General features: G+C 42.7%; 2 protein-coding genes and 1 pseudogene across 9 annotated transcripts; 2 read left to right on the plus strand and 1 right to left on the minus strand.

Annotated features, from left to right (window-relative positions):
* Positions 1 to 21,159: 21,159 nt before the first annotated feature.
* LOC117078243 (protein FAM156A/FAM156B) lies at positions 21,160 to 30,052 on the minus strand. 7 transcript variants are annotated; one of them, XM_033201741.1, is made up of 3 exons: positions 29,929 to 30,052; positions 27,807 to 27,880; positions 21,160 to 22,599 (listed from the first exon to the last, which is right to left on the minus strand). In XM_033201741.1, exon 3 carries the CDS (start codon positions 22,480 to 22,482, stop codon positions 21,841 to 21,843), a length of 642 nt encoding a protein of 213 aa, XP_033057632.1. In that variant the 5' UTR covers positions 22,483 to 22,599; positions 27,807 to 27,880; positions 29,929 to 30,052; the 3' UTR covers positions 21,160 to 21,840. The 7 variants fall into 7 exon arrangements, with proteins under 7 accessions (XP_033057632.1, XP_033057629.1, XP_033057630.1 ...); XM_033201738.1 differs by having other exon boundaries at positions 27,797 to 27,880; XM_033201739.1 differs by lacking the exon at positions 29,929 to 30,052 and adding an exon at positions 29,104 to 29,434.
* Positions 30,053 to 30,459: 407 nt separating this feature from the next.
* On the plus strand, positions 30,460 to 70,147 carry LOC117078246 (X antigen family member 3). Of its 2 annotated transcripts, none has more exons than XM_033201743.1 (5): positions 30,460 to 30,650; positions 63,826 to 63,914; positions 64,433 to 64,538; positions 67,755 to 67,880; positions 70,036 to 70,147. In XM_033201743.1, the coding sequence occupies exons 2-5, from the start codon at positions 63,834 to 63,836 to the stop codon at positions 70,056 to 70,058; spliced, it is 336 nt and encodes a 111-aa protein (XP_033057634.1). In that variant the 5' UTR covers positions 30,460 to 30,650; positions 63,826 to 63,833; the 3' UTR covers positions 70,059 to 70,147. The 2 variants fall into 2 exon arrangements, with proteins under 2 accessions (XP_033057634.1, XP_033057635.1); XM_033201744.1 differs by lacking the exon at positions 30,460 to 30,650 and adding an exon at positions 62,874 to 62,959.
* A 35,538-nt stretch (positions 70,148 to 105,685) lies between these two features.
* Positions 105,686 to 109,042, plus strand: LOC117077788 (annotated as a pseudogene).
* Positions 109,043 to 144,179: the final 35,137 nt, after the last annotated feature.

The following is a 144,179-nucleotide window of genomic DNA, read 5'->3' on the forward strand; positions in this document are numbered from 1 at the left end:
ATTTAAGTTCTGGGTTACATGTGCAGAACGTGCAGTTTTATTACATAGGTATACACGTGCCATGGTGGTTTGCTGCACCCACCAACCCATCACCTACATTAGGTATTTCTCCTAATGCTCTCCCTCCGCCAGCCCCCCACCCCCCGACAGGCCCTGGTGCGTGATGTTCCCCACCCTGTGTCCATGTGTTCTCATTGTTCAATTCCACTTATGAGTGAGAACATGCGGTGTTTGGTTTTCTGATCTTGTGATAGTTTGCTGAGAATGATGGTTTTCAGCTTCATCCATGTCCCTGCAAAGGACAGGAACTCATCCTTTTTATGGCTGCATAGTATTCCATGGTGTATATGTACCACATTTTCTTAATCCAGTCTATCATTGATGGGCATTTGGGTAGGTTCCAAGTCTTTGCTATTGTGAATAGTGCCGCAATAAACATATGTGTGCATGTGTCTTTATCATAGAATGATTTATAATCCTTTGGGTACATGCCCAGTAATGGGATGACTGGGTCATACGGTATTTCTAGTTCTAGATCCTTGAGGAATCGCCACACTGTCTTCCACAATGGTTGAACTAATTTACGGTCCCACCAACAATGTAAGAGCATTCCTATTTCTCCACATCCTCTCCAGCATCTGTTTCCTGACTTTTTAATGATTGCCATTCTAAATGGTGTGAAATGGTATCTCATTGTGGTTTTGATTTGCATTTCTCTAATGACCAGTGATGATGAGCATTTTTTCATATGTCTGTTGGCTGCATAAATGTCTTCTTTGAGAAGTGTCTGTTCATATCCTTTGCCCATTTTTTTATGGGGTTGTTTTTTTCTTGTAAATTTAAGTTCTTTGTAGATCTGGATATTAGCCCTTTGTCAGATGAGTAGATTGCAAAAATTTCTCCCATTCTGTAGGGTGCCTGTTCACTCTGATGATAGTTTCTTTTGCTGTGCAGAAACTCTTTAGTTTAATTAGATCCCATTTGTCAATTTTGGCTTTTGTTGCCATTGCTTTTGATGTTTTAGACATGAAACATCATGCCTTTGCCCATGCCTATGTCCTGAATGGTATTGCCTAGGTTTTCTTCTAGGATTTTTATGATACTAGGTCTTACATTTAAGTCTTTGATCCATCTTGAGTTAATTTTTGTATAAGGTGTAAAGAAGAGATCCACTTTCAGTTTTCTGCATATGGCTAGCCAGTTTTCCCAACATCATTTATTAAACAGGGAATGTTTTCCCCATTGCTTGTGTGTGTCAGGTTTGTCAAAGATCAAATGGTAGTAGATGTGTGGTGTTATTTCTGAGGGAGGCCTCCATTCTGTTCCATTGCTCTATATATCTGTTCTGGTACCAGTATCATGCTGTTTTGGTTATTGTGGCCTTGTAGTAAAATTTGAAGTCAGGTAGCGTGATGCCTCCAGCTTTGTTCTTCTTGCCCAGGATTGTCTTGGCTATGTGGGCTCTGTTTTGATTCCATATGAAGTTGAAAGTAGATTTTTTCCAATTCTGTGAAGAAAGTCAGTGGTAGCTTGATGAGGATAGCATTGAATATAAATTACTTTGGGCAGTATGGCCATTTTCACGGTATTGATTCTTCCTATCCATGAGCATGGGATGTTTTTCCATTTGTTTGTGTCCTCTCTTATTTCCTTCAGCAGTGGTTCGTAGTTCTCCTTGAAGAGCCTCCAGACCACTTCTATGAAATCTTGGGAAAACTGCAGTCACAAGCATTTGATTCTATAAAAGAGATAAGGGAGAATGGCAGTTCCTCAAAAAATTAAACATAGAATTACCATATAATCCAGCAATCCCACTTCTTGGTATATACCCAAAAGAACTGCATTCAGGGACACGACCAGATATTTGTACACCCATTTTCATAGCAGCATTATTCTCAATAGCCAAAATGTGGAAGCAACCCAAGTGTCCATTGACAGATGAATAGATACATAAAATGTAGTACATAAATACAATGGAGTATTATTCAGCCTTAAAAAGGAATGGCATTCTGACACATGCTACAACATTAAAAAACCTTGAAGTCATACTAAGTGAAATAAGACAGTCACAAAGACAAACATTATATAATTTCACTTATATGAGGTATTTAGAGTAGTCACATTCATACAGACAGGGAGTAGAACGGTGGTTGCCAGGGGCTGGAAGGAGGGGGGAATATGGAGCTATGGTACAGTGGGGACAGAGTTTCAGTTTTGCAAGATGAAAAAAGTTCTGGATGGTGGTGGTGCCTGCAGAACAGTGTTAATGTACTCAATGGAACTGAACTGTATACTTAAAAATGGTTAAAATAGTAAATTTTATGTTATGTATATTTTACCACAGTAAAATAAGATATTGGAAGAAACTCAATGTTCCCTCCTATCAGATGGGCAATGGAGATACCAAGACTGCTGTTTGGCCTCTCCAGTCTGAATTGGAGCTTGATGAAAAATGTGTAGGCTATGATCCATTACAGTAAACAAAGTTGAAAACTCCTCTGGGCCAACACTGGTGGGGAATTTTATTTGAGTAGCAGATGATGTCCCCAGGGTATGTTCCACCTGCAACACTTTATAATCCTGGACAAACTGTAAATGTGGGACATGGACAGGAATCACAGCTCCAGGGACCTTTTGAAGATTTACAGATGGACTTCATACAACTCCCTGCATCACAACACATTTAATCTCCTTAATTCCCTTGCTCTAAGGCAACAGCTCTTGCTATGACTTTTAAGAAAATTAGAATTTATACTTCCTATCTGGAGAATCTCTACTTACTCATTTTACTGAAATTATAATTAAGAAACCTTGTAAGGTGTTTCCTGTTAGCCAAAAATTATACTATCACTACCAACTTGTATCCTCACTCTGCTATTTCTGTTTTCTCTCCTTGTTCTCCCCATTTCCTGTTCCCTTTCTCCTGTGCCCTTACTCAATACCCCAAATCTTTCTCATTTTCTTGCTCAGGCTTGTGAAGCTAATGTCACCTATTGGTTCTGCTCACCTTTTCCTGACAATTGTATTTTACAACTCCTCCATTTCCTACCCTGGAAGAAATCTCTCCACCAGTACTGCTGCCATTTGAGGCACATTCCCATACAAACTGGACCTCTGACAACTCTCCAAAATGAACACACCCTACCCAGGATACGCACCAAAGGAGATGAACTTGTTTTTATCCAAAGGAAGTATTTGTTTATAATCATAAATTTGTGGGCCTAAGCTACTGCAAAGGAAACTGGCCAGGTTATTAGCCCAAATGAAGGCGGTGGGTATCTTGGGTTTAGCCCCAACACCAGCTGCACCCAGGAAAGCTACATGATAAATTGTGACAATTGTTTTTTTCCCCCCGCTCTGGAGAATATCCAAGCGATTCATACTTTGTTGTGGGTTCACTGGCTTTTTAACTTTTTTTTTATTTTTTAACCAGCCAATTGAATAGTCATGTTATCTTACCCATCTCTTTCTCCCTTTCTGATTATACATTTGGATAGAGTTTTGACAACTTCTCACCGTTTTAGAAGTAGAGTAAAACTCTCACTCCTGGACAGAACAATCCATTGTCAGGAGTGAGAACATCCCTCTGTAAAACAGCCATTCTGTCCAGGAGATGAACAGGAACTGTCTGAAGAAGCTAAAAGACTTGGAATGGTTTTGGATGTGTTCGCCCCCAACAGGGACGGGTCTCAGTTTGCAGGCTTTTCTGGCCAAGCAGCTCTGTGGGTTACTGAAAAAGCTCAACCCAATGCCTGAGTTTTCCATGCTCTCATTCATGAAGCCAACCAAGTCACCAGTGATGTCACGAAAAATATTAACACAATCACTCAAGAAATACCAGAATTCCCGAGGCTGTTTTCCATCATCAGCTGGCATTAGCTATCATCCCGGCAGATCTAGGAGATGGATGTACTTGTGCAGTTGTCAATGACGACTGCTGTACATATATCCCCCAACAGCTTTCTGATGTCTTTTTGATGAATTGCCACCTAGTCCTGATCTCTGGGACCTCTGGGTTATCATTGAGTGGCTGAGAATATGACTTTTTCCCTTGAATTCCCAACAGGGATACAGTCCTGGGGATGCACTGCTTTTCCAAGAAATAGTGATAATTTTTTTTTTTTTATTCTCATAGGAATACTCCTCATGAAGTCTATCCAATCACATCTAGTTAAGACCAGCAGCATTCTCCTGTCCAAATGGATGATCCATGCTACGACTAAGAAACAGAAGACCAAATAACAAACTGCTCCTCAGATCCACTATGGAGGCCTTCTTGGCTGAATTCCTGAATATGATATATCTTTATAATTTTGTTTTCTCTCCAAAAAGAATATGCTGGCAATGAAAGGAGTTCATCTTGTCTAAGAGGAGAGACTGGAAAACTAATTTATTTTGAGACAGGGTCTCACTCTGTCGCCCAGGCTGGAGTGCAGTGGTGCAATCTCGGCTCACTGCAACCTCTGCCTCCTGGGTTCAAGCGATTCTCGTGCCTCAGCCTCCCAAGTAGCTGGGACTACAGTCACGTGCCACCACACCTGTCCAATTTTTGTATTTGTAGTAGATATGGGGTTTCACCATGTTGGCCCAGCTGGTCTCAAACTCTTGACCTCAAGTGATTCTCCCACCTTGGCCTCCCAAAGTGCTGGGATTTGTTTTTAATTTTTAAAAATTAACCAGGCATGGCTGGGCGTGGTGGCTCTCGCCTGTAATCCCAGCACTCTGGGAGGCTGAGGCAGGCAGATTATGAGGTTAGGAGATGGAGACTATCCTGGCCAATATGGTGAAAACCCGTCTCTACTAAAAAGACAAAAAAATGAACCGGATGTGGTGGCATGCACCTGTAATCCCAGCTACTCGGGAGGCTGATGGAGTAGAATTGCTTGAACCTGGGAGGCAGAGGTTGCAGTGAGCCGAGATCTGGTCACTGCACTGCAGCCTGGTGACAGAGCAAGACTCTGTCTCAAAAAAAAAAAAAAAAAAAAAAAAAAGCCAGGTATGATTCCAGCTACTTGGGAGGCTGAGGTGGGAGGATCTCTTGAGCCCAGGAGATCAAGGCTGCAGTGAGCCATGATTGCACCACTGCACTCCAGCCTGGGTGATAGAGACCCTGTCTCAAAAACAAAACAAAACAAAACAAAAGGCCAGATACCGTGGCTCATGCCTGTAATCCTAGCACTTTGGGAGGCCGAGGTGGGTGGACTGCCCGAGGTCAGGCATTCGAGACCAGCCTGGGCCACACGGTGAAACCCCGTCTCTACTAAAATACAAAAGATTAGCTGGGCGTGGTAGCGTGTGCCTGTAGTCCCAGCTACTCGAGAGGTTGAGGCAGGAGAAATTCTTGAACCCAGGAGGCGGAGGTTGCAGTGAGCTGAGATTGCGCCACTGCACTCCAGCCTGGGCAACAGAGTGAGACTCCGTCTCAAAAAAAAAAAAAAAAAGAGAAATCTGTCCCTTAAGTCATCATAGGGTTCACATTATACACATATCTTTAGCATCACACACCTGAGCACTGATGTCTCTTTAAGTAGTAGTTTTCTCATCTGTTAGACAGGAATAATTATAGTAACCAGTAACCAACTCTAGAGGTTTCTATGATCAGTGAGACTAATAGTACACGTAAAGGACTCAGCATAGTATCCAACGCATAGTATATGCTCAATAAATCTTACCCACACGATTTAAAATAGATAAGAATACAGTCTCTGGAATCATAATTTTAGGGAGAATAAAGACTTTCTTTACATCTTTTTTCTTTTTTTTTCGAGATAAGGTTTCACTCTGTTGCCCAAGCTGGCGTGCCATGGCATGATCACAGCTCACTGTAGCCTCAAACTACTGGGCTCAAGCAATCCTCCCACTTCAGCCTCTTGAGTAGCTGGAACCACACCTGGCTAATTAAAATTTTTTTTGTAGAGACGGGGTCCCTACATCTTTAAAATACAAACAAAGGGTATCTGTGCCAAAATAATACAACCTAAGATGCCACTGGGAAACAAATATAGGAAAAACTGTGTTTTGCTATTTGGAAAAGATATTGAAAAACTCACTAAATTGAAAAAAAGGACTCAAATTTCTATCGAGTTTGGTTTTCAGTGATGCCGCAGTCTATGCACTTATATACCTATTATTATTATTATTATTTTTTGAGACAGAGTCTCTGTTGCCCAGGCTGGAGTGCAGTGGTGCGATCTCAGCTCACTGCAACCTCTGCCACCCAAGTTCAAGCGATTCTCCTGCCTCAGCCTCCTAAGTAGCTGGGATTACAGGTGCCTGCCACAGCGCCCAGCTAATTATTTGTAGTTTTAGTTGAGATGGGGTTTCACCATCTTGGCCAGGCTGGTCTTGAACTCCTGACCATGTGGTCCACCTGCCTCGGCCTCCCAAAGTGCTAGGATTACAGGCGTGAGCCACCGTGCTCGGCCCTTATATAACTATTTAGTTAAGACACAGGCTAATCTATTTAATGAGGCAGCAAAAATATACTAGCTTTAACAAAAGATAGAAGTTTATCTTCAAAGAGTCTTTTGATTAAGCCAAGGGCCAGTACAGTAACTTGACAGTGCTGGAGACCTAAACAGAGTGCTTACTTGGTAGTGGCTGCTACTCCTAAGGATGGCTGTACTTACTCATTTTCATAACTTCATTTCTCTCCAATCTTCCTTCCTTTCATGTGTGGGTGACTGAGCAGAGAGGAAATCCTAGAAATCACGTAGACCAGTGGATTTCAAAGTTTTTGTTAAAGTAAAAGCATGTTTCTTGAAAAAAAAAACCCAATACATAAAAGAAAAAAGAGGAGCTGTTACGCTGGGAACAGGGGCACTCTCACTACACCCCTCCCTGAATGCTGCTGCAGGCCCAGAGAAGCAAAGTGACTCAAATAGGTAAGGCTGGCAGGGCAGGAACTATTAATAGAAAGGAAGTTCTCTTGAGGCCTGGCCCAAGGCCCTGCATGAGGCCCTGTGAGAGGAAGTTAATATTAGTTAAGAACTGCTTGTCCAAATCAAATCGCAGCTTTATGGTAAAGAAGCTGTCTGCATAAATTAACTCCGATTATTTGTGTACAGTAGTGTTTACAGTGAGCCCCCTCCTCCTTTTTGGAAAGAAGTATGTGATTTTTTTCAGTTATGTGAGGCATGCCTAAAGTAGCTTCAGAAGTATTAGCTAGACACGGAGAAAGACCACTGCAGTCAGATGAGCCTTGGCTCGCATATGGTGCTTCCAGTCAAGTGATGGTGTCCCTGACTCCAATGACACGTTGGGAATTAGGCCCCTAAGTTCATATTTAGTGTATTTTTCTTTATGCCCCCAGTATGTCATTACATGACTATATCAATGCAGCAAGCTAGGCTGACTGTAGCTTCTTACCACTTGGCCAGATAACCTTAGCATGCCATCCAGAATTCTATGAATTGACTTGATCTAGGGCAGTGTCCTGTGGAAGACAGCCAACATATTGAAAGCTAATTAAAACAATAAAAGATGCCTCGCGGGAGACAGGCCGATTTGAAAAGCAAAAGGGCTTTGTCCACAAGCTCTGAGTTTTAGCGAGGGGGCCCCCGAGAAGGCGGCATCTCAGCCTCCGGGATCTACAGGCGTAAACCCCAGGGAAGGTGTGGGGGGCGGGGAAAAAGCCTCTTCTCTCGAAAAAGGTTCGGCGGCGTTTTTTTGCTCACGAAGGGCGGGGCGGGAGGCGAGCAGGTTTCCTCCATGGCGCACCATTGCCACCTGCCGGCCGCAGAAACCGACCACCACCAACTGCAGAGGAAATTCCATCTTTTCCTCTGCTTTTCGGCCTCGAGCCTGGCTGGCGCAGGCAAGCGGGCGGAGAACGACGACCCAAGAAGGGTCGCAATTGTTCCGGCGAATAGGGAAGAGGGACCCACCCCTGCACAAAAGCCTCCCCTAATCCTGCCCTCGCAATCACAGCAACCGCGCAGGAAGTTCCTGCGGTGCCGGAACCCACCCCCCAATCAAGCCCTCGCAACCATAGCAACCGCGCTGGCAGTTCCTGCTGCGCCGAACAAGGCCCACTAGTCCCGCCCCCGCAACCATAGCAGCCGAACAGGAAGTCCTCGCGGCCTCGGTAACCCCCACTTGTCACGCCCTCGCAACCACAGCAACCGCGCAGAAAATTCCTGTAGCGCCCGAAAACGCAACCCATGGGACGTTGCTGACGTAGGATTGATGGGCTCTGGGCCTGCACATCGGAGCCCGGGGAGGTCGGCTCCAGTCTCCTTCACGGGGTTCGCCTCAGGCTGCCTTCCCTGCTGTTGGGAGATGACGGTTGATGGACGTGACTGCCCCAGTAGCGCCACATTCCGGATCTGTGTCAATACCCGGGCCATTCTCCTCCAACCAAGCAAGGTTTTTTTTTTTTTTTTTTTTTTTTGAGAGGGAGTCGGGAGTCTCACTCTGTCGCCCAGGCTGGTGTGCAGTGGCGCGATCTCGGCTCACTGCAACCTCCGCCTCCCGGGTTCAAGGAATTCTCTTGCCTCAGTCTAATGCCTAGCTGGGACTACCGGCGCCCGCCACCACGCCCGACTAATTTTTGTTTTTAGTAGAGGCGGGGTTTCACCATATTGGCCAGGCTGGTCTGGAACTCCTGACCTTGTGATCCTCCCGCCTCGGCCTCCCAAAGTGCCCAAGCCAGCCTTTGCACACGCTTCCCACGTGACACACCCCCTGTACCGCCGCAGCCCTTACTCCGCCGATCCTCCCTAGCGATCTCAGCGACCCCAGGGGCTGACCAGGCCACTGCCAGAACCTATCCGTCCTCGGGGTCTCCTCCTGCCCACCTTCATGCCCTTGTCCTCAGGAGAGACTGCGCCCCTCCATGATGTGCAGTAAAGGATGGGCGCCCTGCCTCACAGGAGCTGAGCACTGATGAGAAAAACCTTAAGGCCTTAGGAATTACTGTACCTTTCTCCATGACCGAGAGAGATTGCTTCTCACTTTCACTGTCATCCTCCCTCTAGTGCTAACATACTCCCCAAGTATGCTAGGAACCGTCTTCCATTTCAGTGGCCTATCCTAAGGATTCACTGAGAAGGCAGAAGGAATCCACTGGCAACTCTTAGAGCTTCCCAAGCCCGGTCTACCCATGCCTGCCCTGGCATTCTCTGCCGCCCTTGTGTGTACAGTGCTCCTAACAAGCCAGCCCTCCCCTCAGCTCAGGATCCCATACCTCCCACCTTCTCAGGGGCTTTGCTCCTGCAGTGATCCCTCCTCTCTTCGAAGTCATCAACTGCCCCTCTACGTTGGAGCCCTCTACAAGCAGAGGAGGAAAAACCCACCCTCTCCCGACGTCCTTCAGCAGCTGCTGGCACAGCACGTGCTGCCCTTCAACAAAAACTGCCTGGAGTTCTGAGGCCACGGCCTCCTCAACTCCCATCAATAGGGCCTTTGTCCCTAATCTGTATTTTGGGGTGGCTGAGGTGGACGGATCTCTTGAAACCAGGATTTTGAGGCTGCAGTGAGCTATGATCGTGCCACTATAGTCCAGCCTTGGTGACAGAACGAGATGGTGTCTCGAAAAAAAAAAAAAGAAAAGAGAGAAACGAGGGAAAAAATCTCCCCTTCTTCTTATAAGTAAGAAGCAGTACACCTTTGGCTTACAGCTTTTTCCCTAGGTGTCCTTTCCTGGCTCTGGACACATTTTTTGAATCCAAGCTCCATGGCTCAGGCCCTTGGAAACACATTCTGCTGTTGTTCTGAAAAAGGACAAATTCCCAACTGTGTGACCTTCTTGACCTGGATATAATAGGGCAAGCCTGAGGTGAACATGAAAGACAGGCCAAAGAAAGTGTCCTGTTCTGGTCACAGGGGCGGTAGGAGGTCCTCAGAGGCAGTGACAGAGTCAGACGTCTCAGAGGAGGAAGGTGTGACAAGGGAGTGGAGTGAAGCTTCCAGTAAAAGAGGGTTTCACCTCATGCAAATTGGGGCTCATTTTGCAGAATGGTCCAGTAGCCTCTTTGGGCAGAGGGATGTCTGGAGTTGAGGAATTTCACTTTGTAGAGCTGATCTGGGTTGCTGCTGTTTTGGGAGACCTCAGCGCTCGACATTCTCTGACAGGGGAATGTGGAACTGGCTGATCCAAAACCCAGCGGTGCTACCATGAAGCAAGCATAAGCCAGATAGGAGCTAGGAGACCCTGCAGCTGAGGCTGTGGAGTGGACAGCACTGGCCAGGGGTCAGGGAGAGGATGAGGCCCAGACCCAGAAGGGTCTGCAGATGCCAGCACAGGTGGGCTGAGGTCAAGTCAGCCAAGGAGCACAAGGTCCTGATCAAGATGAGAGAGACAAAAATGCAAGCTACGCCAGCCTCACACATGGATGAGCAGGGCAGCATTGCCAGCAGGACTTGGGGACAAGAGTGAGCCTTCCCTCAAAAACCACCGAGGACACTGCAGTCAACATCCAGTGTCAAAGGCCCCTTCCCACATCACCATGGAGACTCAAAAGCCATATATGCCCCTTCCCCATCTTGGACAGGAGTAGGGAGGTGGGGTGGCAATCCAAGAGACTGATCATGTTCACCAAAACAGATTGAGCATTTATACAAACGGACCGGTGACATGACAGCATCAGATGACAGCAGATTAGATGAAAATCCAGTGAGTGTGTTCCCCCTTACTATCCAGTCCAGAGGGTGGACAAGCAAGATAAACGTCACGTCAGTCAGAGAGAATAAGCCAATGTGCTCGTGGGGTGTGAGGGGCTTGAGTGAGTTTGTGCTCTCTGCATACCATTCCCTCCGACTCCTCCTCTGCACACCGTCTTATCAGTCCACAGTAGCAAGGGAATGGGACGTACTTGTCTTCCGTACTGTAACCCAGGACAATTTTAACCCCTCATAAGCAGACTCCCTAAACAGGACACAGAAAGAGCAGAGAATCTGACAGACACACAGAATAGAGAAGCTGTCGTTTCCCTCCCCATGCAAGGCCAGGCTCTACTGTCCTTTATTAGGACAGACCCCATTTCCCAGGGCCTGGGCCATGGAGCTTGGAGTCAAAAACTGTCCAGAGCCAGGAAAGGACGCCTAGAGGAAAAGCAGGAAGCCAAAGATTCTTATAAAAAGAAGGGGTTTTTTCCCCTTCTTTTCTTTTTCTTTTTTTTCTGTCACCTAGGATGGAGTATAGTAGCACGACAGTAGCTCACTGAAGCTTCAAACTCCTGGGCTCAAGAGACCCTCCCACCTCAACCACCCCAGTAGCTGCGAGGACAATCTTGCACGACCACAGCCGGCTAATGTGTTTATTCTTTGTAGAGATGAGGTCTCATTATGTTGCCCAGGCTGGTCTCAAACTGCTGGGCTCAAGCATCCTCCAGCCTCAGCCTCCCAAATGATTGGGATTACAGGTGTGCACCAGTGTGCATGGCTGCCACCTCTTCTTTAATCATCTGGGATGATATTAACTCCCCATAATAGACCCTTCCCAAACAGAGCACAGAAAGAGGAGAAAACCAGACAGACACATACAGTGGAAGAGCCAATGAGAGTGTCACCGAGGTGAGCAGGACCTCCTTGGGGGCCATCATTGACATGCCCAGCCATGCCGGGCTCCAGTGTTCTTTATTAAGATAGACCCCACTTCCCAGGGCCTGAGCCCTGGACGGTGGAGTGAAAAAATGTCTCTACAGCCAGAGAATGACATCTGGAGGAAATGTAGCAAGACAAAATTTCTTATTAAAAGAAGGAGGGCTTTTTTCCTTCTTATTTCTTTCAAATGTACATAATGCCAGTTTCCTCCCAAGAGTTGACAGGTACAGGGGAGAATTTCAGTGGCTCCTGACAGACCAAGAATTGTCTCCTATCGTTGTATCCTGGCAGAAACTCATTCTCCAAGGCGGAACCTCCTGATTTTTCACAGACGCCACACACCCTCGTGCACTGGCACGGCCCTTTGGGCAGGTCTCGCTTCTCCACCCCGGGGCGAGTCAGCTGTCTTGGGCCCCTTTGAGTGTTTCCATTTAATAACAGAACTCGGTTACTAATAAAGCAGCCACCACAGTTAGGCAGCAAAAACAAAATCAGTAATAGCACTCTTACTTCACATGGAGCTGTAATATTTAGAAAACATTTATATACGCATCGCCTGATTAGGTTTTGTTTTTTTGAGATAAGGTCTTGCTCTGTCACCAGGCTGGAGTGCAGTGGTGCAAACATAGATCACTACAGCCTTGAACTCCTCGGCTCAAGCCATCCTCCCACCTCAACCTCTCAAGTACCTGGAACTCCGAGGCCACGCCACCACTTCCAGATCCTGATTGGGCTCTTGACGCTAAGAAAATCATGACTTCTACAGCACTTCTTCTTCACGCCCCAGCAGCGCTCTGAGGCCGAAGAGTCTGGCAAATGCACACCAGGAACCAGGCCCAGAGAGGCTCCCAGGGCCCTTGTGTCTCATCCTGGGATCTCTAAAGGGGTCAATTTGGAGGAAGGGCTTGCTCCTCCTCTTGTCACATTCATGCCCCATGTGGTCCCCTTTTCTTATAGGGGATACACCCAGGTAGACACCCGGAGACCCCCCGACCGCCCAAAGAGAGTTTAGGGAGCAATGACGGGTGTCCTTGACAAAGATCTTCAGTTCTCGATGGCACCTAGGCTGTGGCCAGGTAGTGATGGCTGGAATCTTTCTTGGATTGCACACTGCTCCTTCACTGGGGAACATACCCCACCATTATTTATGGCGGCCTGGTACAGGTAGCTCGCTGCGAGATACCTAAACCTCCAGATTGCATTTGCAAAAAATCCCGGAACACGGGGCCCCTCGCAGCCCATGGAGAACTCCCAGGGGAGTTCTGTTGTGTCACCCTGTGGCTAAGTCTCTCTGATCCTCCCTGGAAGGGCCCAAAAGCACAGCCTCCTCAGCACGAGGCATAACACTTTGAAGCCACTCTCACGATAGGGCTTAGGTTTACAGAGGCTGGAAATCCATCCTGGCCAGGGCCACAGACACAAACAACCTCTTCTGGCTTCCGATGGCTCCTCATGCTTCTGTGGTCCCAAGCAAAGAAACCGCCTCACACCAGGCATTGGTGTGAATCTCCAGACCAAGTGCCCCCATGTACCCAGCCCCTTCCATCACCCCAACTCCAAGCCCCATAGGTCCACCACTCTCACCGCAAGACTGCTCTGTGTTCCCCCAGCGGGACTCCTCCTCCTCTGATGCCACCTTTCACATATTCCCAACACCTGCCCGCCCGATTGCACACTCTACCGACTTAAGTACTCTTACAATCTCTGTGGACACCATCCATTTAGGCCGTTTTCATGGAAGATGAGGTATCTCACGGGCCACACCACCATGGGTCACGGCGATAAGAAAGAGGAAGGAGAGTGGTGGTGGAAGCCTTCCTGCAACCCCACCGCTGCTTTGAAACCGCTGCTCCTCTATCCTCAACTTCAGAGAAACACCACGAGCTCATATACCTCTGTCTGCCTGGGCCATCTACTACCGGGCCTCGAGATTGTCACGGATTTCTGGCACCTGCACCTCACGATTTTCCTCTCACCTGTTTGGGAAGGAGAAGATAACACACCCTGGCAAGTCCTCAGCCCTCTGCTTCTCCTAGCCCGGGTCACTGAATCTTTTCAAGCCAAGCTTCTTGAACCCGTAGACCACAGCAGCAGAGTTACTGGTTACCTCTTCCTGCTTCCTCCTCAGTGAGCCCCACAGCCACGCAACGTTCCCCAGCTGAAATCTCCAACTAGTTCTGCAATGCTAAATCAAAGCACCCAGTGCTGTCCTGGCCACAGTTCACGTTCCTTTTTCCAATACACTCTGCTTCTCAGATTCTGTGAAGCCGCCCCTGGCTTTCCTCCTACCCCGAGGCCTTTACTTCTGAGTCTCCTCGTTGGTCCTTTTACTTCGAGCATCCCAAAAATGTTATTTCCTGGCTTGCGACCTTTGCCCTGGACACTCCTCATTCTGTAGGTGACCCTGGGTGCCCACGTGGCCACCCAGACTTGGTTCCGTCCTTCTCCGCTTGTGTGCTGATGGATTCCTGCATCACGAACTCCACCAGAAAAACCCCAGCTGAGCCCCAGAGCCCCCACAGGGCATGGTTTAAGGAGCATGTCCACTCAGATATCCCACAAGCCCAACAAATCAGCAGGTGAACCCCCAACTGTGTCCCGTGTCTCACGGGTTGGCACCACCATCCACTCAGTTCCTGAACCCCAGAACCTAGGAATAATGCCAGGTTGGCTGAGGATCACCCTGTGACTCTGCTGCAAGGCTCTGGAAAAAGCCAACCATGACCTCCACATTGCCACAGATGAGCAAAGAGTCTCCCATGAAGGCTTCTTATTGGCAGAGACTCTCTACAGGCATCCGAGTGGAGGCCCAGGCCCGGGCTTGGGTGGCCCCCACAGGGAAGGCCAAAGAGCAGACCCGGGCCCTGTAAGGTATCTCAGAGACCGAAATGCTCATTTCCTCTGAGAACTCAACAGATTAACCTCCAAATCCCTAAATCGAGACATAGCAGTAGGAGCCCATCATTTAGAGACACAGAGGTTAATATTCAGAAGAAATAGCTGAAGAAAAAAAAACAGAAGTTTGCGGAGGTGGGTCTCCACGGGTGCACATGAAACAAAGGACTGCTAAATTGTATTTTTCATCGTACATTTCCTAGTCCTATATGGCCCTTTAAGCAGAAGGATTCATCTGATATCACTAATTATAATAAAATGTGAAAAATGCATCTCAACACACTTAATAAGTAAGCCTGGGAGCTGATTCATTCACATCAGCTAATACAAATCTGAGCCATCTCTAGATTCAAGGAATGATTGTGCAATGTCTCGTGAACGTATCTATGCAGTGTTTTACTCACCTTGAAAGTAACTACCATATGATCTAGCAATCTCACTCTGGGTATTTATAGTCCAGATACTCCCCCATGTTCTTTGCAGCACTATTCATAATAACCAGGACATAAAAACAACCTAAGTGTTCATTGATGGATGAATAAAGAAAATGTGGTATATACATACAATGGAGTATTATTCAGCCTTAAAAAGAAGGAAATTCTGACATTTGTGACAACATGGATGGACCTTGAGAACACTATGCTAAGTGAATATGCCAGACACATACTGTGCGACCTCACTTATATGTGGAATCTAAAATAATTAAACTTACACAAACAGAGAGTAGAATGGTGGTTGCCAGGGGCTGGCTGGCGCAGGGAGTGGAGGGTTGATGGTCAAAGTTGCAAAGTTTCAGTTACGCAAGATAAAGAAGTTTTAGAGATCTACTATATAGCATAATGCCTATAGCTAAAAACACTATAGTATACTTCAAATTTACTAAAAGAGTAGATCTTTGGCTAAGTGTTCTTATCACGCAGACACACATAATAATAACAATAATAATAATAAAGAGGATGTGTGGAAAGTTAAAAAAAATAACTCGAACATAGGAGACCCTCACCAGAAACAACAATATATTTCATTGGCAAATGCAGCATGTTAACATGAAAATTTTGATTTCAGGACTATAGAGGAAAGCGAGCACAGTGTCAGCTGTAAAACAAGCACTCATGCTACTTTGAATGTTTTTGACCTTTCCTTAGCCCGGGAAATCTATTAGCCCTAGAAACTGCCAGCACAGCAGGGAACAAAGACGTCCTGCTTTCCCTTTGACGAGGGACCTTGTGTTTCAGACATGCTTTACTTCCTATGAGGATGGTTCCGTTTCTGCAGCTGCCACCTCGGCTTTCATAAGAGGAGTTACAAAATGATACTCACGCTGGGGCCACATTCCACACCTGCTAAGTCAGACTCTCTGGGGATTGGGTCCGGCATCCGCTCTTCGACAAATGCTCCACGAGAGACCTAATGCACAGCTGACGTTGAGAGACATAAGCTCACCTGCCCTTCACCTGCCCTGTTTTTTAAAATATAACCTTGGACTCCATAGCCTTGTTTGTAGTTAATGAATTGGAAAAAAATGTAGGGGTTGCCTCTCTTTCAAGAGCATCTTTTGACATATTTATTCTACAGCCACGTCTAGAGCAATTTCAAGGACTTAGGAGGGTGGTTATGCCACAGCTTTCCCTTTCTGACCTGATACTCGGCAGGCCCAGGAGAGGGAGAAAGAAGAGCCTTGCAGGTGGAAAGGGGTCGAGAGTTCTGTTGTCTTGGTAACCGTGCTGCCACTCATCCCATTGGGGTGCTCAGCTCCGGCAGGGGCCCTGGGGGTGAGACACCACCCCTCCCCACTCTGGCTGTCTTCCTGTGCTCAGAAGTTGAAGCTAAGGGCTGAGGTTGGTTACCAGGGAAACTGAAGCAGGTCCTTGAGATTGGTGAACAGAAAAACCGGCAGTGGAATTCAGGATGTAGCATGGATTATGGGAGCCTGCCCACAGACAGAGGATTGACAGTCACTAGTGCATGCACCCACAGGCTGCCTGCGCAGGAACCAGGAACGTGCGCACACCGTACACAGACACACACGTAGACATGTGCACTCACCAGCACTCCCCCTGCCCAGGTGTGCACAGTCTATCTGGCTGGAGCATGATGCTGCACGTGGAGGAGCCAGGCAACCAGGCAGGACATGTAGGCAGGACGCGGAATAGGAAAAGAAAGGGGATATTGCTTACTGTTGTAGAAAAAATGACTGCACACCCTTTCCTCCACGACTTACGGTCACATTTGCACTACATGTTTTAAATGGTTTTACTAAGGTTTATTTGCTTGCCACAAACTTGCTTGCCACAAACTTTCACGTACCTAAAGGGAATAATACGGAGAGATTAAGTAAATGTACACAGTTCTGCAGCCCTCACCACCATCCAGTTTCAGAATACTTCCATCATCCCAGAAAGATCCCTGGTACCCACTAGCAGCAGTCAATCCCCATCACTTTACCTCCAGGCCCGCCCAGGCAACCAGTAAGCTCCCTTCTCTCTCTGTGGAGCTGCCTCTCTGGGCATTTCCTATAAACTGACTTGTGCAGTAAGTGGTCTTCTGTGTCTGACATTTGTCAGTTAGCATAATGTCTTGGAGGCGCAAACATGCTGTAGCGTGCATCAGTAGCGTGTTCCTTGTCATGGCTCAGTAACATTCGGCTGTATGGATATACCACTTCTTTATCCCTTTACTGATTGGTAGACATTTGGCTTGTTTCCACTCTGGGGCCTTCCTGCAAAATGCTGCAGTGAACATCTGAGCACGTATCTTTGTGCAGACATGGTTTTATCACTAATGGGTATCAGATACTGTCAAATATTTTTCTCTGTCTATGAAGATGATGATATAGTTCCTGTCCTCTATTATATTAACAGGGTGGATTACCTTAACTGAAATTTGAATGTTAAGTCAAACTTGCATTCCTAGAATAAATGTCACTTGGTCATGTTGCGTAACCCACTGTATGTGTCGCTGGATTGGGGTTTGCTAATATTTTCTTGGGGATTTTCGCATGCATATTCATGATGGATATGGTTTATGGTATTCTTCTGCTGTCTCTGTCTGGCGTTGCTATTATTATTATTATTGTTTTTGAGAGAAATCTCGCCTGTTGCCCAGGCTGGAGTGCAGTGGTGCGATCTGGGCTCACTGCAACCTGTGCCTCCCAGGTTCAAGCAATTCTACTGCCTCTGCCTCCCGAGTAGCTGGGAATACAGGTGCCCACCACTATACTCGGCTAATTTCTGTATTTTTAGTAGAGTGGGGGTTTCACCATGTTGGCCAGGCTGGTCACAAACTCCTGACCTCAGGTGGTCCGCCCGCCTCGGATTCCCAACATGTTGGGGTTACATGCGTGAGCCACCACGCCCAGCCTCTGTCTGCCTTTAGTTGCAGGATAATACAATTTTCAGAGGATGAGTTGGGAAATGTTCCCTCCTCCTCTACATTCTGAAAGAATCTGCGAAGGGCTGGTATTATGTGTTTTGTAAATATTGGATAGACTTCACCAACGAGGCACCAGCGCCTAGACTCTCCCTAGTGGGAAGATTTTTAATGCAGTCTTTCTATTTCCTTACATTCTCCGGGTCTACTCCGATGTCCCACGTGATCACTGCATTTGCACCTTTCCCTGTCCCAATCCTTTCTCGCCTGCTGGTGCCTTTGGTTGGTCTCTACTCTAAAATGTCGCATGCTGGACACCTGTGGACATCACAGGACTGCAGATCCTAGTCTGTAACTTGGGAAAGTATGGTGTCTCAGACATGACCCCCAAGTCCCATCCACCCCCAACACGCAGGTACAGGGACAAAGACCAGGAAGTGAGGACGTGGAGGGTGTGCCCAGTGCCTCAGTTACCGCCACCCACCCGTTTTCCATGCCTGTTCCTGGAGACCCTGTGGCACTGTGCATCTGTGACCTCCCTGAGCAAGCCCCTGATGTCTGCTTTTTCCAACTCAGATCCTTCTCACTCCTTTCATCTCTGGGACTGGGACCGCACAGGATCAAACACCCGTTCTCTGACACAACAATGCGTGCCTGCTAGCGTTTCAATATTTGTGTTCCCTCCAAAACTCACAGTGAAATTAATCCCCACTGCAACAGTGTTGGGAGGTGTGGAATAACAGCAGGTGTTTAGGCCATCACGGCAGAGCCCTCGTGAGTGAATGAATGCTGCTATGAAAAGAGCTTGCGGAAGTCGGTTTGCTCTCTCTTTTCCTCGTCTGCTATGTGAGGACATACATAACATTCTTCCCGGCTTGTCCTTCCACCTTTTGCCACGTGAGGAAATACCAAGAAGACTCTCACCAGATACCAGATACCGGTATCTTCGTTTTGGACTTCCCAGCATCCAGGGTCATGAGAAATAAATGTGTTTCCATTACAAATTGCCAGCTGTCTTGGTTCATTTTGCTTTGCTATAACAGAATACCTGAGACTGGCTAATTTCTAAAGAAAACTGGAAGCCAGGCACAGTGGCTCGTGCCTGTTAATCCCAGGACTCTGAGAGGCCAAGGTGGGAGGATCACTTCAGGCCTGAAGTTCGAGATCTGCCTGGGCAACACGGCCAGACACCATCTCCACAGAACATTTAAAGATTAGCCTGGCATAGCAGTACATCCTTGAGCTACTTGGGAGGCTCAGGTGGGAGCATCCCACCTGAGTTCAAGGCTGTAGTGAGCCATGATCGTGCCACTCCACCCTCGTCGGCAACAGAGCATCACCCTGTCTCTAAAAACAATTCATATAAATAAACCTTTTAAATTAAAAGAAACAATTGGTTTATCTGGCTCACAATTCTGGTGGCTGAAACATTCATTTTTGGGCAACTGCATCTGGTGAGGGCCTCGGGCTGCTTCAACTCATGGTGGAAAGTGGAAGAGGAGCTGGCGTGTGCAACGAGATCACTTGGAAAGAAGGAAGGGAGAGAGAATCCAGGGAGGCCAGAATCTTGTGAACAATCCACTCTCCTGCGAACTAATTCATACCTGTGAGAGTAAGAACTCAGCCCAGCAGGATGGCATCACAGGACACTGAATCATTCATGAGGGATCCCTGCCATGACCCAAACACCTCCCACTAGGACCCACCTCCCAACACTGCAGCACTGGGGATTCAACTTCAACCTGACTCTTGGTGGGGATAAACACACCATATCCAATCCAGAGCACCCAGCCGTTGTATTTCATGATATAGCGGAAGGACACAGACTAAGATGGGGTCAGCTCTCTCTCCCTGATGAATCGCTCAATCCCCCGAAGCAGGGCTACCCCTGCAACTCCTCCTCACCTCCCCACCACGACAGTCGACGTAGCCCAGAAGGGAGAGAGGCAAGGTGAGAAAATGGAAACCCTGATGATTGCTGAAATGATGACTGTCACTGGCAGCACGGACCTGGTGTGCTTAATGGGCTGACTGAGAAGGTCCGCAGAGAGCATTTGAGTGGCTGGGGAGTCAGACAAATGCATGCATCTCTGGCCACCACCTTAGGACCTGCACAAACTCTCCGCAAGGTGGGGATGATTGTACCTGGCCCACGGCACTGTGTGGAGGGTTCAGCAATGGATCTCACCAAGACCTGGTGCTACCAGCTATGAAATGAGCACCAAAGCCCGGCTCTAGGCACTTCACCCACAGCCTTCACAGAGGTGAACTGCTGAAGGGGGCCAGCTCCGATCCCAGCCTGCCTAGGTTCGGGTGCTGGTTCGGATGCTTGTTCTACCTCTTACTGCCTGTGCCACCGTGGGCTAGTTCCCTAACTTCTCTGGTGTTCTGCTTTCCAAATTCATAAAGCGGAACTGAAAATGTTGCTAGAGGATGGGTGTGTGGGAGTGGAGGAAGGCAGCTGACATACAGAAATGGGGAAAATACCGTCAGAACCCTAGGAAACATCAGCCAAAGGGCAACGCCTCGAACCCCTTTGAAACCCGAACCCCTTTGAAGCCCTCCGAGATTCACCTTTGTGTTTCAAGAAGAAAAGCCCTGCTGTTTTTTTTTTCCCTTCTCCCCTGGAGCTAGGTCAGTTCAACTGTCACCTCTCTCATGAGATCTCAGCATCAGAACCTAAGACACTTACCTGTTTTCAAGCCACTTCTGTCGGCAGGAGACGCATAGACTTTTGCAGCAAGACAGCTCTGGGGACTACCTAAAACAGACTGACACAAAGCAGAATTTGTTTTCAGTTCAGAGGAGTCACACGGGTACTGGTTGGGTTCACATCTCAGGATTCTGCAGAGGTTAAAAAAAAAGAGATTTAATCATTTGTGCCTCCTGAAATTAAAAGACACACATGTCTAAATCCCAAGAAGATGTTGGAAGAACCCAAGGATGCTCTGGTTCTGACAAAGCAGGTGCAAACCGTTGCTCAGGTTCAGCCACCTGGGCCCACCACACAACAAGCAATGGCGCCGCAGCCCCTAAGCCAGGGCACCAGCACCAACACGCAGGGCTCTCACCGTGGGTGGTGGACTCTGCTTCCACGTCTCCTGGGCACAGGAAGCCTCTCTTCGAAGTCATGGCCCTGCCTCGCTGGTCTGGATGCTGGTCCCGCTGCAGGGCTCAAACAGTGACTGGGCTGTGTTCTCTGGTGCCCTCCCTCCCCCGTTCCCAGTCTCCACAGCGTAGAGCTTCCCTCAATAAACCCGGATCCCCTGCTGGGGGAGATTTCAAGGTAGTCAGCTCAGATCTAATGAGAAACAAACCAATACTGAGGAACAAACCTGAATTCTACACCCATTTTCCATTCCTACATATATTTATTTGGTACTGATGATGAGGAACCCCGTCAGAAATTCCTGCAAGGGAGAATACTACTCGGCTGTTAGGGGTATTGCAATATTTACATACATGTAGCTTACCACATACATAAATGATTACACAAACAGTACAGCGGTGAACCACCAAGTTCTCATTCCACATCCCTTTCCCACACTGCGTTTAGCTGCCCGTTCTTGAAACTGGATCTCAGGGCAGCACACTGCATTTCAACAGGCCTAGTGCTGCTTCTCAGAGGCAGTCAACTCAATGGTGCAAAAGCACAGGACAGCGACAAGGCATTCACACTACACAGACATGTGATCTCTTACTGACAGCAGGAAGGGAAGAGAGATGGAGATCCCGGGTGGGAAAGCAACAACATGCATCACGGGAGCCACGTGAGATGCGGCGAGGACCGCTGGTATGCAGCGTCCTTGCCAAGGAATGCCTCACAGCCATCCAAGAATGACAGGCACAAAAGATGAGGACCTTCCTGGGGTCGGTCAAGCATCATGCTGGGAGGATTCCCACGTGTCCTGGCACACAGGTCCTGGCACTCATCCGACCACAGCTTGGTGTTTGGTCCCCAAAATGGGCCCACACCCAGGCGCTGCCAACACGGCAGTCCCTTTGGGTCTCCATCCCATGTGGGTGCACGTCTCAGTTTTCCTCTAACCACTGCTTCAGCAGCCTCTGAAACATTATTTTGCTCTCCTGCTGCCTCTCTCGCTGGCGCTTCTCCTCTGTCTCCTGTGGTTGGAGTGCTGCTTCGGGCAGAGGCCCGGGCTGGTTGGTGCCTAGGCTGAGGGTCAAGCCACTGAGGCCCTGCACCAGCGTCTCCCAGGAGGAGGGTTGTGGGGCCCTGTTACTCTCCCCAGGGATCCCAGAAAGATTCGGCCTGTGGCTCTGGCAGTATCGACATTCACATCGGAATCGATTCTGACCTCGGTCACCTAACGGGGAGACTCTGGCTTCCCTCCCAACAGCATAGGGGGCCATGTGATCGCGGTGTCTCCTCCTCACGTGCCGCAGGAACGCTTTCTTCCTCTGAAGGAACTCCAGCCTCTCCCACTGCCGCTCTTCCAGCGTCTTCTCCTCTCTGTACCGCTGGTGGAGCAGCCCCTCTGGGAGAGGCACGGCCTGGCTGGGGCCAGGACCGGGGCTCAGGTTACTGAGGCCCATCATCGGCTGTTCTGAGTAAGAAGGCTGAGAGGACGCTGGATCTTCCTCAGAAGTCTCTGCAGCTGTCATCAGGGAAGATTTGGAAGGTGATGCTGGATTCCGTTTCTGGAGTGGATCCATGGAGGTCTGGTCCCAGCTGGAAGCCCCGCCAGGCCCTTGGGTCCAGAAAAGGAGGTGAAGCTGGAGGTTCTCAGACACGAAGAAGGTAGCGAGGAATGCGTGCGGGCAGAACCCAGACTGCAACACAAGGTGATAAGACCAGAAGAAAACACATGATTATTCATCTTACTCAACCTCTCTGTCCCTCCACTTCCTGTGTGTAGAATGGAGATTATACAGAGACCCTGTCCTAGGCTTCTTCTGAGGATGACGTGAGATCATACATGTCCACCAGCTTAGAATATTAATGCCACCTAATAAAGGATTTAGAAATGATACCAACTAATGCACCCACATGACACGGAGTGCAAAAGGCTGCGATGCAGTTCGACGATGTCAATTCCCTGCTGACATTTTCCAACCCCTTCCCAAGCATCATTTGTAGAATAATCAAGGCGTGACTCACAGATGCTCTGCCCATGAGCGTTCACTTTTCATCCATTCACAAGGGAGACTTTTACTCAACTGTAAGCGTTTGCACCATGGGGAAACACCCTTTTGTATGTTCACCTTCCCGACCACTGGGTTTGCATCTAGTCAAAAGGGCTGCTCACGCCTATGGAAATCGTTTCCAAATTCCGAGTGTGGATAAGAATTTATTTTACTAAATAACAGAAGCAAAAACCCCCAGGAGACTTCAAAGAGAAAAACACATAGATGAATTCAATTAATCCAAAAGCTGGTTCTTTGAAGTGATCAATGAAATTGATACACCCGTGGCAGGACTGGCTGGGAAAAAAGAGGGCAAAGAAACAAGTTACCAATTATCAGGAATGCAAGAAGAGATTGCACTCCAGACCCAGAAAACATAAAAGGGTCATATGGTAAGCACACACACGACTCTACAGATTCATATTCCACAGGTCAGAGGAAATGTAGCACATACTTGAAAACCACAAGCTATGGAAACTCACCCAGGATGGATTTCAAACACTGAACTGTGTGCACAGTCCTGTATGTTTTAAAGAAGTCGAATTCACAGGCAAACACATTTGCAAAAAGATCTCTGGGCCGCAACAGTTTCACTGGCCAATTCTACCAAACGTTTAATGAACAAATATCACCAACTTACACAACTTCTTCTAGGAAACAAAGCAGAGGCAATGTGCCCCACTGATTTTATGAGGCCAGCACCACAGGGATACCAAGAAAAGGACAGACCAGTATTCTTTCCTAATACAGGCACCAAAGTATTCAACAAAACTTAGTAATTGGAATTCAGCAGTATGTGAGAAGAATAATAAGCCACCATCAAGTGGGTTTTATCGCAGGAATGCAAGGGTTGTTCTTCCCACACCTGAAAATCAATCAATGTAATCCACAGATTGAGAGATCAGATGAAGAACAAAAATGACAGGATCACATCAAGCTATGCAGAAAAACATTCAATAAGATTCCAAGTCCACTGGTGATATAAAAGCTGTAGCACACCAGGAACACAAGACAACTTCTTCAACCTGAAAAAGGGTGTGTACAGTCAAACCTACAACTAACAAGCCATTTAATGGTCAACGACTGGATGCTTTCTGCCTAAGGATACGAACCAGGCAAGGACGTCCACTCTCACCACAGCTATTCAATGTCACGCTGGAGGCCTAGTCAGTGCTATAATGCCAGAAGAGTCATGGCACACATCGGAGAAAGCAAGAAACCAAAGTACTCCTTTTCATATATCCTGTGATCGTCTACATGAAACAACCAATGAATCTCCTCCAGACTCTCAGAGCTAATAAGAGCTTAGTGCTCATTAATGAGAGCTTAGCAGCGATACAGGAGGGAAACTCAACACACAGAAAACAATCCTATGAGTAATTGGAAACCCAAATTTAAGAAATAATACTGTTTTACAAAAGCTACAAACACAGTGAAATGGTTATGTATAGAGCGAAATACATGGAAGAGGTCTGCATGCCCAAAACTATTATACGGTAATGAAGAAATCAAAAAAGATTTAGTTAAATGGAGAGAAACAATGTGTTCCCATATTTAAAGACCCCAAAAGGTTAAAGTCCATTGTCCCCAATTTGATCTGTAGAATGAATGCAGTCCCTGCCTATCAGAATCCTTGAGGGACATCTGCATGTATAAACAAGCAGATTCTACAATTCACGTAGAATATTTGATGTTTCAAAAAGCAGAAGGGATTTAGAGAGATCATATTATCAGATTTTCAGATTTGCTCTAAAGCTGTAATAATCGAGATTGCTGGCTTACAGGGGTAGACGAGTCGATCCATGGAATAAAACAGAGTCCATGAATCAATCCATCCATAGAAATGTGTCCAATAAGTTTTGACATGGGTGTGAGAGGGAATCCAATGGAGAAGGGATAAGCTTTTCAATGCATGAGGTGGCCTATCCTTATGCAAAAAGCTGCACCTCAACCTCAACCTTTACATGCAATTAAGGAAAAAGGGTTCAGAGACCTACAAACCGAAGTTCAATACTAAGACTTTTGGGAGAAACCGCAGGAAGACATCTTTGTGAGGGGAGGCTAGGACATGACCTCAGACACATGATCTATGGAAAGGAAAGATGGATGAATAGGAGTTTGGCAAAATTTAAAACTCTGGCTCTGGCCGGGCGTGGTGGCTCCTGCCTGTAATCCCAACACTTCGGGAGGCCAAGGTGGGCAGGTCACTTGAGTTCAGTTGTTCGAGACCAGCCTGGCCAACATGGTGAAACCCCGTCTCTACCAAAAAATACAAAAATTAGCTGGCGTGGTGGCACATGCCTGTAGTCCCCAGCTACTGGGGAGGCTGAGGCAGGAGAATTGCTCGACCCAGGAGGCAGAGGTTGCAGTGAGCCGAGATCGAGCCACTGCCCTCCAGTCTGGGCGACACAGTGAGCCCCTGTCTCTAGATAAATAGAATAGAATAGAATACAACACAACACAACACAACACAACTTTGGCTGTGTAAGAGCCAGTGTGTTCAGAGAATGAAAATCGAAGTTGCACCACTAGGAGGAAATGTTTGAGAATCACCAACCTGACAGATCTTATATCCAAAATACATGGCGCATTTTCAAAACTCCACAATAAGAAAATCAACACCCCACTAGAAAATAGGGGAAAAACTTGAACGGGAGCACAAGAAACTATATTTAACATCACTCAGCATTAGGGGAATGCAAATCAACACCGTGAAGACTGGCAAGGCCAAGCAAGGAGAACATGTCGGGCGACTGCAACTCTCACACTTTGCAACTGGGAGGGCGAAATGGCACAGCAACTTTGAGAAGGAGTTTGGCAGTTTCTTGTAAGTCAAACAGATGTTTACCATAGGACCCAGCCATCCCACTCCTTGGTATCTACCCTAGAGAAATGAAAACTTAGGTTCACAGAAAAGCCTGCACTGAATTGAAAAAGCAGCTCGATGCAAAACTGCCCCACACTGGAGTGAGGAAAATGTCATTCAGTAGAAGGATGGCTGAACACCTGTGGTCTTCCACACAGCGAAACTGCTTTCGTGAAAAAGGAACAGCCTGTGACAGAGGCATCTGACACTCATCCAAGATGTTCGTCGGGCCAAAAGAAGGAAGCCCGCCTCACAAGGCCACAAACTGTTTGGTGTCACTGACATAACACTCTCCCCAAGACAAACCTAGAGGGAAGGAAATAGATCACTTTTACACCAGGGATGATGGATGAAGAAGGGGTAACCGCAGTGGGGCAGCTCCCGGGAGCGTCCTGGGGTGATGGGGCTGCTCTGGATCCTGACTGTGGTGGTGGTGGCGACAAGAATGTATGCCTGTGTCAAAGCTCACAGAACTGTACTCCTGAGGGAAAAAAGTCAGTCTTGCTGCAGGTTAAGTGAAAAAACCCAATGGCATATTTTGCAATAAGGGTATCTCTCTGTATTGTTTTGATAAATACATCTTGGATGAATGCAACCAAAAATTGACATTAAATGCTAAATGGAAACTTTAGATCAGCCTTCCAGGCTCTATTCTTTTGACAAATGTGGAAACCAAGAATTCACCAGTTTTCTTCAGAGGATACTGGTCCTCTGAATGTTTACTCACCAAATCGTGGCTATCAGCACACACTGGGGTAAGACAGACAGAACCATATCAGAAACAGTTCGAATATGCACTGAACACACACACACATACTCACAAACACACCCCTCTCAGTTTGGTATTGTTAGTATGAAAAACAAAAACCCACTTCACAGGTGAGGATGACAATTTTCTCAAGGTTATATGATTGCCATGGAGAGAACTGGGTTGGAAGCCTGTCTAGAATCAGAGCTAGTGTCCCTAACCACTACACTCTATTGGGCCCTCAAAAAACATTCCCACAATGTCACCAGATCAAGAAGTCTCTTTCAGCTGTGAGTAAAGAAAAATCCCTCATCAGTCAGGCCTGATCAGAAAGGCAACTCACCACCTCAGCAGGTAGAACGGGATGACGATGGACAGTTGGGGACTGCAATGGCTCCTGGCAAGACTTTTACCTCTAATTCACCCTGCAGGACTCAGCTGAGATAGCATTTCCCCCAGGAGGCCTTCTTCAAGCTCCTAAAATGCCCTGTATTTCCCCTGTCCCAGCCCCAATCCCACTCAGCTGTCAACAGATGGTTATTTCTCTGTCAACCCACTAGCCCAGGGGCTGAGAGAGGCCGGGGACTTTGTCTTGTTCACCCATCATAGAGCCTTGAGCCCAGTGGACATTTACAAATATCTATCAAATGCAACAAGGAGGATGTGGGGCATTTATTTCAGTTTAAAGACACAGATTTCATTTAATAATCCCAATTAAACATGGAATTTTTTCTAGAAATGGCAAAATCCTACCGCAAAATTACTAAGATCTGTGCAAGGTCGCTGGGTGCTGAAAACTATGCTCCTAGTCTCATGCCATGTCACGGCAAAGGAATCTAACTCCTAGCCATGCAATGCCACACAGATTGAGGAAAGAGTCCGTCCTACACATGGCTTGCAGACATTCTATATTTTTCATGTCTACACAGATTATCTCTATCCTACTTGGCCTGGAGTGGAGGAGATACAATTTTTAGCAGCTTTGTAACAAAAGAAGAGGTAGTCAGTAAAGCCAGCAATGCCCACTTTTAAGAAAGAAAGAAGAAACTGAAGACAGCACTGAAGCGTGGTGCTGGTATTAGGGGTCTCCCAGCAGCTGAGTATATAGAGAAGCAGCGGGAGTACAACCAGGAGTCGAGAGAGGAGTACAGGGGTGGGACCAAGAGGAGTGGCCAGAGCAGCAAGGGGAAGACAAGGAGCAAGATGGCTCTGGCGAGAATGGAGCTTACCTAGACTCACCCAAGGCAGTCAGGTCGCTGGGTTCACAAGGTCGATACTGTGGGTGTAGGCCGAGTGACTGTTACACCTTTCACCTATAAAGAAAATAACCTCACTGGCCAGGTCACATTCCTCCAGGTATTTACTGAGGGTCCACTCCATTCAGCAGTGCCTTCAGTGAATTATCAAATGCAGCCCCATCCCAAGGACACATCTCAGTCTGAGGAATAAAATACTGTCCAAGGAGCCAGGAATGGTGGCTCACGCCTCTAATCCAAGCACTTTTGGAGGCTGAGGCGGGAGGATTGTTTGAGCCCAGGAGTTTGAGACCAGCCTGAACAACAGGGCAAGATCACCGTCTCCACAAAAGTTTAAAAAAATTTAGCCAGGCATGATGCTGCACACCTGGGGTACCAGCTACTGGGGAGGCTGAGGTGGGACGATCACTCGAACTCAGGAGGTTGAGGCCAGTACAATCCAGCCTGGGTGACAGGTGAGACCATCCACCAAAACAAAATAAAAGGACAACTATGGCAGGCATGAGACGGGGGTACTTCTGACACCATAGCCCAGGTGGTCAGGAACAGCTTCTCCCAGGGCATGCTATGATATACAGTATTATCCCCAGTTGCAGATGAGGTAACAGGATCAGAGAGGTTAAGCAACTCACTCAAGGTCACACACCTAGGGAGTGGCAGTGACCATTTCTCAGTGAGGTCTGCTGAAATAGAAGTCACTTCACTGTTTGTGACACCAATCTCTCTTTATATTTTCACCCATTTTAATTTGCATTAACTGACATATACTTACCTGCGGCTCTCCTTAGTTTCATATTCTCATAAGCGGCTAAACACGGTATAGATTTCATTTTAGCACATCAGGCCCTTCCCTTAAAGAACCTAAGTTTCCCCTGCCAGGCACGATTGCCCAGCCCAGAACTGAACACTTATCTCAAATTAACCTTCCAACCACACACTAAGGAAAGGAAATGGATTACTGCCATGTAGAGATTTAATTTGGGTATTTCACAAATTCTGAACTACGATTTGAAATGTAACCACTGTTCAAGCAGAAACAGTAAAAACAGTGCTTCCCTATGAAAAGTATTCACGGGAAATTTTATTAAATGCCAAAGCATTCCAGGTTAAGACACACTGCCCGTTTTACAGGGAGTTGTTGAGATTCTGCTCCTAAGAATACAGTAGTCCTTTCTCCACTGCTAGTGCCCTGATAAGCTCAGCCAGCAAGGCCATTCACTTTTCCTTTTGCGAGCAAACACACCAAATTACCCTCACACCCACGCACAAATCCAACGCACCCAACAGGGATATGTCAGTAGAGGGAAATGGTATTGGAGATGCAGATGGAAATCTGTGGCTACTCAGAGCACCACATTTCTGATGGCGCAGAGGGTTACCGCCCAGGGTCGCCTGTACTCCAGCAAGGTGGACGGCGGAGAGGCCCTCCTTCTCCAAACATGAGACCCTGCAGCTTGTGCGGCTACTGGACACAAATGGCCTGGACCATTCATTGCGCACGAATGCAGCAATCATAGCGCCCATTAAACGCACGTCTACTCATATGTCACATCATGACCATCTCTCTGTCACACGTCGGAGAAAGGGTTTGTTAGACGGTTTGTTTCAATAGGGACAATGCAGTCCTCCTTGAAAACCCTCCAGTCACTGTGTCTCCTGCTGTGTGGTGCGAGAGGAGGTGGGGAGGAGGTGATGCCAAGGACACGGTGATTTCTGAACCCGTTGAACACTGATCCTAGCCCAAGTGTAGCCCGGCCGGCTACGAATGCCCGGGGCGTCTCGGGATCCTCTTTCTCCGCTGAAAAAAGCCACCCCCAAGCAGGGAAAGAGAACGACGCCACCCCCAGAGTGCGCGACCGCCATTCCCATACTGGGGAGATATGATGGACGACGAGGAAAACCACCCGCTTCCTCCGATAGCCCCGCTGTCGGACGGCCCAACCCAGGGATTCGAGTCCCAAGACACCCCAGCCTGTGCTAGGGACAGCCTCGGTCTCGGCCTCTCGCTCTGTCTCTCTGAAAGTCTCTCTCCCACCCCCGACCCCGCTCTCAGTCTTTCCCGCGCGCGCGCTCGCTCGCTCTGCGTCTTTCTCGGGCTCTCTCACGCGCGTTCTCGCTCCGGGGCTGGTTCCCGCCGTCCAGGCGCCAGCGCGGCGCCTCGTTTCCTCTGCCCTGGAAACGCAGCGCGGCCGGCTCGGAATCGAAGGGTTAAGACAACCGGGAGGAGCCGCCCACCGGCAGGCTAGACTGGCCACAGCGCGGAAGCTGGCCTCGGTGGGGTTGAGCTGGCGTCACAGGGATGCGACGGTGGCCAGAAACTGGACCTTAGATTGGCTGCCGCGAGCCGCCCGGGAGCTGGGAGAAGGAGCGAATGGGTATCTATGTGAGAGCGGCTGGGTGTTTTGTCGCGAATCACTCCGCCCAGCTCGGCTGCGACAGGAGAAGGCGTGCAGGCCGCCCTTTCCGGAGGTGTGCGGCGGCGTTCCTGCAGCGACCCTCTCGGGAGCGTGTCTCGTGAACTGGACTAATGCTTCCGGAGGCTATGGGAGAGACTCCAGGAAGCGGACGTGACTTCATGGGCAGGCGACGAGGGAACTGGGCTGGAGGCATGGGAGGAGGCCGATTTCTCCTATGATTGGCTGGGAGGTTTGCGCTAGGGTGCGCCTCTGAGAACAGACACGTGCCGTTTCATTTTCATTATTTACTGTTTTTGCATGAGCGGTACATGCATCCTTTAAAGACAAAAACCAAACAATTCAAGACATTGAAATCATTCCGGCTACCGCCGTAGGGAGAGCGCCCCAGAAGTGGAAACTACACTGTCGCAGTAAGCGTGGAGCGAGGTTGGGGGGGAGGTGTGTGTCTTTTACTTTCATAGGAAGGAGTAGACCGGTTTTAGTGGGGAGATTTATGGGGCAGAGGTTGTTTTTGTAATCAGCGGAAGTCTCATCCAGCTGAACAGGGAATGTTTCTCTCTGTGCCTAGCTACTTTCAGGAGAACAGACCTCCCGTCTAAGTGAATCATTCCTGAGAAAAAAGAACAAGGAGTGGTTGGGTCAGCGATCTGGAAGTCATGGCACAGAGTGGACAGACGGCATCCCTTACATAAGTCCCATGGATAATACTGGTCCTTTGTGGTCAGCGATTTCCCAGAACACGAAAGTGTGCAGATATTTCTTTACCGTGGCATTTGTCAGGAGTCAAGCGACATGCAGCAATGTTTGTCCTAGCAGATACATGGATAGTAGATTGCTTTTTAACCCTGGAAGAAGACGCCCTGTGAACAGTTTATAGTTTTCAAAAAGTAATGTTTTTGTGGTTTAAGTGAAGGAAGGAAGCATGAACCATTATCCCAGAATATTATAATCATTTCATTTTACAAATTAAGTAACTGGCCTCAGAGAGGTTAAGTAACTTTCCCAAAGTCACAGAAGATGTTTAAAAAATGGTAGAGTCTCGATTTAAATCCAGGTGTCTGTGACTTCATCCCCTTCGTGCTGTGCAGCCATACACTGTCATTTCCAAATCCACACGTGTGGCTCGATTCTCTCCCTGAATCTATAGATTTCCTGTGCCAACTGACAACCCCACAGGCCCGTTGCACTCACCTCTTCCCATCCAGCATCCTAGGCAGTTGGAGACGACTTCCCAGAGAAGAGTGTGTTAGAGAACCTGGGTCCCAAAGGCCCTACCCCAGCCCCTGGAAGGAGAGGTGGGCTTCAAGAGGAAGATTAGAGGATTTGAAGGGAGAAGTATGTTTGTCTGAGGGACAGGCTGATAGGCCAATGTGGCACATACGTGATAATAAACACCAGTTACTTTGAATTTATGTATTTTTTTTTTTTTTTTAAGTATTGGCAATACATGCTGAATGCTGGTGATACCCAAAGCAGATAAATAAAAATCAAGCCACTGTATGGGCAAGTTGAGACATTCCCATTTTACCTGGGAGGACCTGACAAGAAAATACCACTCTGCGGTATAAAAGAACTGTCTCCTAGACTCAACAAATGAAACAAATTAGTCATTTTTTCTAATTATTCTTATTCTATTACAGATGAGGCACGGTAGGCACAAAGAGATTAGATCATCTCCTATTACAGATGAGGCACGGTAGGCACAAAGTCATTCAAGTTATAAGTTGCTGAGTCCCATAGCAAGTACTACTCAGCATGTCCCAAAGTGAACCCACCCATCCCCACTCTCCTGTGCTGCCGGACTCAGTGACAGGCACCATGTTCCACCCAGCAGCTTGGGCCAAAGATCTTGAAAGCCATCGTTGATTGCTGCCTGTCTCGCACCACCCCCACAGTGACTAAGCCTGGCCAGTTCGACCTCCTGGGTTTTTCTAAGTGAGATCTTTTTTTTTTCACGCCATTCTCCTGCCTCAGCCGCCCAAGTAGCTGGGACTACAGGCGCCCGCCACCTCGCCCGGCTAGCTTTTTGTATTTTTTAGTAGAAATGGGGTTTCACCGTGTTAGCCAGGATGGTCTCGATCTCCTGACCTGGTGATCCGCCCGTCTCGGCCTCCAAAGTGCTGGGATTACAGGCTTGAGCCACCGCGCCCGGCCCTTTTTTTTTTTTTTTAAACTTAAAAAAAAAATTATTTATGTACTTAAAGTTCTGGGATACACTTGCAGAACGTGCAGGTTTGTTACATAGGTATACTTGTGCCATGGTATTTTGCTGCACCCATCAACCCATCATGTAGGTTTTAAGCCCCACATGCATTAGGTATTTGTCATAATGCTCTCCCTCCTCTTGCCCCCCCACCCCCGATAGGCCCTGCTGTGTGATGTTCCCCTCCCTGTGTCCATGTGTTCTCATTGTTCACCTCCCACTTATGAGTGAGAACATGTGGTGTTTGATTTTCTGTTCCTGTGTTAGTTTGCTGAGAATGAACATGAACTCATTTTTTTTATGGCTGCATAGTATTCCATGGTGTATATGTGCCACATTTTCTTTATCCAGTCTATCATTGATGGACATTTGGGTTGGTTCCCAGTCTTTGCTATTATAAATAGTGCTGCAGTAAACATACGTGTGCATGTGTCATTATAGGAATGATTTATAATCCTTTGGGTATATACCACCAACAAGTCATAGCTCATCCTCTTGCCACCAGTCTTGACCCCTTCCCACGCATTCTCAGTGCCAGTGTGTGAGGCAACTTTCTTAACTCCTTATCTGGTCATATCAAACCTTTTCAAACTCTACCAGGGCTGCCTACTGCCCTTAGGATAAAGTCCAGCCTCCTGGACTAGGAACATCAGGCCCCAGCTACCCGCAAATGCATCCTCTGTAGCAGACCCCTCCTGCTGCACCCACCCTCAGTATTCCACATTCTAGACCTCTTTCTGTTCATCAGTCAGTATTCCACATTCTAGACCTCTTTCTGTTCATCAGTCGACCAACGCTTGTGGACTGTCTAGCATGCGCACTCATCTCTTGCTCTCTCTGTCCACCGCCTCACACCCGCCCTTCCCTCTGTCTGGCCTGCACTTGCTCCCTCCCCCTCTGCCTGATTCCTCCTTGCCCTCAGCTCTCAAGTGAAGGAGAGCAAATTCTACTTTACCTAGGGAGCAACTGGATGAAAAGGCACGCTTAGTGGGTTTGATATTTTTACTCAATAGCACATGATGGGGATTCATGAAAATTCCCCCAATGGGCCAACCAGTTGGAATGTCACCTGAGAGTAGTGTTTTTGGGAAAAGTTTACTTGCAAAGACTAGGATGCAGGAAAGTAACTGAGGAAGGTGACAGGTTCATTTGCCTGACTACAGCAACCTTCACTGTGTGTGTATAGCAGCATGTTTTATACTTCAAATATATACAATAAAACAAAAAAAAATTAAAGATACACAACATAGATCTCCCCTTTATTTCTATGGACTCATCGTTGTGTGTGAATATGGAAGTTGGAATTGTGGCCCCAGGTTTGGTATGAAGGGATGCAGGCTGAGGACCTGCCTCGCATCTGGTTCTTCTTGCCACAGGGTGGCATGTGAGGATTAACTTTGTTCACTACAGCATGTTATTTCGACTCCCAGCATGGGCATACCTGATTATGAACAGGAGCATCTACTTTGGACATGTGGACAATGAAAGAGAAAAGATGGGAATGGCCCTGGTCCTGCCACCATCAGCCCAAGCCCCAAGCCTGTCTGGAGGGTAGACTGGACTCCCACTGTCCCAGCATGCTGGCCTGCACACTGATGTACCCCTAACATGGCACAGTGTGAATGGCTCTTCCTGGAGCCTGGCTGTTGAGGACATACTGTGTGCCACTCATGTACAGTGTTGATTTCCCAAAGACCCAGAGAGGTAAGTATCAAACTCCAATCTACAGATAAGGAACCAAGCTGAAAGAGGTCAGGGCACTGAGGCAGAAAAGGCTGGATCTGGGACTCACATGCGGGCTCTGTCAGACTCCAAATCCAGGCCTCTTTAAACTCACGACAACGTACTTTGCTTATGCTCCCCTTGCTCAGCTGCAGATATTATTCCGTGATGGGACAGTCAGCCTGGTTGCAACACCATGTCCACCTGTGAGATCCAGGCCCCTGGCAGGGCAAAGCCACCCTGAAAAGTTCTAACACAGTCCACAGGAGCTGCCCTGGAGTCCCTTGCCTCACAACTACCAGTCGAGTTTAGCTTCTAGGTCTCCCCCAGGAGGCGCTTTGCCCTATCACAAAGACACTTGCAATCCACCCCTGCCCTAAATTACGTCTCCATCAGCCTCACTTTAACAGATAAGAATCTAGAGGCAAACAGAGCAGAGGCAGCGTTAGTGGCTGCAGCACAGCTGTGGAGTTGATCAGACTCCAAATGTGGTGTGGAAATCAAGACTGAGAATGGGAATCTGGTTCCTCCTGTTCTTCGGCTCTCTGGACTGTAAGCTGTGCAGAATCAAAGTGCCTGCTGCAAAACCTCCCCTCTTCTGAAGAGTCTGTCCTGACCCAACCCTTGCACACACACATCCCTCAGGTGAGGGTAGGGAGCTCTCCTGTGTGCTCCTAGGGGACTGTGGGTTGAATTCTGCCATGACTCTCCTTACCATCCCCACCCCAGTGTGGGGGTCATCTGCCAGCAAGGATACAGTTGAAAGCATCCCCCTGTCCCCAGAGTGTCCAATCAGCACTCGGAACAAGCTTATTCGTTAATAAAGGAATTTCACCCAGAGTACTTGGTTAGTAATGGTTATGATGGTAGCAGCTCTGTGTGCATTAGAAATGCTCCAGGAGAATCGAGTGAACAGAGGACATCTGTGCAATGAGATTCTCTTCCCCTGGAGTCAGGGAGGAGGGTTGTAACTTTCCTCTCTTCCTTAATTCTGGAACTCCTAGTAAAAGAGTATACAAAATTATTTATTTATTTGAGATAGAGACTAGCTCTGTCACCCAGGCTGGAGTGCAGTGACACAGTCTCAGCTGACTGCATCCTCCACCTCCTGGGATCAAGTGATTCTCCTGCCTCAGCCACCCAAGTAGCTGGGATTACAGGCGTGCATCACTGCACCTGGTAATTTTTTTTTGTATTTTTAGTAGAGACGAGGCTTCACCATATTGGCCAGGCTGTTCTCGAACTCCTGACGTCAAGTGATTTGCCTTCCCAAAGTCCTGGGATTACAGGCGTGAGCCACTGCACCCTGCCAGAATTTTTAAATATGTCTCGGCCATTATGTTACTCCATCAGGCTCGGCTGTGGCCTCCCAGTGGGACTGCAGTGATGGGTTCACCAAACTCTCAGAGTACCCTAGGGCAAGTGCATGCGGGCCTCCCCCAGGGTCTGTAGGGAAAAACTACTATTGATTGGGTTCAGGCATCCTAATCGAGTATTTGGTTCTGTGGCTGCAACACAGATATCCCCGGTGACAAGGACATGAATACCTGGATGAACGTGTCTGTCAAGTCCGGGTGGGCTACACCAGTGCCCTTGCCTGTCGTATCTCGTTGCCTAAGCCCTCCTGGTTCTGACTGCTCCTGCCTGGGTCCCTCCGTCGCCTGAACTCTGCAGGCTACACAGACATGCTTCTGCATCTGTGGCCCTCATTGTCCCTTTCCGTGTTACTGGCAGAGCAGAAGCTTACCTGGCCTGACAGGATCCTGTCCCTGTCACCGTGGCACCTCTAGCCTTCTGTTCAGCTTCCTGCTGGTGCGCTAGTGTCCTTGTGGCGTCTGTGCCGTGTTGGGCCAACTTGGCCTCTGACTTTTTTTTTTTTTCCAACTGTCCCTTCTGTCTGGAAGGCCTTCACCACAGATATCTACTTGATTGACTCCTCCCCCTTCACATCTCTGTCAAATTGTCACCTTCTCAACCCAGCCTACCCTGGTCACTGTGTGTCATAATTTACCTGCAGCTAATCAAGTTCCTCCCCCAATTCACAGTCCCTGTACCACGATCTGTATATATATATATATATTTTTTTGAGACGGAGTCTCGCTCTGTCACCGGGGCTGGAGTGCAGTGGCCGGATCTCAGCTCACTGCAAGCTCCGCCTCCCGGGATCATGCCATTCTCCTGCCTCAGCCTCCCGAGTAGCTGGGACTACAGGCGCCCGCCACCTCGCCCGGCTATATTTTTTCTTTTTTATCACAGCCCCCATCACCTTTGTAAACTAAAAATAAAATTCTAAGCCCCACTCCCCAATCATCTGAATGGACCCTCTCAGCCAAAGCTACTCCAAAGTTAGCCTGAAAAAGTAGTTCAGGCCATGATGGGAAGGGTGGGTGAGACATGTGTCATTACATGCTTCTCCCTATGGAATTCAGGCACAGCTGACCAGCATTTATGTTAAGGCAGAGATCTTTTTTTTTTTTTTTAGAGACAAATTCTTTTTTATTATTATGATTATACTTTAAGTTCTAGGGTACATGTGCACAACGTGTAGGTTTGTTTTTATTTTATTTTTTTTTATTTTTTTATTATTTTTATTTATTTATTTATTTATTTTATTATACTTTAAGTTCTAGGGTACATGTGCATGACGTTATATCATGTATAGCTCCCCAATGCAATCCCTCCCTCCTCCCCCCTCCCCATGATAGGCCCCAGTGTGTGATGTTCCCCTTCCGAGTCCAAGTGATCTCATTGTTCAGTTCCCACCTATGAGTGAGAACATGCGGTGCTTGGTTTCTCTTCTCGTGATAGTTTGCTAAGAATGATGGATTCCAGCTGCATCCATGTCCCTACAAAGGACGCAAACTCATCTTTTTGATGGCTGCATAGTATTCCATTGTGTATATGTGCCACATTTTCTTAATCCAGTCTGTCACAGATGGACATTTGGGTTGATTCCAAGTCTTTGCTATTGTGAATAGTGCCGCAATAAACATACGTGTGCATGTGTCTTTGTAGTAGAGTAATTTATAATCCTTTGGATATAACCCAGTAGTGGGATGGCTGGGTCATATGGTACATCTAGTTCTAGATCCTTGAGGAATCGCCATACTGTTTTCCATAATGGTTGAACTAGTTTACAATCCCACCAACAGTGTAAAAGTGTTCCTATTTCTCCACATCCTCTCCAACACCTGTTGTTTCCTGACTTCTTAATGATTGCCATTCTAACTGGTGTGAGATGGTATCTCATTGTGGTTTTGATTTGCATTTCTCTGATGGCGAGTGATGAGATGAGCATTTTTTCATGTGTCTGTTGGCTGTATGGATGTCTTCTTTTGAGAAATGTCTGTTCATATCCTTTCCCCACTTTTTGATGGGGTTGTTTGTTTTTTTCTTGTATATTTGTTTGAGTTCTTTGTAGATTCTGGATATTAGCCCTTTGTCAGATGAGTAGGTTGCAAAAATTTTCTCCCATTCTGTAGGTTGCCTGTTCACTCTGATGGTAGTTTCTTTAGCTGTGCAAAAGCTCTTAGTTTAATTACATCCCATGTGTCAATTTTTGCTTTTGCTGCCGTTGCTTTTGGTGTTTTAGACATGAAGTCCTTGCCCATGCCTATGTCCTGAATGGTACTACCTAGATTTTCTTCTAGGGTTTTTATGGTATTAGGTCTAACATTTAAGTCTCTGATCCATCTTGAGTTAATTTCGTATAAGGGGTAAGGAAAGGATCCAGTTTCAGCTTTCTACTTATGGCTAGCCAATTTTCCCAGCACCATTTATTAAATAGGGAATCCTTTCCCCATTTCTGTTTTTGTCAGGTTTGTCAAAGATCAGATGGCTGTAGATGTGTGGTATTATTTCTGAGGACTCTGTTCTGTTCCATTGGTCTATATCTCTGTTGTGGTACCAGTACCATGCTGTTTTGGTTACTGTAGCCTTGTAGTATAGTTTGAAGTCAGGTAGCGTGACGCCTCCAGCTTTGTCTTTTGACTTAGGATTGTCTTGGCAATGCGGGCTCTTTTTTGGTTCCATATGAACTTTAAAGCGTTTTTTCCAATTCTGTGAAGAAACTCATTGGTAGCTTGATGGGGATGGCATTGAATCTATAAATCACCTTGGGCAGTATGGCCATTTTCACGATATTGATTCTTCCTATCCATGAGCATGGTATGTTCTTCCATTTGTTTGTGTCCTCTTTGATTTCACTGAGCAGTGGTTTGTAGTTCTCCTTGAAGAGGTCCTTACATCCCTTGTAAGCTGGATTCCTAGGTATTTTATTCTCTTTGAAGCAATTGTGAATGGAAGTTCATTCCTGATTTGGCTCTCTGCTTGTCTGTTACTGGTGTATAAGAATGCTTGTGATTTTTGCACATTAATTTTGTATCCTGAGACTTTGCTGAAGTTGCTTATCAGCTAAGGAGATTTTGGGCTGAGACAATGGGTTTTCTAAATATACAATCATGTCATCTGCAAACAGGGACAATTTGACTTCTTCTTTTCCTAACTGGATACCCTTGATTTCTTTCTCTTGCCTGATTGCCCTAGCCAGAACTTCCAACACTATGTTGAATAGGAGTGGTGAGAGAGGGCATCCCTGTCTTGTGCCAGTTTTCAAAGGGATTTTTCCAGTTTTTGCCCATTCAGTATGATATTAGCTGTGGGTTTGTCATAAATAGCTCTTATTATTTTGAGGTACGTTCCATCAATACCGAATTTATTGAGCGTTTTTAGCATAAAGGGCTGTTGAATTTTGTCAAAAGCCTTTTCTGCATCTATTGAGATAATCATGTGGTTCTTGTCTTTGGTTCTGTTTATATGCTGGATTACGTTTATTGATTTGCGAATGTTGAACCAGCCTTGCATCCCAGGGATGAAGCCCACTTGATCATGGTGGATAAGCTTTTGATGTGCTGCTGAATCCGGTTTGCCAGTATTTTATTGAGAATTTTTGCATCGATGTTCATCAGGGATATTGGTCTAAAATTCTCTTTTTTTGTTGTGTCTCTGCCAGGCTTTGGTATCAGAATGATGTTGGCCTCATAAAAAGAGTTAGGGAGGATTCCCTCTTTTTATTGATTTGAAATAGTTTCAGAAGGAATGGTACCAGCTCCTCCTTGTACCTCTGGTAGAATTCAGCTGTGAATCCATCTGGTCCTGGACTTTTTTTGGTGGGTAGGCTATTAATTGTTGCCTCAATTTCAGAGCCTGCTATTGGTCTATTCAGGGATTCAACTTCTTCCTGTTTAGTCTTGGGAGAGTGTAAGTGTCCAGGAAATTATCCATTTCTTCTAGATTTTCTAGTTGATTTGCGTAGAGGCATTTATAGTATTCTCTGATGATTGTTGTATTTCTGTGGGGTCGGTGGTGATATCCCCTTTATCATTTTTATTGCGACTATTTGATTCCTCTCTCTTTTCTTCTTTATTAGTCTTGCTAGCGGTCTGTCAATTTTGTTGATCTTTTCAAAAAACCAACTCCTGGATTCATTGATTTTTTGGAGGGTTTTTTGTGTCTCTATCTCCTTCAGTTCTGCTCTGATCTTAGTTATTTCTTGCCTTCTGCTAGCTTTTGAATGTGTTTGCTCTTGCCTCTCTAGTTCTTTTAATTGTGATGTTAGAGTGTCAATTTTAGATCTCTCCTGCTTTCTCTGTGGGCATTTAGTGCTATAAATTTCCCTCTACACACTGCTTTAAATGTGTCCCAGAGATTCTGGTATGTGTATCTTTGTTCTCATTGGTTTCAAAGAACATCTTATTTCAAGGCAGAGATCTTAAGACTGTGGCAATAAGACACCAAGTTCCAGCCTGACTAATATAGCATCACATGACAAATAGGCCCTGAAAGAAGTCAAAGTATTTCACCCGACAATATATTTCTTCGACACATTTTGAAATAGGCCTACAAAGCCATCTCTTGTGAGGAAGTCTACATTCTGTAGAGAATCCCTTTCCTTTCCAGGTCTTTTTCCTGGTCTAGGAGAGAATAAGCTAAGAGTCCAGCAACTTTTAAGGTCTGATAAGAAACATTTACAGTCTATTCCCTCTGAAGCCTGCTACCTCGGGACTTCATTGGCATAATAAGAACCTTGGTCTCCAAAACCCCTAATCTTAACCCAGACACTCCCTTCTATGGATTGGAGGTCTTTAGATAAACTCAAGCAATTGCCAATCAGAAAATCTTTGAATCCACTTATGACCTGTAAGACCCCACCCCCAACGCCCACCAACTTGTAGTTGTCCTGCCTTTTCAGAATGAACCAGTGTACATCGCACATGCATTGATTGATGTCTTATGTCTCCCTAAAGTGTATAAACCAAAGCTGTACCCTGACGACCTTGGGGATGTTTCGTCAGGACCTCCTGAGGTTGCGTCAGCGGCACGTCCTTAACCTTAGCAAAATAAACTTCTAAATTGATTGAGACTTGTCTTGGGTACGTTTTGGTTCATAACTTCTAACATTTCCTAGATTCCCTTGTGGAGGGTTTGCTGTCTGCCACCTACCACGTCTTCTTTGGGGAATGTCAGATCCAGGGCAGGGATTTCTGTTGATTTGATTCCCTGAGGTATCCCCACACCTCAAGAAGTACCTGGCACGTAGAAAGCCTTACATATTTATTGCCTGAAGGAACATATCTGCCTCCCCCACTAGACTGTGACACCATTCAGGGTCTCATTCTCCCCCGTGTGACGGAGTCCTCTATGCATCCTTGCATCATGGTGCAAAGAGCCTTACAAAATAACAGAATTAAACCATGCATGTCTTAGAGACAGAGGGGACATTCTGGGGGTAGTTTCTACTTTCTTCAGCACAACACACATTTCTCTTGAATGGTCTGTGCCTGTGCCCATTACTCCTACATTCCAGCTGAGACGGTCTCAGGCCCACGCCTCCTCCTGGCCACAGATGGCCTCTACCTGTGTCCCCTCCCTTCCCTAGCCCTGAATTCTGCATTCAGAAGCTCTGTGTGTTTGCAGGAAAGGGCTGAGATGCCACTCTGTAGATCCTCATCATGTAAAGGTGAAGTTAAGCTCTGGAAAAAAAGATTCAAACAGCTAGAGGCTCTTGCAATCCCACCAGGGCACAGGGGATCCTGGGTTGGACTTGTGTGTTCTGGAGAGATGCAAGAGGGAGGTTGTGTCCAGGTTATTTTCTTTCTCTTTCTTTCTTTCTTCTTCTTTTTTTTTTTTTTTATTATACTTTAAGCTCTAGGGTACATGTGCACAACGTGCAGGTTTTTACATATGTATACATGTGCCATGTTGGTGTGCTGCCCATTAACTCATCATTTACATTAGGTATATCTCCTAATGCTATCCCTCCCCCTTACCCCCTCCCCAGAACAGGACCCGGTGTGTGATGATCCCCTTCCTGTGTCCAAGTGATGTCATTGTTCAATTCCCACCTATGAGTGAGAACATGCGGTATTTGGTTTTCTGTTCTTGCGAAAGTTTGCTGAGAATGATAGTTTCCAGCTGCACCCATGTCCCTACAAAAGACACGAACTCATCCTTTTTTATGGCTGCATAGTATTCCATGGTGTATATGTGCCACATTTTCTTAATCCAGTCTGTCACTGATGGACATTTGGGTTGGTTACAAGTCTTTGCTATTGTGAATAGTGCCGCAATAAACATACGTGTGCATGTGTCTTTATAGCACAATGACTTATAATCCTTTGGGTATATCCCCAGTAATGGGATGGCTGGGTCTAATGGTATTTCTAGTTCTAGATCCTTGAGGAATCACCACACTGTTTTCCACAATGGTTGAACTAGTTTACAGTCCCACCAACAGTGTAAAAGTGTTCCTATTTCTCCACATCCTCTCCAGCTCCTGTTGTTTCCTGATTTTTTGATGATTGCCATTCTAACTAGTGTGAGATGGTATCTCATTGTGGTTTTGATTTGCATTTCTCTGATGGCCAGTGATGATGAGCATTTTTTCATGTGTCTGTTGGCTGTATGCATGTCTTCTTTTGAGAAATGTCTGTTCATATCCTTTGCCCAATTTTTGATGGGTTTGTTTGTTTTTTTCTTGTAAATTTGTTTGAGTTCTTTGTAGATTCTGGATATTAGCCCTTTGTCAGATGAGTAGATTGCAAAAATTTTCTCCCATTCTGTAGATTGCCTGTTCACTCTGATGGTAGTTCCTTTTGCTGTGCAGAAGCTCTTTAGTTTAATTAGATCCCATTTGTCAATTTTGGCTCTTGTTTCCATTGCTTTTGGTGTTTTAGACATGAAGTCCTTGCCCATGCCTATGTCCTGAATGGTATTACCGAGCTTTTCTTCTAGGGTTTTTATGGTATTAGGTCTAACATTTAAGTCTCTGATCCATCTTGAATTAATTTTCATATAAGGAGAAGAAAAGGATCCAGTTTCAGCTTTGTATTTATGGCTAGCCAGTTTTCCCAGCACCATGTATTCAATAGGGAATCCTTTCCCCATTTCTTGTTTTTGTCAGGTTTGTCAAAGATCAGATGGCTGTAGATGTATGATATTATTTCTGAGGGCTCTGTTCTGTTCCATTGGTCTATATCTCTGTTTTGGTACCAGTATCATGCTGTTTTGGTTACTGTAGCCTTGTAGTATAGTTTGAAGTCAGGTAGTGTGATGCCTCCAGCTTTGTTCTTTTGACTTAGGATTGTCTTCGCAATGCGGGCTCTTTTTTGGTTCCATATGAACTTTAAAGTAGTTTCTTCCAATTCTGTGAAGAAAGTCATTGGGAGCTTGATGGGGATGGCACTGAATCTATAAATTACCTTGGGCAGTATGGCTATTTTCCCAATATTGATTCTTCCTATCCATGAGCATGGTATATTCTTCCATTTGTTTGTGTCCTCTTTGATTTCACTGAGCAGTGGTTTGTAGTTCTCCTTGAAGAGGTCCTTTACATCCCTTGTAAGTTGGATTCCTAGGTATTTTATTCTCTTTGAAGCAATTGTGAATGGGAGTTCACTCATGATTTGGCTCTCTGTTTGTCTGTAGCTGGTGTATAAGAATGCTTGTGATTTTTGCACGTTGATTTTGTATCCTGAGACTTTGCTGAAGTTGCTTATCAGCTTAAGGAGATTTTGGGCTGAGACAATGGGCTTTTCTAAATATACAATCATGTCATCTGCAAACAGGGACAATTTGACTTCTTCTTTGCCTAACTGAATACCCTTGATTTCTTTCTCTTGCCTGACTGCCCTAGCCAGAACTTCCAACACTATGTTGAATAGGAGTGGTGAGAGAGGGCATCCCTGTCTTGTGCCAGTTTTCAAAGGGAATGCTTCCAGTTTTTGCCCATTCAGTATGATATTGGCTGTGGGTTTGTTATAAATCGCTCTTATTATTTTGAGATACGTTCCATCAATACTGAATTTATTGAGAGTTTTTAGCATGAAAGGCTGTTGAATTTTGTCAAAGGCTTTTCTGCATCTATTGAGATAATCATGTGGTTCTTGTCTTTGGTTCTGTTTATATGCTGGATTACGTTTATTGATTTGCATATGTTGAACCAGCTTTGCATCCCAGGGATGAAGCCCACTTGATCATGTTGGATAAGCTTTTTGATGTGCTGCTGGATTCGGTTTGCCAGTATTTTATTGAGGATTTTTGCATTGATGTTCATCAGGGATATTGGTCTAAAATTCTCTTTTTTTGATGTATCTCTGTCAGGCTTTGGTATCAGGATGATGTTGGCCTCGTAAAATGAGTTAGGGAGGATTCCCTCTTTTTCTATTGATTGGAATAGTTTCAGAAGGAATGGTACCAACTCCTCCTTGTACCTCTGGTAGAATTTGGCTGTGAATCCGTCTGGTCCTGGGCTTTTTTTGGTTGGTAGGCTATTAATTATTGCCTCAATTTCAGAGCCTGCTATTGGTTTATTCAGGGATTCAACTTCTTCCTGGTTTAGTCTTGGGAGAGTGTCCAGGAAATTATCCATTTCTTCTAGGTTTTCTGGATTATTTGTGTAGAGGTGTTTATAGTATTCTCTGAGGGCAGTTTGTATTTCTGTGGGGTCGGTGGTGATATCCCCTTTATTATTGTTTATTGCATCTATTTGATTCTTCTCTCTTTTCTTCTTTATTAGTCTTGCTAGTGGTCTATCAATTTTGTTGATCTTTTCAAAAATCCAGCTCCTTGATTCATTGATTTTTTTGGAGGATTTTTTGGGTTTCTATCTCCTTCAGTTCTGCTCTGATCTTAGTTATTTCTTGCCTTCTGCTAGCTTTTGAATGTGTTTGCTCTTGCTTCTCTAGTTCTTTTAATTGTGATGTTAGGGTGCCAATTTTAGATCTTTCCTGCTTTCTCTTGTGGACATTTAGTGCTATAAATTTCCCTCTACACACTGCTTAAATGTGTCCCAGAGATTCTGGTATGTTGCATCTTTGTTCTCATTGTTTCAAAGAACATCTTTTTTTCTGCCTTCATTTCGTTATGTACCTAGTAGTCATTCAGGAGCATGTTGTTCAGTTTCCATTATTTGAGCAATTTTGATTGAGTTTCTTAATCCTGAGTTCTAGTTTGATTGTGCTGTGGTCTGAGAGACAGTTTGTTATAATTTCTGTTCTCCTGCATTTGCTGAGGAGTGCTTTACTTCCAACTATGTGGTCAATTTTGGAAAAAGTGCAATGTGGTGCTGAGAAGAATGTATATTCTGTTGATATGGGGTGGAGATTTCTGTAGATGTCTATTAGGTCCGCTTGGTGCAGAGTTAAGTTCAATTCCTGGATATCCTTGTTAACTTTCTGTCTCGTTGATCTGTCTAATGTTGACAGTGGGGTGTTAAAGTCTCCCATTATTACTGTATGGAGTCTAAGTCTCTTTGTAAGTCTCTAAGGACTTGCTTTATGAATCTGGGTGCTCCTGTATTGGGTGCATATATATTTAGGATAGTTAGCTCTTCCTGTTGAATTGATGCCTTTACCATTATGTAATGGCCTTCTTTGTCTCTTTTGATCTTTGATGGTTTAAGTCTGTTTTATCAGAGACTAGGATTGCAACCCCTGCTTTTTTTGTTTTCCATTTGCTTGGTAGATCTTCCTCCATCCCTTTATTTTGAGCCTATGTGTGTCTCGGCATGTTAGATGGGTCCCCTGAATACAGCAAACTGATGGGTCTTGACTCTTTATCCAATTTGCCAGTCTGTGTCTTTTAATTGGACCATTTAGTCCATTTACATTTAAGGTTAATATTGTTGTGTGTGAACTTGATCCTGTCTTTATGATATTAGCTGGTTATTTTGCTCACTAGTTGATGCAGTTTCTTCCTAGCATGGATGGACTTTACATTTTGACATGTTTTTGCAATGGCTGGTACTGGTTGTTCCTTTCCATGTTTAGTGCTTCCTTCAGGATCTCTTGTAGGGAAGGCCTGATGGTGACAAAATCTCTAAGCATTTGCTTATCTGGAAAGGATTTTATTTCTCCTTCACTTATGAAACTTAGTTTGGCTGGATATGAAATTCTGGGTGAAAATTCTTTTCTTTAAGAATGTTGAATATTGGCCCCCACTCTCTTCTGGCTTGGAGGGTTTCTGCTGAGAGATCTGCTGTTAGTCTGACGGGCTTCCCTTTGTGGGTAACCCGAGCTTTCTCTCTGGCTGCCCTTCAGATTTTTTCCTTCATTTCAACTTTGGTGAATCTGACAATTATGTGTCTTGGAGTTGCTCTTCTCGAGGAGTATCTTTGTGGCATTCCCTGTATTTCTTGAATTTGAATGTTGGCCTGCCTTACTAGGTTGGGGAAGTTCTCCTGGATGATATCCTGAAGAGTGTTTTCCAACTTGGTTCTGTTTTCCCCGTCACTTTCAGGCACCCCAATCAGACGTAGATTTGGTCTTTTCACATAGTCCCATATTTCTTGGAGGCTTTGTTCATTTCTTTTTCCTCTTTTTTCTCTACACTTCTCTTCTCGCTTCATTTCATTCGTTTGATCTTCAATCGCTGATACTCTTTCTTCCAGTTGATTGAGTCGTTACTGAAGCTTGTGCATTTGTTACGTAGTTCTCGTGTTATGGTTTTGATCTCTATCAGTTCTTCTAAGGTCTTGTCTGCATTGATTATTCTAGTTATCCATTCATGCATTCTTTTTTCAAAGTTTTTGATTTCTTTGTGCTGATTACGTAGTTTCTCCTTTAGCTCTGAGAAGTTTGATTGACTGAAGCCTTCTTCTTTCAACTCGTCAAAGTCATTCTCCATCCAGCTTTGTTCCATTGCTGGCGATGAGCTGCGTTCCTTTGGAGGGGGAGATGTGCTCTGATTTTTTGAATTTTCAGCTTTTCTGCACTGCTTTTTCCCCATCTTTGTGGTTTTATCTGCCTTTGGTCTTTGATGATGGTGACGTACTGATGGGGTTTTGGTGTGGGTGTCCTTTCTGTTTGTTAGTTTTCCTTCTAACAGTCAGGACCCTCAGCTGCAGGTCTGTTGGAGTTTGCTTGAGGTCCACTCCAGACCCTGTTTGCCTGGGTATCAGCAGCGGAGGCTGCAGAAGATAGAATATTGCTGAACAGCGAGGGTTGCTGTCTGATTCTTGCTCTGGAAGCTTCATCTCAGGGGTGTACCCCGCCGTGTGAGGTGTGAGGTGTCGGTCTGCACCTAGTGGGGGATGTCTCCCAGTTAGGCTACTCAGGGGTCAGGGATCCATTTGAGCAGGCAGTCTGTCCGTTCTCAGATCTCAACCTCTGTGCTGGGAGATTCACCGCTGTCTTCAAAGCTGTCAGACAGGGGCATTTACCTCTGCCGAGGTTTCTGCTGCTTTTTGTTTAGCTATGCCCTGTCCCCAGAGGCGGAGTCTACAGAGGCAGGCAGGCCTCCTTGAGCTGTGGTGGCCTCTACTCAATTCGAGCTTCCTGGTGCTTTGTTTACCTATTTAAGCCTTAGCAATGGCGGGCGCCCCTTCCCCAGCCTCGCTGCTGCCTTGCAGTTAGATCTCAGACTGCTGTGCTAGCAAGGAGGGAGGCTCCGTGGGCGTGGGACCCTCTGGGCCAGGTGTGGGATATAATCTCCTGGTGTGCCGTTTGCTAAGACCCTTGGTAAAGCGCAGTATTAGGTTGGGAGTTACCCGATTTTCCAGGTGTTGTGTGTCTCAATTTCCTTTGGCTAGGAAAAGGAATTCCCTTCCCCCTTGTGCTTCCCAGGTGAGGCAATGCCTCGCCCTGCTTCAGCTCTCACTGGTCGGGCTGCACCCGCGGACCAGCGCCAACTGTCCGACACGCCTTAGTGAGATGAACCGGGTACCTCAGTTCAAAATGCAGAAATCACCCCTCTTCTGTGTCACTCACGCTGGGAGCTGGAGGCTAGAGCTGTTGGAGCTGTTCCTATTCAACCATCTTGGGTGCGCCTGTGTCCAGGTTATTTTCTAGGTGTCAGTGACATCTAGCAGTAGACAGACTACATGACCCAGGAACACATGGGCAGGTCTTGCTCATCCCCGAGAGAGAGGGTCCCTGCTCTGTGTCCTTTGTCAGAGACACAGAAGAAACTCCTCCCCACAGTGAGATCTCCACAAGTGGTGCTGACGGGGACCTGTGACTCTCAAAGCAGTCGCATGACTCCAACCCCAGGGGTGGCTGTGAAGGAAGCTGGCCGTGTAAACTCAGGGGTCTAGATAAGTAAGCCTGGCTGTGGCAGGCTGGAGTGGGCGAGTCTGGGAAAGTCAACTCGAGACAACCTCTCACTGACTGTACAGGGTGAGACCCAAATATCAGGAGAAGGTCACAAACATCTCATGTCCGAACTTTGCTGTGTGACAGTGTCTCTCATGCTGGAGATGATCTCCCAAACAGCTTAGACGTTTCAATACCTGGAACACGGAACCAAAGACAGACCAGGCCTCCCTCCAAAACATACATCTCCTACCAGCTCTGAAACGTCCTACCCTGGACACACACTCTGAGATACCTCAGGGACCTCACAGGGTGGGTCACAAAGCTCAAGAGACCCCAACGACATAGAAAACCCAGATAACAACCCAGGAACGAGCAGCTCAGAGACCTCAACCCTGGACACACAACGCTGAACAGTTCACAGAACTCAGACCCCTCTGAGAACTCAGTGAAGGAGAACACAGACACTCAACCTACTCAGAGATGTCAGATTCTAAAATTCAGACCCACGTGCAGGTGAGCAACTTTAGAACCTGTGATGTTGAAACCCGGTTACCTCACGGACCTCACACCTCGGACCCAGAAGCCCACAAAACCATAGTGCGCACACCCTGAGATGCGGACACAGAAACAGTTGAGGGGACCAGGACAGGGATCACAGAGGCCTTGGGCACAATGTTCCCTGTAACAGACACCTAGGAGACCTCAGAGTGTGGGACACACCATTCCCACACAGCACCGACTTTACAAGCTGAGACACAGCAACTACTCAACAGGTCAGCAGCCTTAACCCCTGCAGTGCAGACTCATAACCAGGTAGGGAGGACACACTCAGGACGCAGGACCCCAAAAGGATCAGTGACCTTTCGTGAGTTTGGAATAACCTCAGTGTTCTCACAACCTAGGATATAGAGCCCCAAGGGGCGCTATTTTGTCCCATCATTGACACAGACACTCGGGAGAGCTCAAACCCTACTTCCTGAAATCAGAAATGCTCCCACGCCTTGCATTCTAGACACAATACCTAAAGCAGATCAGACACCTCACACGCTGGGAGAGAACTCTAACCAGCCCAGAGGACTGTCGCTCTGGATATAAGCCTTCCACAACTCAGAGACCTGCCGACCTGGAACACTACCTCCAAATTGGTCAGAGACCTCAGAATCTGTGCCCAGAGCCTGAAAGAGCTCAGCAGAATGACATCTTGCACTGGAGACACCTGAAAAGTCACTTGGTACGGGACACGTGTCAGATGCAGTCACAGCAGAGATCACCCAGGCTCATAAGGCAGACACAGAGACAGAGGGAGACAGAGACAGACAGAGTCAAAGGGAGCAATGAGGTCGGGGAGGGATTGAGGATTAGGGAGAGCATTTCTGGACAGCTTCTGTCCTCAGAGAGTCAGCCTCCATCTCAGGACCCGGGCCAAGGCAGCCGAGTAACTTCTTGTTTTCCAGGTGAAGGAAGACCTCGGTTTCTGCCCTCAGAGGCTGTTTCTGGGCCTAGGCCACACCTAGGAGGACAGGAGCTGGCCCGGACACACAGCAGAGCCCTTTACCCATCAAAATGGGGATCCATTCTAGGTTTGGAGGGTTCATGCCATCGTGAGGTGGAACCCTGTGCCCCTAAGGCCCCAACTGCCCTTCTCCTGAGGTGCTGCTGTCCCGGTGTGGAGAAGGGGTGTCTGTGCCCCGGTGGAATAAGAGCATGAGCCTGTGCTGCTTACAAAAGTGCTGGAAGCTTCCCCCAGCCCTGGAACTGCTTGTCCACACCCTCTTCATCCGCCCTGAGCAACTCTGCTTCAGCCTCCTGGGCAAGTGCACTCAGGAGGCACGGTGGCCACCTGGCTTCTCTCTGCCCTCTGTGACCCTGAACAGAAGGACACCTGCAGATCCTTTGAAAGGGAATGAAGCAGAGGCAGCTAAAGTGGAGGCTGAAGCAGCTGGCTGTGCTGTGCTGAGGCTCCGTGGCACAGATCAAGAGCTGACGCTCAGGGGCGCTGCTATCCCCCCACCAACCATCCTTCCTATGCCCCTAGAGACCCATCCCCCTCCTCTCAATGCCTGATTCTGCTTTACAGGAGACAGGACATGAGGGTATCCATGCTTGCTGCGGGCTTTGTGCAAACGGAAGGAGCACAGTTATCTCCTGCCCCATCTCCTCTAGACCAATTCTAGGGCAGGGCTATTTGCTCATGGATGAAAACAGCTGTAAGGCTGTGGAATTCGGCGACTGAGGCCCAGGTGGGCCTGGCCGGTGGGCTTCGTCCTCCTGGCAGACACACTCAGTCGCCCACCTCTGATTCCCTGGTGGACGTGCACTCCCACAGGACCACAGGACTCCAGTGTCACATCTCCAGCATTTCCTCCAGCGCTCTGAACACAGTCCAGGTTTAATCAGTGCCTGGTGGGATGCTCTTTGACTGAAGAACCCAGCTCCTTAGCTACGCTCACCCAAACACCTGTCCCTGCTTAATGCCTAAAATCCCATATTTAGGCTGGACACAATGGCTTACTCCTATAATCCCAGCTTCTCGAAGGCTGAAGTGGGAGGATCAGTTGAGGCCAGGAGTTCAAGAGCAGTCTGAGCAACATAGTGAGACCCTGTCTCTACATAAAAAATTAAAAATGAGCTGGGCGCTGGAAACCATCATTCTCAGCAAACTATCGCAAGAACAGGAAACCAAATGCCGCATGTTCTCACTTATAGGTGGGAATTAAGCAATGAGATCACTTGGACACAGGAAGGGGAACATCACACACTGGGGCCTGTCGTGGGGAGGGGGGAGGTGGGAGGGATAGCATTAGGAGATATACCTAATGTAAATGATGAGTTCATGGGTGCAGCACGCCAACATGGCACATGTATACATATGTAACAAACCTGCACGTTGTGCACATGTGCCCTAGAACTTAAAGTATAATAATAAAAAAAACATGAGCTGGGAAGGGTTGTAAGCACCTGGAGTCCCAGGTACTCAGGAGGCTGAGGTGGGAGGAAGGTTTGGGCCCGGTAGGTTGAGGCTGCAGTGAGCCTTGATTGTGCCATCACATTCCAACCTGTGTGACAGAGCAAGACCCTGAATCAAAAAAAATTTAAATAAAAAAAATCTCATATTTACTTATTTACTAAAGATTGATTTACAAAAGATTGAAAAGATTTACAAACTATTCATTAGACAGGGTATTAATATCCAGGATATACAAGGAAGTTGAACATCTCAGCAACAACAAAAATCATCCAAGCTCAAATAAGGAAATGATCAGAATAGATATTTCTCAAAGGAAGACCTACAAATGGCCAAAAAATGTATGAGAAAATGCTCAGCATCACTAATCATCAGGGAAATGCAAATCAAAACCACAATGAGAGCTGGCTGAGATGGAGCAGGCCTGTAGTCCCAGCTACTTAGGAAGCCAAGGGAGGAGGAATGCTTGAGCTCAGGACTTCAAGACAGCCTGGGTGACATAATGAGGCCCTGTCTCCAGAAAAGAAAAGAAATAATAGTAAAACCACAATGAGTTATCATCTCACACAGTTACAATACCTGTTATCAAAAAGACAAAACAAACAAACAAACAAATGCTGGCAATCTCACCCAGCTATTCTCAAAAAGACAAAAAATAACAGACACTGGCAAGGATGCAGAGAAAAAGGAACTGTCATACCCTATTGGTGAGAATTTAAACTGGTAGAGACACCATGGAGAACAAAAGAGAGGTTCCTCCAAAAACTACGATAGAACCACCATATGATCCAGCAATCCCACTACTGGGCATTTATTCAAGGGAAAGGAAATCAGCATATCAAAGAGACATCTGCGCTCCCACATTGATTACAGCACTATGCACAATAGCCACACTATGGAATCAGTCTAGATGAATGGATGAAGAAAATGTGGTACACGTACACAATGCAATACTTTTCAGCCCTAAAAAAGAATGAAATTCCATCATTCTCAGCAATCCTGGGTGGAAGTGGAGGACTTTATGTTAAGTGAAATAAGCCAGGACTTTATGTTAAGTGAAATAAGCCAGGAACAGACCTGAGCGTCAGCTCTTGGTCTCTGCCACGGAGCCTCAGCACAGCACGGCCAGCTGCTTCAGCCTCCAATTTAGCTGCCTCTGCTTCACTCCCTTTCAGAGGATCTTAAACACCACATGCTGTCACTCATATGTGGAAGCTAAAAAATGCTAATCTCATAGCAATAAAAAGTAGAACAGAGGATACTAGAGGCTGGAAAGGGTAAGGGGTGGTGGGGATAGGGAGAGATTTGTTAAAGGATACAAAATTACAGCTTGATAGGAGAAGTAAGTTACAGTGTTCCACAGCATTGTAGGATGACTGTAATTAACAACAATATAAAAAATATATATATATTATATAGGCTGGGCGTGGTGGCTCACACCTGTAATCCCAGCACTTTGGGAGACTGAGGTGGGCGGATCATCTGAGGTCAGGAGTTTGAGACCAGCCTGGTCAACATGGCGAAACACCGTCTCTACTAAAAATACAAAAATTAGCCAGGCGTGGTGGCGGTTGCCTGTGATCCCAGCTACTCAGGAGTCTGAGACAGGAGAATCGCTAGAGCCTGGGAAGTGGAGGTTGCAGTGAACTGAGATTGCGCCACTGCACTCCAACCTGGGTGACAGAGCAAGACTCTGTCTAGAAAAGTTAAACAAATAATGTATAGTTTCAAATAGCTAGGAGGACATTGAATATTCCCAACACAAAGAAATGATGAACGTTTGAGACAATCCATATGCTAATTACTCTGCTTTGATCACTATACATTATATGTATGAAAATATCACTACTTATATATGTGTATATATATGTACAATTATTATGCCAATTTATAAAACAAAAACAAAGAAGAAATACAATTGATTTTTGCATACTGGTATCTTGTACCCTGAATCTGAAGTATTGTGTTATATTGAAAAGAACTACAGCAACAACACAACTGAAGGCCAGTTCAGCTACTGAAAAGATTGATTCAAACCCCAACACCAATGCCCTGGCAGAAAAAGAAAAGAAAAGAAGGCACACTACATACAGAGGAACAAATTTAAAGTCATCCATCAGACTTCTCATCGAATCTGTGCAACCCAGAACTTTCTAATCAGCACAAACAATTTTTTTAAATGAAGGTGACATAAACATGTTTACACAAACAGGTAAACAAACAAAAGTGGGGAGAAAAGTCATTGTCAACAGATTTGTCCTACAAAACATGTTAAAGGAAGATCTTGGTTCAGAAGGAAAATAGAAGGAAATTTGGATCTACACACAGAACTTCACAGTGCTGGACATGGAACAATTGTGGGAAAGTACAAGATTTTTTTTTTTGGAGATGGAGTTTCCCTCTGTCACCCAAGCTGGAGTGCAGTGGCATGATCTCAGCTCACTGCAACCTCTGCCTTCTGGTTTCAAGGGATTCTCCTGCCTTAGCCTGCTGAGTAACTGTGACTATAGGCGCACGCCTCCACGGCTGGCTAATTTTTTTGTATTTTAGTAGAGACGGGGTTTCACCATGTTGCCCAGCCTGGTCATGAACTCCTGAGCTCAGGCAATCCACCTGCCTCGGCCTCCCAAAGTGCTGGGATTACAGAAGTGAGCAGCCGATTAAAAAAAAAAATTAATTTTCTCATTTAGAAAAAAGGTCTCCCTATGTTGCCTAGGCTTCTCTCAAACCTCTGGGCTCAAGCAATCCTCCTGCCTCAGCCTCCCAAAGTGTTGAGATTACAGGTGTGAGTCATCATGCTCAGTCGAGATTTTTTCTTGTAGCTAATCTCTTTAAAAGAAAATTGGCCCAGGTAGGGTGGTTCACGCCTGTAATCCCAGTACTTTGGGAGGACGAGGCGGGTGGATCACATCAGGAGATTGAGACCATATTGGCAACGTGGTGAAACCCCGTCTCTACTAAAGTACAAAAAATTAGCCGGCGTGTTGGCGCCTGCCTGTAATCCCAGCTGCTTGGGAGGCTGAGGCGGGGGAATCGCTTGAACCGGGGAGGCGGAGGTTGCAGTGAGCTGAGATTGCGTGCGCCACTGCACTGCAGTCTGGCGATAGAGCAAGACTCCGTCTAAAATAAAAAAAAAAAGAAAGAAAGAAAATTGGCTGTCAAATAGTAACAATGTATTGTGGGGTTCTGACATGGGTAGAAATATAATGTGAGACAACCACAGCAGAAAGCTGGGGAGAAAGGAAATGGAAGCATACAGCTGTAGGAGGCTTACAGTGTACATGAAGTGGTAGGATATTACTTGATGTCTGGCAGGAATTTTTGCATTTTATGTGTAGGATCAGTAGATTGACCATTATCCTACAATTTGACATAAACTCCATGAGGGCAGGGATGGGTCTTTTTTTATTGTATGCCCCAGACACTCAGCACAGTACCTAGAACATAGTTGGGGTTTGGCAAATGACTGTTCAACAAATGAAGTCTTTTTTTTTTTTTTTTTTTTTTTTTTGAGACGGAGTCTTGCTCTGTCACCCAGGCTGCAGGCTGGAGTGCAGTGGCGCCATCTCGGCTCACTGCAAGCTCCGCCTCCCGGGTTCACGCCATTCTCCTGCCTCAGCCTCCAGAGTAGCTGGGACTACAGGCACCCGCCACCACGCCTAGCTAATTTTTTGTATTTTTAGTAGAGACGAGGTTTCACCGTGTTAGCCAGGATGGTCTCGACGATCTCCTGACCTCGTGATCCGCCCGCCTGGGCCTCCCAAAGTGCTGGGATTATAGGCGTGAGCCACCATGCCTGGCACCCCCCGCTTTTTTTTTTTTTTGAGACAGGGTCTCACTATATGGCCCAGGCTGGAGTGCAGTGCCTCGATCATGGCTCACTGCAACCTCCGCCTCCTGGGCAGAGGAAAGCGACTTTATTTCAGAGAGCCAGCAAGCCGAGACGATGATGGATTAATGTCCTGTGGATCCATCTTAAGGGGGATGAATCTCAAGCTTCTTTTTACATTGGGCAAGAGAGAATCAGGAAAGGGTGAGGTCAGGAGGAGAATGGTGACCACAGACATCTAACTGTCAACGGGAGCCCGGGGAGGTTGCAAAACGTCTTTGTCCTTGGTCAGGTCACAGTGTTCCCATAAACCTTTCACAGAACATTGCCGCTTGTGTGTACACCCTTCTCATCTCCTCGGGGCTGGGTTCCGAAAGGGACTATTATCATCCTTGCTTTGAAGTTAAACCCTACACTAAATTCCTCCCATAGTTAGCTTGGCCTACGTGTGGGAATGAGCAAAGGCAGTTAGCTCCTCAGGTCAGAAGCAAGACAGAGCAAGCCCTGGTCGATTTCTTTCACTATTTCAGGTGCGCCCTCCCTCTGTTACACACACACACATGCACACAAACACACACACACACCCATGTTACCCTGGCACTGATTCAGATCAGTGGGCAGCTTCTGGGCAGCCACGCTGACCTGCATTAGGAGGCTGAAGGGCACTGGGACTTTATCTCGATGTTGGCTTCAAAGCTTCCCGAAGGTGCCATGGCATGACACACAGCCGGGCTGAAGAGCTTTCTGGGTGTGTGGGTGGCAAGGGCCGGGGGACCTTCATACCATCATACTGGTGTCTTGTACCCTGAATCAGAAGTATTGTGTTATGTTGAAAATAACTGCAGCAATATAATTTATGTGCTCAGTGCCCCCTTGTCACAGCTTTTGGTGAATCTTCAGAATGCTCATCACTAGGAACAATCATTCCTTCACACACCTCGGGCCAGGGAAGCTTCTCACCACAGTAGTGGAGCACTCCATCGTTTTAGCAGAAGAACAAACCTAGGAAACAGAAGCTTAGCCACTTGTGCACTAGTAATGTTATAGATCACATTGGCATTCACTCCCCCAATTCTTCTTTCAGGGACCAACCCAACCCAACCCTGCTCATCCCAAACTAATGACCACAACAACATATACATGCCTCTTGCTTTGCACTGATGGCATCATTGGGGGAGCGTTGAGTCTAACTATTGCACTATGTGTTTTCTCCGTTTCCCTGATCTGAATCTGTGGGCTTCCGGATACCAAGATAGGTGTCCCAGGCCACTCTCTGAAGTGATAATGCTGCAGGTGGGCCAGGCCTTGACCTCAGTACAGCTCACCAGCAGCAGCACCTTGCCAGGGCCAAGAGCTGCCCAATTGTGTTGCTGGAGCTGAAGGAGAGGAAAGGTCTAAAGAGACGTCATAAAGATCTCCATCTCGATAACACAGCAGCCTCCTCTTACAGACATGCGGGTGTTTTGGTTTCTTTCAACATGTACCGACTGTGGCATTTTCCAGGATGCCTGGGGTCTTCAGCTAACCTTCCATCCACACCACCCTGCCTCCCCCACTGCCCCTCTCTACCCTACCCCAAACCTTCCTTCTGTTTTAAATGCTGCCCACGAGGGTCACTGACTGGTTTTCCTCCTGATAAGGATATCAAAACACCTTTTACCCCTAATCCTCAAGATACCTAAAAGAATGAGTCTTCAGAACATCTATCTTAAAAATTATTATGGCAACAGTGGCTGAGTAATAATAGCAAAGAAAACGCAAGTAAAACAGTGAAAGGAATGTTGTTTCAAAATGATTGAGAGTTTCCCACTTAGAGAACAACACTTCATATGTGGCATGTTCCTTTCCAGGCTTTTTTTCTATGCTTTTTTTTTTTTTTTTTTTTAAATTATGAGATTGGAGAATAAGTAGTGTGTTTTACTACAGCTGTTGTTTTATTTAGTATTTTACCAAAGCTATTTCGCATAATGACAGTGACAGAGATGTTGCTGCTAACATCCGTGGTAGCAAACACATACAGAAAGCAGAGACTGCCTTTGTGCTTTCCTGGTATTGACTCGTCACCGTGTATTATCGAATGCACTCAAGAGACCTCATGTTCAATCCACACGCAGATAATGTCATCTCATGAATGATGCTGGACACTTTCACTTGTTTTGTGATCTGGAGGATCATTCCACACTGCAGCGCATTCCAGAGTGTCAGGGTTGGATTGCATGTGTCTGTACACCCCTCTCCAGCCTGGGTACCAATCTGACTCTGCCCTTGCTGGCGAGGTGACTTTGGGCAAGTTCCTTAGTCTCTTAATGTGTCTCAGTTTCCTGTTCTATAATAAGAGATGATAACATTAGTAACACACATCTGACAGTGTTGCTATGAGCACTAAGTGACTGTTATTATATATACATATATATATAATTTGAAAATATAGTCTTTTATTATATATTTATATATATATATGGAGAGAGAGAGAGAGAAACAGAGAGAGAGAGAGAGAGAGATGCTAAAAAAGCATCTGGCCTAGAATAAGTATCCAGAAGTGTGAGCTTCTATTCTCACATCTCTGAACTTCTGCTTTCTGCTCTTCCTCATTATTCCTCGCCCCTGTCTGCCCCAGACCTCTCTCCCTGCCCTGCACACCTTCACCTCCCCTCCACACTCCGCTCTCTTTCCCCATTTCCCATTTCCTATGACTCTGGATCTGAGTAAATTGATACCATCTTCTCATGATTTTGCTCAGAAAATATTAGTATCATTGGTCTTTTATTAAGTCACCAATGAATTTATTTTTTTGAGACAAGGTCTTGCTTTCTCACCCAGGCTGGAGTATAGTGGCATGATAATAGCTCACTGCAGCCTTGACCTTCTGCGGTCCAGTGACCCTCCCGCCTCAGCCCCCTGAGTAGCTGAGACTACATATGGGTGCCACCATGCTCAGCTAATTTTTAAACTTTTGTAGGTGTGAGGTCTCGCTGTGTTGTCCAGGCTGGTCTCAAACTCCTGGCTTCAAGTCCTGCCTCAGACTCCCAAAGTGCTGGGATTACAGGTGTGAGCCACTGCACCTGGCCTGTTTGACCCCCCCCTTTTTTTTTTTCCTTTATCTAAGTCTTTGCTCCAGCCCAGAAAACTGTTTTTTTCTCTCCTACTTGGAGGAAAGAGCAATCAAACTTTCAGGATTTTTGCCTATTCAAAGTTCAGCTTTGGCAACATTTGAGTCCTTTCTCCTCCTGCCTGGAGGAGAAAACAAAAGCCAAAGTCAGCACCTGGCTGAACCTTCTCCCAACACCCTGCATTATTCAGCATAGAACAGTGGCTCAGGGATCCCGTGGGTCAATTCTTTTGCCGTTGGAGGGATTACTGTGAAATGCTGTGAGTACATGTATTTTTCACAATAGACAACAGCTCGGCTGCTGCTTCCTGTTATGGGCAAATCCAGTCTCCCAGGTGTTACAGCTTTGTCAGGTCTGCTTCTTCATTCTTTATTCAAAGAAGGCTTTCATCATATTTTAGTGAGTCAGGGTCTTGCTGGTGAATCACACTGTTGCTGCCAGTGTGTCAAGGATCCCCAAGACCACCCTCACTTCCAGTAATTGCCTATGAGGACTCAATGTATAGTTGTGCTCATGGCTAAGACTTATTACAGCAAAAGAATACTGAGCTAAATCAGTAATGGGGAAAGCCCACTGGGCAAAGTCTGGTGGGAACCAGCAAAAGCTCCCAAGAGTCACTTCCCAATGGAGTCACAAAATTTGTCTCTCCAGCAATGAATCGTGACAACATGTGTAAAATGTTACCTACCACGGAAGCTCATTAGAAACTGAGTGCCCCAGGGTTTTACTGGGGACTGGTCACACAGGCACTCTCTGCCTAGCAGGCAACAACATTTCAGATTCCTAGAAGGGAAGCTGGTGTTCAGCATAAAACACATTGCTTGAACAAACAATTTCGGAAGAGTAAACCACTCTTACCAGATGGAGAATGGTGGGAAACCTCCCGAAATCAAGTTTACAGATGCCAGGCAAGGGCCAGTCTTGCAAGCTGGCCTTTCTAAGGATAGTAGTTTCAGTCCTGCTATATTACCTCTTTTTTTGCACAGAACTCAACTACAAAGCTTTAAAATACATAATCAAATCAGACAGAACCAATGGAAAAAAGTCAGCAACATATAGATGAACTGAATGGCACCATGGACTAATTGGATCTAAGTGACACGTAGAGAAAGCTCCTCATAATGACAGCAGACCGTGTATTCCCTCATGGATGGTTTTGAGGGGTTCACGGCTCCAGTGGATGAAGTACCTGCCAACAGGGTGGAAATAGCAAGAGAACAAGGGTGGAACGTGAAGAGGTGACTCAACTACTGCCATCTCATGATAAAACTTTAACATGTGAGGAGTTGCTTTTTCCGGATGAATGAAGAAAGTAGTTTCTTGAGATGAAATCTACTCCCAGTGAAGATGCTGTGAACACTGTGGAAATGACAGCAAAGGATGAATTGATTAGATAATGGCAGGATTTGAGAGATCTGACTCCAATTTATAAAGGAGTTCTACTGTAGGTAAAATACTATCAAGCAGCATTGCCTCCTACAGAGAAATCTTTCTTGAAAGGCAGAGTACATTAATGGAGCAAATTTCATTGTTGTCTTATTTTAAGAAATTGCCACAGCCCTCCATGTAGTATTAGCTTGTTAAAAAGTAAATAGAAAAGAAAATAAATTGCCACAGCCACCCAACTTTCAGCAACCAGCACCCTGATCAGTCAGCAGCCATGCACATCCAGGCAAGACCCTCTACCAGCACAAAAGTTACAACTCACTGAAGGCTCAGATTATCTTTAGCATGTTTTAGCAATACAGTATTTTCCAATTAAGTTATGTACTTTTTTTTTGACATAATACTATTGCACAGTTAACAGATTGTAGTGTAGTGTAAACATCACTTTTATTTTATTTTTATTATTATTTTTAAAATTTTTTATTTCAGTAGGTTTTTGGGGAACAGGTGGTATTTGGTTACATGAATAAGTTCTTTAGTGGTGATTTGTGAGATTTTGGTGCACCCATCACCCGAGAAGTATACACTGAACCCAATTTGTAGTCTTTCATCCCTCAGCCTCCTCCCAACCTTTCCCCTGTGTCCTCAAAGTCCATTGTATCATTCTTATGCCTTTGCATCCACATAGCTTAGTTCCCACTTATGAGTGAGAACATACTATAAACATCACTTTTATATGCACTAGGAAATAAAAAAATGTGTGTGACTTGCTTTACTGTGGTGGTCTGGAACAGTACATGCAATATCTATGATTTATGCCTGCATAAATTTATGAAGGGGACGTGATTTAACATGTAAAAGTCCACCATCTGGCACCTCAAATTCATGTTCTCTCACATCTAAAATACATTCGTCTCATCTCAACATCCTCGAAACTCTTAATTCTTTCCAGCATCAACTCTAAATCCCAAATCTCATTCAAATATCAAAATCAGGAAAGGGTGAGAGTCAGAGTATGTTGTATTCTGGGGCTAAATTATTTTCATCTGTGAACTTGTGAAACCAGACAAGACGTTATCTGCTTCCAAAACAGCATGAAGGTGCAGGCATAGGAGAAAGATTCCCATTCCAAAATGTAGAAGATGGAAGGAGAGAAGGAGTCATGGGATCCAAGCAAGGTTTCAGACTTTAAGAGATTTTAAGGCTTCAGAATGGTCCTCTTTGGCTTGATGCCGTGTCCTCTGGGCCTAGTAGGGTGGCAACTCTTCCCTCTTGGCCCTGAGTGTTAGCCCTGCTCCCTTACCCCTGGGCAGAAGCCCTGTTTTCTGAAATTGAGGAGGTGGCTCTGCCATCTGGAGCTCAGGAAGAGGCATCTGGATTCCTGTTCCCCAGGTCATTGCTGTCTGGCCCTATAGAGGCAGTGGCAGCTTGCCAGCCTCTGCATCTGTAGCTCTCCCATCAAAGTCACTCTTCCTTTATTTTGTCCCATTTCTGTTCCTTTCATTCCAGGCTGGCTGTGCTTCTTTTGGTATAAAATCCTCAAAACATGTTGGCCTCTGACGCAATTCATGGCGTCCATGCCAACAGTCCCTGGATCCTCCATAGATCTTTCCTGGATAAATGCATCTCCTTCCCTGCATTCTGCTGAGATGGTTGACTGGATCCATGACTCACATACCTCATCTCTTTAGCAATCGGTTGTCCGGCTACACCCTTGGCCCTATTTCCAGAGCTTGCTATCTGGATAGGCTGAGAGTCTTCTAAATAATCAAAGGCTGATTCCTTTTTGCTCAGCAATTCTGTCGTTGATTTATTTCTCCTCCCTTGCATTTTGCAACCAGCAGGGAGGAGAAGCCAGGCCACAACTTCCATACTTTGCTTAGAAATGTTCTTAGCTACATACGCAATTTCATCACTTACAAGTTCTACTCTGCATCTAAGAGAATGCAATCTAGCCAAATTCTCTGCCACTTTCTTACAAGGATTGCGTTTCCACGTGTTTCCAATACCGTGTTCCCCATTCCTGTCTGAAAGCTCACCTTCAACATTCATATTTCTAGGAATATTCTGTTCATGATGATGGATGTATTCTCTGAGATGACAGAAACTTTCTCTATAGTTATATAAACACCCCCCACAATGCTAGAAACTCTCCTCCATTTGAATGACCTCACGTAGTGATGCATTCAGAGGAGAGAAGTGATCTGCTGGGAACTCTTAGAGCTTTCCAAACCGGGTCTACCTGTGCTTGCCCTGGCATTCATTCTCTGCCGCCCTTCTGCATACAATGCTCCTAACTGAAGCCAGCCCCCCACCTCAGCTCAGGATCCCATACCTCCCACCTTCTCAGGGGCTTTGCTCCTGCAATGATCATTCTGTCTCCTGAACCACCAACTGCTCCTAAATGGGATCATTCCCCAACCTAAGGGGGGAACTTACCTCCTTCCCCCGTGTCCTTCTATAGCTACTAACATATTTATCTGCTGCCCTTCAAAGTGAAACTGCGTGAACTTATACAACCCACTTCATTGGAGTCATTTTTCAAAATTATATAGAAAGGAAAATGAACCAGAACAGCCAAAACGATTCTGAACTATAACTTTGGGGAACTCACACTACCTAATATCAAGAGTCATGTTAATTCTATAGTAACCCAGAGAACGTGGTACTGGGGAAAAATCAACAGACCAGAATGGAGTCCGGAAATAGGTTCACAGACATGATAAACTTATTTTCAAAAAAGGTGCAAAGGCAATGGAGAAATATTATCTTCTTGAGAAACTGTGTTGTTTTCCCCTTTGCTTCTTGGCCACTACATTCATTGTTCTTTACTCCCGTGGGTCCGTTCCCCATGTTTCTCCTTTGCAGTTCAAATGCTCTTCTGTTTAACTGTCTTGTCTGCCCCACCACAGTGTGGTGGCCTCCATGGGACATACCACGTGTGGCTCCTTGGTCTTCACATTTCCAGCATGCCAGATATTTCCTGCAACATGGCAGGCACCCGTGCATATATAAATGGGAAACAAGTGTGTATAAATATATATATTAAAATAATTTATTTCTGTCACAAAAGGTCTTTCTGAGACACATCCTCCACTCATGGTGACAGGGGACTGTCCCCAGTGTTTCTGGATGCATGAGAATGGTAGGGCAAGAGAGGGAACGAAGCCTCTTAGTCCCTTTCCTTCTACTCAAACATCTTAGGCATGCGAGTCTGGGGACAGTGGGAAAACCCCAGCTGGCCTTGCATGTGCTTGACTCAGTACGCACACCCCTTGCTGCCCAAGTCCCTTGTTGTCCATGTGCCTTGCTGTCTGCCTTGTGTCCCTGCAGACCTGTGCAAGGAGACATCGTGACTTCCTTCTGTGCTGCTGACTAGGAGTCAGCCAGTAGGTCCGAAGATCAGTCCTCCCAGGGTTGAAGTGGGAGAGAGAGTGAGGAGGAGCCCGCGGCGCAGTCTATGTCCTCCGATTGGGGAAGGTCCTTGAGGTTGCCATTCTTCTCCTAACAGGCGGCGACACAGCCATGGCCTTGCTATCGTGGGTGTCCCAGACAGGGGAGGAAGGAGGGCCATAGAGGGGAGGAGGACCTAGTGAACATGGAGTGAGTTTTGAAGGGGGAAACTATTTGTGGTATTTGAGTCCCGGAGGCATATGAAACCGCCCACAGAAGACACATTCCGAAGTCTTCAGTGGGAACCTGGGAGAGGGCAGAGGACTGCGCGGCGCGGGATGGGGTGGGGCGAGGAGGGGCGCCACAGCCCACTAGGCAGGCACCATCCTCACTGCGCATGTCCACTGGGCGTCTTCCCCTCTGCCCCTTTGCCTATGTGGTGAATTCCCTGGAGCTGTGAGGGTGTGAGGGTCGCGTTCCTGCTGTCTGGACTTTTTCTGTCTTACTGAGGCGCAGCCGGTAGGTCCACAAGCCATTCCTCCCGAGAGTTGAAGTGTGAGTGAGTGTGAGGAGGAGCCAGTGGCTATCCGGAGCGTGGGACAGCATGGTCCACGGCCTCAGAGGCCGAAGGGTCTCAAGGTGCTCGTCCTTCTCCTCGTGAGGTGGCACTGCCATGGGCCTTGTTGTGGTGGGGTCAGAATGAGTGAAGAAGGTGGGCCGCGCAGTTGAGAGCGGTCAGGTGAAAATGGGGCGAGTGTTGGGGGTGCTGGGGCAGGTATCCGAGTCCCTGGAATCCTCGACCGAGGAAAGATTCCAGGCTCCTTCGTGTCGACCCGGGAAGGAGCAGGGTGGGCATTAAGGAAGGGAACTGGGAATGCTGCGGGTCGGCAACCATGGCCCTGAGGTCTGTAGAGCGCCTGGCAGAGGTGTACAGTGAGGAGGGCCCAGCGCTGTGTGGCAGCTTCTCAACTCCACCATGGAAGTTTGAGTGGGTGGGGCTCTGCATTCCAACAAAACTTGATTTTAGGGGGGAAATGGGCCTAGCAAATGGGTGTGTGACAAAAGCCCTAGTTACTGCAGTTTTAATTCTCTGGCTGTATTTTCCCAAATGTCTCCACGGAGGAGAGTTCAGTTGTGAAACCAAACCTTATTGGAAATATCCTGTGTCTTTTGCCAGGAGCCTTAAGAAATTGCTCAGTTAGCTTGACCAACTTAATGGCTTCGCAGGCATTCAGAAGGCACACACACTTACGCTTGCCCTGAGACTTAGTTCGAAAGTATTTACAAACTTTTAAAAAACGGCAAGTTAACATTTGGTCATGGAAGTGGTCAAATATAGCTGTCTTTTCAAGTACATTTACCAATTCACAGTATTCTGCTTGCAGTGTGAAATATGATTTGGCGAGGAAGATCAACATATAGGCCTAGACCAAGGAGAAGTGTACCACCTCCTGAGCTGATTGGGCCTCTGCCGGTGAGTATCTTAACCTTTGATGTTTTCTATTAGCAGAAAGTTATTTTTGTAACTTGATGTTGTTGCAAAACTATGTTTTGTAATTGTTGTTGAACCAATATAGATACACCAATAAAGGTGTCCCATGCTGATAAGAATAATCATGGCATCTCATGAAGGAAAGACTAATCCAAGAGGATTAAGTTCTCCTGTTGTCTGGATAGATGATCTTGTGTTCCCCAGATTTTGCCCATGATTTCCTTCTCATGCTTATTTGTAAAAGATTACACACATTCATCCTAACATAGATTAAAACAGCTTCCAAAGCCCTTGAGGGCAACTGTCTTAGAGTAACCTCTTTGTGGGAAGAGTAACTTTATGAAAAATAAGTATGTGGAATAGTGTTGGAGAAATGTCTTTAGACTTATGATCAGAAACATCTATGTATTCTGTATATTTATATTATTGAAATGTATCGATAACAAAACTTTTTATCTGCACACACACACACACACACACACACACACCCCTCGTTCCAGGAGCCCAGTGATGCGGAGCCTCAGCAAGAGGAACCACCAACTGAAAGTCGGGATCCTACACCTTGTCAGGAGAGAGAAGAAGATCAGGGTGCAGCTGAGATTCAAGGTGCTGGGAGGGGAAAGAAAGAATGTCTATGGGGAGGGAAGGAGGCCTATGTGTGCATCATGCCTTATGCCATGACCAGTAACAGGAGGAAAGAAAACATTGGGAAAGGATCTCAGACATTTGCTGAGAGTTGGCTGGACAAGTGAAGAGTATAGTTTGCAGCTTCATGCAGCCCCTGGATATAATGAATCTTCTCCTACCTTTGAAATATATTTTGCATGCTTGAAAATACAGTCCTTGCTAAATCAGATGAAACTGTTTAATGTGGTGTACAAAATTTCACTAGTTTGATCTTCTTAGAATGTTGTCTGATCTTCTCAGCTGTGGTGTCCACAGTATTGTATGCACCCTTTAATAGCATGTAGAATGCCAAGTCACCCTACCTTATAACACTCTGAATAAAGTCCATTTGCATAAGGATATTAGTCCCATTTTATAAATAAGAAAACTGAGGCTCTGAAATGGAGGCTTACCAAGAACACTTGACTCGTGGAGAAGGAATTCATGTTTCATTCCAACGTTTGTGTTCTCCCTACCATTCACATTAGAAAACGTGAATGATTTTGCTTGAAATGTTAATACTCGAATGTGTCTGTACTGTAAGGTACTTCAGTATTGGCTCAGGACAAAACAAAGTTCAGTGAAGCAGGATAGCAACTCCAGAAAAGACCTCAATGAATGAATGACAGCCACTCTTTCCTTTGCTCTGTATTTTTGACAGTATGTTTGGTAAAATCTGGATAATTCGGGACATTGGCATACAGGTAGCTATGTTAGTATGATTTTAAGGGGCTTTTAAAGAGTTGTTTATATACTTTTATAATTAGAAAACTCGAAGTATGATAAGATTATCGTGAAACAGAAATTATTTCCTCAACAGATAGCATTTTGAAGTTAAACATTGACAGAATTTGGGTCATGGATTACTTTAGCAATTCACTGTTAAGGGGTTTCCAGAATATGACTGTCAACAATGCCTATTAATTTTTTTTTTCACTCAAGTTCCTGTACTCTTGTGGAAGACAGCGATTTTGCTGTTATATTTGGTACTTTTATGTGAATGGGATTCGTTTATGGAAAGTTACATATAGGGCCTTTGAACCTAAGGTTGTCTAATTTTAACCAAAAACTTTCCAAGTTACCTCAACAGGTAATGAGTGTCAGGACTGTAAGATTTGTCATAGGCTCACCAACACATTCATCTAATCTTTCAGAAAATTACATTTGAGTTATGATTAAAATGCTATCCATTGGGTAGTCTTTAGGTTTCCTAGATAGCTGACACTCACTGTTTATAATACACAATGGTAAAGTATAGGGAATGTAAGTGTGGTGTGATTTTTCCTCAGACTGTCATTTAAGATAAGATTTCATAATACAGGAAAACAAAGGTGGGACATCTTTACGTCACATTTATTACCACAGTCGACTGCAGCCTTTTATTTCATAACACTGAGGAAAATAATATTATCATTTCCTTATTTATCTTTCTTGTTTGCCTGCTTCAATTGATAACCTTTGTATTTTTTTTTATTATACTTTAAGTTCTAGGATACATGTGCACAACATGAAGTTTTGCTACATATGTATACATGTGCCATGTTGGTGTGCTGCACCCATTAACTTGTCATTTACATTAGGTATATCTCCTAATGCTGTCCCTCTCCCCTCCCCCCACCCCACAACAGGCCCTAGTGTGTGATGTTCCCCTTCCTGTGTCAAAGTGTTCTCATTGTTCAATTCCCACCTGTGAGTGAGACCATGCGGTGTTTGGTTTTCTGTTCTTGCGATAGTTTGCTAAGAATGACGGTTTCCAGCTTCATCCATGTCCCCACAAAGAACATGAAGTCATCCTTTTTTATGGCTGCATAGTATTCCATGGTGTTTATGTGCCACATTTTCTTAATCCAGTCTATCATTGATGGACATTTGGGTTGGTTACAAGTCTTTGCTATTGTGAATAGTGCCACAATAAACATACGTGTGCGTGTGTCTTTATAGCAGCACGATTTATAATTCTTTGGGTATATACCCAGTAATAGGATGGCTGGGTCAAATGGTATTTCCAGTTCTAGATCCTTGAGGAATCGCCACACTGTCTTTCACAATGGTTGAACTAGTTTACAGTCCCAGCAACAGTGTAAAAGTGTTCCTCTTTCTCTACATCCTCTCCAGCACCTGTTGTTTCCTGATTTTTAAATAATTGCCTTTCTAACTGGTGTGAGATTGTATCTCGTGGTTTTGATTTGCATTTCTCTGATGACCAGTGATGATGAGCATTTTTTCACGTGTCTGTTGGCTGCATAAATGTCTTCTTTTCAGAAGTGTCTGTTCATATCCTTTGCCCACTTTTTGATGGGGTCGTTTTTTTCTTGTAAATTTGTTTGAGTTCTTTGTAGATTCTGGATATTAGCCCTTTGTCAGATGAGTAGATTGCAAAAATTTTCTCCCATTCTGTAGGTTGCCTGTTCACTCTGATGGTAGTTTCTTTTGCTGTGCAGAAGCTCTTTAGTTTAATTAGATCCCATTTGTGAATTTTAGCTTTTGTTGCCATTGCTTTTGGTGTTTTAGACATGAAGTCCTTGCCCATGCCTGTGTCCTGAATGGTATTGCCTAGGTTTTCTTCTAGGATTTTTATGGTTTTAGGTCTAATATTTAAGTGTGTAATCCAGCTTGAATTAATTTTTGTATAAGGTGTAAGGAAGGGATCCAGTTTCAGCTTTCTACATATGGCTAGCCAGTGTTCCCAGCACCATTTATTAAATAGGGAATCCTTTCCCCATTTCTTGTTTTTGTCAGACTTGTCAAAGATCAGATGGTTGTAGATGTGTGGTATTATTTCTGAGGGCTCTGTTCTGTTCCATTGGTCTAGATCTCTGTTTTGGTGCCAGTACGATGGTGTTTTGGTTACTGTAGCCTTGTAGTATAGTTTGAAGTCAGGTAGCGTGATGCCTCTAGCTTTGTTCTTTTGGCTTAGGATTATCTTGGCAATGCGGGCTCTTTTTTGGTTCCATATGCACTTTAAAGTAGTTTTTTCCAATTCTGTGAAGAAAGTCATTGGTAGCTTAATTGGGATGGCATTGAATCTGTAAATTACCTTGGGCAGTATGGCCATTTTCACAATATTGATTCTTCCTATCCTTGAGCATGGAATGTTCTTCCATTTGTTTGTGTCCTCTTTTATTTCATTGAGCAGTTAACCTTTGTATTTTTAAGCGCTTGACCTGGAAGCTGATCTCCAGGAGCAATCTCAGTCAAAGACTGGGGATGAATGCGGAGATGGTCCTGATGACCAGGGGAAGATTCTGCCAAAATCAGAGGAATTTAAAATGCCAGAAGGAGGTATGCTCTCCATTAAGATGCAAAATTATGTGCTTTCTGTTTTCCACAATATTTTACTTTTGATAATAAGAGAGAACATTACTACCCCCTTGAAATCAGAGTTCAAATGCAGACTTTCTTTGAAAGGTTGTTCAGACCCCAATTGCCTGACTGCAAGACTTAAACACTATCAGACACAGACACAAATTGGGTCAAAGCCATATTGAATCATCAAATATGAAAGCATATTCTTACTTCTGATTATACCTAACAACTAACAATTTTCAGATTTTTTTCTAATTTCTGATTTTAACAAATACTTAATGCATTTGTAATACCAGTTTGTGTGAAATATCCTAGCACCTTAAGCAGATTCTAATACCAACTCTAATATTATTTGTGAGATTCTGGATTAATTCCATAAATTCTACAACCACCTTTTGCTGTTATTGAAAATAGTAAATGCAAATCAGATGTATTAACATCTGTTTTAAAGTTGATTTCTGCATCCTCATGTTCTGTTGGATAAAATACAAAGATATGAGATTGTTTTTCATAACAATCAGTTTCACTCCAGTTCTAATATCTGAGTTGAGACATCATGGTTCCTAAGAAAATGAGCAGGCAACTTGCTTGATGAAAGTACCTTTTCCACATATTTTCCAAACTGATGACTGTTAATTAGAAGAGCTTCTGAATTTATAGGAAGCATTCCATGTTTGTGGAAGAAATTACCTAAATGTTTTTACTCTACAGTGCTGAACCATTCCATTAGGCTATTTACGTTGAAAGATAGTTTTCAATTATTTCCAGGAGCCCATTGAACAAGCGTCAATTGTATTCTTAGGAAGATAGTCTTAAATGAATATCTTGTTAAAATAGATAGAAAATTACACGAGAAAGGAAAATATTACAAAATGAAAATAATAAGGAGCAATAGAATAAATCTAAGGGAAAAAGAAAGAGGTACTTAATAAGAGACAGGTATGAATCATTAGTAAAAGGAAATGTAATCCAAAAGCAATACATTTAAAAGACTGTTCTTTTGAAAAATAGCTATGAATAGAGTAATAGTTTGCACACTCGTAAAGAAAATGGAAAAAGCTCAACATGGAATACGAACAAGACCCTAACAGATACTGAATATATGGTAGAATCGAAAGTGAATACATTCTTAAACTTTAATATTTTCAAAATATGAATGAAGTGATTGATATTCTAGGAACACATACATTAGTTAATATATTCCAGTAATACCTGAATATCTAAACATCACAAAGACTGTGGAAAAACTTCTGAAATTTCCCACTTATCCCTCAAAAACACTCAACTTTTAGAAACAAATATTTGGCTTTTCCAGATGTCTTACTGTCCTTTTCCATTTTCCTCTCCCTCCATTTCTTTTTTTTGCCCCACTCCTCATGATATATGCCTCTTTCCCAGTTTGATGTCAAAAATAATAGTGGTAGATTAAACCGAATCTGACCATGTAATTTATTTTACCAATGGAAATATTTTCAAGTGTAAGAAGAGGGACTCTTCATATTGACATCAGGATGATAGGTAAAAATGTTGGACAAAAATGGTTACTGTACTTTAAAGAACACAGGTGGGTAAACTAGCCCCAAGCAACATTTTTGCACTTCTGCACAACAGAGAAAAAACAAATGCAGTACTGGCCTTTCAATTCACTGCACTTACGCAGTTCCTAATGTGACATAAACTGTTTCCCAGGAACTTGTTGAACATCCAGACTATTATTTCAAGGCAAAACATTATATTACATTATACATTGTTTGTAAATTCCTTTTGTTTCTTAGGTTTGTTGTGTGTTGGTTATGTTTTTATTAAAACTGTACACAATGTTTGCTTTTCACTTTGGGCCACCTTTTAATAGGTTCACTTGATTTAAAGCGTTTTGAAGTTAGACAGTTTTTGGTTCCCTTGAACTACAGAATGCAGGGTGTTTTAAAAATGTTGCTAATGTATATGCTTGGAAGCCTATCTTCAAAGTCTCTACAGAGGTTTAACTGAATGTTAGCCATCAGGTTACTCTTAGGCTTCTGGTTTTAGTCCATGGTATAAAACCAAAACTTTGGTGTCCTTCATATACCTTTAATGTCATCTGAATACAGTTCTGCTACTAATATTCCCTCCTGTTATGTTTCTATTACAGGTGACAGACAACCACAGGTTTAAATGAAGACAAGCTGAAACAACACAAACTGTTTCTATCTAAGATATTTGACTTAAAAATATCGAAATAAACTTTTGCGGCTTTCTCCAAATAAGTCTTGCACATTTTTTTTGTTCATGTTATTCCCAAATATTTGATACTATTGAAAATGGTGGCCAGGTGTGGTGGCTCAAGCCTGTAATCACAGCACTTTGGGATGCTGAGGCAGGAGGATTTCTTGGCCTCAGGAAACTGACACCAGCTTGGGCAACATAGTGAGACCCCCTCACTGCAAAATAAATGAATGAGTGCATGAATGTATGCATGTATATATGTAGCCTTAGTCCCAGCTACTTCTGAGGCTACGTTGAGAGGATCCCTTGAACTCAGGAGGCAGAGGATGTGGGTAGTTATGTTCAGGCCACTGCAACTCCAGCCTGGGTGACAGAGTGAGACTGTTTGAAAAAAAAAAGGAAAAGTATCATTGTTGAAATTTTGTATTCTGATTACACTGGTATACACACTTGTGATATTATGAAATATATAAATAATATTTGGTCCTCTACCCGCTGTACTGGCATACAACTCTTAATATTTTTAGAATCTCCACAGAGTGATGTCTTTTTGTATGCTAATGAGTTGACTGTTGCCTAGCAGCCTCTAGGTAGCTTTGGGATGGGGGATTAGAGGGCTGGGACTTTCAGTCCCACTCCAAACCTTCAGGAAAGGGAGAAGGGCTCCCTTCTTCAGGAAAGGGAGTGGGAGGTTGATTACCAATAGCCAGCCAGTGGTTTAATCAATCACACCTGCATCATGGAAACCTCCATGAAAACCCAAAAGGACAGGGTTCAGAGAGCTTCTGGATAGCCTCGCACACAGAGGACAGCATTTCCACAGGGGGCATGGCTCCCTGCCCCTTAACCCATTCCTTATCCTATGCATCTCTTTAACTAGATCCTTTCTAATATCCTGTTTAAATCAACCCATAAATGTATATGTTTCACTGAGTCGTGAGATGCTTTAGTAAATTAATTGAACTTGAGTAGGAGTCATGGGAAATTCAGTTTATAGCTGGTGGGCCAGAAACACAGTAAAACAATTTAGGGCTTGTGGCAATTGGCAGGGTCCTCTTGCGGGACTGAGCCCTCAACCTGTGCAATCTGATGTTATCTCCAGGTAGATCCTATTGGAGTTGAATGAGAGGATACCCAGCTGGTGTATGCTGGAAAACTGTTTGCTTGCTTGGTGTGTGGAGAAAAGCCCCCACATATCTGGTCACAGAAGTCTTTGATGTTACTGGTTGTAGGGCAAGAACAGAGAAAACACTTTTTTCTCCCATTCAACCAACAGGTATCATGTTTGTATATTGTTTTTCTATGCAGTAAACTTGCTAAATATCCTTATTCCAAATTTATCTCTAGATCCTTTCTGATTTTCAACACACACAATTGTATCACCTTTGAATAACGACAGCTTGTTTTTGACATTTCAAACAGTATCCTTTTTCCTTTTTCCTATTCTACAACATTGGACAGACCCACCCAATACAATGCTGATTAGAACCAGTAATTGTGGCCATCTTTCTCATATGCCTAGTAGGCACTGGAAATTTTTTTTTAACATCTTACCATGCTTGCTGTGCTTTTAAAAATAGATCTATTTTATTAGAATAGGAAGCTCCATTCTATTTTCCATTTGTTAAGACTATTTATCTTGAATATATGTTGAGTTTCATGAAGCATTTGTAATGCATCCATGTAGATGATTACAGGACTTTTTCCTTTATTAATCTGTTAACATTGTGAATTACATTGGTAAGTTGCTATGTTTAAACCAACGCTGCATTCCTAGGGGGAACATTGGGTCATGACACATTATCCTTTTTGACGAATCTATGTATTACTAATTTGTTTAGGATTTGTATGTGTGTTCTCAGAAGTGACATTAGCCTATATTCTTATTTTATGTAGAGATGCTCCTCAAGTTATCATAGAATTATGTCCCAATAAATCGATCATATATTGAAAATTTTGTAAGTTGAAAATGCATTCAGTACACCTAACTTAGCAAACATCATAGCTTAGCTTAGCCTACCTTAAACGTGCCCAGCATACTTACATTAGCCTACGGTTGTGCAAAATCATCTAACACAAAGTCTATTTTATCATAACCTTGAATATCTCATGTAATTTTTGAATACTATCCTGGAAGTGAAAAATATAATGGCTATATGGTTATTCAAAGTACTGTTTCCACTGAACGCATTTCTTTTATCTGCCATCATAAAACCAAATACTTTTAAGGGGAGGCATTGTAAGTCGTGGCTGTCTGTATTCTCTCTGTTGGACTTTGGTATCTAGGTTACACTAGCTTCATGAAATGAATTGGGATGTAAGTCCTCTTTCTTTTCTTTTCTTTTCTTAGACGGAATTTCGCTCTGTCGTCCGGGCTGGAATGCAGTGGCGCGATCTCGGCTCACTGCAAGCTCCGCCTCCCGGGTATAAGTCCTCTTTCTATTCACTGGAACTGAAATCTCTGCAAGACTGAATAACTTGGGGGTAGGCTTTGCCATGTTCTTTTGTTTCTAGATCGAATCTCCTTTTTACCTTTGGACCCTACTTAAAGACAGAAGGAGCAGCTCTAGGTTCCTATGCCTTTGAACTTTGTAAGGTGGCCATCTTTCCTCCAATGATCCCTCTAATGATGCTGTCACTCTGAAAACTACCTGCTCCTTTTTTTTGTACTGATATTAACCCCTGTACACAGAAAGTTAAAAGTTGCCATTCTATTAATTTGCCTACATAAGATTTTTAAGAGATGGGTTCTTGCTATGTTGCCCAGGCTGATCTTGAACTCCTGGGTTCAAGTGATCATTCCTTCTTGGCCTCCAAGTGTCCTGGGATAACAGGTGAGAGCCACCATGCTGGGCCTGCCTACATGATTTTGATCTGTGGTATGTGATTGTGAATGGGTTGACTAACCAAAGCTGTGTATAGTTACGACAATAGCTACATTTATTAAGTTCTTTAAGAAAAACAGGAATAATAATAACTTGCATTTATGGAGTATGTGTTATCCATTAGCCACTTCTCTGAGCTACGTTTCATTTTTTTCTGACCTCACTTAATCCTTTAAAAAGGTGAGTCAGAGTTTTCATAAAATTTACAATAAATGACTCTAGTAAAAAGCAGATATGGGGATTCAAGTTCTAAGTTCACAGTCTGCACTTTCTCAAAGCAAATGCTTCTGGCAGCATTGAATGTAGAACTGGTGTTGCATATATTGACTTCAGTGGTAATCTCATTTTTATATAAATCTGTGGTAATATATAAAATATATATATTTTTCATTGTTCAAGATAAAAGGCTTTATTCTTTTCTTGAAGGAAGTGTTTCCCAAAATATGGCCCGTAGAGCTAACAGGCGTTTCGAGATGAAACCATTGGTACAAAAACATTTAAAAAAGTAATGATAACATACCTATTTTACGGTGCTACAGAACAATATAACTTGAATACTAAAGTCTTTTGGAATAGTTTGTGGGAACACGGAGAGAAGAACTGATGCCTCAATCCCTATGGAAAATGCCACGACATCTCCTGCAAACACATTTGACCTTTCTTTAAAAGTTATTAAGAGCCAGGGAGGGAGAAGCACCAAACCTCATTTTCTTTTTCTTTTTTTTTAGAAAAGCATGCACATTTATTTAATATAAGTTTTACATAGGGAAAGGAAAACACAAAGAAACAGGAAAACTTGTGTATATTTATTCTAGGTTTGATGGAGAAGTGGATAGTGATGGAAAAGTATGTTGGATAAAAATGCATGATCTGATGATAGTTAATTGGGGAGAACTCAGCTATGCCTGTTTGTTCAGATTGCTGTCAATGACCTTGCGTTTCTAGAGATATACAGATGTCCATTTCCTCTGGGCATAGAGACAGCAACTATCAAATGAGGGTTTTATGACCTGCTTCAGGAGAGAAGAATTGGGGGAAGGTGAGAGTTACCTTCCTGTTTCTGCTGTTTTCTAAATACCCCCATATTCTGGGGTAGTGTGTCCTGAACCCCATCACTCAAAACTTAGCACTGATTTTATATCTCTGTATGATATATTCCAAGCTTTTCAACACGACATACAAAATTTCCTCTCTTTCCCACCCTCCTATGATCTTTCTAGTTTCAATCACCACCACTTTCCACCTTTCATTTTACATTCTATTGTCAAGGACTGCTCATACTTCTCATCCACACACAATGCTATTTTATTCCTCCCTGTCTGTATATATATTGTCTTCTCTGCCTGGAATGTGCTTACCCCTCTTTCTTTACTTGAGTAACTCCCATTTACTCTCCCTTATTCTGCTCATGTGTTACCTTCTCTATGAAGCCTTCTTTAATGTAGTTAGACTGCTAAGCTTCCTCTTCTGTATTTCTAAAAGAAATTATGCTTCCTCTTTAAATCATTTTTCATTTTTCTTTAAATTTTACTTTAAGTTTCCGGATACATGTGCAGAATGTGCCAATTTGTCACATAGGTATACATGTGCCATGTGGTTTGCTGCACCTATCAACCCGTCATCTAGGTTTTAAGCCCTGCACGCGTTAGATATTTGTCCTAATGCTCTCGCTCCCCTACCTAATGAGTGAGAACTCCCACTTATGAGTGAGAACATGCAGTGTTTTATTGTCTGTTCCTATATTAGTTTGCTGAGGATGATGACTTCCAGCTTCATCCATGTCCCTGCAAAGGACATGATCTCATTCTTTTTTATGGCTGCATAGTATTACATGCAAACCTTATTTTTCATCTACAGAAAACTCCATCAGTCTGACAGTCACCACATCTCATTCAGAAGCCCCTGAAGCTTCCTGGATCCAGCCTTATACCCCTCTTACTATACATAATACAGGGTTTTCAACTCTGGGCTCCATTTGTATCCTCATACCCACAAAGAGAATTCTGCAGCAAAGGGCCCTACTCAGAATCCATACTGCTTAAGGAGGGGAAGGAGATTATAATCAGCAATTATTTCTCCCTATTACAGAGATTGTAAAATATTTTCTTTTTTTTTTTTTTTTTTTTTTTTTTTTTTTTTTTTTTTTTTGAGACGGAGTCTCACTCTGTCGCCCAGGCTGGAGTGCAGTGGCCGGATCTCAGCTCACTGCAAGCTCCACCTCCCGGGTTCACGCCATTCTCCTGTCTCAGCCTCCCGAGTAGCTGGGACTACAGGCGCCCGCCTCGTCGCCCGGCTAGTTTTTTGTATTTTTTTAGTAGAGACGGGGTTTCACCGTATTAGCCAGGATGGTCTCGATCTCCTGACCTCGTGATCCGCCCGTCTCGGCCTCCCAAAGTGCTGGGATTACAGGCTTGAGCCACCGCGCCCGGCCAAAATATTTTCTTATCCAAAAGGACTGAAAAGGTAGGATTCAAATAAAAAGTGAGATTAAATGTAGGGGATCCCATTTGCCACAAAGTATGTGAGAAGTTCCTAGGCTGCAGAGCTGGATGAAAGAATGAGGGCCTAGGTAGTAGACAGGGGAAAGTAACCAGGGCAACTTGCTGATGAGAGAGAACTTGGGTCCTAGCTACATTGTCTCTTTATAGGCTATGGCATGAAATAGCCATGGGTTTCTATCCTGCCTCTCGCACACTGGCCTTGAGATGGTGGGCAAGATACTTATATCCTGTGGGATTGTTTCCCCATTTCTAAAGTAGAAATTCGAATATTTACACTAAATACTTGCTATGAAGAATAAATGAAATAATAGAGGAAGCAGGCATTACATTGCAGACAAATTTGGTTTACTAGTTACATTTCTGCTTTTTCTTCAAAATTTATTTTTTTTCATTCAATTTACCTTTACAACTACATCTATAGTAAGTGATAACTGCTTTTGAAATGCAAGTAAAAATACCAAGTTATCTTTAAAAATGCATTTGACTTCCAAAGCTTATTTGATTTAAATAAATATGTTAATTAATTGTGTAACACATGGAATTAATTCTAAAGTCTGTTTGTAAATACCCAACGGTGACAAGGCCAATCCTAAGTCAGTGGTATGTGCTAAAAACTGTGCTCCTTGCTCTGTGTGATGCCAGGAGGAATTAGTCAATATTCTGGCCAGGCAACACTACACACAATTCTATACAATAGTGTGTCAATTACTCAAGCAGTTCCTAAACAGCCCCGTTGTGGGTAACTAGGCTACAAGGTTCATCAGTACAGTTGTTAGTTTGCCTTGTCCCATATCCATTGATTTGGCCGGTAAGAAGAAAATGAACCCAAATTGATCCAAGTGGTTGATTGCTTGCATACACAGCAAAAGCAAGATCGGCATTGTGTCAGGACTGTGTCCCTAGTCTCACAGTATGACACTGAATGAGAGGTACTCAATGACAGCACAGATGGTGGTCTCTCTGCCTGTAAGGAGCCCATAGTCATATCCTGTAGCCAGGGTTGAAACCACACTGAATATTGAACCCAAGATCACAACTGACACAGCTTCGACTATGGAACAGCAGGGGTGACCCAGCTCCTGAACATCCCAGGCACAACACCTGGGGATGTCATCCATGCTTTTGAAGTGCAGGAACTGGTGTCAATGTCTACCCTGAACTGACTGGATTCTGACAGTTGCCCTAAGCCAAAGATGCAAATGAATTGTTTGGACTGGATAAGAAACCCTAGAGGGAAATGTCGCACAGTGGGAGGCCACATTGGGAGCCTTGGCCAGCTCCTGCCTAACGCATGTATGTCCTGCTGGGGGTACCCTAACAAGGGTAAACTCTTAGAGTTTACCATGGGTATAACTTGTGCCCTCTGGGACTGTACTTGCATGTGCACCCTGACTATCCTGACCCTGCCTGAGCCCTGGAAGGCATTTACATCAGCCTCAGTTTCCTGGCCAGCATCGTACTGAGCCTGAAGTGGAGGCTTGGGCTGGACAAAAAAGGTTTATACAGAATCTTAGTTAGGAAGTCACCTGCCTTTGTCAGATAGACCTTCATAATTTATAGGATTTGTATAAGATGGCTATGATGGGAAATCTGGTGTGTCATCTTGGCTCAGTCATGGTCCAGACAAAATGTTCACTTTGTCCAGGGTAGGTGTCTCTCTGAAGGTGTTTTTCAGATGAGACTAACAGTTAAATAAATAGACACTGGGTAAACTTAATTGCCCTCCACAATGTGGGTGAGCCTCATCCAGTCACTTGAAGGCTTTCAGAGAAGAAGACTGAGGTCCTCCGCAAGATGAAGAAATTCTGCCTCTACACTGCCCTTAAATTTGAGCTATCACATCACCTCTGCCATGGGACTCCAGCCTGACATCCTGCTTTGCAAGGTTTGTACTTTCCAGCCCTCATAATTGCATGATCCACTTCCTCAAAATCAATCTCTCTCTCTCTCTCTCTCTGAGTGCATACACACACACACACACACACACACACACACTCTCACACACACACAGAGGAGCCCTAACCAATAGGCTGCTTACATCTGGGACTCCTAAAGGGCATCACTGAGATCAGTACTGCAGGTTGGTCTCACTCTACTGCAGGGCTCCTAAGGCAGACGCCTGTGGCGTTCTCCTCCCACCCTCTGCAGACGGACATCCACATGGCTCATCACTGTGACTCTGGGTTTGGTCATCCAACCATGTAGAGATCACTACAGTTCCACAAGTGTTCCCTGCCCTCCTTCTGCCTGTGAGGTCCTCTGTTCTGTCCTGAGGACACAGAGATCTACTGGGTATGTTTCCAGCTTGCCAGGAGAGACCACAGAGCCTGGTGAGGGAGATATACCTGCACAAAGAGAACTTCAGTACAGTAACAGCAACGGGCATAGCCAGTGTGTTCACCAACTCATGAGAGATCACACTACCAACATCTCCCGCTTGATTTTCCCCATCAACTAACAGCTTATCCTGGAAACAATCCCTTTGGTAGGTAAGTTGGATTATCCTCATTGTTTCCCCTGGGGCATGCGGAGCTACAAGGCAAATTGATACTGGTATGTTGTGTGAGAGTGGAATCCAAGAATGGAATGCTCTGTAGTGCTGTGATTGCCAAAGCAGTCAATAAATCTTTGTAAGTTCCCAGATGAAGCAACTTTACAAGCCTCTCTCAGTTTACAGGGAGTGACACGTATGGAAAATCCAGTTTATTTAAGACTCTGGAAAAAGTCGTTTGCCTCCCTGTAACACTCAGTCCCCAAATGCCAGTAGCCCCTGCCAATCATTCCAGCAACCAAAGCTGCCCTCAGAATGTCCTAAATGTCCCAAAATGGGCAATGATGTTCTTGCTATAAATTACAGTTTAGGATTGAAAGGAAGTACCCTCAGTCTTCTTATTTACATCAAAAGAATAGGAATGTTGTGGTCGGTACAGAGGAAATAGCTCTCTAGCATTGAAAAGGACACAATGGTATTATTTCTGAGGACTCTGTTCTGTTCCATTGGTCTACATCTCTGTTTTGGTACCAGTACCATGCTGTTTTGGTTACTGTAGCCTTGTAGTATAGTTTGAAGTCAGGTAGCGTGACGCCTCCAGCTTTGTCCTTTTGACTTAGGATTGTCCTGGCAATGCGGGCTCTTTTTTGGTTCCATATGAACTTTAAAGCGGTTTCTTCCAATTCTGTGAAGAAACTCATTGGGAGCTTGATGGGGATGGCGTTGAATCTACAAATAACCTTGGGCAGTATGGCCATTTTCACAATATTGATTCTTCCTATCCATGAGCATGGTATGTTCTTCCATTTGTTTGTGTCCTCTTTGATTTCACTGAGCAGTGGTTTGTAGTTCTCCTTGAAGAGGTCCTTTACATCCCTTGTAAGTTGGATTCCTAGGTATTTTATTCTCTTTGAAGCAATTGTGAATGGAAGTTCATTCCTGATTTGGCTCTCTGCTTGTCTGTTACTGGTGTATCAGAATGCTTGTGATTTTTGCACATTGATTTTGCATCCTGAGATTTTGCTGAAGTTGCTTATCAGCTTAAGGAGATTTTGGGCTGAGACAATGGGGTTTTCTAAATATACAATCATGTCATCTGCAAACAGGGACAATTTGACTTCTTCTTTTCCTAACTGAATACCCTTGATTTCTTTCTCTTGCCTGACTGCCCTAGCCAGAACTTCCAACACTATGTTGAATAGGAGTGGTGAGAGAGGGCATCCCCGTCTTGTGCCAGTTTTCAAAGGGAATTTTTCCAGTTTTTGCCCATTCAGTATGATATTAGCTGTGGGTTTGTCATAAATCTACAGCCATCTGATCTTTGACAAACCTGAGACAAACAAGAAATGGGGAAAGGATTCCCTATTTAATAAATGGTGCTGGAAAACTTGGCTAGCCATAAGTAGAAAGCTGAAACTGGATCCTTTCCTTACTCCTTATACGAAGATTAATTCAAGATGGATTAGAGACTTAAATGTTAGACCTAATACCATAAAAACCCTAGAAGAAAACCTAGGTAATACCATTCAGGACATGGGCATGGGCAAGGACTTCATGTCTAAAACACCAAAAGCAACGGCAGCAAAAGCAAAAATTGACAAATGGGGTCTAATTAAACTAAGGAGCTTCTGCACAACAAAAGAAACTACCATCAGAGTGAACAGGCAACCTACAGAATGGGAGAAAATTTTTGCAGTCTACTCATCTGACAAAGGGCTAATATCCAGAATCTACAAAGAACTCAAACAAATATACAAGAAAAAAACAAACAACCCCATCAAAAAGTGGGCAAAGGATATGAACAGACATTTCTCAAAAGAAGACATGCATACAGCCAACAGACACATGAAAAAATGCTCATCATCACTGGCCATCAGAGAAATGCAAATCAAAACCACAATGAGATACCATCTCACACCAGTTAGAATGGCAATCATTAAAAAGTCAGGAAACAACAGGTGTTGGAGAGGATGTGGAGAAATAGGAACACTTTTACACTGTTGGTGGGATTGTAAACTAGTTCAACCTTAAACTAGTTCAAGGATCTAGAACTAGATGTACCATACGACCCAGCCATCCCACTACTGGGTATATACCCAAAGGATTATAAATCATGCTGCTATAAAGACACATGCACACGTATGTTTATTGCGGCACTATTCACAATAGCAAAGACTTGGAATCAACCCAAATGTCCATCTGTGACAGACTGGATTAAGAAAATGGGGCACATATACACCATGGAATACTATGCAGCCATACAAAAGGATGAGTTTGCGTTCTTTGTAGGGACATGGATGCAGCTGGAAACCATCATTCTTAGCAAACTATCACAAGAACAGAAAACCACACACCGCATGTTCTCACTCATAGGTGGGAACTGAACAATGAGATCACTTGGACTCGGGAAGGGGAACATCACACACCGGGGCCTATCATGGGGAGGGGGGAGTGGGGAGGGATTGCATTGGGAGTAATACCTGATATAAATGATGAATTGATGGGTGCTGACGAGTTGATGGGTGCAGCACACCAACATGGCACAAGTCTACATATGTAACAAACCTGCACGTTATGCACATGTACCCTAGAACTTAAAGTATAATAAAAAAAAAAAATTAAAAAAAAAAAGAAAAGGACACAATGTTCCCTAGGAGGGGTTACAGGCACCTTCCTCCTCTGTCTTGCTTTCTGTGATGAGAAAGTTTTTCAGGACCAAGCGAGGTGACTCAGCCCTCTAATCCCAGCATGTTGGGACGTCGAGGCACAAGGATTGCTTGAGTGCAGGAGTTCGCGATCAACCTGCGGAATATAGGGATATCTTATCTTAAAGAAAAAAAAAAAAAAAACAAAAAACAAAAAAACAACCCAGACATGGTGGGGTGTGCATGTAGTCCCAGCTACGTGGGAGGCTGAGATGGGAGGATGGCTTGAGCCTGGATGGTGAAGGCTGCAGTGAGCCATGATTTCCCCACTGCACTCCAGGCTGAGCAACAATAAGACCCTGTCTCAAATAAGACAAAAAGAAGAGAAAGTATTTCAGAGCTAGTTGGGGTGTGTGGTGAAGCTTCATTTCATAGGTCAACCGCTGCCATGGGACATTGATGCTCAGGATGGTTCTGTGGTAGTCATGGCTCTGGGATCCTGGGACTGGTATCCTTGTCCTCAGTGAGGACAGCCCTCTCTAGTCTGGGACACAGGAGGAAGGGGCCAAGCTAGGTCGTCAGGCTGCCAGGGACAGCTGTCTGCTGTGGGATCACAGATGAGATCAGGAGAAGGACAGCTTAAAGAAGGAGAGGGGAGACGAACTCCTCAGGTGAGCGTGTGGAGTCTGTTAGTGAAGGGAATACATTGGCCCCACATCCTGACATTGCTCTAGGTTCCCGTGGAAGGACATGAAGAAAGAAACCAAGGCTGGTGGGAGGGGGACAGTAGCTTGCATCACCTCCCATCCAATGTGTTCAATGGTCCCTGAGAAGAGCCTATGCCCTTTTGTGATCTAAAAGGTCATTTCCTGACACCCCTCCATCCACTACCCGTGAGGAGAAGGGATTTGAGATAAATTGAGTCCGTCAGGGAGAAAGGCCAGTACGAGTTGCAAGGTCTTCTCATAAGACGCATTGCCCTACCCTTGTGGTGACTTTCACACTGTGTTCATCATGTCCTGTGTTCCTGTGTGCTCTGAGGTCGCTCTTCTAAACGTCCTGTCTGTGCTGGGAAGAGTGGGTATATTGCACACAGTCTTGCTACCTAAGGGATTTAATAAGGTTTCTGAAAGACCCCTAGGCTGGGTAGTAAATTCCCAGATCCTAGGGCACCATTGTGGCTGCACTACATGAGATTCACTGGGTGTGAATCCTGGAGTCTGTATTTTTAAAAGATTCTGGGTTCCAACTTTCATGGAAACTTGTTTGAGGACTACTAGAGCAGAGGAATCGTCTCCTCCTCCAGCCACACAGCTTCTTTCTCCTCTGTGAAGGTATAGAAGGGACAGCTTTGGAATGTTCTCTGATGTACAAACCCAAGACTTTCAGGTTAGGGGACTGACACTGACATGCTGCCTGGTATGGTAATGACACACTCAGGGCACCTTCTCCAAATGATACCCAGACCAATCCTTTCAAGCCTCCATCTCTAAATGATTTCTGAAGAAATCAAATTTCCATTCATTGTACAGTCCCATGCTGTAAAATTATAAATATTTTGCAGTAGCTTTTGGGTCTTACCCTTGATTGCATAAATATGTAGCACAGTAGATGTTTCATGAAGCCTCTGACCCATGGCTCCACTGCTCACTGCTGGGTGACACCGAGAAAGTTACTTAACATCTCTGTGCCTCCTTTCTCCATTAGTTCTTTGGAAATAGTACTTGTAAAGTCATTTGCTTCTTGCAGGCAGTTTAGAGCACTGACTGTGTAAACAAGTACAGTTGTCAGGACAGTTCCTTGCATATAGTAAGTTTCCAATTAATTTTAGCTGTTATTTTTTTGCCGTTAATATTGTTGCTGTTCCCACATTTTCCTGGAGCATGTTCCAGAGATACAAAGTCAAGACTATCTTTGACCCCTTGGCTGATCTTTGGGTTATCTCTTCAGCTCTTCAGGGACTCAAGGACTGACTGAATCTGTGGGGCTTGGGGGAGGGCATAATTTTTTTTTTTTTTTTAGCATAATGAATATTCAGCTCTCCTTAAAGGGTATTCTGGAAACTAAATGCAATGGTGGGGTTTAGTCATCATGAGCTTCTAGGAAAAATTTACATGGAAATTTCTCTAGGCAATTAAACCTCTAGTGACCTCTTCATGTGATTTTTATAATGCTTTGAAAAGTAAGTAGTCACTGGATAATGATAGGACATAGGTATATAAACTTAAAAACAGTTTATGAATTTTTAATGTCATAGTTTGTGCTTTTTGTATCCTATCTATCTTTGTCTAACATGATGTCACACATCCTCATACATTTTCTTCTAGAAGTGTTGTAACATTAGCTTTTACATTTAGTTCTACGATGCATTTTTCTAAAAAAAATTAGAAATAGGGCTTCTGTATGTTGACCAGGCTGTTCTTGAACTCCTGGTCTCAAGCAATCCTCCCATCTCAGTCTCCCAAAGTGCTGGGATTACAGGCATGAGCCACCTCGCCTGACCATGCCTGGCCAATTTAAGACTTTTCTTCCTTTCTGATGTGAGTATTGAATGGTATACATTTCCCTCTATGCTTTAGTTTCATCTTGCAAAGTTTGATATGTTGTGTTTTTATTTTAAAATTTTCCCAACAAGGTACAGTTCCAAATAGGAACAGCTCAGGTCTCTAGCTCCCCATGTGATCGACGCAGAAGATGGGTGATTTCTGCATTTCCAACTGAGGTACCTGGTTCATCTCATTGGGACTGGTTGGACTGTGGGTGCAGCCTACAGAGGGCGAACTGAAGCAGGGCGGGGCATCGCCTCATCCGGGAAGTGCAAGGGGTCAAGGGATGTCCCTTTCCTAGCCAAGAGAAGCTGTAACAGACTGTACAAGGAATATCGGGTCACTGCCACCTAAATACTGTGCTTTTCCAATGGTCTTGGCAAATGGCACACCAGGAAATTATATCCTGCACCTGGATCAGCCGCCCACTGCTAGCGCAGCAGATTGAATTGCGAGGCGGCAGCCTGGCTGGGGGAGGGGCATCCGCCATTGCTAAGGCTTGAGTAGGTAAACAAAGCGGCCCAGAAGCTCGAACTGGGTGGAGCCCACCGCAGCTCAAGGAGGTCTGCCTGCCTCTGTAGACTTCACCTCTGGGGGCAGGGCATAGCTGAACAAAAGGCAGCAGAAACTTCTGCACACTTAAACGTCCTTAAACATCCCTATCTGACAGCTCTGAAGAGAGCAGTGGTTCTCCCAGCACTGTATTTGAGCTCTGAGAATGGACAGATTGCCTCCTCAAGTGGGTCCCTGACCTCCATGCAGCCTAACAGCCTACAGCTGTGTGCCCCTCCGAGCCAAAGCTTCCAGAGGAAGGATCAGGCAGCAATATTTTATATTCTGCAATATTTGCTGTTCTGCAGCCTCCTGTGGTGATACCCAGGCAAATAGAGTCTGGAGTGCACCTCCAGCAAACTCCAACGGACCTGCAGCTGAGGGACCTGACTGTCAGAAGGAAAACTAGCAAACAGAAAGGAATAGCATCAACATTAACAAAAAGGACATCCACACCAAAACCCCATCTGTAGGTCACCATCATCAAAGACCAAAGGTAGATAAAACCACAAAGATGGGGAGAAACCAGAGCAGAAAAGTTGAAAATTCTAAAAACCAGAGTGCCTGTTCTCTTCCAAAGGACTGCAGCTCCTCGCCAGCAATGGAAGAAAGTTGGATGCAGAATGACTTTGACGAGTTGACAGAAGTAGGCATCAGAAGATTGGTAATAACAAACTTCTCCGAGCTAAAGGAGGATGTTGGAACCCATCAGAAGGAAGCTAAAAACCTTCAAAAAGATTAAATGAACGGCTAACTAGAATAAACAGTGTAGAGAAGACCTTAAATGACCTGATGGAGCTGAAAACCATGGCACGAGAACTACGTGACGCATGCACAAGCTTCAGTAGCCGATTCGATCAAATGTAGGAAAGGGTATCAGTGATTGAAGATCAAATTAATGAAATGAAGCAAGAAGAGAAGTATGGAGAAAAAGAGTAAAAAGAAACAAAGCCTCCAAGAAATATCGGACGATGTGAAAAGACCAAATCTACGTTTGATTGGTGTACCTGAAAGTGACGGGGAGAATGGAACCAAGCTGGAAAACATTCTTCAGGATATTATCCAGGAGAACTTCCCCAACCTCGCAAGGCAGGCCGGCATTCAAATTCAGGAAATACAGAGAGCACCACAAAGATACTCCTCGAGAAGAGCAACCCCAAGACACGTAATTGTCAGATTCACCAAGGTTGAAATGAAGGAAAAAAATGTTAAGGGCAGCCAGAGAGAAAAGTCGAGTTACCCACAAAGGGAATCCCATTAGACTAACAGCAGATCTCTTGGCAGAAACTCTCCAAGCCAGAAGAGAGTGGGGGCCAATATTCAACATTCTTAAAGAAAAGAATTTTCAACCCAGAATCTCATATCCATTCAAACTAAACTTCATAAGTGAAGGAGAAATAAAACCTTTTCAGACAAGCAAATGCTTAGAGATTTTATTACCACCAGGCCTGCCTTACAAGAGCTCCTGAAGGAAGCACTAAACATGGAAAGGAACAACTGGTACCAGCCACTGCAAAAACATGCAATTTGTAAAGACCATCGATGCTAGGAAGAAACTGCATCAACTAATGGGCAAAATAACCAGCTGACATCAAAATGACAGGATCAAATTAACACATAAAAATATTAACCTTAAATGTAAATGGGCTAAATGCCCCAATTAAAAGACGCAGACTGGCAAATTGGATAAGAGGCAAGACCCATCAGTGTGCTGTATTCAGGAGACCCATCTCACGTGCAGAGACACACACATAGGCTCAACATAAAGGGATGGAGGAAGATCTATCAAGCAAAGGGAAAGCAAAGCAAAACAAAACAAACAAACAAACAAACAGAAAAACAGGGGTTGCAATCCTAGTCTCTGATAAAACAGACTTTAAACCAACACAGATCAAAAGAGATAAAGAAGGCCATTACATAATGGTAAAGGGATCAACTCAACAAGAAGAGCTAACTATCCTAAATATATATGCACCCAATACAGAAGCACCCAGATTCATAAAGCAAGTCCTTAGAGACCTACAAAGACACCTAGACTCCTACACAATAATAATGGGAGACTTCAACCCCCCACTGTCAATATTAGACAGATCAACAAGACAGAAGGTTAACAAGGATATCCAGGAGTTGAACTCAGCTCAGAATAGACATCTACAGAACTCTCCACCCCAAATGAACAGAATATACATTCTTCTCAGCACCACATTGCACTTATTCCAAAATTGACCACATAGTTGGAAGTAAAGTACTCCTCAGCACATGAAAGAACAGAAATCACAACAAACTGTCTCTCAGACCACAGTGCAATCAAATTAGAACTCAGGATTAAGAAACTCACTCAAAACTGCGCAACTTCATGGAAACTGAACAACCTACTCCTGAATGACTATGGGGTACATAACGATATGAAGGCAGAAATAAAGATGTTATTTGAAACCAATGAGAACAAAGACACAACATACCAGAATTTCTGAGACACATTTAAGGCCGTGTGTAGAGGGAAATTTATAGCACTAAATGCCCACAAGGGAAAGCAGGAAAGATCTAAAATTGACACCCTAACATCACAATTAAAAGAAGTAGAGAAACAAGAACAAACAAATTCAAAAGCTAGTCAAAGGCAAGAAGTAACTAAGATCAAAGCAGAACTGAAGGAGAGAGAGACACAAAAAACCCTTCAAAAAATCAGGGAATCCAGGAGCTGATTTTTTTTTAAAAGATCAACAAAATTGATAGACCACTAACAAGACTAATAAAGAAGAAAAGAGAGAAGAATCAAATAGATGCAGTAGAAAATGACAAAGGGGATGTCACCACTGATCCCACAGAAATACAAACCACCATCAGAGAATACTGTAAACACCTCTATGCAAATAGACTAGAAAATCTAGAAGAAATGGATACATTCCTGGACACATACACCCTCCCAAGACTAAACGAGGAAGAAGTTGAATCCCTGAATAGACCAATAACAGGCTCTGAAACTGAGGCAATAATTAATAGCCTACCAACCAAAAAGAGTTCAGGACCAGACGGATTCACGGCTGAATTCTACTAGAGGTACAAAGAGGAGCTGGTACCATTCCTTCTGAAACTATTCCAATCAATAGAAAATGAGGGACTCCTTCTGAACTCATTTTATGAGGCCAGCATCATCCAGATACCGAGGCCTGGCAGAGACACAACAAGAAAGAGAATTTTAGACAAATATCCATGATGAACATCGATGTGAAAATTGTCAATAAAATACTGGCAAACCAAATCCAGCCGCACATCGAAAAGCTTATCCACCAAGATCAGGTTGGCTTCATCCCTGGGATGCAAGGCTGATTCAACATAGGCAAATCAATAAATGTAATCTGGCACATAAACAGAACCAAAGACAAAAACCACATGATTATCTCAATAGATGCAGAAAAAGCCTTCCACAAAATTCAACAACTCTTCATGCTAAAAACTCTCAATAAATTCGGTATTGTGGAACGTATTTCAAAATAATAAGAGTGATTTATAACAAACCCACAGCCAATATCATACTGAATGGGCAAAAACTGGAAGCATTCCCTTTGAAAACTGGCACAAGTCAGGGATGCCCTCTCTCACCACTCCTATTCAACATAGGGTTGGAAGTTCTGGCTAGGGCAGTCAGGCAAGAGAAAGAAATCAAGGGTATTCAGTTAGGCAAAGAAGAAGTCAAATTGTCCCTGTTTGCAGATGACATGATTGTATATTTAGAAAACCCCATTGTCTCAGCCCCAAATCTCCTTAAGCTGATAAGCAACTTCCGTGAAGTCTCAGGATACAAAATCAACGTGCAAAAATCACAAGCATTCTTATACACCAGTAACAGACAAACAGAGAGCCAAATCATGAGTGAACTCCCATTCACAATTGCTTCAAAGAGAATAAAATACCTAGGAATCCAACTTACAAGGGATGTAAAGGACCTCTTCAAGGAGAACTACAAACCACTGCTCAGTGAAATCAAAGAGGACACAAACAAATGGAAGAACATACCATGCTCATGGATAGGAAGAATCAATATTGTGAAAATGGCCATACTGCCCATGGTAATTTATAGATTCAATGCCATCCCCATCAAGCTCCCAATGACTTTCTTCACAGAATTGGAAGAAACTACTTTAAAGTTCATATGGAACCAAAAAAGAGCCTGCATTGCCAAGACAGTCCTAAGCCAAAAGAACAAAGCTGGAGGCATCACACTACCTGACTTCAAACTATATTACAAGGCTACAGTAACCAAAACAGCATGGTACTGGTACCAAAACAGAGATATAGACCAATGGAACAGAACAGAGCCCTCAGAAATAATACCACACATCTACAGCCATCTGATCTTTGACAAACCTGACAAAAACAAGAAATGGGGAAAGGATTCCCTATTTAATAAATGGTGCTGGGAAAACTGGCTAGCCGTATGTAGAAAGCTGAAACTTGATCCCTTCCTCACACCTTATACAAAAATTAATTCAAGATGGTTTAAAGACTTAAATGTTAGGCCTAAAACCATAACAACCCTAGAAGAAAACCTAGGAAATACAATTCAGGACCTGGGCATGTGCAAGAACTTCATGTCTAAAACACCAAAAGCAATGGCAACAAAAGCCAAAATAGACAAATGGGATCTAATTAAACCAAAGAGCTTCTGCACACGAAAAGAAACTATCATCAGAATGAACAGGCAACCTACAGAATGGGAGAAAATTTTTGCAATCTACCCATCTGACAAAGACTAATATCCAGAATCTACAAAGAACTTAAACAAACTTACAAGAAAAAAATCAAACAACTCTATCAAAAAGTGGACAAAGGATATGAACAAACACTTCTCAAAAGAAGACATTTATGCAGCCAACAGACACATGAAAAAATGCTCATCATCACTGGCCATCAGAGAAATGCAAATCAAAACCACGAGATACCATCTCACACCAGTTAGAATGGCGATCATTAAAAAGTCAGGAAACAACAGGTGCTGGAGAGGATGTGGAGAAATAGGAACACTTTTCCACTGTTGGTGGGAGTGTAAACTAGTTCAACCATTGTGGAAGACAGTGTGGCGATTCCTCAAGGATCTAGAACTAGAAATACCATTTGACCCAGCCATCCCGGTAATTTATAATTACCGGGTATATACCCAAAGAATTATAGATCATGCTACTATAAAGATATATGCACATGTATGATTATTGCAGCACTATTCACAATAGCGAGGACTTGGAACCAACACACATGTCCATCAATGATAGACTGGGTTAAGAAAATGTGGCACATATACACCATGGAATACTATGCAGTCATAAAAAAGAATGAGTTCATGTTCTTTGCAGGGAGATGGATGCAGCTGGAAAACATCATTCTGAGCAAACTATTGCAAGGACAGAAAACCAAACACTGCATGTTCTCACTCATAGGTGGGAATTGAACAATGAGAACACTTGGACACAGGGCAGGGAACATCACATACTGGGGCCTGTCGTGGGGTGGGGAATGGGGGAGGGATAGCATTAGGAGAAATACCTAATATAAATGACGAGTTAATGGGTGCAACAAACCAACATGGCACATGTATACCTATGTAAGAAACCTGCATGTTGTGCACATGTACCCTAGAACTTAAAGTATAATAAAAAATAAAAGTAAAAATAAAAACAAAATTTTCCCTACTATTTCTTCTCTCATCCCTGCATTACTTAAAAGTATTGTTTAATTCCACTATTTCATGGATTCCAGATATCTTTCCACAACTCATTTCTATTTCAATTCTTTTGTGGTCACAAGACATGTTTGATAAGATTTCATTCCTTTTGAATCTGTTGAGATTTGTTTTTTGGCCCATAATATGGTTTATCTTGGTGAACATTCCACGAGCACTTGAGAAGAATGTGCATTCTGCTATTGCTCTATGAATATCAATTAGGCCATGTTGTTTGATAGTGTTGTTTAAGCCTTCTGCATTTATATATCCTGGTGTTTTTTGTACACTTTTTCTACCAATTGCTGGCAGGAATGTTGAAGTCTTCTACTATAAGTGCATATGTGTCTATTTCTTCTTTCTGATGTATCTGTTTTTCCCTCATGTATTTTGAAGGTGCATATATACTCATGGTGTTTCTGTCTCCTGAATCAATGCACCTCTCTATGATTATTATGTAATGTTCCACTTTGTCCCTTGTAATAATCTCCACTATAAAGTGTGCTTTGTGAGGTATTAATACCTCCAGTTTTTATTTCGTTCATATTTGTGGGGTTATATATTCTTCTATCCTTTACTTATTTATTTTTAAAGTGGGGTTTTTTTCAAGATACAAATTACTGATAAATGTATTGTGAAAATCAAGATCTTCTAGCAGCTGTGCCATAACAATAAAAATACCAAAAAATTAGATGCAGAAGTTAATGTAAAACTTAAGTGTTATGCAGAAATCCACAGAATAATTTGTAAGGTTCTTCAAAAGAACCTAAATCAAACTCTTTTATAGCCTTTATAGAAAGATAGCTTGAAACTGAAGTGATATATTTGTCTAACAATATTATTTTATCCCCCACTTTCTGCAGTGGGGTTTTGGATAAAATTTCATTTTACAGAAGTGTTCTGGTGCTAAAAGTTCCTTGAAAAATGACTATATCAGATGATCTCTCAGAGCTCTCTTAGCTTTGACCTTTTGGGGTTCAAATATCCTTCTGTAGATTGAGTGGGAAATGTAAAAAGGAGAACAATATCATGGGGGAGGAAATGTTGGTCTTTTGTATTTTTCTTTTCCTTTTTTTCCTAAACTAACCAGTCTCTTTTGGTCCTCAGCTGGGCTGCTAATCCAGGGAAGAGGTGCCCTTCAGGAGAATACATGGATTCAATGGAGCCCAAGACGGGATTGAATCGCTCAGAAAAACCAGCCAGAATAACTTTTGAAAGGCGGTAAATGGAGATGATTGCGACCCTCTGATTTATGTTACTCGACATTCAAGTTGCTCAAAGTGTCTTCTCATCAAGAGCTGTTTGGGTAGAGACAGACACATTTGTTCAGCCCTGTTTTTCTTTTCTGTTTTCTTCTCCTTCTCTCCTTCTCCCCTCCCTCCCTCTCTCCCTCCCTCCCTCCCTCCTCCTCCTTCCTCCTCCTCCCTCTCTTCCTTCCTTCCTTCCTTCCCTTTTAATAAAAAGAACTGAAATGATTTCTTTTTTTTACATTTTTTTTTATACTTTAAGTTCTAGGGTACATGTGCATAACGTGCAGGTTTGTTACATATGTATACTTATGCCATGTTGGTGTGCTGCACCCATCAACTCGTCAGCACCCATCAATTCATCATTTATATCATGTATAACTCCCCAATGCAATCCCTCCTCCTCCCCCCTCCCCATGATAGGCCCCAGTGTGTGATGTTCCCCTTCCCGAGTCCAAGTGATCTCATTGTTCAGTTCCCACCTATGAGTGAGAACATGCGGTGTTTGGTTTTCTGTTCTTGTGATAGTTTGCTAAGAATGATGGTTTCCAGCTGCATCTATGTCCCTACAAAGGACGCAAACTCATCCTTTTGTATGGCTGCATAGTATTCCATGGTGTATATGTGCCCCATTTTCTTAATCCAGTCTGTCACAGATGGACATTTGGGTTGATTCCAAGTCTTTGCTATTGTGAATAGTGCTGCAATAAACATACGTGTGCATGTGTCTTTGTAGTAGAATAATTTATAATCCTTTGGGTATATACCCAGTAGTGGGATGGCTGGGTCATATGGTACATCTAGTTCTAGATCCTTGAGGAATTGCCATACTGTTTTCCATAATGGTTGAACTAGTTTACAATCCCACCAACAGTGTAAAAGTGTACCTATTTCTCCACATCCTCTCCAACACCTGTTGTTTCCTGACTTCTTAATGATTGCCATTCTAACTGGTGTGAGATGGTATCTCATTGTGGTTTTGATTTGCATTTCTCTGATGGCGAGTGATGATGAGCATTTTTTCATGTGTCTGTTGGCTGTATGAATGTCTTCTTTTGAGAAATGTCTGTTCATATTTTTTTTCTCAGTAGAAAGATCAGAATATTTCACAATCTTTTTGAGTTTTTTTTTTTTTGAAACTTTTATTTTGGGTTGAGGGGTACATGTGCAGGTTTGCTACCTAGGTAAACTTGTGTCATAGGGGTTTGTTGTACAGATTATTTCATCACTCAGGTATTAAACCCAGTACCCATTAGGTATTTTTCTGATCTTCTCCCTCCTCCCACCCTCCACCCTCCAAATAGGCCCCAGTGTGTGTTGTTCCCCTCTATGTGTCCCTGCGTTCTCATCATTTAGTTCCCACTTATAAGTGAGATCTTTTGGTATTTATTTTTCATTTCTTGCATTAGTTTGCTAAGAATAATGGCCTCCAGCTCTATTCATGTCCCTGCAAAGGATATGATCTCGCTTTTTAAAATGGGCGCATAGTATTCCATGGTGTATATGTACCACATTTTCTTTATCCAGTCTACTATTGATGGGCATTTGTGGTAATTCCATGTCTTTGTTATTGTGAATAGTGCTGCAGTGATCATACATGTGCATGTATCTTTATAATAGAAAGATTTGTGTTCCTTTGGGTATATTCCCAGCAACGGGATTGCTGCGTTAAAATGGTATTTCTATTCTTAGGTCTTTGAGGAATCTCCACGCTCCTTTCCACAATGGTTGACCTAATTTATACTCCAACCCACAGGGTGCCAGTGTTGCTTTTTCTACACAAACTCACCAGCATCTGTTATTTTTGTTCTTACCTTTTTATCCAGTATTATAAACTCGGACATTTTTTTTTTTTTTGAGACAGGATCTCACTCTGTCTGTGGATGTAAATTCCACTTGTCTCTGAGACTTCCAGGGATTCCAACTCTCTCAGTTGCCTGTGTTTGGCCTTTATGAATTTGTTACATTTTCAGTTGTTTCCTTCTTACTCACTTTTATGACTGTCACTTCCTCCACATGTGCTCTGCCAGAGGTGACGCAGTTTGTGTGTCTCATCTCTCCTTAGAGGGATTAGTCGCCCTTTTGTATCAGTTCCCATGGCTGCCTCATTACCTTGATGATCTTTTTTGGATCATGATCTAATAAATCCCCTATAATCTTTTTTTATTATTATACTTTAAGTTCTAGGGTACATGTGCACAACGTGCAGGTTTGTTACATAGGTATACTTGTGCCATGTTGGTTTGCTGCACCCATTAACTCGTCATTTACATTAGGTATTTCTCCTAATGCTATCCCTCCCCCGTCCCCCACCCCACTACAGGTGTGATGTTCCCCGCTCTGTGTCCAAGTGTTCTCATTGTTCAGTTCCCACCTCTGAGTGAGAACATGCAGTGTTTGGTTTTCTGTCCTTGCAATAGTTTGCTCAGAATGATGTTTTCCAGCTGCATCCATCTCCCTGCAAAGAACATGAACTCATTCTTTTTTATGACTGCATAGTATTCCATGGTGTACATGTGCCACATTTTCCTAATCCAGTCTATCATTGATGGGCATTTGGGTTGGTTCCAAGTCTTTGCTATTGCGAATAGTGCCTCAATAATCATACGTGTGCATGTGTCTTTATAGTAGCACGTAAATCCCCTATAATCTTATAGATTATTAGGATATTGCTCATTTTCAGGACTGGAGTGACTTTCTCTTGAGGCTTTCAAAATCTTACCTGAAGGTAGAACTCTCATTTTTTAACATTTTGACTACTGGTACAAAAATACAGTATTTAAGTATTTGAATTAAAGATAATCCAGGGGCTAGCTGTCTGTGACTTGAAAGCTAAATCCAGCCTATGGCTTATTTTTGCATAGCTTTTGAGATAAGCATTTTTTTTCTTTTTACATTTTAAAGTATTATTTCTAAAAAATACAACAATATAACACAGAAACTACATGGCCTAAGAAGACTGAAATACTCATTGTCGGGCCGGATAAAGAAAAATTTGCTGCAACCTCATATTAATTTAATACGTATTATTCTGCTTTGCATTATTGTGTACACTTTTACATCCGTTATTTATTTACTCACAGATTGAAAATTATGGATTACTTTCTGATCTTATTTTATCCCCTCCATAAATTATCCAGCTTTATGATACCATGGTTTCAGTCGGGGGAACTTGGCCCAAGACTCATGTGAATACACAAACATGTGAGGTAGGAGACCGGCAGGACTTGTTTTCTGGTCATAACCCTACTGACTAAAACAGGATCAGATAGTGAAACTGGCAGAAACCAGCAGGTGGCTGTGAGGGTGATTTCTGGCTGCCCTCATTGCTTATTAGCATGGGACATTCCCACCAGCATAATGACAGTTTATAAATGCCATTGCAATGAACCAGAAGTTTACCATAATAAAGTAAATAGCATATTGCTATTTATTTTATCAAAGATTTGTGATTGTATATTATCTCTAAAGGAATTTAATATTAATTTTCTCGATTGTATATTTCTCAAGTTGATTTGTTAATAATGTCAAAATCTCAGAATCTTTAATTCTATGTCTTGGTCAATGTGTCATTTAAGCATAATGGTGACATAAAAGCTGAAGTGTAATAATTGTTAGTCTGATTATAAATGCAGTAGGATTATTGCCCTGTAAGATCTTTTATCTGAGATTGCGGCCTCAATCTCACATAATTTTCTTAATTATTTCTTTTCTGATTAAAAGTAGTGGATTTTTTTAAATAGAAAATTGTAAAATATGGAATAGCAGAATAAAAACAGCCACAATTTCACAGTGTGAGATAAACAATTTGCTGCACTTCTATCCAGTCCCTTTTATAGCTCACTCATATCTTAAATTGTATACATATATCAAATCATCACATTGTACCCATAAATATATATAATCATTAGTTGTTAAGTAAACATTTTTAAAGAAGAAAAAATAATAGAAGTCATCAACAATTTTGAAACAATATATCAACAGAAAAGTTATTCTTTATATAACATGACAGAGTTAATATTCTTTGTACACACAAACAAAAATCCTTGAGATGAAAAAAATTAAAACAGTATGGATATCACATGATAAATCAACATAAGAATAAAATGGAAAATTAGCACCAAAACAGTTCAAATTATAAAGATATAGAAACACTTATGCAACTTCTAGTAATTTCAGAATGAAAAATAAAGCAAAATTTAAATTGAAACTTTCTCCATCAAATTAGAAAACACTTATTTTTGAATATACAAGGAATACCCCATGTATATTCTTCATAATGCTGCAGTTAAAGGGCACTGTTATAAATCCCCCATTGCTGAGATTTTTTTTGTTTATGATTTTCTCTTTTGTAATTTTTCAACAAGCAAAATTAAAAACATGATACAAATGAATGTTTTTCACTATGTTTATGAATAAAGACATATTTGTGTTATAATGCATACATTTATATAAACATGGGTCTATTCAAGAAGAATATAACATTCTTCCAGATATTTTCTAGCTAACATATGCTCTCTCTTTATTGAACTCTCAATCTATTTCCCAACTACTCATCTGAAAGGCTATTCTTTGTTTCTAGACATAATATTAGGAATTTTTACAGTCATCATTAATTATGGCACATTATTACTCTACCTATGATTAATATACATTTGTACCTTCACTGGCTAGCAATATATCAATATATGAATAGATTTTTATTCAAAGTTACATCATAAAATATTACCTATTATTGAAGGAGGAAGTTCACGTGATAACCGTGACTCCAAATATTATGGTTTGTTTATATACTGATGATGTGTTATTGGTTAGATATGACAGTTACATAAGAGTTATCAGGATCACAAAGTAGTATAGGGATGCCAGAAATCTTGTTGGCATAGAATTTAGCTGCTGGGTCTTCCTTAACATCCTAAGCTGAAACTGAAGCTGAATAGAAGATTTAGGCTAAGCATTTGTGAAAAAGCAAACTTTGAATGACTGCACGCAATAAAAAATATGCTTGGGATGATTAAAGGGACACCTGATTTTAATGAGAAAGAAAACTCTGCATTCTCTTGTACTTTCGAAGTAGAAAATACACAGGACTTAATTCCAGGTCCTGACAGGACTTAAATCATGGTCCCCACAGGATAGGGTGAAGGAACTCACATGAACCCATAGATAGAGATGATCACAATCTTTAGCTGCCCTCATTGCTCACTAGCACATTATGCTCCCACCAGCGCCATGATAGTTTACAACTGCCATGGCAATGAACCAGAAGTTCACCCTCCTCTGCCCCCTGCATTACTAGACAGTTCTAAATAATTCTTCAATTTCCATTAACCCACTCCTGCATTTACATGGAATTGAAAGTGGGTATAAATGAGTATAAATACAGTTGTCAAGAGCCCATAGGTTGCTGCCTGCTGACTCACTGCCTGTGGGTTACCCCTGTTCAGAAAGGAACAGTACTATTCAGTAAAAGTATTGCTGTCTAACATCACCAGCTCATGCTTAAATTCTCTCTGAGGCAAAGCCAAGAATTCTCCTGGAATAAGTTCCAACTTTGGGGCTCGCCTATCCTACATGAGCTTCAAGGGGAGAATTTTCCTGATATTCCATGATTGTGTATTTCTCAAATTGATTTGTTAAAAATATCAGAATCTCAGAATCTTTCATTTTATATCTTGGTCAATGTGTCATTTAAGCATAATGGTGACATAAAATCTGACGTGTAATAATTGTTAGTCTCATTAGAAATGCAGTAGGATTACTTCCCTGTAAGATCTTTTATTGTTACATTACTGGAAGCAAGTCAGAAAACCCAGAACCACAGAAAAAAGTCACTAATCAAATCATGTATAAAAATTGGCCATGGGGCGGAGCAAGATGGCCAAATAGGAACAGCTCCAGTCTCCAACTCCCAGCGCGAGTGACACAGAAGACCGGTGATTTCTGCATTTTCAACTGAGGTACTGGGGTCATCTCACTAGGGAGTGCCGGACAATCGGTGCTGGTTAGCTGCTGCAGCCTGACCAGCGTGAGCTGAAGCAGGGCGAGGCATCGCCTCACCTGGAAGCGCAAGGGGGAAGGAAATCCGTTTTCCTAGCCAGGGGAACTGAGACACACAACACCTGGAAAATCGGGTAACTCCCACCCCAATACTGCGCTTTAAGGAAACAGGCACACCAGGAGAATATATCCCACACCTGGCCGGGAGGGTCCCACGCCCACAGAGCCTCCCTCACTGCTAACACAGCCGTCTGCGGCGATCTATCCGCAAGGAAGTAGCGAGGCTGGGGGAGGGGCGCCCGCCATTGCCGGGTTTAAGTAGGTAAACAAAGCAGCTGGGAAGCTCGAACTGGGTGGAGCTCACAGCAGCTCAAGGAAACCTGCCTGTCTCTGTAGACTCCACCTCTGGGGACAGCCCACAGCTGAGGTCCAATAGGGAAAGCAGCGGGGGCCGGTGCAGAGGCGAACGACTCTGTCTGACAGCTTTGGGGAGAGCCGTGGATCACCCAACGCGGAGGTTGAGATCCGAGAACGGACAGACTGCCTGCTCAGGTGGGTCCCTGACCCCTGAGTAGCCTAGCTGGGAGACATCCCCCACTAGGGGCAGTCTGATATCCCACACCTCACAGGGTGGAGTCATCCCTGAGAGGAAACTTCCAAAGGAAGAATCGGACAGGTACACTCGCTGTTCAGCAATATTCTATCTTCGGCAACCTCTGCTGCTGATACCCAGGCAAACAGGGTCTGGAGTGGACCTCAAGCAATCTCCAACAGACCAACAGACAGTCCTTCTGACTGTCAAATGGAAAACTATCAAACAGGAAGGACACCTACACCAAAACCCCATCAGTACGTCACCATCATCAAAGACCAGAGACAGATAAAACCACAAAGATGGGGAAGAAGCAGGGCAGAAAAGCTGGAAATTCAAAAAATAAGAGCGCATCTACCCCTGCAAAGGAGCGCAGCCCATCGCCAGCAACGGATCAAAGCTGGTCAGATAATGACTTTGACGAGATGAGAGAAGAAGGCTTCAGCCCATCAAACTTCTCAGAGCTAAAGGAGGAATTACGTACCCAGCGCAAAGAAACTAAAAATCTTGAAAAAAAAGTGGAAGAATTGACAGCTAGACTAATGAATGCAGAGAAGATCATAAACGAAATGACAGAGATGAAAACCATGACACGAGAAATACGTGACAAATGCACAAGCTTCAGTAACCGACTCGATCAACTGGAAGAAAGAGTATCAGCGATTGAGGATCAAATGAATGAAATGAAGCGAGAAGAGAAACCAAAAGAACAAAGAAGAAAAAGAAATGAACAAAGCCTGCAAGAAGTATGGGATTATGTAAAAAGACCAATCTACGTCTGATTGGGGTGCCTGAAAGTGAGGGGGAAAATGGAACCAAGTTGGAAAACACTCTTCAGGATATCATCCAGGAGAACTTCCCCAACCTAGTAGGGCAGGCCAACATTCAAATTCAGGAAATACAGAGAACGCCACAAAGATACTCCTCCAGAAGAGCAACTCCAAGACACATAATTGCCAGATTCACCAAAGTTGAAATGAAGGAAAAAATCTTAAGGGCAGCCAGAGAGAAAGGTCGGGTTACCCACAAAGGGAAGCCCATCAGACTAACAGCAGATCTCTCGGCAGAAACTCTACAAGCCAGAAGAGAGTGGGGGCCAATATTCAACGTTCTTAAAGAAAAGAATTTTCAACCCAGAATTTCATATCCAGCCAAACTAAGTTTCATGAGTGAAGGAGAAATAAAATCCTTTACAGATAAGCAAATGCTTAGAGATTTTGTCACCACCAGGCCTGCCTTACAAGAGACCCTGAAGGAAGCCCTAAACATGGAAAGGAATAACTGGTAGCAGCCATTGCAAAAACATGCCAAAATGTAAAGACCATCGAGGCTAGGAAGAAACTGCATCAACTAACGAGCAAAATAACCAGTTAATATCATAATGACAGGATCAAGTTCACACATAACAATATTAATCTTCAATGTAAATGGACTAAATGCTCCAATTAAAAGACACAGACTGGCAAACTGGATAAAGAGTCAAGACCCATCAGTCTGCTGTATTCAGGAGACCCATCTCACATGCAGAGACATACATAGGCTCAAAATAAAGGGATGGAGGAAGATCTACCAAGCAAATGGAGAACAAGAGAAAGCAGGGGTTGCAATCCTAGTCTCTGATAAAACAGACTTTAAACCATCAAAGATCAAAAGAGACAAAGAAGGCCATTACATAATGGGAAAGGGATCAATTCAACCGGAAGAGCTAACTCTCCTAAATATATATGCACCCAATACAGGCACACCCAGATTCATAAAGCAAGTCCTTAGAGACCTACAAAGAGACTTAGACTCCCATACAATAATAATGGGAGATTTCAACACTCCACTGTCAACATTAGACAGATCAACGAGACAGAAAGTTAACAAGGATATCCAGGAATTGAACTCAGTTTTGCAGCAAGCAGACCTAATAGACATCTATAGAACTCTCCACCCCAAATCAACAGAATATACATTCTGCTCAGCACCACATCGCACTTATTCCAAAATTGACCACATAATTGGAAGTAAAGCACTCCTCAGCAAATGTACAAGAACAGAAATTATAACAAACTGTCTCTCAGACCACAGTGCAATCAAACTAGAACTCAGGTCTAAGAAACTCAATCAAAACCGGTCAACTCCATGGAAACTGAACAACCTGCTCTTGAATGACTACTGGGTACATAACGAAATGAAAGCAGAAATAAAGATGTTCTTTGAAACCAATGAGAACAAAGATACAACATACCAGAATCTCTGGGACACATTTAAAGCAGTGTGTAGAGGGAAATTTATAGCACTAAATGCCCACAAGAGAAAGCAGGAAAGATCTAAAATTGACACTCTAACATCACAATTAAAAGAACTAGAGAGGCAAGAGCAAACACATTCAAAAGCTAGCAGAAGGCAAGAAATAACTAAGATCAGAGCAGAACTGAAGGAGATAGAGACACAAAAAACCTCCAAAAAATCAATGAATCCAGGAGTTGGTTTTTGAAAAGATCAACAAAATTGACAGACCGCTAGCAAGACTAATAAAGAAGAAAAGAGAGAGGAATCAAATAGATGTAATAAAAAATGATAAAGAGGATATCACCACCGACCCCACAGAAATACAAACAATCATCAGAGAATACTATAAATGCCTCTACGCAAGTTAACTAGAAAATCTAGAAGAAATGGATAATTTCCTGGACACTTACACTCTCCCAAGACTAAACCAGGAAGAAGTTGAATCCCTGAATAGACCAATAGCAGGCTCTGAAATTGAGGCAACAATTAATAGCCTACCCACCAAAAAAGTCCAGGACCAGATGGATTCACAGCTGAATTCTACCAGAGGTACAAGGAGGAGCTGCTACCATTCCTTCTGAAACTATTCCAATCAATAGAAAAAGAGGGAATCCTCCCTAACTCATTTTATGAGGCCAACATCATCCTGATACCAAAGCCTGGCAGAGACACAACAAAGAAAGAGAATTTTAGACCAATATCCCTGATGAACATCGATGCAAAAATTCTCAATAAAATGCTGGCAAACCGGATTCAGCAGCACATCAAAAAGCTTATCCACCATGATCAAGTGGGCTTCATCCTGGGATGCAAGGCTGGTTCAACATTCGCAAATCAATAAACGTAATCCAGCATCTAAACAGAACCAAAGACAAGAACCACATGATTATCTCAATAGATGGAGAAAAGGCTTTTGACAAAATTCAACAGCCCTTCATGCTAAAAACGCTCAATAAATTCGGTATTGATGGAACGTACCTCAAAATAATAAGAGCTATTTACGACAAACCCACAGCTAATATCATACTGAATGGGCAAAAACTGGAAAAATTCCCTTTGAAAACTGGACAAGACAGGGATGCCCTCTCTCACCACTCCTATTCAACATAGTGTTGGAAGTTCTGGCTAGGGCAATCAGGCAAGAGAAAGAAATCAAGGGTATCCAGTTAGGAAAAGAAGAAATCAAATTGTCCCTGTTTGCCGATGACATGATTGTATATTTAGAAAACCCCATCGTCTCAGCCCAAAATCTCCTTAAGCTGATAAGCAAATTCAGCAAAGTCTCAGGTTACAAAATTAATGTGCAAAAATCACAAGCATTCTTATACACCAGTAACAGACAAGCAGAGAGCCAAATCAGGAATGAACTTCCATTCACAATTGCTTCAAAGAGAATAAAATACCTAGGAATCCAGCTTACAAGAGATGTAAAGGACCTCTTCAAGGAGAACTACAAACCACTGCTCAGTGAAATCAAAGAGGACACAAACAAATGGAAGAACATACCATGCTCATGGATAGGAAGAATCAATATCGTGAAAATGGCCATACTGCCAAGGTGATTTATAGATTCAATGCCATCCCATCAAGCTACCAATGAGTTTCTTCACAGAATTGGAAAAAAACGGCTTTAAAGTTCATATGGAACCGAAAAAGAGCCCGCATTGCCAAGACAATCCTAGGTCAAAAGGACAAAGCTGCAGGCATCACGCTACCTGACTTCAAACTATACTACAAGGCTACAGTAACCAAAACAGCATGGTACTGGTACCACAACAGAGAAATAGACCAATGGAACAGAACAGAGTCCTCAGAAATAATACCACACATCTACAGCCATCTGATCTTTGACAAACCTGAGAGAAACAAGAAATGGGGAAGGATTCCCTATTTAATAAATGGTGCTGGGAAAATTGGCTAGCCATAAGTAGAAAGCTGAAACTGGATCCTTTCCTTACCCTTATACGAAAATTAATTCAGACGTATTAGAGACTTAAATGTTAGACCTAATACCATAAAAACCCTAGAAGAAAATCTAGGTAGTACCATTCAGGACATAGGCATGGGCAAGGACTTCATGTCTAAAACACCAAAAGCAACGGCAGCAAAAGCCAAAATTGACAAATGGGATGTAATTCAACTAAAGAGCTTTTGCACAGCAAAAGAAACTACCATCAGCGTGAACAGGCAACCTACAGAATGGGACAAAATTTTTGCAACCTACTCATCTGACAAAGGGCTAATATCCAGAATCTACAAAGAACTCAAACAAATATACAAGAAAAAAACAAACAACCCCAACAAAAAGTGGGGAAAGTATATGAACAGACATTTCTCAAAAGAAGACATCCATACAGCCAACAGACACATGAAGAAATGCTCGTCATCACTCGCCATCAGAGAAATGCAAATCAAAACCACAATGAGATACCATCTCACACCAGTTAGAATGGCATTCATTAAGAAGTCAGGAAACAATAGATGTTGGAGAGGATGTGGAGAAATAGGAACACTTTTACACTGTTGGTGGGATTGTAAACTAGTTCAACCATTATGGAAAACAGTATGGCGATTCCTCAAGGATCTAGAACTAGATGTACCATATGACCCAGCCATCCCACTACTGGATATATACCCAAAGGATTATAAATTAGTCTACTACAAAGACACATGCACACGTATGTTTATTGCGGCACTATTCACAATAGCAAAGACTTGGAATCAACCCAAATGTCCATCTGTGACAGACTGGATTAAGAAAATGTGGCACATATGCACCATGGAATACTATGCAGCCATCAAAAAGGATGAGTTTGCATCCTTTGTAGGGACATGGATGCAGCTGGAAACCATCATTCTTAGCAAACTATCACAAGAAGAGAAAACCAAACACCGCATGTTCTCACTCATAGGTGGGAACTGAACAATGAGATCACTTGGAATCGGGAAGGGGAACATCACACACTGAGGCCTATCATGGGGAGGGGGGAGGAGGGAGGGATTGCATTGGGGAGTTATACATGATATAAACGTTATGCACATGTACCCTAGAACTTAAAGTATAATAAAAAATTAAAAAAAAAAAAGAAAAAAAAAATTGGCCAAGGTGGGAAGATCGCTTGAGCCCAGGAATTTGAGACTGGCATGATAATATAGTGAGACCACTCTCTAAAAAATAAATTAATTAGTTGCCCAGGTGTGTCCATACCTCCATACCTGTAGTACCACCCACTTGGGAGACTGCAGCATGAGGATTGTTTGAGCCCAGGAGTTGGAGGCTGCATAGAATGGTATGGTCATACTACTGCCCTCTGCCTTGGCAACACAGTAACATCCTCAGAAAAAAGCATATGTAAATACAGACATAAAATTCCTTATTTCTGTCACAAAAAAATACATCCTACAATAAGGATGACATGGAACTGTGTGTTTCCAGTGTTTCTCAATGCAAGAAATTGGGCAAAGAAGCAAAAGCTCTCTTAAGTCCCTTTCTTTTTACTAAAAAAATACCCTGTGGATGTGGGTACGGGTGTGATGGGATCTTTGGGGAGTCAATTTCTCTGGTTGGAAACCTCTGTGGCTGGTGGTGCCTTTGTTCACGTTCTTGTTATGCATCCAGGAAGAATAAAGCATGCAAGCAAGTGGAGGGTAAACAAGACAAAGAGAAGCTTTATTGAGTGTTAGAACAGCTCAGAGGAGATCCACAGTGAGTAGCTCCTCTGTAGGCAGGTTGTCAGTTCAAGTGTTCAGCTCTCAGCAGAAAGGAGGCCCTGAAGAGTGTGTCTCCTCTCTGCAGGCAGGTCTTTCCAACATCTGCAGCTTTCAGCAGAGAGGAGGCCCTGGAGAGGGTAGGTCCTCTCTGCAGCTGGCTGTCCCATTGTCTCTCCATCCTCTGCTCTGCTCTGGCTGAGTTCCAAGCATTTATGGACCTCAGAGGGGAGAAAGTGTATGTATGTTGGTCCATGGGTGTACCCAGAAAAGGCACCACAAGTCCACACTCTGATCTCTGGGATTGGCAGCCTGGCCCATCCCTGGCCTGAAGGTGGGGCCTTACCTAGGACCACCCCCTTCTGCTCTGGATCCTGTTTGCCTCCCACTGAAGTCCATGGTGTCCAGGCTTCTCACACCTGCAGGCCACTGCCCAGCTGCCCTCAGCACTCTCTTGGCTTCCCCTCTCATGTTTCTTGGCACCAAAATTCTGGAGGGGTCTGAGGTGGCAGGGGGCTGGTATTCCAGTGCTGACCCGCCCATGTGCAAGTGCAGCTGAGCTGTGACAGTGCAGGGGCTCAGTCCACAACCTGCTCTGAAATCAGAGTGGATGCTGAGAGCGGGGAGGGACCAAGTAGTGGGAGCAGACACCTCTGAGCCTGCAGGGACAGTGGGGACCTTCCCGGGCTTCAGAGAGTGCAGGCTGCAGGCACACCTGGGTCCTACCCCTGGGAGGGGAGTTTCAACTGCACCCAAGGAGTTCCTGACCCGCCAACTCCGAAGGGTTGGGACTCCCACTTGTCCCCAGCCCCTGGGTCTACAACCATGGATCCAGTGGCTACAACTGCACCCAGGAGGGCAGGGATCCTGCCTGCTCATGGTACCCCCAAGAGCACAGGGAGGCTTGGAGCTGCAGCCACAATTTGGGTGGCTGCAGTCCCGCCCAGGAGGGCAGGGCTCCTGCCTGCTCCATGGAGTGGGAATTCTGGGTCCACAGCTGCAGTTTGAGTGGCTGCAGAGGCACCCAGGGACTCCCTCCTCAACTCATAAAAGGTGGGGATCCCACTTGTCCCTGGCTTTTGCTGGCTCCACAGAGCATGCAGCCCTGGCTGGACCTCCCTGCTGCAGCCAGTATGATGGCAGTGGCTGCTGCTATCACGGCGACAGAGGGAAAACTCTGGTGTTCCCTGAAAGTCTCTGGCTCAATGTGCATGTCCCTTCCTATGCAAATTCCTGTTCCCCGTGGGCCTTGCTGTCTGCCTTCTGTCCCTGCAGAGCTGTGGGAGGAAATGTTGTGACTTATTTCTTGCTAACTATAACACATCAGGTAGGTCCACAGATCAGTTCTCCCAGAAGTTGAGTGTGAGTGAACGTGAGGGAAAGTGGGCAGACTTCCTATGGATTGGGCCACTTGGTCCATGGCCTGATAGAAATCCTCATCCTCCTACTAGAGGTCAGTGACACCACCATGCACTTGCTCCCTTGAGGGCCTGGACAAGGGAGAAACAAGGGCCATAGAAGGGAGGAGGGTCAGGTGAACATGGAGTGAGTTTTGAACGGTAATATTGAGATATTTGAGTCTCAGAGGCATGAAAAAAAACACACACACAGGGAGGCTGGATTCCAAAGTCCTTAGTGGGGTCCTAGGAAGGGATGGAGGAAAGAGCGGGGGGAGGGGGGACAAGGAAGGACACTACAACCCTTAAGGCAACCACATATCTCACTGCACATGCTCTTTGGGCACCCACCTCAGTGCGCATGTTCACCAGGCGTCTTCTACTCTACCTCTTCACCCACGTGGTGAATGCCTCGGAGCTGTGAGGTCAAGTTCCTGAGGTCTGGATTCTTTCTCTCCTACTGAGAAGCAGCAGGTAGGTCCACAGTCCAATCCAACTGGGAGTTGAAGTGTGAGTGAGGGTGAGGAGAAGCCAATGGGCTTCCAGAGGGTTGTCAGGGGGAGGGAGACTCCGAGGGAGAAGGGCCTGGAGGTCTTCATCCTTTTCATGTGGCACCACAGCCATTGGCCTTCTTTTTTGTTAGGGCCACAACTAGGGAGGAAGGAGGGCCTTGGTGCAGAGGGGATCGGGTTAAAATGGGGCGCGTGTTGCAGGTGCTGTTGGAGGTATCTGAGTCCCAGAAATGCCTCAAACCACATTAGAGATATCCAGTGTCTCTTGCCAGGAGCCTTAAGGCATTACTTTGCTAGCTTCGCCACCTTAAGTGACTGTGCAAGCATTCTATTCAGAAGACACACAAACTTATACTTGCCCTGGGACTTACCTTCAAAATATTTCCAAACTTTAAAAAAATGACAAGTTAACATTTGGCCATGGAAGCGCTCAAATATAGCTATCCTGTCAAGTGCATTTTCCCAATCACAGTATTTTGTATTCTCTTTGCAGAGTGAAATATAATCTGGTGAGGAAGATCAACATGTAGGCCTAGACCAAGATGAAGTTTACAAACTCCTGAGCTGATAGGGCCTATGCTTGTGAGTGCTTTAACATTCGTTGTTTTCTATTAACAGACATTTCTCTTTGTGATAGTGTTGTTGAACTAGTATACATACACTGTTGAAGGTCTTCCAAGCTGATAAAAAATGATCATGGCATCTCATGAAGGAAAGACTGATCCAAGAGGATTATGTTCTGTTGTGTGTGTGTGTGTGTGTGTGTGTGTGTGTGTGTGTTTGTGTTTTGGAGACGAAGTCTTGCTCTGTTGCCCAGGCTCAGCTACTTCAGCTTCTGCCTCCCAGGTTCAAGCAATTCTCCTGCCTCATCTCCCCGAGTAGCTAGGACTATAGGTGCACACCGCCATGCCCGGCTAATTTCATTTTGTGTTTTAGTAGAGATGGGGGACAGAGTTTCACCGTGTTGCCCAGGCTGGTCTCAAACTCCTGAGCTCAGGCAATGCACCTGCCTCAGCCTCCCAAAGTGCTGGGATTACAGGCCCGAGCCACTGTGCCTGGTGTACTTTCTGGTTTTGCCTGGATGGATAACTTTGTGTTCCCCAGATTTTGCCCATGATTTCCTCCGTATGCTTATTCATAACAGATTGCACACATCCATCTCAACATAGATTAAATCACCTTCCAAAGCCCTTGAGAGTAATTCTGTCTTAGAGTAACCTCTCTGTGGGAAGAATAACTTTATGAAGAATACATATATGAAATAGTGTTGGAGAAATGTCTTTAGACTTACTTATGATCAGAAATACCTATATATTCTATATATTTACATTATTGACATGTATTGACAACAAAACTTTTTATTTGTACACACACAACCATGGTCCCAGGAGCACAGTGATGAGGACCCTCAACAAGAAGAACCACCAACTGAAAATTGGGATCCTACACGTGGTCAGGAGAGAGATCAGGGTGCAGCTGAGATTCAAGGTGCTGGGAAGGAAAAGAAAGAATGTCTACAGTGGGGAGGAGGCCTGTGTGTGCATCATGCCTTACGTCATGACCAGTAACGGGAGGAAAGAAAACATTAGGAAAGGATCTCAAACACTTGCTGAAAGTTGGCTGGAAAAGTGAACAGTATAGTTTGCAGCTTCATGCAGTCCCTGGATATCATGAATCTTTTCTTTTTCTTCATGATGTATTTCGTATGCTTGAAAATACAGTCCTTGCTAAATCAGACAAAGTAGTTTAATTTTATATGTAAACATATGCAGTATTTCACTAGTTTAATGTGTTCTTCTTAGAATGTTGTTTTATGATCTTCTAAGTCATTGTGTCAACAGTGCTATAAACACCCTTTAATAGCATATAGAGTGCCAAGTCATCCTACCTTGTAACACCCTGAATAAAGCCCATTTGCATAGGAATGTTAGCCCCATTTTATAAATAAGAAAATTGAGGCTCAGGGATTGAGGTTTACCAAGAACACTTGACTCACGGAGACAAAATTCATATTTTGTCCCAAGGTTTGTGTTATCCATGTTGTAATAAGAAAAGGTCAGTGGTTTTGCTTAAGATACTTATTATTCGAATGTGTGTGTACTGTAAGGTACTTCAGTATTGGGCTCAGGACAAAACACAGTTCAATGAAGCAGAATGGCAACTCCAGAAAAGAGCTCAATAAATGACAGCCGCTCTTTGAGTGGTATCCTTTGATTGGTATTTTTTCAAGATGTTTGGTAAAAGGTGGCTAATTGAAGACACTGGCATACAGGTAGCTATATTAGTATGATTTTGAAGGGGCTTTTAAAAGTTGCTGAAGCACTTTCATAATTAGAAAACTCAAAGTACCATAAGTTTATCCTGAATCAGAAGTTGTTTACTCAGTGGATACCATTTTCACGCTAAACATTGGCAGAATTTGGGACGTGGATTATTTCAGCAATTCATTGTTAAGAGGTTTCCAGAATATGACTGTCAATGATGGCGACTAATTTCTTTGCACTCAATTTCCTGTGCCCTCACTGGAATACAGTTACTTTCCTGTTATTTTGGTACATTATTCTAAATGTGACTCATTTATACAAAGTTACATATAGGGCCTTCGAACCTAAGCATAACGTTAATTAACTTTATCCAAATAATTTTCAAGTTACCTCAACAAGGAACAGGTGTCCAATTGTAAGATTTCTCATAAGCAGGCCAATACATTGTTCTAGTCCTTTAGAAAATTACATTTCATTTATGATTAAAATTCTATCCAGACTTCAGGCAGACTTCAGATTTCTTAGTCGATATCCACTGTTCATAATACACAATGGTAAAATATGGGAAATGTAGGTGTGGTGTGATTTATCCTCAGATTGTCATTTAATATAAGATTTTATAATACAGGAAAATAAAGATGTGACATCTTTACATGACATTTATTAGCATGGTAGTCCACAGGCTTTTATTTCATAACACTGAGGAAAAGAATACTATCATTTCCCTTTTTGTCTTTCTTGTTTGCCCGTTTCAATCAAGAACCTTTGTATTTTTTAGTGCCTGACCTGGAAATTGACCTCCAGGAACTGTCTCAGTCAAAGACTGGGATGAATGCAGAGATGGTCCTGATGTCCAGGAGAAAATTCTGCCAAAATTACAGCAATTTAAAACGCCAGAAGGAGGTATGCTATCCATTAAGAGGCAAAATTATGTGCTTTCTGTTTTTCACAATATTATACTTTTGGTAATAAAAAGAGAGAACATTACTGCCCCTTTAAAACACAATTCAAATGCAGGCTTTCCTTGAAAAGTTGTTCCTACCCCATATGCCTGACTGGAAGACTTAAACACTCTCAGATACAGAAACAAATTGGGTCAAAACCGTATTGAATCATCAAATATGAAAGCATTTTCTTACTTGTGACTATAACTAAGAGTGAAAAATTTTCAGATTATTTTCTAATTTCTGCTTTTAATAAATACATAATACATTTGTAATACTACTTTGTGTGAAATATGCTGAGTACTGAAGGAGGTTCTAGTATCAAATCTAACATAATTTGTGAGACTTTGGGTGAATTCCATAAATTCTACACCCATCTTTTTCTATTATTGAAAATAGTAGATGCAAATCAGATACATTAAAATCTGTTTCAAGGTTGATTTCTGTGTTTTCATGTTCTGTTGGATATAATACAAAGATACGATTTTTCATAACAATCAGTTTCACTCCAGTTATAATATCTGAGTTGAGATTTCATGGTTCCTAAGAAATGAGCGGGTAACCTGCTTGATGTTTTTTTTTTTTCCTGTTTGGAGACATAAATGACTATCCTTGGATTTTGTTAAATTCTGATTTCTCTGGCTCTTAAAGAATAATTGCATTTTAAATGCTTTCCACAGTGAACCCTTGAATGACTGGATAATAAAATGGCAAGAGGCAGTCAGATTTCTGTGACCGATGTAGTAGGGAGCATGCATGTAGGTCAGTGATGCTGAAGGTGGGTGTAAGATGCCTGTGTTAAGCATGATCCCTGTCTTCCTGTTAGTCTTCAGGAGCTACTGTGTGTAATTAGATTGAAGGCACGTATGATAGAATCACCTCTAACCATATCATAGGTTACAGGTTTCTGCCTTGAGACATCAGATGATACGATTTAAAGTTCAAAGACCATAACGTCCTAATTCGTGAGTAGACTACATAAGTATTTTTTACACATATTTTCTAATTTGCTGATGGTTAATTAGAAGAGCTTCTGAATTTCAAGGAAGCACTCCATATTTAGGGAAGAAATTACCTAAATGTTTTTACTCTACACTGCTGAATCATTCCATTAGACCATTTACATTGAAAAGTAGTTTTTAGTCTATTCCAGGAGCCTACTGAAGAAGACTCAACTGTATTCTTAGGAACGTTACAGTCTTTTTTTTGTCTAGAATTAATTTATTTTTTATTATTGTACTATAAGTTCTAGGGTACATGTGCACAACGTGTAGGTTTGATACACAGGTATACATGTGCAATGTTGCTTTGGTGCACCCATGAACTCGTCATTTACATCAAGTATTTCTCCTAATGCTATCCCTACCACAGCTCCCCCACCCCCTTACAGGCCCTGGTGTGTGATGTTCCCCGCCCTGTGTCCAAGTGATCTCATTGTTCAATTCCCACCTATGAGTGAGAATATGTAGTGGTTGGTTTTCTGTTCTTGGGATAGTTTGCTGAGAATGATGATTTCCAGCTGCATCCATGTCCCTACAAAGGACACAAACTCATTCTTTTTTATGACTGCATAGAATTCCGTAATGTATACGTGTCACATTTTCTTAATCCAGTCTGTCACTGATGGACATTTAGGTTAATTCCAAGTGTTTGCTATTGTGAATAGTGCATGTAAATAAACATATGTGTGCATGTGTCTTTATAGCAGAATGACTTATAATCCTTCGGGTATATACCCAGTAATGGGATGGCTGGGTCAAATGGTATTTCTAGTTCTAGATCCTTGAGGAATCGCCACACTGTTTTCCACAATGGTTGAACTAGTTTACAGTCCCACCAACAGTGTAAAAGTGATCCTATTTCTCCACATCCTCTCCAGCACCTGTTGTTTCCTGATTTTTTAATGATTGCCATTCTAACTGGTGTGAGATGGTATCACATTGTGGATTTGATTTGCATTTATCTGATGGCCAGTGATGATGAGCATTTTTTCATGTATCTGTTGGCTGTATGAATGTCTTCTTTTGAGAAATGTCTGTTCATATCCTTTGCCCACTTTTTGATGGGGTTGTTTGTTTTTTTCTTGTAAATTGTTTGAGTTGTTTGTAGGTTCTGGATATTAGCCCTTTGTCAGATGAATAGATAGCAAAATTTTTTTCCCATTCTGTAGGTTGCCTGTTCACTCTGATGGTAGTTTCTTTTGCTGTGCAGAAGCTCTTTAGTTTCATTAGATCCCATTTGTCAATTTTTGCTTTTGCTGCCGTTGCTTTTGGTGTTTTAGACATGAAATGCTTGCCCATACCTATGTCCTGAATGGTATTAGCTAGGTTTTCTTCTAGGGTTTTTATGGTATTAGGTCTAACATTTAAGCCTCTAATCCATCTTGAATTAATTTTCATGTAAGGAGTAAGGGAAGGATCCAGTTTCAGCTTTCTACTTATGGCTAGCCAATTTTCCCAGCACCATTTATTAAATAGGGAATCCTTTCCCCATTTCTTGTTTCTCTCAGGTTTGTTAAAGATCAGATGGCTGTAGATGTGTGGTATTATTTCTAAGGGTTCAGTTTTGTCCCAATGGCCTGTATCTCTGTTTTGGTACCAGCACCATGCTGTTTTGGTTACTGTAGCCTTGTATGGTTTGAAGTCAGGTAGCATGATGTCTCCAGCTTTGTTCTTTTGACTTAGGATTGTTTTGGCAATGCAGACTCTTTTTTCTGGTTCCATATGAACTTTAAAGCAGCTTTTTCCAATTCTGTGAAGAAAGTCGTTGGTAGCTTAATGGGGATGACATTGAATCTATAAATTACCTTGGGCAGTATGGCCAATTTCACAATATTGATTCTTCCTATCCATGAGCATGGTATGTTCTTCCATTTGTTTGTGTCCTCTTTGATTTCACTGAGCAGTGATTTGTCGTTCTCCTTGAAGAGGTCCTTTCCATCCCTTGTAAGTTGGATTCCTAGGTATTTTATTCTCTTTGAGGAAATTTTGAATGGGAGTTCATTCATGATTTGGCTCTCTCTTGGTCTGCTATTGATTTATAAGAATGTTTGTTATTTTTCACATTGATTTTGTATCCTGAGAATTTGCTGAAGTTGCTTATCAGCTTAAGGAGATTTTGGACTGAGATGATGGGGTTTTCTAAAGATACAATCATGTCATATGCAAACAGGGACAATTTGACTTCTTCTTTTCCTAGCTGAATACGCTTGATTTCTTTCTCTTGCCTGATTGCCCTAGCCAGAACTTCCAACACTATGTTGAATAGCAGTGGTGAGAGAGGGCATCCCTATCTTGTACCAGTTTTCAAAGGGAATGCTTCCAGTTTTTGCCCATTCAGTATGATATTGGCTGTGGGTTTGTCATAAATAACTCTTATTATTTTGAGATACATCCCATCAATACCTAGTTCATTGAGAATTTTTAGCATGAAGGTCTGTTGAATTTTGTCAAAAGCCTTTTCTGCATCTATTGAGATAATCATGTGGTTTTTCTCTTTGGTTCTGTTTATATGCTGGATTACATTTATTGATTTGTGAATGTTGAACGAGCCTTGCATCCCAAGGATGAAGCCCACTTGATTATGGTGGATAAGCTTTTTGATGTTCTGCTGGATTGGGTTTGCCTGTATTTTATTGAGGATTTTTGTATCGATGTTCATCTGGGATATTGCTCTAAAATTCTCTTTTTTGTGTGTGTCTTTGTCAGGCTTTGGTATCAGGATGATGTTGACCTCGTAAAATGAATTATGGGGGATTCCCTCTTTTTCTATTGATTGGAATACTTTCCGAAGGAATGGTACCAATCCTCCTTGTACCTCTGGTAGGATTCTGCTGTGAATCCATCTGGTTCTGGTCTTTTTTGGTTGGTAGGCTATTAATTATTGCCTCAATTTCAGAGCCTACTATTGGTCTATTCAGGGATTCATCTTCTTCCTGGTTTAGTCTTGGGGGAGTATACGTGTCCAGGAATTCATACATTTCTTCTAGTTTTTCTAGTTTATTTGCATAGAGTTGTTGATAGTATTATCTGATGGTAGTTTGTTTTTGTTTTTCTGTGGGGTCGGTGATGATATTCTCCTTTATCACTTTTTATTGCATCTATTGATTCTTCTCTCTTTTCTTCTTTATTAGTCTTGCTAGCAATCTATTCATATTGTCGATCTTTTCAAAAAACCAGATCCTGGATTCATTGATTTTTTGGAGGGTTTTTTATGTCTCTATCTCCTTCAGTTCTGCTCTGATCTTAGTTATTTTTGCCTCCTGCTAGCTTTTGAATGTGTTTACTCTTGCTTCTCTAGTTATTTTAATTGTGATGTTAGGATGTCAATTTTAGATCTTTCCAGCCTTCTCTTGTGGGCATTTAGTGCTATAAATTTCCCTCTACACACTGCTTTAAATGTTTCCCAGAGATTCTGGTATGCTGTATCATTTTTCTCATTGGTTTCAAAGAATATCTTTTATTTCTGCCTTCATTTCGTTATGTACCCAGTAGTCATTCAGGAGCAGGTTATTCAGTTTCCATGTAGTTCAGTGATTTTGATTGAGTTTCTTAGTCCTGAGTTCTCGTTTAATTGCACTGTGGTCTGAGAGACAGTTTGTTATAATTTCTGTTCTTTGACATTTGCTGAGGAGTGCTTTACTTACAGCTGTGTGGTCAATTTTGGAATAAGTGTGATGTGGTGCTGAGAAGAATGTATATTCTGTTGCTTTGAGTGGAGAGTTCTGTAGATGTCTATTAGATCTGCTTGCTGCAGAGTTGAGTTCAATTCCTGGATATCCTTGCTAACTTTCTGTGTCGTTGATCTGTCTAATGTTGACAGTGGGGTGTTGAAGTCTCCCATTATTATTGTATGGGAGTCTAAGTCTCTTTGTACATCTCCAAGGACATGCTGTAAGAATCTGGGTGCTCCTGTATTGGGTGCATATATATTCAGGATAGTTAGCTCTTTTTGTTGAATTGATCCCCTTACCATTATGTAATGGCCTACTTTGTCTCTTTTGATCTTTGATGGTTTAAAGTCTGTTTTATCAGAGACTAGGATTGCAATCCCTGCTTTTTTTTTTTTTTTGTTCTGCATTTGCTTGGTAGATCATCCTCCATCCCTTTATTTTGAGCCTATGTGTGTCTCTGCATGTGAGATGGGTCTCCTGAATATAGCAAACTGATGGGTCTTGACTCTTTATCCAGTTTGCCAGTCTGTGTCTTTTAGTTGGACTATTTAGTCCATTTACATTTAAGATTAATATTGTTATGTGTGAACTTGATCCTGTCATTATGATATTACCTGGTTATTTCGCTCGTTAGTTGATGCAGTTTCTTCGTAGCATCGATGGACTTTACATTTTGGCATGTTTTTGCAATGGCTGGTACCTGTTGTTCCTTTCCACGTTTAGTGCTTCCTTCAGGATCTCTTGTAGGGCAAACCTGGTGGTGACAAAATCTCTAAGCATTTGCTTGTCTGTAGACGATTTTATTTCTCCTTCACTTATGAAACTTAGTTTGACTGGATATGAAATTCTGGGTTGAAAATTCTTTTCTTTAAGAATGTTGAATATTGGCCCCTACTCTCTTCTGGCTTGTAGAGTTTCTGCCGAGAGATCTGCTGTTAGTCTGATGGGCTTCCCTTTGTGGGTAGCAAGACCTTTTTCTCTGGCTGCCCTTAACATTTTTTCCTTCATTTCAACTTTGATGAATCTGACATTTATGTGTCTTGGAGTTGCTCTTCTCTAGGAATATCTTTGTGGTGTTCTCTGTATTTCCTGAATTTGAATGTTGTCCTGCCTTGCTAGTTTGGGGAATTTCTCCTGGAGGATATCCTGAAGAGTGTTTTCCAACTTGGTTCCATTTTCCCTGTCACTTTCAGGCACCCCAATCAGACGTAGATTTGGTCTTTTCACATAATCCCATATTTCTTGGAGACTTTGTTCATTTCTTTTCACTTTTTTTTCTCTACACTTCTCTTCTCACTTCATTTCATTCATTTGATCTTCAATCACTGATGCTCTTTCTTCCAGTTGATCGAGTGGTTAGTGAAGCTTGTGTATTTGTCATGAGGTTCTCGTGTTATGGTTTTCATCTCTATCTGTTCTTTTGAGGACTTCTCTACATTGATTATTCTAGTTAGCCATTCGTCACATCTGGTTTCAAGATTTTTAGTTTCTTTACTCTGGTTACGTAGTTCCTCCTTTAGCTCTGAGAAGTTTGATTGACATACGCCGTCTTCTTTCAAATCGTCAAAGTCATTCTCCATCCAACTTTGTTCCATTGCTGGCAATGAGCTGCATTCTTTTGGAGGGGGAGATTTGCTCTGATTTTTTGAATTTCCAGCTTTTCTGTACTGCTTTTTACCCTTCTTTGTGGTTTATCTGCCTTTGGTCTTTGATGATTTTGATGTACTGATGGGGTTTTGGTGTGGGTGTCCTTTCTGTTTGTTAGTTTTCCTTCTAACAGTCAGGACCCTCAGCTGCAGGTCTGTTGGAGTTTGCTTGAGGTCCACTCCAGACCGTGTTTGCCTGGGTATCAGCAGTGGAGTCTGCAGAAGATAGAGTATTGCTGAACAGTGAGTGTTGCTGTTTGATTCTTGCTCTGGAAGCTTCATCTCAGAGATGCACCCAGTCGTGTGAGGTGTGAGGTGTCAGTCTGCACCTAGTGGGGGATGTCTCCCAGTTAGGCTACTCAGGGGTCAGGGACCCACTTGTGCAGGCAGTCTGTCCGTTCTCAGATCTCAACCTCTGTGCTGGGAGAACCACTGCTCTCTTCAAAGCTGTCAGACAGGGACTTTTACATCTGCAGAGGTTTCTGCTGCTTTTTGCTTAGCTATGTCCTGTCTCCAGTGGTGGATTCTACAGAGGCAGGCAGACCTCCTTGAGCTGTGGTGGGCTCCACCCAATTGGAGCTTCCTGGTGGCTTTGTTTACCTACTTAAACCTCAGAAATGGTGGGCGCCCCTCCCCGAGCCTCCCTGCTGCCTTGCAGTTAGATCTCAGACTGCTGTGCTAGCAATAAGGGACGCTCTGTGGGTGTGGGACCCTCTGGGTCAGGTGTGGGATATAATCTCCTGGTGTGCCGTTTGCTAAGACCCTTGGTAAAGTGCAGTATTAGGGTGGGAGTTACCCAATTTTCAGGTGTTGTGTGTCTCAATTTCCTTTGGCTAGGAAAAGGAATTCCCTTCCCCCTTGCACTTTCCAGGTGAGGCAATGCCTCACCCTGCTTCAGCTCTTGTTGTTTGGGCTGCACCCCCAGACCAGCACCAACTGTCTGGCATGCCCCAGTGAGATGAACCTGGTACCTCATTTGAAAATGCAGAAATCACTCATCTTCTGTGTTGCTCACGCTAGGAGCTGGAGGCTGGAGCTATTCCTATTCGGCCATCTTGGGCGTGCCTAAGGGTTCTGACTTTCAACCCCACCCCCAACCTTCAGGGAAGAAAGAGGGGCTAAAGGTTAATTTGATCATCAATGGCAGGCCAACAATTTAATCAATAATGGAAACCCCCATCAAAACCCAAAAGTACAGGGTTCAGAGAGCTTCTGATTAGCTGAACACATGGTGGGCAACATGCCCATAAAAGGCATGGAAGTTCCCTGCCCCTTCCCCCATTTCTTATCCCATGTATCTCTTTATCTGCATCCTTTCTAATATCCTGTTTTAATCAATCCATAAATGTGCATATTTCCCTGAGTCTTGTGAGGTGATGTAGCAAATTAATTGAACCTCAAAAAAGTCATGTGAAATCCAATTTATAGCTGGTGTGTCAGAAGCACAAATAAATCATCCTAGTGCTTGCAATTGCCATTAGAACTTGGGGACCATATTGTGGGTCTGTGTGTCAACCTGTACAATCTGAGGCTATCTCTAGGTAGATTGTCTCAGAATTGAATGAGAGGACACCCAACAGGTATGTGTTGGGAAACTCATTGCTTGCTTGGTTTGTGGAGGAATAAAACCACACATTTGGTCGCAGAATTCTTTCATATTTTTTAAAAATTATACTTTAATTACATGTGCCGAAAGTGCAGGTTTGTTACATAAGTATACATGTGCCATGGTGGCTTGCTGCACGCATCAACCCGTCATCTACATTAGGTATTTCTCCTAATGCTATCCCTCCCCTAGCCCTGCACTCCCCAACAGGCCCCGGTGTGTGATGTTCCCCTCCCTGTGTCCATGTGTTCTCATTGATCAACTCCCACTTATGAGTGAGAACATGTAGTGTTTGGTTTTCCGTTCCTGTGTTAGTTTACTGAGAAAGATGGTTTCCAGCTTCATCCATGTCCCCGCAACGACATGAGCTCATCCTTTTTTATGGCTGCATAGTATTCAATGGTGTGTATGTGCCACATTTTCTTTATCCAGTCTTGTTAGATCCAGTCTTGATGGGCATTTGGGTTGGTTCCAAGTCTTTGCTGTTGTGAGTAGTGCTGCAATAAACATATGTGTGCAAGTGTCTTTATATACAATGATTTATAATCCTTTGCACATATACCCAGTAATGGGATTGCTGGTTAAAATAGTAGTTCTAGTTCTAGATCCTTGAGGAATTTCCACACTGCCTTCTACAATGGTTGAACCGGTTTACAGTTCCACCAACAGTGTAAAAGTGTTCCTATTTCTCCACATCCTCTCCAGCATCTATTGTTTCCTACTTTTTTATAATTGGTATTCTAATTGGCGTGAGATGGTATCTCATTGTGGTTTTAAGTTGCATTTCTCTAATGATCAGTAATAATTAGCTTTTTTCATGTGTTTGTTGGCTGCACAAATATCTTCTTTTGAGAACTGTCTGTTCATATCCTTCACCCACTTTTTGATGGGGTTGCCTTTTTTTTCTTGTAAATTTGCATAAGTTCCTTGTAGATTCTGGTTATTAGCCCTTTGTCAGATGGATAGATTGCAAAAATTTTCTCCAATTCTCTAGGTTGCATGTTCACTCTGATGATAGTGTATTTTGCTGTGCAGAAGCTCTTTAGTTTAATTAGATCCCATTTGTCAATTTTGGCTTTTGTTGCCATTACTTTTGTTGTTTAGTTTTGAAGTCTTTGCCCATGCCTATGTCCTGAATGGTATTGCCTAGGTTTTCTTCTAGGGTTTTTATGGTTTTAGGTCTTAAATTTAAGTCTTTTATCCATCTTGAGTTAGTTTTTGTAAAAGGTATAAGAAAGAGATTGAGTTTCTGTTTTCTGTACATGGCGAGGCCGTTTTCCCAACACCATTTATTGAGTAGGGGATCCTTTCCTCGTCAGTTGTTTTTGTTAGGGTTGTCAAAGATCAGATGGCTGTAGATGTGTGGCATTATTTCTGAGACCTCTGTTCTGTTCCATTGGTCTATATATCTGTTTTGGTTCCAGTACCACGATGTTTTGGTTACTGCAGACTTGTAATATAGGTTGAAGTCAGATAGTGTGGTGCCTCCAGCTTTGTTCATTTTGCTTATCATTTTCTTGGCTATGTGGGCTTGTTTTTGATTCAATATAAAATTTAAAGTAGTTTTTTTCCAATTCTGTGAAGAAAGTCAATGGTAGGTTGATTGGGATAGCATTGTATCTATAAATTACTTTGGGCAGTATGGCCATTTTTGTGATATTGATACATCCTGTCTATGAGGAGGGAACTTTTTTCCATTTGTTTGTGTCCTCTCTTATTTCCTTGAGCAGTGGTTTGTAGTTCTCCTTGAAGTGGTTCTTCACATCCCTTGTAAGTTGTATTCCTAAGTATTTTATTCTCTATGTAGCAATTGTGAATCGGAGTTCTTGATTTGATTCTCTGTTTGGCTATTATTGGTGTACAGGAATGCTTGTAGATTTGGGGCTGATATGATGAGATTTTCTAAATATACAATCATGTCATCTGCTCTTATTATTTTGAGATAAGTTCCATCAATACCTAGTTTATTGAGAGTTTTTTTTTTTTTTTTTTTTTGAGATGGAGTCTCGCTCTGTTGCCTGGGCTGGAGTGCAGTGGCTGGATCTCATCTCACTGCAAGCTCTGCCTCCCGGGTTTATGCCATTCTCCTGCCTCAGTCTCCCGATTTATTGAGAGTTTTTAGCATGAAAGGGTGTTGAATTTTATTGAAGGCCTTTTCTGCATCTATTGAGATAATCACATGGTTTTCATCATTGGTTCTGTTTATGTGATGGATTACATTTGTTGATTTGTATATGTTGAACCAGCTTTGTATCACAGAAATGAAGTCAACTTGATCGTGGTGGATAAGCTTTTTGATGTGCAGCTGGATTTGGTTTGTCAGTATTTTATTGAGGATTTTCACATCAATGTTCATCAGGAATATGGGCCTGAAACTTTCTTTTTTTGTGTGTGTGTCTCTGCCAGGTTTTGGTATCAGGATGATGCTGGACTAAAAATATGAGTTAAGGAGGACTCCCTCTTTTTCCATTGTTTGGAATAGTTTCAGAAGGAATGGTACAAGCTCCTTTTTGTACCTGTGGTAGAATTTGGCTGTGAATCCTTTGGGTCCTGGACTTTTTTTGGTTGGTAGGCCATTAATTACTGCATCAATTTTAGAACTTGTTATTGGTCTATTCAGGAGTTTGACTTCTTCCTGGTTTAGTCTTGGGAAGGTGTATATGTCCAGGAATGTATCCATTTCTTCTAGATTCTCTAGTTCATTTGTGTAGAGTTGTATATAGTAATCTCTGATGGTAGTTTGTATTTCTGTGGGATCAGTGGTGATATTCCCTTTATCATTTTTTATTGTGTCTATTTGATTCTTCTCTTTTCTTCTTTATTATTCTGGCTAGTAGTCTATCTATTTTGTTAATTTTTTCAAATATCTAGTTTCTGGATTCATTGATTTTTTTGGAGGGTTTTTGGTGTCTCTATCTCCTTCAGTTTTGCTCTGATGTTAGTTATTTCTTGTCTTCTGCTAGCTTTTGAATTTGTTTGTTCTTGCTTTACCATTTCTTTTAATTGTGACTTTAGGGTGTCAATTTTAGGTCTTTCACTCATTCTCCTGTGGGCATTTAGTGCTATAAATTTCCCTCTACACATTGCTTTAGCTGTGACCCAAAGATTCTGGTATGCTGTGTCTTTGTTCTCATCAGTTTTGAAGAACTTATTTATTTCTGCCTTAATTTTGTTATCTACCCAGTAGTCATTCAAGAGCTATTTGTTCTGTTTCCATGTAGTTGTGTGGTTTTGAGTGAGTTTCTTAATCTTGACTTCCAATTCATTGCATTGTGGTCTGAGAGTCTGTATGTTATGATTTCCATGTTTTGCATTTGCTGAGGAGTGTTTTACTTCGAATTATGTGTTCTATTTTAGAATAAGTGTGATGGAGTGCTGAGTAGAATGTATATTCTGTTGATTTGGGGTGGAGATTTCTGTAGATGTCTATTAGAACCCTTAGGTCCAGAGCTGAGTTGAAGTCCTGAATTTCCTTTTTAATTTTGTGTCCTGTTGATCTGTCTAATATTGACAGTGGGTGTGTTAAAGTCTCCCACTATTACTGTGTGGGAGCCTAAGTCTCTTTGAAGGTCTTAACCTTAAATGTAAATGGACTACATGCCCCAATTAAAAGACACAGATTGGCAAATGGGATAAAGAGTCAAGACTCATCAGTTTGCTGTATTCAGGAGACCCATCTCACATGCAGAGACATACATAGGCTCAAAATAAAGGGATGGAGGAAGACCTACCAAGCAAATGGAGAACAAAAAAAAGCAGGGGTTGCAATCCTAGTCTCTGATAAAACAGACTTTAAACCATCAAAGATCAAAAGAGACAAAGAAGGCCATTACATAATGGTAAAGGGATCAATTCATCAGGAAGAGCTAACTATCCTAAATATATATGGGAACAGTACAGGAGCACCCAGATTCATAAAGCAAGTCCTTAGAGATGTAAAAAGAAACTCAGACTCCCATACAATATAATAGGAGACATCAACACTCCACTGTCAACCGCAGACAGATCAATGACACAGAAAGTTAGCAAGGATATCCAGGAATTGAACTCAACTCTGCACAAAGGGGCCTTAATAAGCATCTACAGAACTCTCCAATCCAAATCAACAGAGTATACATTCTTCTCAGCACCACATCACACTTTTTCCAAAATTAACCACATAGTTGTAAGTAAAGCATTCCTCAGCAAATGTAAAAGAACAGAAATTGTAGCAAACTGTCTCTCAGACCACAGTGCAATCAAACTAGATCTCAGGACTAAGAAACTCAATCAAAACCGCTCAATCACATGGAAACTGAATAACCTGCTCCTGAATGACTACTGGGTACATAACAAAATGAAGGCAGAAATGAAGATGTTCTTTGAAACCAATGAGAACAAAGATACAACATTCCAGAATCTCTGGGACACATTTAAAGCAGTGTGTATAGGGAAATTTATAGCATTAAATGCCCACAAGAGAAAGCTGGAAAGATCTAAAATGGACACCCTAACATCACAATTAAAAGAACCAGAGAAGCAAGAGCAAACACATTCAAAACCTAACAAAAGGCAAAAATAACTAAGATCAGAGCAGAACTGAAGGAGATAGAGACACAAAAAACCCTCCAAATTCTCAAAAGAAGACACATATACAACCAACAGACACATAAAAAAATGCTCTGCATCACTGGCCATCAGAGAAATGCAAATCAAAACCACAATGAGATACCATCTCACACCAGTTAGAATGGCAATCATTAAAAAATCAGGAAACAACAGGTGCTGGAGAGGATGTGGAGAAATAGGAACACTTTTACACTGTTGGTGGGATTGTAAACTAGTTCAACCATTATGGAAAACAGTATGGCGATTCCTCAAGGATCTAGAACTAGAAGTACCATATGACCCAGCCATCCCATTACTGGGTATATACCCAAAGGTTTATAAATCATGCTGCTATAAAGACACATGCACACGTATATTTATTGTGGCACTATTCACAATAGCAAAGACTTGGAATCAACCCAAATGTCCATCAGTGACAGATTGGATTAAGAAAATGTGGCACATATACACCACGGAATACTATGCAGCCATAAAAAAGGATGAGTTCGTGTCCTTTGTAGGGACATGGATGCAGCTGGCAACCATCATTCTCAGCAAACTATCACAAGAATAGAAAACCAAACACCTCATATTCTCACTCATAGTGCCCAACTTAACAATGAGATCACTTGGACTTGGGAAGGGGAACGTCACACACTGGGGCCTATCATGGGGAGGAGGGAGGGTGGTAGGATTGCATTGGAGTTTTACCTGATGTTATTGATGAGTTGATGGGTGCTGACGAGTTGATGGGTGTAGCACACCAACATGGCACAAGTATTCATATGTAACAAACCTGCACCTTATGCACATGTACCCTAGAACTTAAAGTATTATAATAATAATAATAATTAATAATAATAATAATAATAATAAAATCTGTATTTTGTCAGTTTAACTTGCAGAAACCCAGGTAATAAACCTAAGAGGGTAGAGCAAACCGTTTCTTCTTTCCCTACAAAACTTTACCAGTTAGTAGCAGATGTATGTAACATCTGTGGAAGGTAAAAGCTTCTATTTTGTTATGGTTTATATGGTGTTGACATGGCCCAACTTCTCCAAAGACTGATGTTCAAAGTATGGGTAAAGGTGATTTTTTATAAATAATTCCCGTTTTTTAGAGAATTGAGCATACTGAATCAGACAGAGGAAGTCATTTTGTTTTCACTGTTATCTACTAATTATGTAATTGTTTGCAGATTCCTGTAAGAGTATATTTCTTATCCTTCATCCTCTGAACAAGTGGAAAAACATAATCAAATTCAAAGAAAAAGCACAACTCATTGGCTAAAATTCAGTAACATATTGGGTTAACGTGCCTTAAAGCTTTGTCATTAGCCTTTTGAAAAATTAGGATTTTTATTTGGCAGACCTATGAATATGGGCCTGAGACCATATTCCATGTCTACATTAATTGAATCTTTCATAAGCATGCCAATACTTAAAAGGCTTCTCTCTCTCCTCTCACAACCCTAAGAAATAAAATTACAAGAAACTGGAAAAATTAATCAGAAGAAATCTGTCATCCATATCAATCAAGAGATGTCATCTATAAAAAAGTGTTCTGAAGAAGAAGGACTGCCACCATACTGGGAATAAACATACATACCTTTTTTTTTTTTTTTTTTATCACCCATACTACTATTAAGGTGAAATAACTCAACTAGATTTATGCTTTTCATGTGAAAACAGTACCTCAAAAATACCAGAGACTCACACAAAGGACTTTGAAACTTAATTTTTTAGAATGTCTGACATTGGTAATGAACTTACAAGAAAAAGATTTATTCTAATGAGCTTACTGTCACTCATATAGAAAGCTTTGATGTCATATTCAGATTATATAATTTTTTAATTCATTCTTTTGTAGTTCTGATAATTGCTTTTCTTTGAGTTTTCCTATGGACTTGATGGATATTTTGATGATTGCAAATAGCACAGAGAAACATAGATAGGACAATGACAATAATTTAAAATATTATAATGTTAATATAGACTGTTAATAAAAGGGAAAATTGTGCATGCAAAATGACCAAGCTCTCAAATTATAAGGGTAAGATGATCAAGTTTTGTCTAATTAAGAGGAGGAAGGCCATTCCCTCTCCACCCTCCTCTTTTAGTATGTCTCCTTGACATAATAGACCTAATAAGGTGCCCAAACTTTGAATTTTACAATATAAGTTCATGGGCCTTCTTACTTTTGGAACTGTAAATACATACCTACAAATTGAACTCTCTAACAAGGTATACAAAAGACAGTCATCAAGGTGTGTCATTTGTATTTCATGGAGAAAATTTTAATTATTTGTATTGTTCTTTCTTCCACTTTACTACATACATAAATTTGTGTGAAGTTGTATGCAGATTTTATAGACATTTTCATGCTGCCTTTATATATGTATAAACCTATAATGTATACTCACTAACAAATAGTGTTGGAGGTCTTTTGTTGGAAGGATTGTTTTATTCCCCCCAACAAGCTCTGCTAATCTGCTGCAAAATGCTGTTGTGTGACAGACAGTTCACAATTACCCATCACATAGTTTTCTCTGTTACCTAGAAGTCAGTTACTTTGGAAAAAGCTATAATTACTATGTGAATAAATACTACTTATGAGCAACATTTTTATAGAAATGCAACTGTGTGAATGTTTCTATTTTTCAAGGAAAAGAGTAGTTTTGTCCTAAAGGAATATTTTTTTGGTCTCCAAACCCCTTTGCACTTGTCAAGTTTACTGAGGACCCAAGAGAGCTGTTTTGTGGGTTGCAAGTATTGATATTTTTACTATCTCAAAAATTTTAACAGAAATAGTTTGCATTTGCTTATTGGTTTACTTGAAGATAGCAATGATGAATCATGAATGCAATACATTTAATAACATTTTGGTAATATTATGAAATTAGTTCTGACCTTGTGGATTCACTGAGATCAATCCTAAAATAAATTATTAGTTTGTTTCAGAATATGAAAGACTTGAATGAAACACAAAGCTTCAGAGTGAATTTCATGTATTTTGGTTTCTAATACATGAGTTTGAAAAGTTATACAACATGGCCGGGCTCTGTGGCTCACGCCTGTAATCCCAGCACTTTGGAGGCCGAGGCGGGAGGATCACAAGGTCAGGAGATCGAGACCACGGTGAAACCCGTCTCTACTAAAAATACAAAAAATTAGCCGGGTGCGGTGGCGGGTGCCTGTAGTCCTAGCTACTTGGGAGACTGAGGCAGGAGAATGGCGGGAACCCGGGAGGCGGAGCTTGCAGTGAGCAGAGATCGCGTCACTGCACTCCAGCCTGGTGGACAGAGCGAGACTCCGTCTCAAAAAAAAAAAAAAAAGAAAAGTTATACAACATGTTAAAATATTAGCAAAGTTTGTTCAATTTTGAAGACCATGTTTTTTGGTTACAGTTAAGTGCCTTCACCTGTATATAAAGGATTATTGTTGTTCAGTGTATTCTGAATAGACAGCAAAGATTCTGTGTATTCCAAAATAATCTTCTATGGTATTTTGATTTTCTTATGCCCCTGATTATTAAGCAAACAAAAGAAAGAGCTAATACTTTTAATAATCATGTTACCTTCTGTTTTGTTTTTAACTGTTTTACTGTCACTTTGAAACGAATGGCAAAGTGCAGTTTCTCAGGCACTCATGATCCAATTCCTGTCTTAAGTGTTCAAATCCGAAAACTTTTAATTCGCATCTTTTCAACTTGAATCCTAAATGTCAAATAAAGTAAAATAAAACTTTCATGATATTTTTTGCACGTAAAACTCATATTCATTTACATCATAGAAAGAGAGGTGCTAGAAATAATTATGCTTATTTTACATGTTACTATTGATGAGTTGTCTGGAAAGAGCTGTCAGATCAGAAGCCTTGCTAGGTCTTCCTAAACTATATTAACAACTTTACTCACAGCCTGTGTGTGGCTAAAGTTGTTAATATAAATAGTTTAGAATTGTATGCCATATGAGAAGTTTCTAGAGATTTGTTAATGCCCTCACTCTCCATCATATTTTTCTATTTACCAGAATCCTGGTGCTTTTTTACTTGACATTATATAGCAATAGCATATTGTTATTTGTTTATTAATACATGAACCTATTCCAGACTAACTGAATCTCTTCACTTACGATTTATTAATTTTTGGTATATTCTAACTATATGTTTGGTATATTCATGGTATGTCTCAGGATATTAGAGTTGGTATCTCAAGATGTTTTTCTCTGTAAAAATTGTTCATTCATTTCTTATATTTTTAATTATGGTAAAGTATACATAATATATAATTTAACATCAATCATTTTTACGTATACAGTTCAGTGACATTGAGTACATCACATTGTTTTGCTACCATCACCATCATCTGTTCACAGAACACTATCTGGCAAAATTGAAACTCATACTCATTAATTAGCTCTCTCTAGCCCCTGGCAACCACCTTTGTACTTTCTGTCTCTACGATTTGACTTATCTAAACACACCATATAGTGAATCATACAGCATTTGTCCTATCCTGACTGGCTTATTGCACTTGGCATAACGTCCTCAAGTTTCATCCATGTTATAGTGTGTGTCAGAATTTCCTTCTTCTTTAAGACTAAATATTATTTGACTGTTATTTATATACCACATTTAGTTTATCAATTCATTCTTTGATGAACTCTTGGTTTGCTTCTACTTCTAGACGATTGTAAATAATGCTACTATGAACATGGATATACACATAGCTCTTTGAATCCCTGCTTTTAGTTCTTTTGTTGTATGATCCAGAAGTGAAACTGCTGAAACATCTAGAATTCTATTTTAATTATTTGAGCAACTCCCATACTGATTTCCTCAGCAGCTATATCATTTTACATTCCTACCAACAACGTACAAGGTACCTATCAACCCGTAAATTAGGTTTTAAGCCCTGCATGAGTTAGGTATTTGTCCTAGTGCTCTATCACCCCTTGTCCCCCATCCCCCGACAGGACCTGGTGTGTGATATTCCCCTCCCTGTGTCCATGTGTTCCATTGTACAACTCCACTTATAGTGAGAACATGTGTCTTTGGTTTTCTGTTCCTGTGTTTGCTGAAATGATGGCTTCCAGCTACATCCACGTCCATTCAAGTACATGAACTCATTTCTTTTTCATGCTGCATAGTATTCCATGGTGTATAGTGCCACATTTTCTTTTTCTTTTTTTTTTTTTAGGGAGTGTTTTTATTTATTATTTTATTTAATTTATTTATTTATTTATTTATTCATTATACTTTAAGTTCTAGGGTACATGTGCATAACGTTTATATCATGTATAACTCCCAATGCAATCCCTCCCTCCTCCCCGCCACCATGATAGGCCCCAGTGTGTGATGTTCCCCTTCCCGAGTCCAAGTGATCTCATTGTTCAGTTCCCACCTATGAGTGAGAACATGCGGTGTTTGGTTTTCTCTTCTTGTGATAGTTTGCTAAGAATGATGGTTTCCAGCTGCATCCATGTCCCTACAAAGGACGCAAACTCATCCTTTTTGATGGCTGCATAGTATTCCATGGTGTATATGTGCCACATTTTCTTAATCCAGTCTGTCACAGATGGACATTTGGGTTGATTCCAAGTCTTTGCTATTGTGAATAGTGCCGCAATAAACATACGTGTGCATGTGTCTTTGTAGTAGATAATTTATAATCCTTTGGGTATATACCCAGTAGTGGGATGGCTGGGTCATATGGTACATCTAGTTCTAGATCCTTGAGGAATGCCATACTGTTTTCCATAATGGTTGAACTAGTTTACAATCCCACCAACAGTGTAAAAGTGTTCCTATTTCTCCACATCCTCTCCAACACCTGTTGTTTCCTGACTTCTTAATGATTGCCATTCTAACTGGTGTGAGATGGTATCTCATTGTGGTTTTGATTTGCATTTCTCTGATGGCGAGTGATGATGAGCATTTTTTCATGTGTCTGTTGGCTGTATGGATGTCTTCTTTTGAGAAATGTCTGTTCATATCCTTTCCCACTTTTTGATGGGTTGTTTGTTTTTTTCTTGTATATTTGTTTGAGTTCTTTGTAGATTCTGGATATTAGCCCTTTGTCAGATGAGTAGGTTGCAAAATTTTCTCCCATTCTGTAGGTTGCCTGTTCACTCTGATGGTAGTTTCTTTTGCTGTGCAAAAGCTCTTTAGTTTAATGAGATCCCATTTGTCAATTTTGCTTTTGCTGCCGTTGCTTTTGGTGTTTTAGACATGAAGTCCTTGCCCATGCCTATGTCCTGAATGGTATTACCTAGATTTTCTTCTAGGGTTTTTATGGTATTAGGTCTAACATTTAAGTCTCTAATCCATCTTGAATTAATTTTCGTATAAGGGTAAGGAAAGGATCCAGTTTCAGCTTTCTACTTATGGCTAGCCAATTTTCCCAGCACCATTTATTAAATAGGGAATCCTTTCCCCATTTCTTGTTTCTCTCAGGTTTGTCAAAGATCAGATGGCTGTAGATGTGTGGTATTATTTCTGAGGACTCTGTTCTGTTCCATTGGTCTATATCTCTGTTGTGGTACCAGTACCATGCTGTTTTGGTTACTGTAGCCTTGTAGTATAGTTTGAAGTCAGGTAGCGTGATGCCTCCAGCTTTGTCCTTTTGACTTAGGATTGTCTTGGCAATGCGGGCTCTTTTTTGGTTCCATATGAACTTTAAAGCAGTTTTTTCCAATTCTGTGAAGAAAGTCATTGGTAGCTTGATGGGGATGGCATTGAATCTATAAATACCTTGGGCAGTATGGCCATTTTCACGATATTGATTCTTCCTATCCATGAGCATGGTATGTTCTTCCATTGTTTGTGTCCTCTTTGATTTCACTGAGCAGTGGTTTGTAGTTCTCCTTGAAGAGGTCCTTTACATCCCTTGTAAGCTGGATTCCTAGGTATTTTATTCTCTTTGAAGCAATTGTGAATGGAAGTTCATTCCTGATTTGGCTCTCTGCTTGTCTGTTACTGGTGTATAAGAATGCTTGTGATTTTTGCACATTAATTTTGTATCCTGAGACTTTGCTGAAGTTGCTTATCAGCTTAAGGAGATTTTGGGCTGAGACGATGGGGTTTTCTAAATATACAATCATGTCATCTGCAAACAGGGACAATTTGACTTCTTCTTTTCCTAACTGGATACCCTTGATTTCTTTCTCTTGCCTGATTGCCCTAGCCAGAACTTCCAACACTATGTTGAATAGGAGTGTGAGAGAGGGCATCCCTGTCTTGTGCCAGTTTTCAAAGGGAATTTTTCCAGTTTTTGCCCATTCAGTATGATATTGCTGTGGGTTTGTCATAAAGCTCTTATTATTTTGAGGTACGTTCCATCAATACCGAATTTATTGAGCGTTTTTAGCATGAAGGGCTGTTGAATTTTGTCAAAAGCCTTTTCTGCATCTATTGAGATAATCATGTGGTTCTTGTCTTTGGTTCTGTTTATATGATGGACTACGTTTATTGATTTGCGAATGTTGAACCAGCCTTGCATCCCAGGGATGAAGCCCACTTGATCATGGTGGATAAGCTTTTTGATGTGCTGCTGGATCCCGTTTGCCAGTATTTTATTGAGGATTTTTGCATCGATGTTCATCAGGGATATTGGTCTAAAATTCTCTTTTTTTGTTGTGTCTCTGCCAGGCTTTGGTATCAGGATGATGTTGGCCTCATAAAATGAGTTGGGGAGGATTCCCTCTTTTTCTATTGATTGGAATAGTTTCAGAAGGAATGGTACCAGCTCCTCCTTGTACCTCTGGTAGAATTCAGCTGTGAATCCATCTGGTCCTGGACTTTTTTTGGTGGGTAGGCTATTAATTGTTGCCTCAATTTCAGAGCCTGCTATTGGTCTATTCAGGGATTCAACTTCTTCCTGGTTTAGTCTTGGAAGAGTGTAAGTGTCCAGGAAATTATCCATTTCTTCTAGATTTTCTAGTTGATTTGCGTAGAGGCATTTATAGTATTCTCTGATGGTTGTTTGTATTTCTGTGGGGTCGGTGGTGATATCCCCTTTATCATTTTTTATTGCATCTATTTGATTCCTCTCTCTTTTCTTCTTTATTAGTCTTGCTAGTGGTCTGTCAATTTTGTTGATCTTTTCAAAAAACCACCTCCTGGATTCATTGATTTTTTGGAGGGTTTTTTGTGTCTCTATCTCCTTCAGTTCTGCTCTGATCTTAGTTATTTCTTGCCTTCTGCTAGCTTTTGAATGTGTTTGCTCTTGCCTCTCTAGTTCTTTTAATTGTGATGTTAGAGTGTCCATTTTAGATCTTTCCTGCTTTCTCTTGTGGGCATTTAGTGCTATAAATTTCCCTCTACACACTGCTTTAAATGTGTCCCAGAGATTCTGGTATGTTGTATCTTTGTTCTCATTGGTTTCAAAGAACATCTTTATTTCTGCTTTCATTTCGTTATGTACCCAGTAGTCATTCAGGAGCAGGTTGTTCAGTTTCCATGTAGTTGAGCGGTTTTGATTGAGTTTCTTAGTCCTGAGTTCTAGTTTGATTGCACTGTGGTCTGAGAGACAGTTTGTTATAATTTCTGTTTTTGTACATTTGCTGAGGAGTGCTTTACTTCCAATTATGTGGTCAATTTTGGAATAAGTGTGATGTGGTGCTGAGAAGAATGTATATTCTGTTGATTTGGGGTGGAGAGTTCTATAGATGTCTATTAGGTCCGCTTGGTGCAGAGATGAGTTCAATTCCTGGATATCCTTGTTAACTTTCTGTCTCGTTGATCTGTCTAATGTTGACAGTGGAGTGTTGAAGTCTCCCATTATTATTGTATGGGAGTCTAAGTCTCTTTGTAGGTCTCTAAGGACTTGCTTTATGAATCTGGGTGCTCCTGTATTGGTGCATATATATTTAGGAGAGTTAGCTCTTCCTGTTGAATTGATCCCTTTCCCATTATGTAATGGCCTTCTTTGTCTCTTTTGATCTTTGATGGTTTAAAGTCTGTTTTATCAGAGACTAGGATTGCAACCCCTGCTTTTTTGTTCTCCATTTGCTTGGTAGATCTTCCTCCATCCCTTTATTTTGAGCCTATGTATGTCTCTGCATGTGAGATGGGTCTCCTGAATACAGCAGACTGATGGGTCTTGACTCTTCATCCATTTGCCAGTCTGTGTCTTTTAATTGGAGCATTTAGTCCATTTACATTTAAGGTTAATATTGTTATGTGTGAACTTGATCCTGTCATTATATTAACTGGTTATTTTGCTGGTTAGTTGATGCAGTTTCTTCCTAGCCTCGATGGTCTTTACATTTTGGCATGTTTTTGCAATGGCTGGTACCGTTGTTCCTTTCCATGTTTAGGGCTTCCTTCAGGGTCTCTTGTAAGGCAGGCCTGGTGGTGACAAAATCTCTAAGCATTTGCTTATCTGTAAAGGATTTTATTTCTCCTTCACTCATGAAACTTAGTTTGGCTGGATATGAAATTCTGGATTGAAAATTCTTTTCTTTAAGAACGTTGAATATTGGCCCCCACTCTCTTCTGGCTTGTAAAGTTTCTGCGGAGAGATCTGCTGTTAGTCTGATGGGCTTCCCTTTGTGGGTAACCCGACCTTTCTCTCTGGCTGCCCTTAAGATTTTTTCCTTCATTTCAACTTTGGTGAATCTGGCAATTATGTGTCTTGGAGTTGCTCTTCTGGAGGAGTATCTTTGTGGCGTTCTCTGTATTTCCTAATTTGAATGTTGGCCTGCCCTACTAGTTGGGGAAGTTCTCCTGGATGATATCCTGAAGAGTGTTTTCCAACTTGGTTCCATTTTCCCCTCACTTTCAGGCACCCCAATCAGACGTAGATTTGGTCTTTTTACATAATCCCATACTTCTTGCAGGCTTTGTTCATTTCTTTTCTTCTTTTTTCTTTTGGTTTCTTCTTCTCGCTTCATTTCATTCATTTGATCCTCAATCGCTGATACTCTTTCTTCCAGTTGATCGAGTCGGTTACTGAAGCTTGTGCATTTGTCACGTATTTCTCGTGTCATGGTTTTCATCTCTGTCATTTCGTTTATGATCTTCTCTGCATTAATTATTCTAGCTGTCAATTCTTCCACTCTTTTTTCAAGATTTTTAGTTTCTTTGCGCTGGGTACGTAATTCCTCCTTTAGCTCTGAGAAGTTTGATGGACTGAAGCCTTCTTCTCTCATCTCGTCAAAGTCATTCTCTGACCAGCTTTGATCCGTTGCTGGCGAGGGGTGCGCTCCTTTGCAGGGGAGATGCGCTCTATTTTTGAATTTCCAGCTTTTCTGCCCTGCTTCTTTCCCCATCTTTGTGGTTTTATCTGTCTCTCTGGTCTTTGATGATGGTGATGTACTGATGGGGTTTTGGTATAGGTGTCCTTCCTGTTTCATAGTTTTCCATCTGACAGTCAGAAGGACTGTCTGTTGGTGTGTTGGAGATTGCTTGAGGTCCACTCCAGACCTTGTTTGCCTGGGTATCAGCAGCAGAGTTTGCCGAAGATAGAATATTGCTGAGCAGCGAGTGTACCTGTCTGATTCTTTCTTTGGAAGTTTCCTCAGGGTGACTCCACCCTGTGAGGTGTGGGGTGTCAGACTGCCCCTAGTGAGGGATGTCTCCCAGCTAGGCTACTCAGGGGTCAAGGACCCACCTGAGCAGGCAGTCTGTCCATTCCCAGATCTCAACCTCCGCGTTAGGAGATCCACGGCTCTCCCCAAAGCTGTCAGACAGAGTCGTTCGCGTCTGCACCGGCCCCCGCTGCTTTCCCTATTGGACTGCTGCTGTGCGCTATCCGCAGAGGTAGAGTCTACCTGTGCCACATTTTCTTTATCCAGTCTATCATTGATGGACATTTGGGTTGGTTCCAAGTCTTTGCTATTGTAATTAATGCTGCAATAAACATGTGTGCATGTGTCTTTAAAGTGGAATAATTACTATTACTATTACTTCAGGAATATATCCATCAATAGGATTGCTGGGTTAAATGGTATTTCTGGTTGCAGATACTTGAGGAATTGTCACACCATCTTCCAAAATGGTTGAACTAATTTACACTCCCACCAACAGTGTCAAATTGTTCCTATTTTGGCACAGCATTGCCAGCATCTGTTGTTTCCTGACTTTTTAATAATTGGCATTCTAACTGGTGTGAGATGGTATCTCATGGTGGTTTTGATTTGTATTTCTCTAATGACCAGTAATAATGAGCTTTTTTTCATATGTTTGTCAGCCACATAAACATCTTCTTTTGAGAAGTGTCTGTTCATATCCGTCACCCACTTTTTGATGGGGTTGTTTTTTTCCTGTAAATTTTTTTAAGTCCCTTGTAGATTCTGTATATTAATCCTTTGTCAGATGGGTAGGTTGCAAAAATTTTCTCCCATTCTGTAGGTTGCCTGTTCACTCTGATGATAGTTTATTTTGCTGTGCAGAAGCTTTTTAGTTTGATTAGATCCCATTTGTCAGTTTTGGCTTTTGTTGCCATTGCTTTTAGTGTTTTATTCACGAAGCCTTTGCCCATACCTATGTCCTGAATGGTATTGTCTAGGTTTTCTTCTAGGGTTTTTATGGTTTTAGGATTCACATTTAAGTATTTAATTCAAGTTGAGTTAATTTTTGTATAAGGTGTAAGGAAGACATCCAGTTTCTGTTATCTGCATATGGCTAGCCAGTTTTCCCAGCACCATTCATTAAATAGAGAATCCTTTCCCCATTGCTTATTTTTGTCAGGTTTGTCAAAGATCAGATTGTTGTAGATGTGTGGTGTTATTTCTGAGACCTCTGTTCTGTTCCATTGGTCTATATAACTGCTTTGGTACCAGTACCATGCCGTTTTGGTTACTGTAGCCTTATAGTATAGTTTGAAGTCAAATAGCATGATGCCTCCAGCTTTGTTCTTTTTGCTTAGGATTGTCTTGGCTATATGGGCTCTTTCTTGGTTCCATAAGAAATTTAAAGGTTTTTTTTTTTTTTATAATTCTGTGAAGAAAGTCAATAGTAGATCAATGGGAATAGCATTGAATCTATCAATTACTTTGGGCATTATGGCCATTTTCATGATATTGATTCTTCTTATCCATGAGCATGGAGTGTTTTTCCATTTGTTTGTGTCCCATCTTATTTCCTTGAGCAGTGGTTTGTAGTTCTCCTTGAAGAGGTCCTTCACATCCCTTGTAAGTTATATTTCTAGGTATTTTATTCCCTTTGTAGCAATTGTGAATGGGAATTCACTCATGATTTGGCTCTCTGCTGGTCTATTGTTGGTATATAGGAATGCTTGTAATTTGTCCACATTGGTTTTGTATCCTGAGAATTTGCTGAAGTTGCTTATCAGCTTAAGGAGATTTTGGGCTGAGATGGTGGGGTTTTCTAAATATACAATCATGTCATCAGCAAACAGAGACAGTTTGACTTCCTCTCTTCCTATTTGAATATGCTTTATTGCTTGATCTTGCCTGATTGCCCTGGCCAGAACTTCCAATACTATGTTGAATAGTAGTGGTGAGAGAGGGCATCCTTGTCTTGTGCTGGTTTTCAAAGGGAATGCTTCCTGCTTTTGCCCATTCAGTATGATATTGGGTATGGGTTTGTCATAAACAGCTCTTATTATTTTGAAATATGTCCCATCAATACTTAGTTTATTGAGAGGTTTTTTTTTTTTTTTTATTATACTTTAAGTTCTAGGGTACATGTGCATGACGTTTATATCATGTATAACTCCCCAATGCAATCCCTCCCTCCTCCCCCCTCCCCATGATAGGCCCCAGTGTGTGATGTTCCCCTTCCCGAGTCCAAGTGATCTCATTGTTCAGTTCCCACCTATGAGTGAGAACATGCGGTGTTTGGTTTTCTCTTCTTGTGATAGTTTGCTAAGAATGATGGTTTCCAGCTGCATCCATGTCCCTACAAAGGATGCAAACTCATCCTTTTTGATGGGTGCATAGTATTCCATGGTGTATATGTGCCACATTTTCTTAATCCAGTCTGTCACAGATGGACATTTGGGTTGATTCCAAGTCTTTGCTATTGTGAATAGTGCCGCAATAAACAAACGTGTGCATGTGTCTTTGTAGTAGAGTAATTTATAATCCTTTGGGTATATACCCAGTAGTGGGATGGCTGGGTCATATGGTACATCTAGTTCTAGATCCTTGAGGAATCGCCATACTGTTTTCCATAATGGTTGAACTAGCTTACAATCCCACCAACAGTGTAAAAGTGTTCCTATTTCTCCACATCCTCTCCAACACCTGTTGTTTCCTGACTTCTTAATGATTGCCATTCTAACTGGTGTGAGATGGTATCTCATTGTGGTTTTGATTTGCATTTCTCTGATGGCCAGTGATGATGAGCATTTTTTCATGTGTCTGTTGGCTGTATGGATGTCTTCTTTTGAGAAATGTCTGTTCATATCCTTTCCCCACTTTTTGATGGGGTTGTTTGCTTTTTTCTTGTATATTTGTTTGATTTCTATTGCTTCAAAGAGAATAAAATACCTAGGAATCCAGCTTACAAGGGATGTCAAGGACCTCTTCAAGGAGAACTACAAACCACTGCTCAGTAAAATAAAAGAGGACACTAAGAAATGGAAGAACATACCATGCTCATGGATAGGAAGAATCAATATCGTGAAAATGGACATACTGCCCAAGGTTATTTATAGATTCAATGCCATCCCCATCAAGCTACCAATGACTTTCTTCACAGAATTGGAAAAAAACGGCTTTAAAGTTCATATGGAACCAAAAAAGAGCCCGCATTGCCAAGACAATCCTACGTCAAAAGGACAAAGCTGGAGGCGTCACGCTACCTGACTTCAAACTATACTACAAGGCTACAGTAACCAAAACAGCATGGTACTGGTACCACAACAGAGATATAGACCAATGGAACAGAACAGAGTCCTCAGAAATAATACCACACATCTACAGCCATCTGATCTTTGACAAACCTGAGAGAAACAAGAAATGGGGAAAGGATTCCCTATTTATAAATGGTGCTGGGAAAATTGGCTAGCCATAAGTAGAAAGCTGAAACTGGATCCTTTCCTTACCCCTTATACGAAAATTAATTCAAGATGGATTAGAGACTTAAATGTTAGACCTAATACCATAAAAACCCTAGAAGAAAATCTAGGTAGTACCATTCAGGACATAGGCATGGGCAAGGACTTCATGTCTAAAACACCAAAAGCAACGGCAGCAAAAGCAAAAATTGACACATGGGATCTAATTAAACTAAAGAGCTTTTGCACAGCCAAAGAAACTACCATCAGAGTGAACAGGCAACCTACAGAATGGGAGAAAATTTTTGCAACCTACTCATCTGACAAAGGGCTAATATCCAGAATCTACCAAGAACTCAAACAAATATTGAGAGGTTTTACATGAAGGGATGATGAATTTTATGAAAGAACTTGATGCATCTATTGGGATCATCATGTGGTTTTTGTCATTGGTTCTGTTTGTGTGATGGATTACTTTTATTGATTTGCATATGTTGATCCATCCTTGCATCCCACGGGTGAAGCCAAATTGATCATGGTGGATAAGCTTTTTGATGTGCTGCTGGATTAAGTTCGTCAGTATTTTATTGAGGATTTTCACATCAATGTTCATCCGGAATATTGGCTGAAATTTTCTTTTTTGTTGTGTCTCTGCCAGATTTTGGTATCAGGATGATGCTGGCTTCATAAAATGAGTTAGGGAGGAGTCCCTCTTTTTCTGTTGTTTGGAATAGTTTCAGAAGGAATGGTACCAGCTCCTCTTTGTACCTCTGGTAGAATTCGGCTGTGAATCCATCTGGTCCTGGGCATTTTTATTGTTGTTGTTGATAGGCTATTAATTACTGCATCAATTTCAGAACTCGTTATTGGTCTATTTAGGGATTTGACTTCTTCCTGGTTTAGTCTTGGGAGGGTGTATGTGTCCAGGAATATACGTATTTCTTCTAGATTTTCTGGTTTATTTGCATAGAGGTGTTTATAGTATTCTCTGATGGTAGATTGTATTTCTGTGGGATCAGTGGTGATAAACCATTTATCATTTTTATTGTGTCTGTTTGATTCTTCTCTTTTTCTTCTTTACTAGTCTGGCTGGTGGTCTATTTTCTTAACCTTTTCAAAATCCAGCTCCTAGGTTCATTGATTTTTTGAAGAGTTTTTCATGTCTCTATCTCCTTCAGTTCTGCTCTAATCTTAGTGATTTCTTATTTTCTGTTAGCTTTTGAATTTGTTTGCTCTTGCTTCTCTCTTAATTATGATGTTCAATTGTCAATTTCAGATATTTCCAGCTTTCTGATGTGGGTATTTAGTGCTATAAATTTCCCTCTTACTGCTTTAGCCATGTCTGAGAGATTCTGGTACATTCTCTCTTTGTTCTCATTGGTTTCAAAGAACTTCTTTATTTCTGCCTTAATTTCATTGTTTACCCAATAGTCATTCAGGTGCATGTTGGTCAATTTCCATGTAGTGTGCGATTTTAAGGAAGTTTCTTAATTCTGAGTTCTAATTGTATTGCACTGTGGTCTGAGAGACTGTTTGTTATGATTTGCATATTTTGCATTTGCTGAGAAGGGCTTTACTTCCAACTATGAGGTCAATCTTGGATTTAATGAGATGCGGTGCTGAGAAGAATGTATATTCTGTTGATTTGGGGTGGAAAGTTCTGTAGATGTCTATTAGGTCCACTTGGTCCAGAGCTGAGTTGAAGTCCTGAATATCCTTGTTAATTTTCTGTCCTGTTGATCTGTCTAATATTGACAGTAAGGTGTTAAAGTCTCCAACTATTATTGTGTGGGAGTCTAAGTGTCTTCCTAGATCTCTAAGACCTTGTTTTATGAATGGGTGCTCCTGTATTGGATGCATATATATTTAGGATAGTTAGCTCTTCTTGTTCCATTGATGCCTTTACCATTATATAATGCCCTTCTTTGTCTTTTTTCATGTTTGCTGTTTTAAAGTCTGTTTTATCAGAGACTAGGCTTGAACTCACGTTTTTTTTTTTTTTTTTGCTTTCCCTTTGCTTGGTAAATATTCCTCCATCTCTTTATTTTGAGGCTATGTGTGTCTTTGCATGTGAGATGGGTCTCCTGAATAAAGCACACTGATGGGTCTTGACTGTTTATCCAATTTACCAGTCTGGGACTTTTGAAATAGGGACATTTAGCTCATTTACATTTCAGGTTAATATTGTAATGTGTGAATTTGATCCTGTCATCATAATGCTAGATGGTTATTTTGCACATTACTTGAAGCTTGTTCTTCATAATGTCAGTGGCCTTTACAATTTGGTATGCTTTTGCAGTGGCTAGTACTGGTTTTTCCTTTCCATATTTAGTGCTTCCTTCAGGAGCTCTTGTAAGGCAGGCCTGGTGGTCACAAAATCCCTCAGCACTTGTTTGTCTGTAAAGGATTTTATTTCTCCTTCACTTATGAAGCTTAGTTTGGCTGGATATATAATTCTGGGTTGAAAATTCTTTCCTTTAAGAATGTTGAATATTGCGCCCCACTCTCTTCTGGCTTGTGGGTTTCTGCAGAGAGATCTGCTGTTAGTCTGATGGGCTCCATTTGTAGGTAACCTGACCTTTCTTTCTGGCTGCCGTTAACATTTATTCCTTCATTTCAACCTTGGAGAATCTGATGATTATTTGTCTTGGGGATGATCTTCTCAAGGAGTATCTTAGTGGTATTTTCTGTATTTCCTGAATTTGAATGTTGGCCTGTCTTGCTTGTTTGGGAAATTTCTCCTGGATAATATCCTGAAGTGTGTTTTCCAACTTTGTTCCATTCTCCCTGTCATTTTCAGGTACACCAATCAATCATAGATTTGGTCTATTCACATATTCCCATATTTCCTGGAGGCTTTGTTCATTCCTCTTCATTCTTTTTTCTCTAATCTTTTCTTCACACCTTATTTCAGTAAGTTAATCTTCAATATCTGATATCCTTTCTTCCACTGGATCGATTCGTCTATTGATACTTGTGTGTGCTTCACGAAGTTCTCATACTGTGTTTTTCAGCTCCATCAGGACATTTATGTTCCTCTCTAAACTGATTACTCTAGATAGCAGTTCCTGTAACCTTTTATCAAGGTTCTTAGCTTCCTTGCATTGAACTAGAACATGCTCCTTTAGCTCAGAGGAGTTCGTTATTGTCCAGGTTCTGAAGCCTACTCTGTCAATTTGTCAAACTGATTCTCCATCCAGTTTTGTGCCCTTGCTGGAGAGGAGTTGTGATCATTTGGAGGAGAAGAGGCACTCTGGTTTTTGGAATTTTCAGTGTTTTTGTACTGGTTTTTCCTCATCTTCTTGAATTTACCTACCTTTAATCTTTGAGGCTGATGACCTTTGGATGCAGTGTTTTTGTGGGGGTCCTTTATGTTGATGTTGTTGCTTTCTGTTAGTTTTTCTTCTAACGGTCAGGGCCCTTTTCTGCAGGTCTGCTCCAGTTTGCTGGAGGTCCATTCCAGATGCTATTCACCTGGGTACCACCACTGGAGGCTGCAGTGCAGCAAAGATCATCGCCTGCTCCTTCCTCTGGAGGCTCCGTCCCAGAGGGGCGCTAGTCTGATGCCAGCTGGAGCTCTTCTGTATGAGATGTCTGTTGACCCGTTTGGAAGTCTCTCCAAGTCAGAAGGCACAGGAGTAGGGGATCCACTTGAGGAGGCAGTCTGTCACTTAGCAGAGCTGGTGTGCTGTGCTGGGAGAGTCCCTCCTGTCAGTATTAACTACTCTCTTCAGAGCCATCTGGCAGGAAAGATGAAATCCGCTGAAGCTACACTCACAGCTTCCCCTTCCCCCATGTGCTCTGTCCAGGGAAGTCTGGGTTTCATCTGCAAGCCCCTTACTGGGGCTGTTACCTTTCCTTCAGAGATGCCCTTTCTAGTGTGGAGGAATCTAGACAAACAGTTTGGCCTCAGCCACTTTGCTGGACTGTGGTGACACTGCCCAGTCCAGTCCCACCAGCTTCCTTAGCACTGTCAGTGGAAAATCGCCTACTAAAGCCTCATTAGTGGCGGGTGCCCCTCCCTCCACCAAGCTCTATTTTCCCAGGTCAACTTCAGACTGCCATGCTGGCAGTGAGAATTTCAAGGCAGAGGTTCTTCGCTTGCAGTTCACCACTTGGCGAGAACACTTGTCTCCCTGGCTTCAGCCCCCTTTCCAGGGGAGTGAACGGTTCTGTCTTGCTGGGGTTCCAGGCACCACTGGAGTACAAAACAAAAACAAAAAACCCTGCAGCTAGCTCTGCCCAAACAGCCGCCCCATTTTGTGCTTGAAACCTAGGGCTCTGGTGGCATAAGGACATGAGGGAATCTCCTGATTTTCAGATTGCAAAAACCATGGGAAAAGCATAGTTACCTGGGTGGGTAGTACAGTCCCTCATTGCTTCCCTTGGCTGGGAGAGGGAGGTCCCGGGCTTCTTGTTCTTACTAGGTGAAGAGATGCCCCACCCCGCTTCTGCTCAACCTCCGTGGGTTGCACCCACTGCCTAACCAGTCCCAATGAGATGAACTGGGTACCTCAGATGAAAATGCAGAAATCACCCGCCTTCTGTGTTGGTCTCGTTGAGAGCTGCAGAACGAAGCTGGCCATCTTGGCCCCTCCTTCTGGGAAATGCTTTCCCCTGGACTTCAATTTGGGTATACAAGTGTCAATCCATGCCAGAGACAAGCCTTATGTGTGTTGTAATAAGAAGCCCTTCCTTGGTTGTAATAAGAAGTTTGCTCAGTCAACTAACCTGAAATCTCACATTTTAACACCTGCTAAGGCCAAAAACCACCAGTGAAGCCAGAAAAGACCCTTCTTGACCATGGGAAACATCTTCCAGGAGTGTCACTGGGAATAAATATGCCTCTCCTTTGTATATTACTTCTAATAAGAATTTAAAAAATGAATCCTACACATGTAAGGGACATATTTTGATAAAGTACTTATTAAAAAAAAACAAAACAAAACCTTTAATGACATTGCTAAGATGCTCTATCTTGCTCTCTAATCTCATTTCAAAAACACAGTGTTTTTTTAAAGTATGGTCCCAACAGGAGGACAATTTATGAACTTCACATCAAAAGACAGTTTTTTTTCATGTTTCTCTACCGTTTTGTTATCATTATTATACTTTAAGTTCTAGGGTACATGTGCACAACGTGCAAGTGTATTACATAGGTATACATGTGCCATACTAGTTTGCTGCACCCATTAACTTGTCATTTACATTAGGTATTTCTCCTAATGCTATCCCTCCCTCTACCCCATGCCCCATGACAGGCCCCAGGGTGTGATGTTCCCGGCCGTGTGTCTAAGTGTTCTCATTATTCAATTCCCACCTATGAGTGAGAACATGTGGTGTTTGGTTTTCTGTCCTTGTGATAGTTTGCTGAGAATGATGGTTTCCAGCTGCATCCACGTCCCTGCAAAGGACATGAACTCATCGATTTTTATGGCTGCATGGTATTCCATGGTGTATATGTGCCACATTTTCTTAATCCACTCTATCACTGATGGACATTTGGGTTGGTTCCAAGTTTTTGCTATTGTGAGGAGTGCCACAATAAACATATGCGTGCATGTGTCTTTATAGTAGCATGATTTATAATCCTTTGAGTATATACCCAGTAATGGTATCACTGAATCAAATGGTATTTCTAGTTCTAGATCCTTGAGGAATCGGCACACTATCTTCCACAATGGTTGAAATAATTTACACTCTCACCAACAGTGTAAAAGCGTTTCTATTATTCCACATCCTCTCCAGGATCTGTTGTTTCCTGACTTTTAATAATCACCATTCTAACTGTGTGAGATGGTATCACATTGTGGTTCTGATTTGCATTACTCTGATGACCAGTGATGATGAAGCTGCATAAATGTCTTCTTTTGAGAAGTGTTTGTTCCTGTCCTTTGCCCACTTTTTGATGGGGTTGTTTTCTTCTTGTAAATTTGTTTAAGTTCTTTGTAGATTCTGGATATTAGCCCTTTGGTAGATGGGTAGATTGCAAAAATTTTCTCCCATTCTGTAGTTGCCTGTTCACTCTGATGGTAGTTTCTTTTGCTGTGCAGAAACTCCTTAGTTTCATTAGGTCCCATTTGTCTATTTTGGCTTTTGTTGCCATTTGCTTTTGATGTTTTAATCATGAAGTCCGTGCCCATGCCTATGTCCTGAATGGAATTGCCTAGGTTTTCTTCTAGGGTTTTTATGGTTTTAGGTCTAACATTTAAGTCTTTAATTCATCTTGAATTAATTTTTATACAAGGTGTGAAGAAGGGATCCAGTTTTGGCTTTCTACCTATGGCTAGCCAGTTTTCCCAGCACCATTTATTAAATAGGAATCCTTTCCCCATTTCTTGTTTTGGCTGGGTTTGTCAAAGACAGGTGGTTGTAGATGTGTGTTGTTATTTCTGAGGCCTCTGTTTTGTTACATTGGTCTTTCTGTTTTGGTACCAGTATCATGCTGTTTTGGTTACTGTAGCCTTGTAGTATAGATTGAAGTCAGGTATCATGATGCCTCCAGCTTTGTTCTTTTTGCTTAGGATTGTCTTGGCAATGCGGGCTCTTTTTTGGTTCCATATGAACTTTAAAGTAGTTTCTTCAACTTCTGTGAAAAACGTCATGGGTAGTTTGATGGGGATGGCACTGATTCTATAAATTACCTTGGGCAGTATGGGCATTTTCAGGATATTGATTCTTCCTATCCATGAGCATGGAATGTTCTTCCATTGTTTGTGTCCTCTTGAATTTTGTTGAGCAGTGGTTTGTAGTTCTCCTTGAAGAGGTTCTTTACATCCCTTGTAAGTTAGATTCCTAGGTATTTTATTCTCTTTGAAGCAATTGTGAATGAAAGTTCACTCATGATTTGGCTGTTTATCTGTTATTGGTGTATAGGAATGCTTATGATTTTTGCACATTGATTTTGTATCCTGAGACTGTGCTGATTTGCTTATCAGCTTAAGGAGATTTTGGGGTGAGACAATGGGGCTTTCTAAATAAACAATCATGTCATCTGCAATCAGGGACAATTTGATTTCCTCTTTTCCTTATTGAATACCTTTTTTTTCCTTTTCTTCCCTGATTGCCCTAGCCAGAACTTCCAATACTATGCTGAATAGGAGTGGTGAGAGACGGCATCCCTGTCTTTTGCCAGTTTTCAAAGGGAATGACTCCAGTTTTTGCCCATTCTGTATGATATGACTGTGGGTTTGTCATAAATAGATCTTATTATTTTGAAATACATTCCGTCACTACCTAGTTTATTGAGAGTTTTTAGCACGAAGTGCTGTTGAATTTTGTCGAAGGCTTTTCTGCATCTATTGATAATCATGTGGTTTTTGTTGTTGATTCTTTTTTTGTGATGGATTATGTTTCTTGATTTGCATATGGTGAGCCAGCCTTCCATCCCAGGGAAGACCTCGACTTGATCATGGAGGATAGGCTTTTGGATGTGCTGCTGGATTCGGCTTGCCAGTATTTTATTGAGGATTTTCGCATCGAGGTTCATCAGGAATATTGGTCTAAAATTCTTTTTTGTTGTTGTTGTGTCTCTGCCAGGCTTTGGTATCAGGATGATGCTGGCCTCTTAAATGAGTTAGGAGGATTCCCTCTTTTTCTGTTGATTGGAATAGTTTCAGAAGGAATGGTACCAGCTCCTCTTTGTACCTCTGGTAGAATTTGGCTGTAAATCTGTCTGGTCCTGGATTTTTTTTGTTGGTAGGCTATTAATTATTGCCTAAATTTCAGAGCCTGTTATTGGTCTATTCAGTGCTTAAACTTCTTCCTGGTTTAGTATTGGGAGAGTGTATGTGTCCAGGAATTTATCCATTTCTTCTAGATTTTCTAGTTTAGTTGCATAGAGGTGTTTATAGTATTTTCTAATGGTAGTTTGTATTTCTGTGGGATTGGTGGTGATATCCCCTTTATCATTTTTTATTGCATCTATTTGATTCTTCTTTCTTTTCTTCTTTATTAGTCTTGCTAGTGGTCTCTCAATTTTGTTGACCTTTTTAAAAAACCAGTTCCTGGATTCATCTATTTTTGGAAGGGTTTCTGGGTCTCTATCTCCTTCAGTTCTGCTCTGATCTTAGTTATTTCCTGCCTTCTGCTAGCTTGTGAATGTGTTTGATCTTGCTTCTCTAGTTCTTTTAATTGTGATGTTAGGGTGTCAATTTTAGATCTTTCCAGCTTTCTCTTGTAGGCATTTAGTGCTATATATTTCTCTCTACATATTACTTTAAATATGTCCCAGAGATTCTGGTACTTTGTGTCTTTGTTATCATTGGTTTCAAAGAACATCTTGATTTCTGCCTTCATTTTGTTATTTACCAAGGAGTCATTCAGGAGCAGGTTGTTCAATTTCCATGTAGTTGAGCAGTTTTGAGTGAGTTTCTTAATCCTGAGTTCTAATTTGATTGCACTGTGGTCTGAGAGACAGTTTGTTGTGATTTCTGTTCTTTTACATTTGTTGAGGAGTGCTTCACTTCCAACTATGTGGTCAATTTTGGAATAAGTGCGATGTGATACTGAGAAGAATGTACATTCTGTAAATTTGAGATGGAGAGTTCTGTAGATGTCTATTAGGTCTGCTTGGTGCAGAGCTCAGTTCAATTCCTGGATATCCTTGTTAACCATCTGTGTCATTGATCTGTCTAATATTGACAGTGGGAGGTTAAATTCTCCCATTATTATTGTGTGGGAGTCTAAGTCCCTTTGTAGGTCTCTAAGGACTTGTTTTATGAATCTGGGTGCTCCTGTATTGGGTACATATATATTTAGGATAGTTAGCTCTTCTTGTTGAATTGTTCCCTTTACCATTATGTAATGGCCTTCTTTGTCTCTTTTGATCTCTGTTGGTATAAAGTCTGTTTTATCAGAGACTAGGATTGCAACCCCTGCTTTTTTTTTTTTTTTTCTTTCCATTTGCTTGGTAGGTCTTCCTCCATCCTTTTATTTTCAGCCTATGTGTGTCTCTGCATGTGAGATGGGTCTCCTGAATACAGCACACTGAGGGGTCTTGAGTCATCAGTTAATATTGGTATGTGTGAAATTGATCCTGTCATTATGATGTTAGCTGTTTATTTTGGCCATTAGTTGATGCAATTTCTTCATAGCATCGATAGTCTTTACAAATTGGCATGTTTTTGCAGTGGCTGGTACCAATTGTTTCTTTCCATGTTCAGTGCTTCCTTCAGGAGCTCTTGTAAGGCAGGCCTTATGGGGACAAAATCTCTCAGCTTAGTTTGAGGCTTTGGTTGGCTGGATATGAAATTCTTGTTTGAAAACTCTTTTCTTTTAGAATGTGGCTCCCACTCTCTTCTGGCTTATAGAG

The sequence above is a fragment of the Trachypithecus francoisi genome, unplaced genomic scaffold, assembly GCF_009764315.1.
Source record: "Trachypithecus francoisi isolate TF-2019V2 unplaced genomic scaffold, Tfra_2.0 Lachesis_group6, whole genome shotgun sequence".
Classification (NCBI taxonomy): domain Eukaryota; kingdom Metazoa; phylum Chordata; class Mammalia; order Primates; family Cercopithecidae; genus Trachypithecus; species Trachypithecus francoisi.

What these genes read in the sequence shown, in the direction of transcription:
- LOC117078243 (XM_033201741.1), bottom strand. Translation starts at nt 22,482, where the DNA reads ATGGATCCACTCCAGAAACGGAATCCAGCATCACCTTCCAAATCTTCC.
- LOC117078246 (XM_033201743.1), top strand. Translation starts at nt 63,834, where the DNA reads ATGATTTGGCGAGGAAGATCAACATATAGGCCTAGACCAAGGAGAAGT. An exon ending in GGGTGCAGCTGAGATTCAAG is followed by an intron (nt 64,539 to 67,754) that starts GTGCTGGGAGGG and finishes TGTATTTTTAAG; the next exon opens with CGCTTGACCTGGAAGCTGAT. An exon ending in ATTTAAAATGCCAGAAGGAG is followed by an intron (nt 67,881 to 70,035) that starts GTATGCTCTCCA and finishes TTTCTATTACAG; the next exon opens with GTGACAGACAACCACAGGTT.